This window comes from Budorcas taxicolor, chromosome 1 (assembly GCF_023091745.1).
Source record: "Budorcas taxicolor isolate Tak-1 chromosome 1, Takin1.1, whole genome shotgun sequence".
Lineage (NCBI taxonomy): Eukaryota > Metazoa > Chordata > Mammalia > Artiodactyla > Bovidae > Budorcas > Budorcas taxicolor.
In genome coordinates this window covers 34,451,555-34,595,733 of record NC_068910.1, presented here as the reverse complement: position 1 = coordinate 34,595,733, position 144,179 = coordinate 34,451,555, and the positions used below count along the sequence as shown (strand labels likewise).

General features: G+C 38.9%; 1 protein-coding gene across 1 annotated transcript; it reads right to left on the bottom strand.

The window, feature by feature from the left end:
* Positions 1-41,899: 41,899 nt before the first annotated feature.
* On the bottom strand, positions 41,900-133,495 carry CHL1 (cell adhesion molecule L1 like). The gene is made up of 26 exons (XM_052645979.1): positions 133,405-133,495; positions 128,473-128,578; positions 125,000-125,187; positions 113,326-113,448; positions 112,130-112,300; positions 111,122-111,169; positions 108,912-109,032; positions 103,726-103,910; positions 94,986-95,117; positions 84,326-84,466; positions 83,564-83,675; positions 81,605-81,771; positions 77,097-77,262; positions 70,982-71,106; positions 66,926-67,027; positions 66,555-66,752; positions 65,149-65,219; positions 60,270-60,492; positions 58,382-58,497; positions 57,940-58,144; positions 57,613-57,735; positions 52,375-52,554; positions 49,028-49,189; positions 48,279-48,410; positions 46,371-46,443; positions 41,900-42,116 (listed from the first exon to the last, which is right to left on the bottom strand). Exons 1-26 carry the CDS (start codon positions 133,493-133,495, stop codon positions 41,900-41,902), a joined length of 3,678 nt encoding a protein of 1,225 aa, XP_052501939.1.
* Positions 133,496-144,179: the final 10,684 nt, after the last annotated feature.

The window sequence follows — 144,179 nt, the reverse complement described above, 5'->3', positions numbered from 1 at the left end:
ATCTTTGCAAAAATATTGTTTTCTGTTGACTCCATGGTGGAATTCCCCCCTCATAGGGTCCCAACTCTTTGTAGATTTTTGAGGCACCTCTATATCATAGAGGTAGTACCAATTTACGTTTTCACCAGATTAGGAGGGTTCTCTTTCTTTCAGGCCCTAGCCAGCATTTATTTCTCAGTAGGCTTTGGATTATGACCACTTTACCTCTTGTGAGGAAATCCTCATTCATGTTTTCATTTACATTCCATTAAAAAGCAGCGATTTGAGACATGAAATCATTCGGTTTTTATTTTTAAACCGTGGTCTGACAGTATCCAGATGAAGTGCCTGCTTGACAGTGGGCCGGTTTAGAACTCTGTTTCAAATGCCTAGCCCAGGACATTTCTTTGGGCAGGTATTGTTTCAGCCCACAGTGTAAAAATGTTAGTCATTGAGTCGTGTCCGACTTTGTATGACCCCACAGACTGTAGCCACCAGGCTTCTGTCCATGGGATTTTCCAGGCAAGAATACAGGAGTGGGTTGCCATTCCCTTCTCCAGGGGATCTTCCCGACCCAAGGATCAAACCTGGGTCTCACGCATTGCAGGCGGATTCTTTACCACCAGGGAAAGCAAGCTGTTTTTGGAAGTTGCAGTTGAGGGCAGCGTCCACAAGGTGGCAGCACATCCTCCCGCCCAACTCTGGCTACAGCATCAACCAGAGCTTTAGGGAAAGTCGTGTCCTGGGTGGAAGTTGGAGTGGAATGTGCCAGTACAAAGACCGGAGTGCTTGAGTCTCATTATTTCATCCTTCTCACCCTTAATAGCTCAGACTGACACCATTCCCTGTCAAAACTCCACGCTCAGGGTGCTGTAGTATGTGGCTTGTGTGACTGTGTAAAAGGAGGCTGGGGACTGGGAACTCCAAGCCCAGGAGATGTGGAGACCAGGGGGCATGTGAAAGCTCTTCCAGCCCAGAGTGTGCACCATCCTTTGAATGCTCTAGGCTTGGTTGTGTTTTAGGCAGGGCCCCTGGCTCCATAGTTCCTAATGCTCTCCAGAGAGTGACTGGGCACTCAAGGTCCTTCAGTTGCAGCCCCCTCCTCTCTATTTTCTTGCCTTAAAACCATCCACCTGTGCAGGAGCCTGCATGAGGTCCAGGATTCACACAGGCAGAGATTCCCAATGCCTCAGTGGGATATGGTCGCCTTTTCTCTTCTTTTAACTAAACTTTTGAGTATAATGGGTATAGAAGGTGGTGCATGTTGAGGTTCAGCCAAGTGATTCATTTCTAGATGTACATATGACTATTTCTGTTTGAATTTTTTCACATATAAACTAGTGCATAGTGTTATCTTCCTGTGAACTGCACTAGGCCCTTACTGACAAGGTATTTCCAGTATGTTTCTGTATGTCTATGTATAAGCAAAACTCCCAAATTAACCTTGACCCCATTCATTTTTGGAGGCCATTGGTTTTTATTTTTTCTAAGTTGTGAGTGTGTTTTGTTTTGGATATTCATTCATTCTTAGGAAATTCTAGATTCTACCTGCCTTGGGTCCATCCGTGTTGCTAAAATGGCATTATTTCATACTATCTCATGGCCAAGGATATTCTGTGGTATATACGTACCACATGTTTTTTCATCATTCATCTGTCAGTGGACATTTTGATTCCTTCTGAGTCTTTGATGTTATAAATAGTCCTTCAGTGAATATTGAGGTGTACTTACCTTACAAAATATTGTTTGTATGCATATCGGCCCTGTGGTAAATTTGGCCCTTCATAGGGTACCTGGCTTCATCATTTTCTAAAGAACCTTGATACTGCTCTCCATAGAGGGAGTACCAGTTTACATTGCTCCAACAGTGTAGGAGGCTTCTCTTTCTTCCATGACCTATCCAGCATTATTTCACCGCAGTGCTTTTGTTGATGACCTCTTTGACTGTTGTGGGAAAATCCTCATTGTTGTTTTGATTTGTATTGTATTAAAAAGCAGAGATTTGAGGCATGACATTTCTTTTTAATCCATGAGCTAACAATACACCAGTTGAAAGGTGCTGCTTTACAGTGGGCCTGGTTTAGAACTATCTTTCAAATGCATAGCCCAGGACCTTTCTTTGGGCAGGTACTGTTTTCACTCTGGGGGCCCTTGTGAATCTCAAGTGCTGACAAGCTGCCCTTTGGTGCAGTTTCAGGACGTGTCCACTAGGGGGCAGCACTTACCACTCCCTCTACTCTGGTTACTGCTTCAACCAGAGCCTTGTCCTGTCCTGGGTGGAAGTTAGAGTGGAGTGTGCCAGCATAGAAACCCGCAGGCTTGAGTCTCATTCCTTCACCCCTTTTCCCTTCAAGAGCCCAGGCTAACAGCAGGCTCTTCCGAAACTCGATCCTCAGGGTGCTGCAGTAAGTGGACTATGAAAATACAGGCTGGAGCTGGAAAGTTCACCCCCAGGCAATGTGGAGAACATGGGACTTTTTATAGCTCTTTCAGCCCAGAGTGGGCGTCCTCTGGGTGCACTCCGCTTAGAGTGGCTGTTTAGGAGGGCCCAGCTGTATCCACATATCCTGGCGCCATGCAGAATGTGACCAGGCAATCAGGGTTTGAGGGGGCTTCATTTGCTGGTTCTTCTTCCCCCATCTGTTTAGCCTTAGAACTGTCCAGCTTTGGGACTGCTGTGTGCATGGGTTTCAGGCTTGGGAGAAAAGTAGTGGTCTCCTTTATTTGAATTTTTATTTTATTTACAAGTATAATTGATTTAGAAGGCTGTGTATTTTGAGGTGTGCAACCACATGAATCATCTGTAGATGTGCGTAAGCTATATTGTTTGAATCTTTGCATATGTGAATGAATGCACATTGTGAATTGGAGTTTCTTGTGCCCAATAATAAGTTCTTGCTGATTATATACTTCCAATTTACTTGTGTATATATGTTAATGCCAACCTTCTATATTATCTTTGCATCCTATTTCATCTTTGGGAACCATCGGTTTGTTTTCAAGTCTATGAGTCTGTTTCTGTTTTGGAAACTCATTTGTTCCTATGGCATTCTAGATTCAATCTATAAGTGATAGCCTAAGCTTTCTCTGTTCCACACTAGCTAGCGTCTAAGCATGCCTGGGTCCATCCATGTTGCTAAAATGGCATTATTTCATGATATCTCGTGACTGAGCGCTAATCCACTGTATATATGTACCACATGCTTTTTAATCATTCAACTGTCAGTGGACATTTTTATTCCTTTTGAGCTTTGGAGGTAGTAAATAGTGCTGCAGTGAATATTGAGAAGCAGTTATCTTTGCAAAATATTGTTTTCTATGCATATTGGCCCAGATTTGAATAGCCCACTCATAGGGTCCCTCTCTTCATAGATTTGTGAGGAACCTCAATATTGCTCTCCATAGAGCAGCTACCAGTTCACATTGCCCCAACAGTGTAGGAGGGATCTTTCTTCCACGACATATACATAGCATTATTTCTCTATAGTCTTTTGGATAATGACCACTTTGAGGGGTGTGAGGGAATCTTCACTGGCATTTTTATTTGCATTGCATAGAAAAGCTGCAGTCTGAGGCATGAAATCATGTTTTTGTTTTGTTCTAAACCTTGGGCTGACAGTATACCAGTTGAAAATGCCTACTTGACACTGGGCCTGTTTTAGAACTCTCTTTCAAATCCCTGTGCAGGATATTTCTTTGTGCAGGTATTTTCAGCCCCATAGGCCTTGTGAGTCGCAAGTACAGACAAGCTGACATTTGTAAGTTTTAGGAAGCATCCACGAGATGGCAGCACTACCTCCTGCCCCAGTGGGGTTACTGCTTCGATCAGAGCCTCAGGGGAAGTCCAGTCCTCAGTGGAAGTTAGAGTGGAATTCAGTTCAGTGGCTCAGTCGCAGCCAACTCTTTGCGACTCTGTGGACTGCAGCACGTCAGCTTTCCCTGTCCATCACCAACTTTCGCAGCTTGCTCAAACGCATGTCTATTGAGTCAGTAATGCCAACCAACCATCTCATCCTCAGTCATCCCCTTCTCCTCCTGCCCTCAATCTTGCCGAGCATTAGGATCTTTTCCAATGAGTCAGTTCTTTGCATCAGGTGGCCAAAGTATAGCAGTTTCAGCTTCAGCATCACTCCTTCCAATTCAGGACTGATCTCCTTTATGATGGACAGGTTGGATCTCCTTGCAGTCCAAGGGACTCTCAAGAGTCTTCTCCAACACCACAGTTAAAAAGCACCAATTCTTCGGCGCTCAGCTTTCTTCACAGTCCAACTCTCACATCCATACATGACCACTGGCAAAACCATAGCTTTCACTAGACTGACATTTATAGGCAAAGTAATGTCTCTTCTTTTTAATATGCTGCCTAGGTTGGTCATAAGTTTTCTTCCAAGGAATAAGCGTCTTTTAATTTCATGGCTGCAGTCACCATCTGCAGGGATATTAGAGCCCGGAAAAATAAAGTCTCTCACTGTTTCCATTATTTCCCCATCTATTTGCCATTAAGTGATGGGGTGGATTTTTGAATGTTGAGCTTTAAGCCAACTTTTTCACTCTCCTCTTTCACTTTCTTCAAGAGGCTCTTTAGTTTTTCTTCACTTTCTGCTGTAACGGTGGTGTCATCTGCATATCTGAGGTTATTGATGTTTCTCCCAGCAATCTTGATTCCTGCTTGTGCTTCTTCCAGCCCATCGTTTCTCATGATGTACTCTGCCTATAAGTTAAATAAGCAGGGTGACAATATACCACGTTGATGTACTCCTTTTCCTATTTGGAACCAGTCTGTTGTTCCATGTCCAGTTCTGTTTCTTCTTGACCTGCACACAGATTTTGCAGGAGGCAGGTCAGGTGGTCTGGTATTCCCATCTCTTGAAGAATTTTCCACAGTTTATTGTGATCCACAGAGTCAAAGGCTTTGGCATAGTCAATGAAGCAGAAGTAGATGTTTTCTGGAACTCTCTTGCTTTTTCAATGATCCAACAGATGTTGGCAATTTGATCTCTGGATCCTCTGCCTTTTCTAAATCCACCTTGAACATCTGGAATTTCTCAGTTCACATTCTGCTGAAGCCTGGCTAGGAGGATTTTGAGATGACCTTGCTAGCAAGTGAAATGAGTGCAGTTGTGCCATAGTTTGAACATTCTATGGCATTGCTTTTCTTTGGGATTGAAATGAAAATTGACCTTTTCCAGTCCTGTGACCACTGCTGAGTTTTCCAAGTTTGCTAGCATATTGAGCACAGCACTTTAACAGCATCATCTTTTAGAATTTGAAATAGCTCAGCTGGAATTCCATCACCTCTGCTAGCTTTGTTCGAAGTGATGTTTCCTAAGGCCCACTTGACTTCGTAATCCAGGATGTCTGACTCTAGGTGATTGATAGCACGAGTGTGGTTATCCAGGTAATTGAAATCGTTTTTGTATAGCTCCTCTGTGTATTCTTGCCAGCTCTTCTTAATCTTTTCTGCTTCTGTTAGGTCCATAATATTTCTGTTCTTTATAGAGCCCATCTTTGCATGAAATGCTCCCTTGGTATCTCTAATTTTCTTGAAGAGATCTCTAGTCTTTCCCATTCTGTTGTTTACCTCCATTTCTTTGCATTGATCACTGAGGAAGGCTTTCGTATCTCTCCTTGCTATTCTTTGGAACTCTGCATGCAGATGCATTGCATTACAAAGCAGCAATGTGAGGCATAACATCATAGATTTTTTTCTTTAAACATTGTGTGGACAGTATACTAGTTGAAGTGCCTGCTTGAGAGTGGGCCTGACTTAGAAATCTCTTTCAAATGTCTCGCCCAGGACTTTTCTTGGGCAGGTATTGTTTCTGCCCCACGAAGTCAAAGTGTTAGTCACTCAGTTGTGTCTGACTTTTTGCGACCCCTATGGACTGTAGCCTGCCAGGCTACTCTCTTTGGGATTCCCCAGGCAAAAATACTGGAGCTGATTGCCATTCCCTTCTCCAGGGGATTTTCCCAACCCAGGGATTGAACCCTGGTCTCCTGCATTTCAGGTGGATTCTTACTGCCTGAGCCACCAAGGAAGCAAGGAAGTGCTGACAAGTTTCTCTTTTCAAGTTGCAGTTGTGAGAAGTGTCCACACGGCGGCAGCACTTCCTCCTGCCCCACTGTGCTGAGTGCATCAACCAGAGCCTTAGGGAAAGTTGCCTCCGGGCTGGAAGTTGCAGTGGAATAGGCCAGCACGAGGCCTGAGGCCCTGAGTCTCATTACTTTCTCTCTCTTAGCCTTAAGAGCTCAGACCAACACTGCCCAAGCTCAATTGTCAGGGTGAGAAAGTAAATGAGCCGGAAAGCCCACCCCCAGAATATGTGGAGACCAGGGCACGTTGTAAAGCTCTTTCAGCCCAGAAAGTGCACCATTCTTAGGGTGCATGAGGCTTGGTATCCTTGCCTGGGGAATCCCATGGACAAAGAAGCCTGGTGGGCTACAGTCCATGGGGTCGTGAAGAGTCGGACACAACTGTGCAACTAACACACACACACACACACACACACACACACACACAGGCTTGGTATTGGTGTAGGAAGGTCCAGCCCCTGGTGCCATCCAGAGTTACTGGGCAGTCAGGGTCTGAGGGGACTTCGTTTGCTGGCACCTCTTCCCCATCTCCTTTGCCTTAGAACTGCCCAGCTTTGGAACTGGAGCGTGCATGGGGTCCAGGTTTCGGACAAAAGTAGAGGTCCCCAGTGCCTCAGTGGAACAGTCACCTTTTCTCTCTCTTTTTTTAATTTGAATTTTTATTTTACTTATAAGTATAATTGATTTAGAAGATTGTATATTTTGAGGTGTACAACCAGCTGATTCAGTTGTAGATGTGCTTGTAACCCTTCTTATTTGACTCTTTTCACATATGGATCAATGCACATTGTTAATTGGAGTTCCCTCTGTAGGGTGTAGGCTCTTGCTGATTATTGATTTCCAGTATATTTGTGTATATATGTTAGTGCCAACCTCCTGTATTATCCTTGCCCCCATGTTTCCTCTTTGGGAACCACTGGTTGGTTGTTTTTTGTTTTGTTTTGTTTTTCTTTTTTCAAAGTCTTTGTTTCCCATTTTGAAAATGCATTCATCCTATGAAATTCTCAATTCAGCCTTTAAGTTATATCCTAAGCTGGTATCTTTCTCTTTCAACACTTAATGTCTGAACATGGTTAGGCCCATCCCTGTTGCTAAAATGGCAATATTTCATACTATCTCATGGTTGAGAGATAAGCCATTGTGTAGCAGTACCACATGATTTTTAACCGTTCACCTCTCAGTGAACATTTTGATTCATTTGAAATCTTGGGTGTTACAGATAGCAATGAAGTGAATATGAAGGTGCAGTTACCTTCACAACATTTTGTTTTATGTGTGGATTGGCTCCATAGTGAAACTGCCCCTAAGGATACCTGTCTTGATGACGTTGACCACTCTGACAGGTATGAGGAAATCCTCGTTGTCATTTTCATTTGCATTGCATCCAGTTCAGTTCAGTCAGTTAGTCTTGTCCGACTCTTTGCCACCCCATGAACCACAGCACACCTGGCCTCCCTGTCCATCACCAACTCCCAGAGTTTACCCAAACCCATGTCCATTGAGTCGGTGATGCCATCCAGCTATCTCATCCTCTGTCGTCCCCTTCTCCTGCCCTCAATCCTTCCCAGCATCAGGGTCTTTTCCAATGAGTCAGCTCTTCACATCAGGTAGGTGGCCAATGTATTGGAGTTTCAGCTTCAGCATCAGTCCTTCCAATGAACACCCAGGACTGATCTCCTTTAGGATGGACTGGTTGGATCTCCTTGCAGTCCAAGGGACTCTCAAGAGTCTTCTCCAACACCACAGTTCAAAAGCATCAATTCTTTGGTGCTCAGCTTTCTTTATAGTCCAACTCTCACATCCATACATGACCACTGGAAAAACCATAGCCTTGACTAGACGGACCTTTGTTGGCAAAGTAATGTCTCTGCTTTTGAATATGCTGTCTAGGTTGGTCATAACTTTCCTTCCAAGGAGTAAGCATCTTCTGATTTCATGGCTGCAGTCACCATCTGCAGTGATTTTGGAGCCCAGAAAAATAAAGTCAGCCACTGTTTCCCCATCTATTTGCCATGAAGTGATGGGACTGGATGCCATGATCTTAGTTTTCTGAATGTTGAGCTTTAAGCCAACTTTTTCACTCTCCTCTAACACTTTCATCAAGAGGCTCTTTAGTTCTTCTTCACTTTCTGCCATAAGGGTGGTATCATCTGCATATCTGAGGTTATTGATATTTCTCCCAGCAATCTTGATTCCAACTTGTACTTCCTCCAGAAAGCAGCAACTTGTGGCATGAAATCAGTTGTTTTCTCTTTTAAACTGTGTGCTATTTCCAGTGGAAATTGCCTGCTGAGTATGGGCCCGCTCTAGAGATCTCTTGTGATTGCCTCGCTTAGAACATTTATTTGGTCAAGTCAGGGTTTTATGGTTTGTTTGTTTTTAATTAATACAGACCCTCAAGCCTGTGAATAGGAAGTGCTGACAAGCTGCCCTTTGTAAGTTGCAGTTGCAGGCAGTGTCCACAAGGCGGCAGCACTTTCTCCAGTCCCACTCTGGTTACTACCTCAATCAGAAACTTAGGGAAAGTCGTGTCCCGTACAAAGGCCTGAGAGCCTCTCATTACTTCCTCCTTCTTACCCTTAACACCAAACTCTGCCAAAACTCGATCCTCAGGGTGCTAGCATGTGGGGTGAACCACTGTGAAATGGCAGACTGGAGCTGGGAACCACACCCCCAGGACATGAGGCGACCAGGGTACGTTTTAAAGCTCTTTCAGTCCATGGGGTTGCGAAGAGTCGGACACGACTGAGCGACTTCGCTTTCACTTTTCACTTTCATGCATTGGAGAAGGAAATGGCAACCCACTCCAGTGTTCGGAGAATCCCAGGGACGGGGGAGCCTGGTGGGCTGCCGTCTATGGGGTCGCACAGAGTCGGACACGACTGAAGCGACTTAGCAGCAGCAGCAGCAGCAGGTTAGATGTGGGTATAGGAAGGCCCGGCTGTAATCCACAGATCCTGGTGCCATCCAGAGAGTGGGCAATCAGGGCTTGAGGGGGTTTCATTAGATGGCAACTTCTCCTCATCTCCTTAGCCTTAGAAATATCGAGTTTCCAGATGAAGCCTGTATGAGATTCAGGCTTGGATAGTAGAGGTCCCCAGTTTCTCAGTGGAATACAGTGGCTTTTTCTACCCTTTTAAAAACTTGAATCTCTGTTTTATGCATGGTTATAGTTGATTTAGAATGCTGAGTACTTGGAGTTTGCCAGCCACGTGGTGGTTCCCTTGTCGATGTACATAGGACTATCCTTATTTGAACCTGTGTACATCTGGATTGATGCACATGGTTGATTAGAGTTTCTTGTGCCCAGCAAGAGGCCTTTGCTGATTATGTATTTCCAATATACTTGTGCATATATATTAATGCAAAAAAAGTAAATTATCCTTGCTTCCATGTTTCATCTTTGGGAACTATCTCCCCCCCCACCCCCACCACCAAGTCTATGAGTCTGTTTTTGTTTTGGAAATTCATTTGCTCCTATGAAACTGTAAACTCTGCTGGTAAGTGATATCCTCAACTTGAATCACAATTTTTCACACAATAGTTAGTAACTGAGCATGTCTAGTTCCATCCATGTTGCTAAAATGGCCTTAGTTCATCCTGCCTCATGGCTGAGAGATATTCCATTGTATTTATGTACCACATGTTTTAAATCATTCATCTGTCAGTGGACATTTTGATTCCTTTTCAGTCTCAGATGTTGTAAATAGCACTGTAGTGACTACAGAGATGCAGTTATTCTTGCAAAATGTTGGTTTCTGTGGAGATTGGTCCAAAGTTGAATTGGCCCTTCTCTTTATAGGTTTGTGAGGAACCTCTGTACTGATCTGCACAGCAGGAGTACCAACAGTGCTCCAGCAGTGTGGAAGGGAGCTGTTTCTTCCACGAGCTACCCAGCATTACTTCTCTATGGTCCTTCGGATGATGAGCACTTTGACTGATGTGTGGGAAGTCTTACTCGCATTTTCATTTACATTGCATTACAAAGCAGCAATTTGAAGCATGAAATCATGTTGTTGTTTTTTCCCTTTTAAACCATAGGCTTGTAATACACATGTTGAAAGTGCCTGTTTGACAGTGGGCCTGGTTTATAACTCCCTTTCAAATGCCTGGCTCAGGACATTTATTTGGGCATGTATTTTTTTTATTAAGAGGGATCTATACGTCTTGTGTGGAGAAGGAAGTGGCAACCCACTCCAGTGTTCTTGCCTGGAGAATCCCAGGGACGGGGGAGCCTGGTGGGCTGCTGTCTATGAGGTCGCACAGAGTCAGACACGACTGAAGCGACTTCGCAGCAGCAGCATAGGTCTTGTGAACAAACAAGTGCCAGCAAGCTGCCCTTTGTTAGTTGCAGTTTCAGAAAGTGGCCACAAGGCGGCAGCACTTCCTCCCACCCCACTCTGGTTCCTGCTTTAACCAGAGCCTTAGAGAAAGTTGTGTCCTGGGTGGAAGTTAGAGTGGAATGTGCCAGTACAAAGACTAGAGAACTTGAATCTCATTACTTCATCCCTGTTACCAATAGGAGTCCAGATTAGCACCAGCGTCTGTCAAAATTTACTCCAGATGGTGCCCTAGTATGTGAGTTGGTCAACTGTAAACAAGGAGGCTGGATCTGGGAACCCCAACACCAGGGCATGTGGAGACCAGGGGACTTGACAGAGCTCTTCCAGCCCAGAGGGGACTCCATCCTTTGGGGGCTCTAGGCTTAGTATAGTTATTTGAATGACCAGCTGAGTTTGGAGTGTGTGGGGCCATCCCCAGGGGACCAGTCACTCCTGGTCCAAGGGCGGTTCATTGGTTGGCACATCCTCCTAAGCTCTTTAAGCCCCTGGATAATTCAGTTTTGAGACTGAAGCCTGCTCAGATTCCATGGATATGGCACTGTCCCAGATTGCAGGGTGTGTTGGGGAATGTCCTAGGCGATTCCCTCAATTAGCTTACGATGATGATGATGATAATGTTGCAATATAGATTTTTACATTTTGTTTCTTTGAGGTATACAGTAACAGATTCAGCTGTGTACATAAATATTTTTTTATTGTTTCTCAGAATCTTTCCCTATATGTTATGACAGAATGTTGAGTAGAATTTCCTTTAGGATACATTAAGTCCTGGTTGATTATTTATAATTTTCTATATATTATACTGTCGGAGAAGGCAATGGCAATCTACTCTAGTACTCTTGCTCGGCAAATCCCATGGACGGAGGAGCCTGGTAGGCTGCAGTCCATGGGGTCGCCAGGAGTTGGATCCGACTGAGCGTCTCTGGGGTTGCACAGAGTCGGACATGACTGAAGTGACTTAGCAGCAGCAGCAGCAGCATATATTATAATGTACATATTAATGTCTATCTTTTAATTTATCCATCTTCTCCATGTGGATAGTGGTTTTGTCCAGAATGTCAGCTCAGCTTGTCAAGCTTATGCTGATGTAATAGAGAACACTGCTGCTCAGTGGTTTAGAGTAACACTGATTTTTCTCCTGTGCTATAAATTTCAACGAAGTTTGTAGCGACTTTGCTTTTCACTGTTACTCAGTGGGGCCGGGCTAATGAAGCCTGTACATTTGCTTCCAGGAACACCTGGTTTGAGGCACAGAACATGGAAAGTCCTGCCCCAGCTTTCAGAGATTTCATGGGAGGTGACTGACTGGCCAGCCCTGTGTCTGCAACCAACTAACTTTCATGAGACATGCAGTCCTAACCTATATTTGCAAGGGGACAGAAATGCTTGGAAATATATAGAAATGAGTCTTTAAAAGTATTTTTCAGAACTTCTGTCATCAAATTCAAGTTTCAGGAATTCCATAGCATTTATGCCCCAAGTAGTGAGAAAGAAAACTGGATAATACCTGTATCACACAAAGGGGAAGTGTGAAGATAAAAGAGGGTGAATCTTCATGTTCAAATTGAGAAGATATCCTAAGTCTGTATAAGCAGAGATATTTGATGTATGATACCTATTGTAACAGGAGGCAATGTAGAAAGTTGCCACCAAAGTATATTTGATGGGGATATTTAAATAAACAATAGGATGTCACTGTGCTGCCTTTTATAAATGGATGAAATTTGTGTGTGTGTGTATGTATGTGTGTATATATATATATTTATGAAGATAATTAAAACACTGGCTGGAAAAAGAATTGCATAAGACATTTAAAATATGAGATACTCCATAGGAATATGAAGTTGTTTCTGTAAATAGTGATCAACATACATAATTGTACACGCACTTCTCCTAAACAAGAGTTCTGCTAGTGCTGGATGGTATAAGGAACAGAAATCTGATCTTTTCACCTTAAACTGATCACAAACCTTGTTACTTTGGAAAAGTAGAGTGCGAATGGAAGTGGAGATGGAGGAGGAGAACTTTTCCTTAAATGTTACCTTTTTGTTGCTTTCATAACATGTATTATTTGTATAATTATTTACAAATGAATTTACTTTGTTTAAATGCAGATCCCCTTAAAACATCAAAACATTTGTGTGTGTGTGTGTGTGTGTGTGTGTGTGTGTGTGTGTGATAGTTGCCCAGTCATGTCCTACTCTTTGAGACCCCATGGACTGTAGCCCACCAGGCTCCTCTGTCTATGGAATTCCCCAGGCAAGAATACTGGAGTGGGTTGCCATGCCCTTCTGCAGGGGATCTTCCCAACTCAGGGTTTGAACTCTGGTCTCCTGCATTGCAGGCAGATTCTTTATCACTGAGCCATCAGGGAAGCCCCAACATATATATTAATATATATATACTATATAATATAATATATATTACATTTAATATATTAATATATATGATATAAATATATTAAATATATGTGTGTTATTAAAATATTAAAATCCCAGGGAACAAATCGGAGATACACATTTGACTTTCTTCCAGATCCTTACAGGGACCTCCACAAGAGGATAAAGATGAACTTAACATTTCATATCCATGTCCTATACATGGTTTACTCTGTCTGAGGCCCTTGCATAAAGCTAGAAAACTGGACAATGCTATTTTTCTTCATTCCCATCCTTATAAATCAACTTCTCATCTTTTTTTCTTTTTAAAAATATATCCATGATGTGCAGTTTAGCTAGAGGTTGCCAGGTTAAATAAAATTCATTTTCTTTTCTTTCCCTAAAAAGTGTTAGAACCACATGTGCAAATTAGTGAAAGAGTTCCTTTGGATTTTACTAAAGGGCAAGCAGGGCACCTAGTGGATTCCACTCAGATGCCGTGTGTAAGGCGAATTCAGGGGTCGACAGAGACAAGCTTCCAATAAACACATGAATGTTTGTCCCAAGATGCACCACTCCTTTTTTTTTTGCAGTGCCCTCTTATCCCATTACTGAAGCATCTGTTTTCCTTTAAAAATAAAATAGCCATTGACATGTTATTTTGAACCGATGTTTAGAATCCAGTGGTATCTTTACCATTAAATGTGTGTGAACAATGCCACACACAGAATTGCATCTATTACTTGAGAGATCTCTGCATTGACAGACAGATACTGTCATGTAGAAGAGATGACTGCACCATAAGAATATTTCTGGCTAGGAAAAAAAAAATAAAAACTATGACTAAAATTGACCTGAACAAATAGGTTATTTTCCTAAATTCTGAGAAGTTTACAAGCCAGTATTTGCTGGGTTGTTTCAGCAGCTCCGCCATGGCTGGCAAGTTTGTGATTATTTTCACTTGTTATGAAGTCACAGGATGGCTGCAGCGCCTCTCACCATCACACTTTCCATCTCATTCAAAGATATGGGTGGGAGATGGTAGAGGGAAGAGCGTTTCTTCTTGTGTCTTCCTTTACAAATAAGTGAAGGAATTTTTCCCGGAATCCATTCAGTGTATTTCCCTTTGTATATCACTGGACAGGATAGGCAATATCCTCAGTATTAGAAAAGGGATTTGCTTTGCCCAACCCTCTACCCCTAACATCAGTGCCCCATTCCAAAACAGAAAAAAAAAATGCTCAATGACTTTGGGAAAAAATAGTGAGGAGAGACAGCATCAGTGTCCCTAAGAGTGTCTCCTTATAGTAATAAGCCCTCCCCTTGTCCAGGTTTTGTTTACGCCTCTTACAAATGTTAGCTAATTTACTCCTCAAAATAGGTGTGTAAGCTGGGGACTGTTGTTATTCCCAGTGGAAACTGGGGTATTGTGGCTATGGATCCTGGGGAGTGGAGAAGAAAATAACTGCACAGTGAGTGGGTTTATTTGTTTGTTTGTTTTTTACAGCGAGTGTTTTGAACCAGGATTTATACAGTGGTTGAGAGAGTTCCTAATCATTGTGCTAAGCAGTTGCTCCAGGCAGCAACAGAATGATGACTAAAAATTAAGGCCCGTGGAGGCTTTTGACCAGTTGTGTAAAACAGGGAGGCAAGTCTTACCCAGAACTTCCAGACCACCCTCAAAACAGTGTCACTCAATTATAAGTGAAAACAAAATGAGAGGACATGTAGATATGAAAAATTTAAGAAAGTTACCTTTATTCAGGCTTCCCTGGTGGCTCAGAGGTTAAAGCGTCTGCCTGCAATGCGGGAGACCTGGGTTCGATCCCTGGGTCGGGAAGATCCCCTGGAGAAGGAAATGGCAACCCACTCCAGTATTCTTGCCTGGAGAATCCCATGAACGGAGGAGCCTGGTGGGCTATAGTCCACGGGGTCGCAAAGAGTGGGACACGACTGAGCTACTTTACCTTTATTCATAGGGCTTCCCTTGTGGCTCAGATGGTAAAGAATCCACCTGCAATGCAGGAGACCCAGGTTCAATCCCTGGGTCAGGAAGATTCCCTGGAGGAGGGCATGGCAGCCCACTCCAGTGTTCTTGCCTGGAGAATCCCATGGACAGAGGAGCCTGGGGGGCTTCAGTCCACGGGGTCACAAAGAGTCAGACTCAACTGAGCAACTGAGTGCACACTCAAGCACACACCGTTATTTGTAAAAAGCAACAAAAATGAAACCCAAAATGGTAAAAAAGGCAAGAAAAGGGGGAGGAGCTAACTTAAAACCAAGAAATCTGCAGATAGTGACGCACCAGTATAATCTGGGGACACGGTGATTCTGGTCGCAGTCAATTTCTCCCTCCCAGAACCACAGACACAGTGGCGAGCTCGAGGTAGAGACTCGTCACAGTGAAGGATAAGGAGCCAGGAGGAAATGACTCCCATTCTTCCTCCTTTCGTATCTGACAAGGAGGGCTCTGTGATTCTGTCCTCATAGGAGCTGCAAGCAGAAATCAAACATCGTATCCCAATCATAGCTCCCTGCTGAGGGCTGTAACTGAAGTTACCTAACCCCAGGGGCCATTAGACTGTACACGATGTCTTAGCAGATATACCCCTCATTTTGAAAACCACCTCTAACCTTCTGACCCATGTCACAAATAAGAGAAACTGAATTTAAAAAGGCACAACATTAAGCCAGACCTTCCCTAACTTAAGTCAAGAAAATGTTAACACATTCACTGGATCATGTAGACTCAAAATTTGATTGTGTAATATTATTCCCAGGCAAAAAAAATCCTCCACTTTCAAGAACCTGTTAAAATAATTATTTTAATGTAGATCATTTGTTTTAGGTTAGGGGCTAATTGCTATTCCTTTCATTTATGGAAATAGACCCAAAAAAAAGTATTTCTTTCTCATCATCTCAGCAGCCAACTATCTGAGTGCTTGAAAATAGGAACCTTTATGTGCATTAAGGATTACACCTCCAGTGGCCATAGGCAAAAGAAATTGTTTGGGCTTTTCAAAAAATTTGACTTCTTACCTATTTACAATGTGCCCTGCAATTGTTTCTTTTAAATTGCCATCACTGTGTTAATTGTTTTAATATTATGACCATTTTTCTTGCACTGTAGACTAATTTTTATTTCCTCTCAGGGTCATTCTAGTATTTCAGAACTACGAAAAGAGGATGCTGTTTTACTGAGCTTGATTATATTGACCTGAGGTCAGCCAACTTTTTCTGTAAAGGGCCAGACAGCAAATATTTTAGGCTTTGTGGACCATGTCCTGTGTCAACACTATTCAGCTCTGCAGTTGTATGAAAATAGTCCAAGACAACTTGTAAACGAGCATAGCTGTGTTTCAGTACATCTTTGCAGAAAGAGGAGGAACCTGACTTGGCCCAGGAGTAGTAATTTGCCGACCTCTGGTGGGAAACTCCAGCTCTTTAATGCCTGAAAAATTGTAACATACGTCTATGTCTGTGCAATTTTAAAACAGTTTAAATAGAGTAATAAATGTATCCTAATATGTATGAGATGTCAACTGCTGTCGTGTTTGCATACTTTTTGTAATTTTAAATTACCTATTTGCCTTATTTTTAGCAAATAGTGGATGATTGATGGCAAAGATGGAGACATTCATAATTGCATGTTTTAACTAGGAAATAATGCTGTGATGCGTGCTGAAACAATCATGGAATCCCAAAACCTAATGACAGCAGTGAGTCAAAATCATAAATTTTAGGGCTGCCTTGACTTCCTAGTCATTCCTCAAGGTAACCAGCTTCCTTCCCTGACTTCCTCATGCAACATCACAGAACAGACTGCAATTATCAGGAACATTTTGTATGTGAAAATACAATGCTAGTAAAGGTTGAATAACTGGTCCACCATTCTGAAACCTACATAGTAGCAAAGCTGGGACTGGAACCCTGATGTCCTGATGTTGTACAGCTATTTCTGCCCAAAGCTCTTCTTGGTAGAAACAAATTCCTGTAGGTCCTAGAGGCTGAGTGATCCTGTAGGTTTTTAGCAGAATTTCCAAGAAAAGCATCCAGATTTGGGGAACTGAGAGAGGCTAGTCTTTAGATAATATCAGTGTTGAGCAGACATTTTAGACACAATGCTGAGTGGTACAGAGTTCTGAGCTGGTGGCCTGAGTTGTTTTTTGGTTTTATTTTTTCCTTCCTCTCTGTTTAATTTTTAGTTACTTATATATTTGACTGTTCCAAGTCTTAATTGTGGCATGAGGGATCTTGAGCGGAGGCATGCAAACACTTAGTTGCAACATGTGGGATCTAGTTCCCGTATCAAGGATCAAACCTGAGTCCCCTGTATTGGAAGGGTGGAGTCTCAGCCACTGGACCATCTGGGAAGTCCTTCTGGCCTGTGTCTCAGCAGCAGAATTCCATGTCTTTGGTAGTTAATAGCTGGAGGTTAATCTCCAAGTGTGTGTTGGGCTGTTACCCAGAACTTCAGTGGATATCCCAGTCCTTATGCATTAGCGTTATCTGCCTGATTAACGGGATGCTCTGTAGGTGACATGAACCATTGATTAGAATGATGTATGTGCCTGGAATTTCCTGCCCACATCATGACCAACATTACTCACCAATCATGGACACCTTGACACCAGCACTCTCTGAGTCTTGAAAAGAACACCCTCATGGACTCTACAGGCCAATCTAAATTTTTACAGCTGAAATCTTATCGCCTTTGCAGTCCTAGATGACTGTATTGTTTACTGCAGTTCAGGTCTGAGGCAGGCGTTGGTTCCAGTGTCCCACAGTGGTATGTGAGGTTTTTTTGAGAAGCAGCAACTTTGGTCCCAGACTTAGTGAACTAGTAGCGTTTCAGGTTGAGAACTAGACCGTCAGCGCATTTAAGAATGTAACTTCCAGTAGCACTAGATTTCGGGGTCTCAGGAAGTGGCAGAAGTTTAAAAAGGCATTGATGTCTTGAGCATCAAATTGTAGCAGAGGAAGGAGAAGAGAAAGATAAGCAAAAGGGAATGAGTAGATGAGAAGGGGAAAAGGAGGTGCACCCAGCATCCACTGTGGTGAGCGGAAGCTTCTGGAGAATGGTGGACCCAGGAGACTTTCTACTTTTCCTACTGAGGCTTGTTGACCTCTTTTTGGAACAAAGGTCCTTCTTCAGTGTTGCATAGAGGTCATTTGTCTTATTCTCTGAATAATCCCAAGTGTTCAACAAGTTTTGTGTAATTTGGGGCCTTTCAGTGAACCTTGGTCATGTATCTATGTCTTTTGTGGCTTACTGCCAACCTCTTTATCTAATATGCAGTTAGGGTGTTCATGTGTCATGAAAATGTTGTATATCTACGTTTGAAATATGGTGATGTAAACCATAAAAATTCTTAATTTGTGCAACACCCTTCTATGTTCAAAAATTAATTTGATTTCATAGCTAGTTAGCTAGTTGTGTAAATTATAAACAGTGTATGCTTTTTTTCAACCAGTACTACCTTATTTAGCTGATAAATAAGAAAGCCATTTTATCAAGAAGAGTTTTGACTGATACAAGTTTGGAGTCACATTAGGGTATTAGGAACATACTCTGACATGAATTGGAGTGCCCTGAAAGTCAGAATATATGAGCTAGGGTTTCAGAATGTGAGTTACTAAAGATAGGTTAAATATCTCAAGAGATCTGAAAAATTATTAGCTATATAAAAGCTTATGAACTCAAAAGGGACTGGAACAATGATGAACACAGGCTTTACAGCAATGAGCAATCTTGTAGTATCTTCCCTAACTATCTGGGAAAATGAAAATATTACGTAAGGAAGGAAAGTCTGCTTTCTCGCTAATTGAACCAATAACCAACATTTGTGTCTGTAGTTCCAGGACTGTGCTCTCACTGAAACGTACTTGACAGTGGATAGAGGATAATTGTGGGCACTTACTGACAATAAAGACTCAATAATTATGTCAAAAATTAATCTGTATTTTCCATTGCAGAGAAATCTACCAGATAATTTTACTGGTTATTATCCTGATAAATGAACAAAAGAAATTACTATACTCTTGCCAAACTGTCCAGAATGTAAAAAGAGAATGTGGGTGGAGAAAAGATAGATATAATGACTATCAGCCAATCCACTAAAATCAAGAATTTTAAAGCCAACTCCAATTTATGTCATGCTTATTCAGAATAAAGTTTAATTTCATTCTCTCATTTCACTTTTACCTGCCTATTTACCTCACAGTGTTTGTAAATTGCTCAGCTTTGAAATCCCCTTTTCTACCCTTATGATTTGGAATTTATTTGACCAATTATTTCTTTCTCCATTTGTTTCTTTTTTGAGGCAGATATCCCCCCCTTAGCAAAATAATGTACAACAAATGACTATCAAGGCACTTTTTTTTTAATGAGTTTTTTCCTGCAGTTGGAGTCTTGCTATTTAGCTTTGATGTGGAGACCCATACCCAAACAGTGTGTCTTAAATCATATGGAGAAAATGGAAAAAATTAAAGAAAGCCCAAAATATCTATTACATAGGCCACTAGGTATTAGCCCCCAAACACAATATTCATCAAATGTGAGTGAAACTTTCTTTTCTAGAAAGGTATATAAAGTGGAATTATTGGTAAAATCCACAGATACGTGATATTGGAACTGTGTCAGATGTGAAGTCAGACAGCTGGATATGTATAAGCTAACAGGGTGAATGTTAGGAAGTGAAATGTGAAAATGACTCACAGTGGGTTCTGGCTCAGGCTTTTATTCAAAGAAACTCTCTGTATGTAATGTCTGAAATTTAGTACACTGAAGTTACCATCATATAACCTTTCCAATTATTCTAAGGAAAGTTAAACTAATAGTTATTAGCCTTTTTAAAAATTTATTTTTAATTTCTTAAAAACTTTTTGGCCATATGGAACCACATGAGGGGATCTCACTTCCCCAACTAGGGATCAAACCTGCTCTGCCTGGAGTAGAAGGGCAGTCTTAACAACCAGTGGACCACTAGGAAAGTCCCTTTGAAAAAAAATTTTTTAATAGTTTAGAGTTCTTGGTCTTTTAGTCTCCACACTTTATATGCTGTTAGGGACTAAATGTGTATTGATGAAAACTAAATCAGTCGATCTTAGAAAGAAATGGAAAATTTTGTCTGAGCCAAATTTGAGCATCTCAGAAATCTCTGAGAACTGTTTTACCTGTTTGAAGTCAAGACACAGTTATGTAAGGGCTTTGAGACAGAGGGCTGTGCGTGAAATTACATATTACTGACAGTCTACAGAATCCAGATCATCGTGGCCCCATACAAGATCAAGGAGGAATGTTGCCTTTTAAGGACTAATCTTGGTGATGCTGGGAGAACATGCTTTTACGGTTGAGCAGGTATTTCTGCTGATGGAGGCAGTTTGGTTGATGCATAATACACGTAAGTCAGGGGAGAGAGGAGGGAAAGGGGCAGAGACAATTTTTGATGTTTCAGTTTTTCTTATCTTGCCATAAGGTTTGAATTCTATTTCACATATGTATGTCCTCTGAGAATTCCTCATGTTGAAACCCCAACCCCCCATGCAACTGTAATTTAAATGAAGTCCTAAGGCTGGGGCCTTCATCCTATAGAATCACTGTTTTTATTAAAAAAAGAGCTATCTTGCTCTCTCTCTTCTGCCACGTGAGGACACAGGGAAGGCTGCCACCTACAAGCCAGAAAGAGCGTTCTTACCACAAATTGACTAAGCCAGCACCCTGTTTTTGGACTTTCCAGCCTCCTGAACTGTGAGAAATAACTTTCTGTTGTTTAAGTGACTCTGTCTTGTTGTATTTTGTTAGAGCCACCCAAGTCACCCCTGACACGTGGGAAGTATTATTAGCGTTGTGTCTATTAATGTTCAGAGGAAGAAGTCAACCGATTAATGTGGGTAAGGCCTCACGTTAATCGTGTTGAGCTGTGGCATTAAACAAAACTGATAGGTTGATGATATTTGGAAATTAGTTGTAGACCTTTTCTAAAATACATTTGCTTCTGACTCTGTAACATAGATTGGTGCTTCCCTACAAATAGATATTTAAGGTCACAATGTTGAATTTTACTGAGTCCCATGCTTCTAGAAAATAGCCAGGACTGAGAAATCCTCCCAGCCTTTTGCGTTGCAGAAAATGGCACACATGCACCGCACACACACACACACACGCAACCTTTCCCCCAATGACTTAGATTAGAATCAAGGCACCTCCCTCAGCTTACACATGATTAGGCTGGAGATAGATACTCCAAATTCCCATTCTTTGCCTCTTAAATGAAAATCTGAATTGTTATGTTCCCGCCAACCAAGATTTGAACAAGATTTGATCCTTGTTTGAACAAACCTTGGCTAGTCTTCTTTCCTTCTGCCTGGACTCTGAATTTTGACCCATCCTCAGCCAGAGCCAGCATACAGCCCCTCTGTAATGGCCCTTATAGGAATATGTTATTGTTTAGTCACTCAGTAATGTCCAGCTCTTTGAGACCCCATGGACTGCAGCACACCAGGCTTCCCTTCCTTCACCATCTCCCAAAGCTTGCTCAATCTCATGTCCATGGAGTCGGTGATACCAACCAACCATCTGGACCTCTGTTGTCCCCTTCTCCTCCTCCTGTCTTTCCCAGCATCAGGGGCTTTTCCAATGAGTTGGCTTTTTGCATCAAGTGGCCAAAATATTGGAACTTCAGCTTCATCATCAGTCCTTCCAATGAATATTCAGGACTGATTTCCTTTAGGATTGACTGATTTGATTTCCTTGCAGTCCAAGGGACTCTCAAGAGTCTTCTCCAACACCACAGTTCGAAAGCATCAATTCTTTGGTGCTCAGCCTTCTTTATGGTCCAACTCTCACATCTATACAAGACTACTGGGAAAAAAACATAGCTTTGACTCTACGGACCATTGTTGGCAAAGTGACGTCTCTGCTTTTTAATATGCTGTGTAGGTTTGTCATAGCTTTTCTTCCAACGAGCAAGTGCCTTTTTTTCATGGCTGCAGTCACCATCTGCAGTGATTTTGAATTGCAGGAAAATTAAGTTGGTCACTGTTTCCATTGTTTCCCCATCTACTTGCCATGATGTCATGGGACCAGATGCCATGATCTTTGTTTTTTGGAATGTTCAGTTTTAGGCCAGGTTTTTCACTCTTCTCTTTCACATTCATCAAGAGGCTCTTTAGTTCCTCTTTCTGCCATAGGGGCGGTATTATCTACATATCTGAGGTTATTGATATTTCTCCTGGCAATCTTGATTCCAGCTTGTGCTTCACCCAGCTTGGCATTTCATATGATGTACTCTGAATTTGTTAAATAAGCAGGGTGACAATCAGTTCTGTTCAACCACTCAGTCGTGTCTGACTCTTGTGACCCCATGTACTGTAGCACCCCAGGCTTTCCTGTCCGTCACCAATTCCCAGAGCTTATTCAAACTCACGTCCATTGAGTCGGTGATGCCATCCAACCATCTCATCCTCTGTCATCCCCTTCTCCTCCCACCTTCCATCTTTCCCAGCATCAGGTCTTTTCAAATGAGTCAGTTCTTCACATCAGATGGCCAAAGTATTGGATCTTCACCTTCAGCATCAGTCCTTCCAATGAATATTCAGGACTGATTTCCTTTAGGATGGCCTTGTTGAATCTCCTTGCAGTCCAAGGTACTCTCAAGAGTCGTCTTCAACATCAGTTTAAAAGCATCAATTCCTTGGCACTCAGCTTTCTTTATAGTCCAACTCTCACATCCATACATGACTATTGGAAAAACTATAGCTTTGACTAGATGGACAACATATAGCTTTAATGTACTCCTTTCCCAATTTTTAACCAATCCATTGTTACATGTAAGTTCTAACTGTTGCTTCTTGTCCTGCATACAGGTTTCTCAGGAGACAGGTAAGGTGGTCTGGTATTCCCACCTATCTAGGCATTTTCCACACAAAGGCTTTAAGCATAGTCAATGAAGCAGATGTTTTTCTGGAATTCTCTTGCTTTTTCTATGATCCAACAGATGTTGGCAGTTTGATCTCTGGTTCCTCTGCCTTTTCTAAATCCAACTTGAACATCTGGAAGTTCACAGTTCACATACTGTTGAAGCCTAGCTTGGAAGATTTTGAGCACGACCTTGCTAGCATGTAAATGGGTGCAATTGTGTGGTAGTATAGATTGAACATTCTTTGGCATTGCCCTTCTTTAGGATTGGAATGAAAACTGACCTTTTGCAGTCATGGGACCACTGCAGAGGTTTCCAAATTTGCTGGCATATTGAGTGCAGCACTTTTACAGCATCATCTTTCAGGATTTGAAATAGCTCAGCTTGAATTCCATCACCTCCACTAGCTATGTTCATAGTGATGCTTCCTAAGGCTCATTTGACTTCGTACTCCAGGATGTCTGGCTCTAGGTGAGTGATCATACGTCGTGGTTTCCCGGGAATAGGTAGAAGTCTGCAATTAGGACAAATATTCTCCTTGCTCATCCCACTTTCCCACACCAGGTGCTGCCTGAAAACTGGCTTCACCTCTTGGTGTTGAGCCACAAGGCACAACGAAGCCAAAGATGGGAAAGGATTTATTACTTGCAGAAAATGAGGAGACCACTGGGGAAGCAGTGTCTCACCTACAACAAAATTGGGGAAGTTTTAAGATAAGGGGACATGCATATTCATGAAGCAGCTCAGCGGGTAGGCGAAGTCCAAGCTTTAGTTGATTGAAATCTTGAAGGTCAGAAAATGTCAACATCAGCATCATCATCTCTTGGACTCCAGTTGATCTGGTTTGTTTTCTTAAGATCCTTATTATTGAGACTTGTGCGAGGGCTAGATCAAAATGACTTGAGCCCAAAATGGCTTCTCTCATGTTAAGAAAGCCATGCCTGATTCTCATTCTCTGGGGACCCTCACCCCATGATCTTCCACTAGCACTTCCTAGCCTTGCTCACCCCTCCTCAGGAAAGCTGCCTTGCCTGACCTCGGAGACCCTGGTTGCTCTTCTGATCCCAGCACCTTTCCCCCACCCCCCACAGTAATCCCATTCACCACTTTTTGCTTTATGTCCAGATTTATTTTTCATTTGATGAAGAAAGCCTGAATTAAAGCAAATTTTGTCAGAAGGCTCTGGGAGTCTTAGATGAACTGGCTTCTCACACTATTCTCTATCCTTTCCCAGTGACAGCTGTGGTTTTGATTTCTGCTCCTATAACTGAACATTGATGGGTGAAATAATTCACGATCAAACTGGGGAGTTTTACCTTCCTTTTAGGAAGAGTTCCTCTAGAGTATTTTCTACCTAATTCAATTCTAAGTATTTTAATAAAGTTCTTTGCTGTTCAGCTTCTTCTATAGGCCTGAAAACTGAAATGTTGTAACAAATCTGACTCAGGGGATTTTTATGAGATACATTAGAAAATGTAAACCACCTTCACTCTAAAAATCGATGGATATGGTTTGCATATTAAAATGATTAGGTTCTCTATAGAGTGATATTTTCTACTTAGAAGTAAATTAGGTTTGAGTTTGTGATATTCTGGTTAGAACTCTGGTTTAGAATCATATAGGTTTAGGTCCTGATTTCAGTTTGCTGTTTTGTAGCAGCAAACTAATGGATTTAGGATCTCAACTGTTTCACTTCAAAAGCATTAAGAAAAAAAAACAAAACACACATGTCTCACTTGGTTGTTGGTATCATTGAATGTGGGCAAAGTACTTAGCAAAGTGACTGGAACTGGTTAAAGAAAGAAATACTATTAGAATAATAAGGTACTTAAAAAAAACCTTTTGTCTATTTATGTTTTTATGTTTCTTTAGGATTTTCAGTCTTTTTCTCTCTCAATGTATTTTTGAAATTGTTAGCCACACCCCATGACATGAGGGATTTTAGTTCCCCAACCAGGGATCAAACCCACAACCCTCATTAGAAGCATGGAACCTTCCAAGCGTAGAACTGCTTGACCACCTGGAAAGTCCCGATAAGGTACTTTTTTCCAGTCTTCTTCTGCCGCTTTGCTCAATGGAAGAAGGTCTCTTCTTGTCTCTGGATGGAAAGTCTGGAAGTTCTATGATTCTCCTGGTCCACTTTAATATTTTCAAAGTCCTTTATTAGTTTAGGTTACAAAACACATCCTCTGTTTGGAAACCAGGCTGTCTAGATCCAGGACATCTTGATTATACAGGAGGCCAGCATATGGGATCTGGGTAAAGGATATATGCAATATCTGATTTGTGTTTCTTTTTCTTCATCTCTAAGCCTGGCAGGTGTTTGTTGGAAATTCTTCCTGTCCTGGAAGATTTTGTTGGTTCTTTGGGCACCAGTGGCTTCCCAGGTAGCTCAAACAGGAAAGAATCTGCCTGCACTGTGGGGGACCTGGGTTTAATCCCTGGGTTAGGAAGATCCCCTGGAGAAGGTAATGGCAACTCACTCTAGTATTCTCACGTGGAGAATTCCATTGATAGAGAAGCCTGGTGGGCTACAGTCCATGGAGTCGCAAAAAGTCAGACCCAAGAACCCTGGCCTGCTGTTGGGGAACTTTCTCCTCCAGCTCCGTGAACTGTAACTGGATTTCCATTTCTGCTGGGCATTTCCTTCTGGAGCAGTTCCTTTAGAAACTGGAAGACTGTGGCCAGCTTGTCTCTGACGTTGTTTCTCCTCCAAGAGAGTCTTCTTGGACAAAATTTGACCAGTAACACCTGACCTTCCACTCCGCGTTGGCTCTCACAACCTTATGACCCCCTACAAGAACCACAGAAAGACCTGCCCATCCTTGACCCTTACAGACACTTGTAATGCAAGTCATTCAAAGCAGTTTTCTCTTTTCCAGCCTCCATGCCCTAAATCGTTTGCTCTTCAGATATCAGATAGAAGTCAGACACTAGCCTCCTGTGTCCTTTACGCCTCAGGTGACCCATTTCAAGGTCTGTGTGATTCTGTTGAAGTTATTTCCTCTAGAACCAAGGCAAAGACACTTTTAGGCTTTCCCTCAATGCTGGTGAGCCATTCAAAGACATAAAGCTGGTTCTCGGCCACAAAGCTTGCAACTTCCACGAAGTAAGTTTTTTTTTTACTGCATTCTTAGATATCTGGCATCTGACAACCCACAGATTTGAGCCCATTTTAATGCCCTCCTCCATTATTTATTAAGTCTATTCAGCTCAGTAAAAATAAATACACATGTAATTATTAAAAACATGAGCTCAGCACCTGAAATGAGTCTGGTGATATAAGAAATTTCCAAAAGGCTCAGGGGCGGGGGAAATAAATTAAGTGAAAGGAAAATAAAAGGGTGAGTTTTAACACCCAGTTCAAATTCCAGGCCAGTATCAGCATCATGGGTGTTAGTGAAGCAGGCAGGACCAGCTTTAGTGAAAATTTCAGCTTCCTTCTAAACTCATATTGTCACTGATAGAATACAAACAGTAGCCACTAGTTGAATAGGCGTTCTTAGCAGACATTGTGCCACACACTTTTATATTCTTTATCTCCTTTAATCCGCAACATCATTCATAATGTCAGAGAAATGTAATAATGTGTCCAGGACCACATGACTGACTAACTTAGAGGCAGAAAGTTCATATCAGCTCTGTCTGGATCCATAGCCTGAGCTCTTAAACACTGCACGGGTTGATGTTTTTTGAAACCCTTTCCCAGGTTTTGCAGGAAATTTGTCGAAGGTCTCCTGTATCAATTATGACCTCAGCAGGCTCAGTGTGAGGAGGAAACCATGTTCCAAGAGTTTATTCAGTAGTTTTCCTTATGTTTGTCTGGAGAAGTATCATGCCATGTCATCCATTTAGAGAACAATATGAAGTTTTTCAGCTGGTCCACCAAGGACACAGTCAAAATCAATAATTTGGTAATAGATTCAAAAGGTACATTTTGTAAACATAAACAGCAGAAAATAACTTCTTATATCTTCTTCGGGAAGAATCAGACAGCCTAACATTAGCTAGAGGGGTACTGCTAAGTTGCTTCAGTCGTGTCCGACTCTGTGTGACCCCATAGATGGCAGCCCACCAGGCTCCATCCCTGGGATGGAGAATCCCTGGGATTTCTCCAGGCAAGAACACTGGAGTGGGTTGCCATTTCCTTCTCCAATGCATGAAAGTAAAAAGTGAAAATGAAGTCACTCAGTCATGTCCAACTCTTAGTGACCCCATGGACTGCAGCCTACCAGGCTCCTCCATCCATGGGATTTCCTAGGCAAGAGTACTGGAGTGGGTTGCCATTGCCTTCTCCATAAAGGGGTACAGATTATGTAATAAACATCTAAGTTTACAGAAAGAACAACTGGGAGAGAGGAGGAAGGAAGAGAGGAGGGGGGATGGAAAAAGAGAGAGGGAGAGAGAGAGGGAGAGAGAGAAGGCAACACATTTAGGAGCTGGAGAGAAAATAATTGAGATCATCATTCCTAAATTCTGCTTTTCACAAGGTCCCACATGATGTTCATGCGGGTCTGTGATAGTGTTTTAAGAACAAGCATTTGTGAGACACTAGATGAAACACTGGGAGACGGTGAAGGACAGTGAAGCCTGGCGTGCTGCAGTCCAAGAGGCTGCAAAGAGTCAGACACGACTGAGCGGCTGACCAGCAGCAGCTATGCTGCAGTCACTCAGCCTTTAGCACGTGGCTCAGCTCTCCAAGCAGGGGACACAGTCTAGTTTCACACTCTTTTGATCATAGAAGCCTTCTTTTCCCTCCATTTACCCGCCCCTCAGAAGGAGTAGGTATCACCAAGCGTCAGGGCTCCAGGGATGCTCCTTTGAGAAATGGTGGTCTTTGTGACCACAGGAAGGAAGCCATTGCTCTAATCAAGCTTCGTTCATTGTGACTATTGGAAGGGAGATTGAGTCAGAATTGCAGGGGTCTTTTCTCCTAAGACACAAAGTCAACGTGGTTTTCTGGTGAGAGGGAGTGTGCTCAAGTCAGATGTGTCACTGGTAGGGACGCTGCATAATGAGGCCGCACGTTCAAACCCGCCATCTGATGTGCGTGCCCTGAGACGGATGGCAAGGCTCAGGCTTCTCTTTGAAAGTTTTAAGTGACAAATGCTTATTTTTGGCACCAAAAGCCACGGTCTTTTTTAGATACTGATTTCTCAGCTGAAATAACTCACCATAATGATATGTGCAGACCGTACCCCACAGATCAGCTTCCTTCTGCCATCTGCAAACGGAGCATAAACAGGAGGAGGGCACCGGGGTTACCATATGCAGCTTCTTTCAGGAAGAACCAGCGAAGCGCAGATGTTAGCAAGGGGACTGTCAGGGGGCTTTCTAATTTATCCATTATTTTACGTCGCACAGTGCTAAAGCAGTGATACCAATCTCATTTTGCATTAGAGGATTAGGAGTGAGCTCTTCTGGTAGAAGTTAGTTCTTCATGCTGCTTTGGTGAACAGTGTAATGGAGGTCTTCCACAGAAACTGACTTTACTGGGTTCCAAGCCTTTATTTCTAGACCCTCGTTTCACATGGCTGAGCCCAACAAAATTGTCATCTGTCTCAGATTCATGCTGATAGCTCAGAGAGTGAACAACCTTTTGCTGTGACCCTGATAAGCTACCTCTGAAGTCACTGGGCCATCCCCCATCTTCTTGGATAACCCTACTGTTTGAGCAAACCCTGAAATCATTAGCTTTCAAAGCTCTTGTTAATTCTGTGTGGAAGTAGTTCCTGGGATTTCTTCTGAGCATCAGTGCTTCAGCCCTGAATATTGAGAGATTCCAACCAAAGGAATTAAGTAGTTCTGTTTAAATAAGTACAATATAGTCTCAAGTAAGTGATGTTAACATTGATAATCTCAGATATTGGGTAAGTGGGTGGCATACTATTCCTTGTTTTTCTCTGAATTTTAAATGACATTAAAAGTCCATGATTTTACATATGCATAGTATTTTTAAATTTAGCAATTGCCTTTGATTGCAGTATCACAGTTAAATCTTATGAGAGAGAAGCTGGTGAGGAAGATGGGGTGAGTATTTGAAGCCCAGCCATGTGATTGGCCCCAAAGCACTGGCAAAAATGGCAGAGCTTGAGTCCCCCTTGAAGCTGTGATGTTTCAAAAGTCAGCTCACCCTCTATGGTGCACGGCATCTCCTGCAAAGTTTATGCTTCCAGGCATTTACTTTTGTTACTGCTTGAAAGGCAGGACTTTGGAGAAATAGGAGGATAGATAAGGGATTCCTGTGAATTCTTAGTATGTCTGTGGTCTGGTTACTTCTTCAGTGTGTGATGAACCAGTGAAAAATTCTTTCTTTAAAATATGATTAGTAAAAGCAGTGATAGTACTACCTAGTTTTATTGAATATGTGGCTATATGCCTGGTGCCACCTTGTATGCATTTAAAAATCATAACCATCAAGACAGAGTGAGGTGGGGAGAGAGGGAGGGAGAGAAGGAGAAAATATTAGTTTCCTCAATTACAGTTGATTAAACTGATACAGACTCTGAGAGATTAAACAACTCCCATAAGGCCATTTAGTTACTTAACTGGTGAGCGGTGATGCCAGAAACAAAATCAAAGAATTTGTTCTCACTGATTCTTAAAGCCTAGAGTTCATAACTGCAAACCCAGGAAAGACAAATACCCTGTGTACGGCTGCCAGTCCCTATTCCTGCATCCACTGCAGGCATTGTTAATCTATTCCGGCACTTTTTTGGGGACCACCTTGTTGGTCTTACCTTTCTCACACAGCTATTAGCATATAATTGGAGTTGGTGTGCAGTGTGCGTTGCCATTCTTCCACCAACTGTACTGACTTCAACATTCATACTCTAAGCCGCTGAGATACACTTTGAGGAGAAAAAATAGCTAATGTATTTCATCATCAATTATTATTACTGTGTCACTATTAATATCACATAGGGATGCATATATATGTATTTTAGCTGGTGACAGGTCAGAAAAGAAGTGAAGGATTGTTCACTAAATGCATATTGCCACAGTGATGATCACAGAATTTGTTTTGTATGTTATATGCATTTTTAATTATTTGGGCAAGTGACTCATTGTTACAGTTCCAAAGTATAAACAGCACTTTACATACCATGTGTCCAACCATCTGCAGGGTTCCAGTATAATGTGTGTTCCAGTGAACTTAACTATACAGTTGGGAGTTGTGTAAGCAATTAGTTGCTGTCTCTTTGTCCTTTGATTTCACCAAGACTGGCAGAGAAAGGAAGAATTTTGTGAGGAAAAAGGATAAACACAGATACGTACTTCTCCTGGGTGGGGTCCTGAATGCTATGGTCATTTGCCCATAGACCCAAAGAAAGTGTAAGTGTCCTGACATCTTTAGAAGGAGGTTCAGGTCTTTTGTGTTTTATTAGTTTCCTCAAAATCCTTAAACTATAAAAGATGGAGAACTACCCACTCAAGTGAAGCTCAGCAGTGGACTGCAATTAGAGGCGAGTGTGCAGAATTCTCCGCCACTTGTTTCACTTATAATGAGTCCCAGACGTTTTTGTGAGAAAGGCTGCACACAATTATCATTTTTGACATGATGACTTCAGTGGGAGGATGGAGGAAGTCGTGATGGCCATTAGGGAAGCTTTGTGTCCAGCAGGGTGGAAAGATGTGAGACCTCTGGTGAGATGAAAAGCTCAATAGTTCCACTCAAAAGCTGTTTTCCTATAACTCGTGGTACAGATAGTAGTTAAGACCTTGAGATATTTTCCATAACATAAATCATCAGTTCAGCCACTCAGTCATGTCCGACTCTGTGATCCCATGGACTGCAGCACACCAGGCCTCCCTGTCCATCACCAATTGCCTGTCCATCACCGCTCCAGCGCTGCACAGCCGCCAACATAAATCATAAGGGATTTATATTTATTGTAAGCAGTTAGGGTTATTTCTATGCTGACAGTCCTAGCCATTATCTTACTTGCTTCCACACATGATAATCATTATATCTTACAAATACTTACATTTGGTTTTACATGTCCAGCAACCATTTGTCAAGAACCTACTTTGTTCCTTGTTATTTTAGTTTAAATTTTCTTATTCATTCCTTCCACAAACCTAAAAGTTAGGTATCATTCCAGATGAGAAAACTGAATTTCAAGGGACACATAGACCATACAACTGTAAAGTAAGAGAGCCAGGTTTTGAAATCTGAAAGACCAGATGCCTGCCTGCTTACAGTATTGGAGGCTACCATTTGCCTTCACCACTATAGGTAAGCGATGTGATCTTGGGCAAGTACCTTTCTCTGAATCTATTATATAAAATAATGATTTTTAAACTAGATACTTTTTTTTTTTTTTTTACAAAGAGATTCTAATCCTGAACAGTGACAAATGTAAGGGCACAAACCAACCACATTAATGAGATTACACACATACGTTATATCCACAGTTGCATATATACATATGTTAAGTACATATGTATATAGATATATGGATTAAATATAGATAGGAAACTATGCTGTATCTATATAATTTGACCATATGCTGTAACTAGCATGGTGACTTTGTGGAACTTTTTTTCTTAGATTTCAGTTTCTTCTTGAATTAAATGTGAGGTGACCAGATCAGAAGTTGCTAAGAATGGTGAATAAACTGGGTTTCAGCAAATTCTCCAAACCCCTGTTTAAATGCAACATTGTGTATATGAGCTGCTTTGAGAATTTGATTAAAGCTATTGCAGATTTCCCCAAAAAATAAACCTATGCGAACAGATGCTAGGCTTTTATATAGGTCAGAATCTTAACTCCTGGAATATGAAATCCAAAGGTTTGACATTCTATCACTATAAAGTGCTATCTTCAAAATGGGTTTATTTGAAAATGACCATTTAAAAAATTACAGTTATATTTCTATCTTTTTACTTTACAGTTTAATATAAATTATAGGAAATATAGTATTCTTAATTAATATGTCTAGAGGATACTTTGGGACCTTTTATACATTTTGACACATACTGCCAAATTGCTTTTAAAATGTTTTACCAGTTAGTGTTAGCAGGAGTTATGAACAGTTCACCATCCCCCTTGCCAATTGTAAATATGATGATCATTTTTCATCTTTATCAGTTCTATGGAGATTAATTGTGCTGTTTCACTGCATTTTAATTTTACTATTATTGCACACTGTTCGCCAGTCAAAGATTTGAATTTACCAAAGCTACACCCTCAGTTGTAAATACTTCTAACATCATGGCGAAAGCTGAGAATGAAGAATATTACCCCTCTGAAAAGTTACAGTTTCAGGAAAAAGTAGGAATGTAGATGCTTTCTCTCTGGAAGTAACTCTCTTGTGTAACTCTAACGAAGTTCCATGTTGGTACAATCTGCATGTACATTAGATGTCCCCATTAACTAAAAATCTTCCTAAAGATCTGTGAAACAAGAGGCTTGGAGGATCCTGAGAAGCAGGAGAGTTTAGAAATGGTCCATAGTAATCGGCTGTACACATACTCTTCTGTGGTTGCTGGGAAGATAAAGAAATGGCATATAGCTTGGGTTAGAAATGGATTAAGGATTTTGAAGGATTTACTAAAGGCTCGTGTTGTGTATTCCAGTGCAAAGAGACTTTCTGTTTAGACTTGGAGAGAGCAAAGAACTGTGAGATTGCTCTGCAAAAGAACCAGAATAGATGCTGAAGCAATTTTCCAACCATTTTAGAACTTCTCGGAGGCCATGAAGATTAGCAGTTTCATTTGCTTAATTAAAAAATATATATATATATTTAAAATAGAAAGTAGAGCTATTTTTCCTAGATTGGCATTTCTTGGTATAAAAAAAGAAAACAACTGTCAGATATTATAAAACATTGAAATTTTATATTACTGTGTTGTGGATTTGAGACCATAAATCATCAAGGGGGTATGCTATTCTTATCATTCTGAAAGTCAATTTGGTACTATGAAAAGCATATTCAGAGAAATGACTGATATGATTTTATTATTTCTGAATTATTCCCAATTTTAATTGGTTGTTCTCCAAATTTCGGCAGTGTTGTAGGTCAGTTATTCTTCAGGTGGCATCACCTGACCAGCAGGTGAAGCGGCAGCATCTGGGAACTTTTAAAAATGCAAATTCTTAGGTCCAGCCCCAGATCTGCAGAACACAAAACTCCAACGATGGAACCCAGGACTCATGCGCTGACAAAGCCCTTCAGTAGTGCCCCAGGTTGGCACTAATAATATGAGAGGTGGTGAATTCCATTAAGGCATTTAACTGTTGTGTACTGAAGGTAAAGTTTAACCTGAGTTTGAAATTGTTTTATTTGTATTAGATGTCAACGCAGGTTTCACCTTGTCATCCTTCTTAACAAAATAATTTGTTTCAAACAACACCTTACCTTTTACTGCAGAATTATCAACATGATCATAAGTTCATCTTTTCAGTTAACACTTTTTAAAGTGTTTAATAATGTTATAGTGTGATTTGTACTTTGCATATTGGCTATTTACACACTGGAAGTCATGTTTATCTTCACAACAGACTGATGATAGAGGTATTATTAATTTAGCTATGCAGATGTTCACTATAAAATATTTTATCCTTATACTGGGGGTATTTCTAATTACAGAGGAAAGGGAGAACTATCACTTTGTCTGGTGGTGGTTTAGTTGCTAAGTTGTGTCCTACTCTTGTGACCCCAGGGACTGCAGCCTCCAGGCTCCTCTGTCCTTGGGATTTCCCAGGCAAGAATCCTGGAGTAGGCTGTCATTTCTTTCTCCGGGGGATCTTCCAGACACAGAGATAGAACCCCAGTCTCCTGTACTGCAGGCAGATTCTTTACCAACTGAGCCACCAGGGAAGCCCAGCAAACAAAATATCAATTTGTTTAGAAATTGATAATAATGCAAACAATTCAGAAGTCACTTATCTTTCTACCAGAAGGGAAAAAATGAAAATAAGCTATTTTCCCCATGTCTTAAGTATTTATTGTAATTTTATCATAAATTGAGATTTGAAAAATACCAATCCCTTAGAAAAGACCTATGTAATTGACAAAGCTTGAATTAATGAAGTTCAGTAATGACTATGATTTAGAAGAGTAAAGAAGTAAAAGAAATGAAAGAGTAAAATCTAAGTAATACATATACATGTTTCAATCTCAAAAACTGCCTTCAAGGAAAAAAAGATACCTTGAGTGTATACAGCATGGGCTTTGTACATGAGTTTATATCCTTGTAAAACACTCCCATCTAGTGGTTGACTCTTTTAATTACATCTTTTATTAAACTAGCACAATTATATGCTTCCGCTGTTTAAATCAAAGAAGTATGTGTTGGTATTTTATAAATTAAATTTAAGATAATACATTTCAAAATAGAATGTAAAAATTATAAATATTTTCTGCATGAAATTATAAATATCTTCACCATGAAAATCATTCTAATGTAGATTGTAGTGCAGTTCTTTGTATGTAACTTGCTGAAATTTACCTCCCCCCCGCCCAAATCTGTCTTGTCTCTTATAACTGGAATTACTGAGTTAATGATTACTTAGCCACATACAAAACAACTTCCTTTCCTGAAAGCGGAAGGGAGGATGACCAGGTGGCAGCTTTGGAAAAGATTGGTTTCCCCATGATCAGGCCTGCTGTGTGCAGTTCTGTATTTTTATTGAGGTAACTGTATATTATTTTTTTAAATTGAGATACAATTGACATGACATTATTAATAAGCTGAACATATTCTAAATGTAGGCATGTTTACAAAATGTAAACAGGTTTATTTTGAAGTATAGCTGACATATAATGCCTTTGAACTGTGGTGCTGGAGAAGACTCTTGAGAGTCCCTTGGACTGTGAGATCCAACCAGTCCATCCTAAAGGAGATCAGTCCTGGGTGTTCATTGGAAGGACTGATGCTGAAGCTGAAACTCCAATATTTTGGCCACCTGATGCAAAGGACTGACTCATTTGCAAAGACCCTGATGCTGGGAAAGATTGAGGGCAGGAGAAGGGGACGACAGAGGATGAGATGGTTGGATGGCATCACCAACTCAATGGACGTAAGTCTGAGTAAACTCCGGGAGTTGGTGATGGACAGGGAGGCCTGGCATGCTGCCGTTCGTGGGGTCACAAAGAGTCAGACACGACTGAGTGACTGAACTGAACTGACATATAAGACTAGGTAAGTTACAGGTGTACAACATTGATATCCACAGTTTTTAAATGTTAAATGCCATCTATGGCTATTATAAACTATCAGCAGCCTTCCCTGGATTGTATAATATATCCTCAACGTGTCTTTATTTTGTGCATGCTAATTTGTAACTCTGAGTATCCTATTCCTAGGTTGCTTCTCTCCAAGGTAACCCCTAGTACATTTTTTAATATCTGAATTTTTTTCTTTTCTGGTATATTTACTCATTTGGTTTATAGATTCTACATGTAAGCGATACCATACAATGTTTGCCTTTCTCTGACTTATTTCACTTAGCACAATGCCCTCCAAGTCCATCCATGTTGCTGCAAATGACAAAAAAAAAATGTGTGTTTTTTTTTTTGTTGTTGCAATGTAATTACTCTCTAATCTGTGGGTCACACTCAGGATATGGACTTGACTATATCACCAGTCCACCCTTCCTACCTGTCTCCTTGAGGTGTGTACTTCATCTTCAGTTGTAGAAGAGTTTTTTTTTTCTTGTAGGTTCCAGTCTTTCACTGTTGACATTTCTGCAAATGTTTGTGATTTTGATGTGACCTTACTGAGAAGGTGAGCCCAGGGTCTTTCTACTCCTCCGTCTTGTCCAATCTCTCCCAGATCAGTAAGTTTTAATGAGCAGACTAATTGGTTTTTTGCTTACTTTTATTTGTTATTTCCCATGTGGTGCTTAAGCTCATTCACTTAACAACTATTTTTTGAGAACTGTTTCATGCTGGGGCCAATTCTGGGTGTCAGAGCAGGGAACAAGATCGGCAAAGTTGCTTTTCTCATGGAACTCACATTGTAGTAGGTGCAGAGGAGACAAAAATTAAATAAGGATATAAATCAGTAATGACTGCTTTGAAGAAATAAGGAGTAATATAATAGCCCTGACTACTTCAGAGTTAATAATCAGAAACATCTCCAAATAAGTGACCTTTAAATAGACTATAAGCCAGTTTATAGAAGATTCGGGGGGACATTTCAGACAGAAAAACAGTAGGCGGGTCGGTAAAGTACCTCACATATGGTCATGTGGTTAGGAGTTTTTAGAATCTGGGCTGAATTCACTGAGAAACCATTACTATAATCTGATGTATACTTTGTAAGGCTTCCTGGGATTGTTTAACAAATTTCAGAGGACCACAAAAATGAAGCAAGAAGACCAGCCCTAGGAAATAGATGTCTTGGTTTAGAGTGGTAGCGTTAGTGGTGAACTCTGAGTTAGAGTATTTTAGAGTTACAATTGATAGATGATGTGAAACAGTGAGAAACAGTGGGGCCAGGAATGCCTTTCAGGCTTTTGGTTTGAGTGACATAGTGATAATAGGGTCATTTATTAAGACAGAGAACCCAGAGAAAGAACAGTTTAGAGGTGCTAGTGGAGATTGTTTCATGTATTTGGACTAGCATTTTCTCAAACACATTAGTTATTTGGAATATCTCCTGTGACTATTTAACAAATATTTTAAAAATGTCCCTCGGATGCCAGAGATTATGCTAGACAGTTGATGCTTCATAAAAAAGAAGATGCCCTTATAGAATTTCTGGACTAATCAAAGTAATAGACATGGTAATTACTATAAAACTGCAACAGTGACTGGTGCAAATATTGAGAGCAATAATAGCAATAATCTGATACACTAAAAGAGTGTGATTCGACCGAGTTATCGAAGTTTGGGGAGGTTTCTCTAAAGAAATGACATTAAACTTTGAAACAGATCAGTGATTTTGTGAAGAAGTAAGTTTAAAAGGCTCACAACAGGAAGAAATTGACCAAATACTCAGAGCTGATAAAAGCTGAGTCTTAGCCTGAATTCCTTAAAAGAGCCTGCAGCAGTCAGTATATGGACTACTAATTTATAAGTGAGTGCAGTCCCCATAAACTAGTATTAGGCACAAGGGAAAGGGAGAATGAGGCAGGGAAAAAAAAAACAAAAACAATAGATTCTATTCAATTGGCCCCTGTTGAATGCAAATGATTGATCTAATCCATGGGACGATCCTGTATAAGGGATGTGGGAAGGGACAGGAGACAAGAAAGAAGGTTGGAATTTACCTACCAGTTTCCCTGTATCACTGTAAATCCCTTACTCTGTGGGGTCTTAATTCCTCCATGAGCAGAAATAGGGACCAGGTAGGGTTCCGTGGCATCTCATGCCATAGTGGCAAGGGAAGAGCTTTCTGGAAGAGTTTCATCATGAGCACTCCCCTTCATTTCCACCTGGATTTCGTCTGTCATTCATGGGGAGCCACTCACTCCAACTGCGGTTGGTACAAGACTGACAGCACCTCAAGAATCCGAAGCACTTGATACAACCACTGTAATAGGAAGGAAAGGAGGAAGGGAACGATGGTAAACAATGGGATTCAGGACCTGAGGAGGAATCTGACTGTGCTGGATAATGAGGAGCAATTAAAGACTTTCTGCTCTCTCTTAAGAACAATGGACAGTCATTTGAGGGAGCAGAGTAGGGATGAAGTTGGTTTAGCTGAAGTGCTCCTGGGCCAATCCAGGACATACGCAAGCAATAACATCAACAGAATTTAGTGACAGGTTGAGCATGGGGAACAGGAGAAGACTGAATATGAAGGATGATGGTTAATGGCTTGAGTACTTACTGATGCTTAAAATCACTGAGCTGTCCAGTTGTGGTAGGGGGTGGGAGTTGAACAGCTTTAGCAGGGGAAAATTATGCATCCACTTTCGAAACATTTTTCCTCCTGTCATCAGAGGGCAGACATCAAGTAAGAAGTCATCTATGGAAAACTTCAGGTGTAAGGATTTTGGAATAGAAAATACTTCAAAGTTGGCAGTCCGGATGTGACAATCAAAGTCTTGGAGGTGTGAGATACTTCAGGGAGATGGTAGAGTGAGAAAGAGACTTAGGATTGAGTCTGCCAGGAACTTCAGGATCCAGTAAGCTTGTATACCATATTTTCTTCCTGGAGAATTGCATTGTAGCAGATTTCTCAACTTTTCAATGACTGCTTTTTAGGTTGTATACACTGAACTGTTTTATAGACACAGTTTTGTCTGTTTTCCCCTAGTATGTGTTCTGACCATACTATATTAAAACCAAGAAGTTTCTAACCATGAATAAGTCAGCTTTAAACTCAAGCCCACCTTTCTAAAGCATTTCTAAGAGGAGTGAGGGAATAAAAAAAGTATATACTGTATGTAAACTGCTTAGTACACAGAAATTGCTTTTTAGAAATCACAATTTTCAGTAGATTTTCTGCTGAGCCAGATCAGGTGTTCCAATTACCCACTAGCCTTGGTGGAAAGTACAGCCTATTGGATGTTTTCTTGCAAAGGGACACTTCCACATTGTTCTAAAACCAATCAGATGAATATACGTTCACTTTAATTTTACATTTATCATAACTATAGTTTATTGGCGTATTACAGTTTGTAGATGTGGATGATATTAAATGGTCTATTTGTAAAAATTACCATTCAGCTTTATGCTCTACTGATTTATACTTCATTTACAGATATCCCAGGATCAGAGGCAACTGAAGGTAAGGTTGATATGTAAATTCTGACTCTCCTTATGTGGATAGAAAAAAAAAGGAAACATTTTTAGAGTACGTGAAGTTGAACATTTATTGGGAAAGTTGAATTTCTTGTATACTGAAAATATTTTTAAGCCATACATATTCATAGGCATAATACAAACACCACCTACAGTACAAACACATTTTAATAAGGTTTTCTATGAATATTAATTCTAGCCAAAAGAAAATCAGGTAAACCAGTTCTGCGTATCTTTTATCTGCCTTGATGATGTAATCCAACAATTTAAGATATAAACAAAGTAAGCTTTGGCACAACCCTACTTATTTCACTATGGGTACTAGGATACATACTACCACAGATTACAAACCCAATCCCTTCATAATCAATTTAAAATTGTTACAAGAAGCAAACCTTAATGACATGTAAACATTTTTAGGGTTTCAATTGGCAATTATGTCTTAAATGCTTAGAAAAACACACCACCATTTCTCATTATTGTTCTCTCTTTAGCTCATCTCTTCCATGAATATAAAGTAGGAAAAATATTATTTGAGACTTCCAGCATAATTCCATTGTGCTTTACACTTTTATAAATATGGATACATCTAAAATATCAGATGCCTTTTTACCAACAGAATAAATCCACCAAATTCACATTTTCTTATAAACACATGCAAAATTAGTGAAAAACACTTTTGTATAGCAAAGACCCTGCTTAATTTCCTTCTGATTAATAATTTTGGATGGCATGTGCAAACCATACTGCTCATTGAACAGTAGATTTATTTCCTGTAGATTTGGTTTTCTATAAAAATATATTTATGTGTTCACAGGAAAAAAGTTGGTATGTGTGGAGTGACTTTTTGACGTATCGTTAGATTATAGGTTTATGAAGTTAGAAGGCATCTTAGTTTTTATCATTTTCAAATTTTTCTTCATACAAAAGAACACCCTGTGACAGAGATAAGGTAACTGAGATCATCGTTAGCACTTTGAAGTTGAGACAGTTTGAAGCAAAGGGGTCAAGCCACTTGCCTAAGGTTTACATACAACATCAGTGCTGGAACCAGGAAGAGAACTTGCGTTTTCCTAACCCTTGAACAGCTCCCTAGGAACTGATCCCCACCATCAATCCTGGAGATTATATACAATCTATTACACTGAAATAATATTGGCTGTAGGCTAGAGAAAGTTAGTCATAGACCTATTCCTTCTGTGCAGATTGCCAGTAGAAACCAAATGCTATTGAAACCGGGTAATGAAGGGTCATAGCTAAAGGCAATCTTGAAGCAATATCGTTTTTCAAATCCATATGTTTGGGACATTCAGAAAATATGAGCAGGAACATGCTTATTGCTCACAAGTTAAAGAACTCTGTGATCCAGGAAAATTAAACATTATTTGTGTTAATTTCTAATTGAAAGGTGATTAAATTTATATTAATCCTAATGCATTTTTAAGACTATGTCCAACCTGCAGAAACCTTTTCAGCTGATGACAAAGATGAGGAACCGGGATACTAGAGGAACTAAACTCAGAAGTCCTAACCTTGGCCTCATTGATAGCTGAGTACCAGAAATTCCCCCCAGGTAAGTCAGAACATGATGACTCTTCCTTGAGAAAAGCTCTGCCTTAAAATTAGATGGGGATCAAGCTCAAGTGCTGGAGGGGTGTGTGGCTCCTCATTCCCAGCTTGAGGACCACAGTGCCTTCCCACTTTGGTAATCCTTCCATCAGAAGTGTGGTCAAGTCCTCAGCCCACCAAGTTTTGTTGTAAGTAAGACATTCTTTTCTGCTGCCTATCCATTTCGGAGGACACACAGGTTTAAAATGATAATTTGCTATTCAGTGTGGATTAGTGCTTGACTGTTTACACAATTCCTCATTTTGGTCCATAAGAAAGAGAGTGGGCTATATGAATAAAATTCCAGGCTTGAACAATATATACCCATGGGTAGAGTTCAAAAATGAAAGGAAAAATTGTGAGTTGGTTTCACATAGACATAATTCAGAAATAATATACTTAAGGATTTAATGGTAAGGTTAAGAAATATTTCCATAAAACGAGCTCAACACTGAATTTTACTGACACACATGCACAGCCCTTCATAATATTTCTAAACCGCTCTCATGTACAATTTTAGAAGGACTAGTAGCTCACATGCCAGGAAATAAATTCTCTGAATTTGTACTAGCTTTGATAGAAGGAGAACACAGAAAAATATCCCACCCTGAAGATTCTTAAAATGTGATATAGGCAAACGTATGTATAGGAATTTTAATTTATGCTGTAAATGGTTTTTATTTTTGGCGGGCTGGGGTAGGAGTACACTCAAAAACAAAAATCTACTTTGAAAAATATGAAAACATTCCCCTCAATATTTATATGATATTTTATTTTGAGATTGTTGGAAAAGCATATAAGAACAAAATCCAAATGCTTTGTACAAAGTCTTCAGTTTGGGAACCTCATGTTATTGGTCACAGCTGTGGATTGATGAAAAATGGTATATTACTATATACTCTAGCTGTACAGACATGCCTGTTCTTTCTCACTTCAAAATAAAACAATCTATTTTAAATTGTGTAAATATTAACATAATATGTACAATGCATTCATGAAATATATGGAACATACCATTATACAAACATAGAAAAAAGGTAAAAGCAGTCAATTTAGAAATGGAGATATCAAATAGATACAGTTATCAGACCCCAGCACAGACACCTCTCTTGCCTGTTCTTTCGTAAGATAATCTTCTGACCACTGCTTCTTTTGCAGCTGAATTGAGTCCAAAAAAAAAAAACAAAACATAAACAAAAATGTTTTTAGGTGTATAACTGATAGAAACTAAGTTCATGTTGAAACTGAAAGAATTCTGTTTAAGCAAGACCATCTCTGGGAAAAGAGTTAGGAGCTCAATAAATACTAGTTGATTGTTCACCTAAGACTTCTGCTAGTAACATTTTAAATAATAAATTCAGACTATATATATTCAATGAAGTGTTATTTAATAAGACATTCATATTCCTCTTTACAGCTTAAATAACCAGGTGGCTTACCATCTTTTAACCATTCATGAAGTGAAGTCACTGAGCCAGTTCTCCAAGAGTGAGTACACATGTGCATACGCAGAAAACCCGCAAGGCAGCAACATCTATGCAAACACAGTGAAGAGTGGGACCAGGCAGGTATGCATTTCACCGGATAGAGACTTTGGAGTCAGTTGCGGTGAACCTAAATACACGATTTGTTTTTGTGGTTTGCATTTTGAGCACCTGAAAGAAAAAAAAAAAAAAAAACTCCAGGCCTATAGTGCTAAGTAGTTTCACTTTTTCAAGGCAGTGCTTTTTTTCTTAACAGAGTTGCAGGATGTTTGAATTCTGGGTGAAAGCTTCTGCCAGAATGTTTCTATTCTATATGAAAGTTCTTGTTCCCTTGAACAGTTAAATCTGGAAGGTTGGTGTGAACCACTGGTTTGTTGCTACGTGCTCTGTTTATGCCCGGAGTGGAAACGTTGCTGTGGAACTTCCATTGCTTTCCACAGATCCTTTCTCCTTAGACCCAGCATAGGCACCAATAAAAGAGCCATCCTCGTTGAAGAGACCGTGGTCACCTTCTCCGTACTCCACTAAGCTGTCGGCACTCTCTGTGGCCTGCATATCCCTGTTAAGGGACCGAAGGCTTCCTTTGAGAGGTTTTTCGTCACTGTCACTAGAAAATAAAAAAGAATAGTTTGACAAAATCTGAAATATTCATGGAAAGCAAGACTCATGCCAAAGTGCTAAGAGGTTTTAAAAATTTCCAGATAATCATATTAGCACTGAAGACACTAAATGACCCTTTCATAAAGAAATGTTTAGAAAGTCATTACCAATTTGTGTTATGCTGAGTAACTGAGAAACTTTTCTGCTATTCACAACACTCCTGCTTCCCTTTAAAATTGAGACATGCAGATATTCAATCTGCTTATGTACATAGAGAACAAAAGTTATTTCCTTCACTTTCAGGAACTTTTAGAACTCCTGGTCATCAAAGCTTGATCTTCTGCCTTCACCTTTGATCCTCCGTATTTTTCCAGATCCTTCCAAAAATGTCTCTCTTGAACGGGTTAATCAATCAAATTCTGTTGCTTGTAACCAAAGAACTTCAATATAGTTTATAAACTCAGAGTTGTTAAATTAGAAAAAGAATAGCTGGATTTTTAGAATAGGAATGCTACAAGTATCCTGTATTTATGCTCTGAGTTTTATTCTTTAACAAATCCAACTCTGAGTTAGTAAAATGTCTTTCAAATGACACAGTTTTCTTAATTTCTACCTGAGGATTTTTTTTTAAATACCAACTTCTTTCACACTATAAAGCTGTATACCAAATGAGAAGATTTTATAAAATTCTAAAAAGGAAAAATAGGGGGAAAAGGCAATTAGTGCATGATGAACACTTTATAGAATGGGGTAGTAGCTGGTGGTGTCCATAAAATTGTTTCATTAGCTCAGTTTTTCTAGAAGCAGGGCAGGATGGTACTTCACTGCCCTCTGTGTTAGCGAGTGCCGTATGATTGGCTTTGGCCAAAGAACGGTGAGCAGGAATGACAATGTCGCTTTACAGCTGCTGTTCCACGTGCCATATTCCAGTTCACTGCTGTGGTGACCTGCATACTCACCTACCAGCCAGCTCTCCTAAGCACCAAGATGGCCAGAGCCATCCATGGTGGACACAGGCACGTGGACACAGAACTTGAGAGAGAAAAATATCTGGAGTTGTTTTCACTAGCAGTGTAACTACCGCACAACTGCACTCATCTCACACGCTAGTAAAGTCATGCTCAAAATTCTCCAAGCCAGGCTTCAGCAGTACGTGAACTCCCTGATGTTCAAGCTGGTTTTAGAAAAGGCAGAGGAACCAGAGATCAAATTGCCAACATCCGCTGGATCATCGAAAAAGCAAGAGTTCCAGAAAAACATTACTTCTGCATTATTGACTATGCCAAAGCCCTTGACTCTGTGATCACAATAAACTGTGGAAAATTCTAAAAGAGATGGGAATATCAGACCACCTGACCTGCCTCTTGAGAAACCTATATGTAGGTCAGGAAGCAACAGTTAAAACTGGACATGGAACAACAGACTGGTTCCAAACAGGAAAAGGAGTATGTCAAGGCTGTATATTGTCACCCTGCTTATTTAACTTATATGCAGAGTACATCATGAGAAACACTGGGCTGGAAAAAGCACAAGCTGGAATCAAGATTGCTGGGAGAAATATCAATAACCTCAGATATGCAGATGATACCACCCTTATGGCAGAAAGCGAAGAGGAACTAAAAAGCCTCTTGATGAAAGTGAAAGAGGAGAGTGAAAAAGTTGGCTTAAAGCTCAACATTCAGAAAACGAAGATCATGGCATCTGGTCCCATCTCTTCTTGGGAAATAGATGGGAAAACAGTGTCAGACTTAATTTTTTTGGGCTCCAAAATCACTGCAGGTGGTGATTGCAGCCATGAAATCAGAAGGTGCTTACTCCTTGGAAGAAAAGTTATGACCAACCTAGATAGCATATTGAAAAGCAGAGACATTACTTTGCCAACAAAGGTCCGTCTAGTCAAGGCTATGGTTTTTCCAGTGGTCATGTATGGATGCGAGAGTTGGACTGTGAAGAAAGCTGAGCGCCGAAGAATTGATGCTTTTGAACTGTGGTGTTGGAGAAGACTCTTGAGAGTCCCTTGGACTGCAAGGAGATCAGTCCTGGGTGTTCATTGGAAGGAATGATGCTGAAGCTCAAACTCCAGTACTTTGGCCACCTCATGCGAAAAGTTGACTCATTGGAAAAGACTGATGCTGGGAGGGATTGGGGGCAGGAGGAGAAGGGGACGACAGAGGATGAGAGGGCTGGATGGCATCACCGACTCGATGGACATGAGTTTGAGTGAACTCTGGGAGTTGGTGATGGACAGGGAGGCCTGGCGTGCTGCAATTCATGGGGTTGCAAAGAGTTGGAAACGACTGAGCGACTGAACTGAACTGATAACTCAGACTGTCCTGACTCTTAAAATAATTGTTTCCAGAACCAGGATGCTACAGTTACAAAAACAAATATGAAGAAAACTAAAAGACCAAATGTGGCATTACCTTACAGATCAGGCAAAGGGATAGCAAAGAAACTATTACCAGAAGCTGGAAAGATGAGAATTCACGTTATGTTACTGTCCCCTGGAATAATCTTCCTGAAAACACATAGTTTTGAGGAAAGGTGATGAGAACTATTAACTACTCTAAACAAGATGCCAGCTGAAATAGCGCAGGGGGTGGTTTTACCTGGCTTTTTAGAGCAGCCACAAAACATGAGGCAATGAGTTTTGAGTAAGGGATTTGAGGCACAGTTTTCTAGTTTGTGCTTCCCTGGTGGCTCAGAGGTTAAAGCGTCTGCCTCCAATGCGGGAGACCTGGTTTCGATCCCTGGGTTGGGAAGATCCCCTGGAGAAGGAAATGGCAACCCACTCTAGTATTCTTGCCTGGAGAATCCCATGGACGGAGAAGCCTAGTAGGTTACAGTCCACGGGGTCGCAAAGAGTCGGACACGACTGAGCGACTTCACCTTCTTTCTTTCTCCCTCCTTTCACCCTTTAATGCTCCTTTTCCTAGATAGTATCTGAAGTCATTTACCAGGAAATATCACAGTATAAAGAATATTAACTAAATGGAGGAAAGAAAAATAAGTATAGAGGCAAGGAGAGCTTACTATGAGGTTCAGATGTACATCGGTGTGTGTGTGTGTGTGCGCTCCTGTTTGCTTAGTCTCTCAGTCGTGTCTGATTCTTTTGCAACCCCGTGGACTATAGCTCGCTGGGCTCCTCTGTTCATGGAATTTTCCAGGCAAGAATACTGGAATGGGTAGTCATTTCCTTCTCCAGGGATCCTCCCGACCCAGGGACTGAACCCACATCTCCTGCATCGGCAGGCAGATTCTTTACCATCTGGGCAACCTGGGAAGCCCGCATAAGTTAATGCAGGAGAGCTAATGAGAATATTCCACAACTCTGTGTATAATGATGGATCCAGGGCAGGGGCCAGTCAGAGCCAACTGAGTCTGCTCCGTAATATGGCTCCTGGTCTTGTGTGCTAATGGTCATATATGCTTGGAAACTGCAAGAGCTCCCTTGGCTGCAGTATACAGAGCACCTGGCTGAAAGCAATAGAGTCCTCAGCAGGAACAGGTAAGTAAAGAAGAGGGTGATGGAAAGGTGAAGATGCGCAGTGACAACACGAGGGTGAGACGGGTAACACACCCTCAAGAGGTACTTACCTCCTACCAGGTTTCTTGCAGTTTCTCCCATTTTGGCACACTTGTGTCAGTTTGGTCCAGCGGTTAAGAGTGACACAATCTTTTTCATCCTTTAAAGGCTGTCTTAACCTTCTTTGGATGAACTTTTACCAGAGCTCATCTTAGACAGCAATAGCTGCTCCCTTTTTTGCTCTTATTCTAATTAATTACAATTATTTGCATAGATAATTCCCCCCCGACACACACACACAGACTAGGTTCATCTTGAGGACATGTTTTGTGACTTAATTACCTTTGTAGGTGCACACCGCAGGTACACAAGATACGTGTTTATGGGTATACACTGAATACAACCTGAGTTCACAATGGCTACAGTGAGGAGTGACTACAAGATATTTTACCTATTTTATATAGATAGTCTCTAAATAACAATACTGTCCTGTGAATAACACCTTTCAAAGAAACTGTCCAAGCACACAGAGTCTACCTAGATAGCAGTCACACCTCACACCTCCTCACACAGACATTTGGTTGCTATCAATCACTTGTATTACTATTCTTTATAAGGGTTTTAAAATGTAGTCCTGTAAGCTTTAAGTAGAAATGCTTTTTTTAATATTTCAAAGTTTATTTAACCTGCTGGATATATGCTTTGATGCATTTTTAAATGGAGTGTAATGTTTACCTGTATTCTCCAAAGGTTTCATCTTTCGCTGACTGAACTTCAGGGTCTGGATGAAGATCCTCCTTTTCTTTCACTAGAAAAACACACACACAGGTAGAGGAGTAATACGAGTCATCTTAAAAGACATATTTCTTCAAAGCACTGTTAATACGTCAAGTGTTTTGTGTCTGTACCTATTCACTCATCTTTCACCTCTTTGTTACCAGAGTTACAGCCTCGTGCAGTTATACATGAATTTAGTATTATGTGGGCAACATGTCTTAATGAGAGAGTCAAACCTAGTTACAGTCTCTCAGTGAAGACCAAATTACTGTGTGTACATTTTACAATGCTAAACTTCCTGAAAATGACATTGGCTGATATCAGATCGATGTTGTTAAACCAAAGGACTAAAAAGTCTATCATTTGGCTGTTCTCTTCTTACTCCAAACTGCCTCAATAATCAGAATATTAAAGTCTATAGCACCATAGGTTAAATGAGATTTATTCTAAACAGTGGGATATAGAACACGAAGATGTTGCGTCATTGTGCTCAGAAAACTCGAACTAAAATCCCATCGTGGCAGCTTTTACTATTTACTTGCAGAGAGATGAGAATTTCTCTTGGTTTTCCTACAGTGTGAAATGCTGACTTGTGTTTAAGAGCACAACTTGAAGAAACTCCTTCAGAATCTGGATAAGGTAACACTTCACAAAGGACAACTTGGTGCATATTCTCTTTACAGTTTTCAGTTACTTACCTAGAACATCCATTAGTTACTGGAACTCTGATTCATAAAAATTCCGTATTCACAAGAAAAGGGGTATAATTGCATAAGCATTCTATGGAATGTTACAAAAATTTAGAAATTATTCTCTGGTTTGATTGTTCAATATACCTAATGGGCTCCCCAAAACATATACTGGATGGATCAGAAGCCAGTAAAGAATTTCATACTGATCTGATCAACAACAAACAAATAGCACTGGGATGTAAATCTTTCCCTCACTATAAAAGCATCATGAATACTGAGCAAAAATAATAGTAACAACAACAATATATATATATATATATATATATATCTAAAAAGATAAAATACATTTGAAAATTGATTGAAGTTAAAGCCAGCTATTAACTAGGATGATTTTTATTTATATTTTATGTACCATTAATTCAAGAGGTATTATACCTGACATATATCAGAGGAGTAAGGGATGCATTCCCAGCAGTGGTTAACACAGCTGACTAGTGAACCCAGTACTATTAGAATGTACTAGAGCAAAATATCTCTGGGTCATGAATCTGTAGAGAGGCATACTATTAAAATATGTGTGTGATTTAGTAACAAGTCTCCCTAACATCTGTGATATTTTACAGATAGAAAATAGAAGCATGGAAGTATTATATGCCTCTCTAAAGCCTATTTTATATACTAGAAATGAATATTTCATTTTAAAAAAGATGGAATACTTTTATTCATAAAACAAGTATCTAGAAATATTTTCTTGATCATACATACACTTTTTGGTTAGTTAAGAGGAATTTTCTTTTCCTCTCAGTACAGTATATAATTAATGTACTAATATAAATAGACTTTAATGTGTAATTAAAACAATTGAAGATGTCTCTTACAAAGATCTCCTAGAAATTAAATGTAAAGTGTGAAAGTGTTAATCACTCAGTCATGTCTGATTCTTTGCGACCCCATGGACTGTAACCTGCCAGGCTCCTCAGTGGGTTTCTCCAGGCAAGAACACTGGAGTGGGTTGCCATTTCCTCCTCCAGGGGATCTTCCCGACCCTGGAATCAAATCCAGGTCTCCTGCATTCCAGGCAGATTCTTTACTGTCTGAGATACCTGGGATGTCCTAAACAGGTAAGTAGAATTTACTTAGTAAAATTTAAAGTCATCATAAGAAACAACTTTACCTGAGTACTTTCCACCTTTGTTCCTCTTCACAAAGCAAACAGTTAACAATATTAGTGTGAGTAGAGCAATTGCACACATCAGTCCAATAAACCAGCCTTGAGTGGAGATGTCATCGTACAGACCAGCGTATTCTGTTGTACAAAGAGAAGGCACACTGAGTACTGGAAACAGTCTTTGAAATTAAGCCCCTTTTGGGAACATTAAACATCATTTTTAAACATACAGAATAGCATCACTTTTGTCCTTGGAGTGCCCCTAGAAGGTATGTGATTTGAAGTACAGTTCATCAGGAGAATCCTGATAAATCATTAATTCATTGTTCAGAAAGGGCCCTCTCAAACTGCATTTGACTTTGAGGATGAAAACCAAAGAGAAACAGTAGAGACAGATCAAGATAAACAAAGCAGCAGCAGCAAGCAAGCAAAAGCACAAGCTGCCTCGGTTACATGCAGATTGCCAAGGAGATTCTGGGGTTTTGTTTTTAGTTTTTGTTATTAACACATGTTAATTAACCACAGACGTTTTTAGGCAGCTACTCTGATAAAAACAATTGAGAGGTAAGTCTGGACATTGGTGAGACATTTTTCATTTTGATACTTTTAAAACGCTATGCCAAAACAAATTGACACTATGGATTTTACAACTACCGTACTTCACATTTTCAACATAGGAAGTATGTAAAAGTAAATAATCTACAGAACATAGATGTATCGTCCAAGATGGCTCCAAACAGAATCTCATTTCTCACCTCTCCCTCTTGTCTCAATTACATCTTCAAAAATGCTATTGTTATCAACCCAATTCTTAGTCAAAAGGCGAACTACATGTTCAGCTCCCGGCTCAAATGACTCTACTGGGTGAATCTTTTGAGTAAGATTTACTCCTTCTGATATCTTCCCGACACTTTTACCTAAGAAATGTACACAGTTAATTCATATGAATTGTAATCACTGAAAAGTAGGACATGAAAAGCAAAAAAAGTACTGTTATTTGAGATGAATAAGAGAGCCATTTGTGGCATTTTTTCCTCCGTTCTGAATTATCAGAAGATGAAGAAAATGAACATTTCAAGATTTTCTTTTTTAATGTGCTGAAATGGAGTAATGAACTTAATTCATGTCCTTTAAAAATGATACACTGGTTGATGAAGTGATGCTATAAATTTGCGTGGTCATATGAATGGTTTAAAACCAAACACAGACTTCAGAAAATTATACAATGTCACTTTGTGCAATTTGGACTTTCACAAACCTCGTAGGAACCAGATTTGGTGATTTTGGCTTGTAATTGAAAGTATATGGCATTAAAATCTTTACATTACTTCCTTTGCCTTGGTCATTTTCGTAAGTATTGACAGAACAGCATAATATACTCATATATTAAATGCTTGAAATTTCTAGAAACTTAGGCTACATAAAAGTGCAGGTTTATAGGTACTTTTAAATGAAATGAAATTTTTGAAGTGTTTGAGAACTTTACACTTCAAAATAAATGTATGTCAATATATTAATTGTAGAATATCATAGTAGATAAAAATATGACAAGTATAATTAAAATATACATTTAATTTCTGACCTTATAACAAAATATCTAAAATAATTTTGCTGCTGATCCATAATGTTGCTAAGAATTAATAAAATGGTTTAACAATGTTTAAAGGCTTTAAATGAGAATGTGTCACATGTTAAAATTTAGGTATAACTTTTCAACACAGAGTAAAAATTGATTATATATAGTTACTGATAACACAAAGACATCATTAAAAATGGCATTGTGAGAAAAATAAGATGTTATATTAGTTGAAGAAAACCTTTAAGATTGAACACTATTGAAACAAAACACAATTTTGCCTTTAAAAAACATAAATTTAGTGTTCCATTAAATAGCACAAGCTTTTGAAAAACAGAGCAAAGCAAGTATTTTATTGCAACCAGTAATAACACAAAAAAGAATATTTCTGATTAACTCGATTTTTCCCCCTTTTAGATTATGGAATGCAAGCCACCTGAAAATCAGTGACAACCAGAAAATGATGGAAAAAATGCTTGTGTATCAAATCCCATTCTCTGATTTAATCCCAGATGTCCTTAAAATGCACCATCCAGGCAGAGCAAAGAAAAGAAAGATACACAGAAACAGATTCCAATTTGCACAAAAGTTAACAGTTTTAGAGTATTTAGTAATAGCAAGATGGATATTCTCAATAGAAATATATATTTTTTTCATTTTTCCCCAAAGATCATGCTGAAAACTACGGAAAAGACTAGTTTTTTCTGTAAATATGGCCATATAGGCCTATAGAAGAAAATTCAGTGTCAACAGGGGAAGGGGACAGTAGCTGACATTGCAGAATCCTGAAAAAGAGCACAAACATACTAGTAAGAAACACTTTCAAATCATGACACATGAGAGTGAAGAAATATGCTATAAGACACTCAAGCACATTAGATATATTTTGCATTTGCAGAAGACAGTAGCATCCCTTGTATAGCCACATAAACAGCATTTTCCACCCTCTGAAAACAACTTGTCAATGCAACCAAGCCCAAATTTGCCAATATTTCCATATATATGAGAATGCATGACTATTATAAGACAATTTTGTGATTTTTCTTACATGCTGCTAATTGCCACGAATAGGACTAGCATTTCTGATATATATTATAGCGTTGGTCCTTAAATAAAAGCAACCCTCCCCCACCCTTAAACTCTGTTTTAGAAAATACTACAGTTGCATATTTAGATTACCACTATTCTGACTTATTTTCTTGGTGTCAGACACTTGTTAACCATCCATTTGAACTCTAGAGGAATAAGAACCTTTTAGTTACTGAGTGTTTTCAGTCACCATTAAAAGTAGATAAATAAGTTCTTCAATTCACTTGGTGTCCAGTTCATCCTGGGGAACAATTTGAGTTTTTGAGAGAAACTATTTTGGATATATATGTGTGTGTGTATATACATATGTATATATACACATTCCCCCATAAAAGAAAGTTTTGAATATATAGGAACTCTTAGGAAAACATAAGCTCTTCAGTATTTACATTGAATAGGAACAAAATGAGAGGAAGAAACAAACTGACCGCAGTCACAGTATAACCACTTACACATTCATTTCATAGTGAGTCATGAACTTAAGTACATTGCAATATATATCTTATATAAATGATAGTTCAAGTTTCTTCACTACTATTTTCTCTTTTTTCCATGGATTCTACCTTTCATTTAATCTAAAATTTGGGAAAGCATCCAGAACAGTGGATGCATAGTACATGATACATAAATGACTTGTTTATATTTCCCTTCCTGCTCTCTCCCATTTCCTTTTGCCTGCCTCCAGTAACCCTCTAGGTCCCATCAACTTGAATTCAATGCAAGGCCCTCTTTTTTAAGCTTAAAAGTGTGCTTATCCTTTCCCCCAATCCACTTCCCTTTCTTGTTTTACCTTATTTTATCTCCTAATGCCCTGTTAATAACATAGAAAGCTTAGTAAAAATACTTCTAAAATCATAATTGGAGAAATAATTTTTGAAGGGAAATGGCCCAAGTTGGAAAAAAAAATAGAAAAGTAAAATTGAATTAGGCGAACTATACAAATGAAATGATACAGTTATGAGCCATTTTCAAGCTAACTACTTGGCATCATCCAGTAGACAGTAAAATAAAATTGGTATATGAATCACTGTATAGATGAGTCATGACATGAGGGTGAAATGTGTTAGATCAGTGTTGCAAAATGTCTACCAGTGCAAGAGGCAAACATTTTTCTGGGAGGAAACATTTCCAAAAGAAAAATACCCACTCTACTAACCTTATGACTAACTTTGTGACCTTATAGCCCCCTATTTTAATTAAAATTATAGTCCCTGACCTTATATACACTGAGGCTACAGTTTGATTACTGTTGTGCAGAAATCCATAAATTGAGTCAATGTGAACTTTAGAAACAAGAAAAATAAATTCTGTACATCAGTGGAAAACAGAAGGTCAGACAGATTGAGAGCACAATCATTTCTGATTTATAGTCACTACCATGGTGCCTTCCTTTCAGAGCAGTTTAAAACGGAGCATGGATAAACCTCCGGTACTTACTCCCTTCTCTTAATGTAGCACTCTCCTCAGTGATTGGTTTTCCACAGCCCTTTGAAGTGCAAGCCCTCAAGTAGAATTTGTACTTGGTAGTTGCACTGAGGTTCAAGAGACGCCAGCTGGGCTTTGATGGAGTTGTAATGTTGATATCATGTAGCTCTCCAATTTCATCAGTGTCATTTACTGAAGAAAGAAACGTGGACATCAACACCTCGGATTTTGTAGTCTTAACCATTCAAGTTATGTTATGCCTTATTTCTGCTTCTATTTATGCTTGTGGCCTGCCATCTTAATTATTCATAGTTATCAACTCAATTCTATGAGGTAGATACAATTATTATGACATATTATCCATGGATAATTTAAGATCTGGCAAGAATAAACACACTGCCTAGATTTAGAGCCACTAACTGGCAAACTAGGATTTGAATCTAAACCACAGACTTTTAACTCCAAAGCCCATGCTCTTAATCACTATACTACACTGGACAACCACTCCAGCTTTACCATACCTGTTAACAATGATGAGCTTCCCCCCACTGATATATTTTCATTGTATCCTTGACTTGTGTGTGTGTGCATGTCTATATACTAGTCACTTAGTCATGTCTGACTGTTTGTGACCCCCATGGAGTTTTGGCTGCCAGACTCCTCTGTCCATGGGATGTCCCAGGCAAGAACCCATGGAGTGGGTTGCCATTTCCTTCTTCAGAGGATCTTCCTGACCCAGTGATCAAACCCGGATCTCTTGCATTGCAGGCAGATTCGCTACCATCTGAGCTAAGTACTTTCTAATCTTTTATTGTAAAAATTTGAACAGTGATTTACCGGAGTCTTCTATAGTTTCGGGTTTAGTATGTAGCACTGAACAAGTATTCAGGTATAAAGACTCAAGAAACTGATAACTTAATGTATTTTAAAATGTCTACTGTATACTTAGCACTATGTAAAGTGCTGTATGGAAAAATATGATTTAGATAGTGCCTTTCAAAGAAACTGCAGCCTAGAAAGATCCTGATATTTGTGCAAAAGCACGAAGTGCTATAAGACTACCAAGAGGATAATCTGAGATGAAATGGTATGTTCAAGATTGTGCAACCATTAGTGGTAAGAAAAGGGCTAGAATAAACACTTGGTCCAGGAGACCATAAAAATATATTTACTCTTTAACTTACAAATGCCTTCATTGTAGATATAATGCAGTGAGATAAATGTAAATGAAAATTACTAATCCAAACATAAGAAAGAAGTAAAATAATCACTCTTGGTAGATTACTTGAGAGCACTCCTGTAAATACCACCAAGTCAATTGAAAAACTACCACAATCAATGTAAGAATTCAGCAAAGTACATAGAAAGCTCTCATATACACACTCAACTATTTAGAACATATAGCCACAGAAGTAGATAAGCCATCTAAGAATATTTCAATCACTTAATAGATAGCTAAATAAGTATAGATATAAGACTAGAGATCTCTTCAAGAAAATTAGAGATACCAAGGGAACATTTCATGCCAAGGTGGGCATAATAAAGGACAGAAATGGTATGGATCTAACAGAAGCAGAAGATATTAAGAAGAGGTGGCAAGAAAACACAGAAGAACTATACAAAAAAAGATCTTCACAACCCAGATAATCACAATGGTGTGCTCATTCACCTAGAGCCAGACATCCTGGAATGCCAAGTCAGGTGGGCCTTAGGAAGCATCACAAAGCTAGTGGAGGTGATGGAATTCCAGTTGAGCTATTTCAAATCCTAAAAGGTGATGCTGTGAAAGTGATGAACTCAATTACCAGCAAATTTGGAAAAGTCAGCAGTGGCCACAGGACTGGAAAAGGTCAGTTTTCATTCCAATCCAAATGAATACCAAAGAATGCTCAAACTACCACACAACTGCACTCATCTCATATGCTAGTAACATAATGCTCAAAATTCCAAGCCAGACTTCAACAGTAGCTTCAACAGTGAACTGTGAACTTCCAGATGTTCAAGCTGGGTTTAGAAGAGGCAGACGACCCAGAGATCAAATTCCCAACATCCACTGGATCATTGAAAAAGCAAGAGAGTTCCAGAAAAATATCTACTTCTGCTTTACTGACTATGCCAAAGCCTTTGACTTTATGGACCACAGCAAACTGTGGAAAATTCTGGAAGAGATGGGAATACAAGACCACCTGACCTGCCTCTTGAGAAATCTGTATGCAGGTCAGGAAGCAATAGTTAGAGATGGACATGGAACAACAAACTAATTCCAAATCAGGAAAGGAGGACGTCAAGGCTGTAAATTGTTACCCTGCTTATTTAACTTATTTGCAGAGTACATCATGAGAGACTCTGGGCTGGATGAAGCACAAGCTGGAATCAAGATTGCCAGGAGAAATATCAATCACCTCAGATATGCAGATGACACCACCCTTATAGCAGAGGGTGAAAAACTAAAGAGCCTTTTGATGAAAATAAGAGAGGAGAGGGAAACGTTGGCTTAAAGCTCAACATTCAGAAAACTAAGATCATGGCATTTGGTCCCATCACTTCATGGGAAATAGATGGGGAAACAGTGAAAACAGTGACAGACTTTATTTTCTTGGGCTCCAAAATCACTGCAGATGGTGGCCACAGCCATGAAATTAAAAGATGCCTGCTCCTTGGAAAAAAAGCTATGACCAACCTAGACAGCACATTAAAAAGCAGAGACATTACTTTGCCAACAAAAGTCCGTCTAGTCAAAGCTATGGTTTTGCCAGTAGTCATGTATGGATGTGAGATTTGGACTACAAAGAAAGATGAGTACCAAAGAATTGATGCTTTTGAACTCTTGTGTTGGAGAAGACGCCTAAGATTCCCTTGGACTGCAAGAAGATCCAACCAGTCCGTCCTAAAAGAAATCAGTCCTGAATATTCACTGGAAAGACTGATGCTGAAGCTGAAACTCCAATACTCTGGGCAATCTGATCCAAAGAACTAACTCACTGGAAAAACCCAGATGCTAGGAAAGATTGAAGGCGGGAGGAGAAGGGGGATGACAGAGGATGAGATGGTTGGATGGCATCACCGACTCAATGGACATGGGTTTGAGTAAACTCTGGGAGTTGGTGATGGACAGGGAGGCCTGGCGTGCTGCAGTACATCAGGTCGCAAAGAGTTGGACTGGACTGAGCGACTGAACTGAACTGAAATAAATATAAAGTCGTTATCTTACTGAAAGTCCACATATCAAGTAGTACAGTAACCACAGCGATTTTAATATTTCAGCTTTTTCTCTATATATTCTAAACACTTGTTTTTAAAATAAGTTTAGATATTATATACAGATCAACATGAAGGTAGGAATTTATTTAATATTCAGTTTTTCTATTATTAGAATAAAGATAAGATCTATCTTTACCAAATAAAGTTGACATTGAAAAGTTCTCAAGAATTTCTTCAGTGCTTCCTACATGTTTGAAATCCAGTTTATGGAATTAAGAGACTTAAAGTCTTCCCTGCTGGTAAAGAATCTGCCTGCAATATGGGAGACCGGGGTTTGACCCCTGGGTTGGAAGATCCCATGGTGAAGGAAATAGCTACTCACTCCACTATTCTGACCTGGAGAATTCCATGGACTATTCCAAGGGGTTGCAAAGAACCAGACATCACTGAGCAACTTTCACTTTCAAGAGCTCAGCATCTAGAGTGACTGAGCTGGGTTTCAGTGTTTTCGTAACACTTGTTTTACTGCATGACTCATTGTAAGTGAACTCTGTATACTTCTCATCCATAAAGTAGTGATGGTACATACCTCATAGACTTCCTGTTTTCATGAAAAATGAAGGGAGAGCACTCAATTTTTACTGATCCTGCTAACTAGCCAATACTCAAAAATGCTAAACCGCTGCCTCTATTAGGGTTATGCCTGTACCTGTTTAATCATAGGTACTCAAAGCAGAACAGAAGCTAAAGCTGATACCTGACCTGAACTGCTGCAGGCCTTCAAGGGATTGATGGCAGTCCAGGGTTATGGCCCAGTTGACCTATGCAAGCAGTGTAGACTGGGCTTCCATAGACTTGATGGTTCTGCTGTTTAGGAATTCATGCCTTCTAAGTTTAACATTTTCCTATAAGCTCAGTCCCCTAATCTCCATGTTGAACTGATACTTAGATTTGAAGACTGTAACAGATGGATGGTGCTATGATTAAAATAATCTAATCTAAACAACATGCTTTCATCTAAACATGTTGTTTTTAACTTAATGGCACAACAGCATATGGGGAGAGCCTGTGTGGGGGTCCAAAGACAACTCTAATTCTCTCAGTGTGACATGACTGGAGCAGTGGGCTACAGAAGCAGGATTCTACGAATACAACTATATGCAGAGTTGAGACTGGAAACATGCCTCAGAGACAGAAGAGGCAAGGTAGGCTGCAAGTCAGTGTGCTCTGAATCTTCACTACTTCACTGCTTTTTCTAAGTAAATTAAATTTTAAAATTGTAAACTAAAAATAGAAACAAGCTATTCACGCATTTCTCCTACCCCTCCCCAACTTCCAAGTCTGGGGCTACCACCACCACCACCAATCTATTCTCTATCCACTACATCATTTACTAATTTTTTCCTTTGCATATTTCCTAATTCTCAAGGTATCTTACATATATATATATGAGTGTGTACGTGCTCAATCATGTCTGACACTTTGTGATCCTGTGGACTAAAGCCCGCCATGCTCCTCTGTCCATAGGATTCTCCAGGCAACAGTACTGGAGTAGGTTGCCATTTCCTTCTCCAGGATATCTACCAAACCCAGAGATCAAACTTGTGTCTCCTACATCTCCTGCATTGTCACTGATCCACCTGGGAATACCTATATACATATTAAAATGCATATTTTCTGGTATCTATTAACACTGCTTTTCTCCCCTCAAAACAAGAATTGGCAAACCTTTTTGTTAAAGACTAGACTGTAAATATTTTAGCCTTCATGGGCTATGTGATCCCTGCTGCAACTACTCAGCTCTGCCACTGTAATAAGAAAGCCGCTATAGACAAATATAAGTTAGTGGACATGGTCATGTTGCAATTACCTTGTAAGAACAGGCAGCAGGCTCCATTTGATCTCTAAGCCAGTTTACAAAGCCCTGTGCTATAAGTAAGTATGCCAGCCTACCAACCATGAATTAGATTCTCAGCATGGAAAACCAAATACTCAACCAAAAAAAAAATGAAACATTAATAGGCGAATCTAATTCAAATATGTACTCACTTATCTGGTACTGCAATAGATAGCCAGTTAAGTTTCCATTCAATTTCTTGGGTAGCCCCCAGGACAAAGTGGCAGTGTCTTTATCAACTTTGATGACTTTGAGAAAAGTTGGTTGTTCAGGTACTGGAAAACAAAACCAACAATAGACACTCCAGTAAAGTTCTTTATAAAATTATAGTTTTTTTCTTTTTATTAAATTGAGGAGCCAACTCATATGGCATATGTACAACCTAACTACTAATAAGGGAGGAAATGTTTTGACCATTGGGATATTTGTTATTTTAAATTGTTATTTATAAACTAGATATTAATCCTAAACTGTCTCACCTCCTTCTGGTGTTTGAAATATAAAAGGCTCACTCTCTGGACCAGCTCCTTTGGAATTATAGGCTAAGACTGTTAAGTGAAATTCACTAAAGGCATCCAGAGAAGGAACCATTCCATAGTTTCTTTGTCCTGAAAATCTCAGAATGTTTACTTCTTTGGGATGTGTCCTTCCATCCAACAGGCTTTTTGTCTTCCACCAGTTTACCTGCAATGAGAATAGGAACCCTTAACATATCACCAACTCAATGGATATGAATGTGAAGGACAGAGAAGCCTGGCGTGCTGTAGTCCATGGGGCAGCAAAGAGTTGGAGACGACTTAGGGACAGAACAACAACGTATCACCAGTGATAGAAGATTTCTCTTTGAGCTTCTGAAATCAGTCTTACTTACAGGAAATATATTAATTTAACAATGAGAAGAAGAAAAGCTATGATAAAAACCTGATATCCTTTCAGATGTCCGTGTACTCTTTCCTTTGGAATTGTTGACCAGGTAACTTTAACTAATGTGCTGTTTATAACATCCACCCCTTGGATCACTGGAGCTGTATCAGGATCTGTTGGGCACAAAAGAAAGATTAGCTTTCAAATAATCCAAACACAATTATTAGGATCCCTTTCTAAAGGTGATCCTTCATTTTTTTTTTTTTTTTAAATCTGAGGAAAGCACTTTTCTCAAGTCAGTTTCAAATGGAATGAAGAGGATTTCTCCTTACAGAAGAGTTTCAGGGCCCCAATATTAATATGTTTCTAGAGAAAAGGAGGGCCTGTACCACACTGAGAAAAGCCCCTGTCCAGATGGATATGGTATGAGCAAGGTAACTGAAAACAGTGGACAATGAAATTCTCCATGGGCATCTTGCCTTGGAAATGTGAATTAGACTAATATTATAACTCAAATGACTTGGGAGTTTGATGAATAACATTAATTGAGCATATTAGTGTTCACATTAATTGAGCATATTCTGTGTGTCAGACACTGTTCTGAGAGCCTATCCTGGATTGGCTCACATAATCCTTAGAACAGTCCCATAAAATGATATTATCATTATTATCCCCATTCTACAGGGGAGCTAACTACAGAGAAGTAAACCAAACCCACTGCAGCCAAGACTAATGTGTTAGTGCCCAGTGAGGAGATCTGAGTAGTGAAAACAGAGAGAGCGAGCGAGAGTGAAGTCGCTCAGTTGTGTCCGACTCTTTGCGACCCCATGGGGTATAGGAGCCCACTATGCTCCTCTGTCCACAGGATTTTCCAGGCAAGAGTACTGGAGTGGGTTGCCATTTCCTTCTCCAGAGGATCTTCCTGACCCAGGGATTGAACCTGGGTCTCCCGCATTGTAGGCAGACGCTTTACCGTCTGAGCCACCAGGGAAGTCCTGGTGAGAACACAGGTAGCAGGGAAAGGAGGAGCTAGTCGTTTCACATTCCTGCCCTTCTTTTCTTGGATCAAAATATTACTTTGGATACTGTAAGAACAATGAGAATAATGCCTACTGTCTAGTTATTTTGGAGAAGGCAATGGCACCCCAATCCAGTACTCTTGCCTGGAAAATCCCATGGACGGAGGAGCCTGGTGGGCTGCAGTCCACGGGATCGCTAGGAGTCGGACACGACTGAGCAACTTCACTTTCACTTTCATGCATTGGAGAAGGAAATGGCAACCCACTCCAGTGTTCTTGCCTGGAGAATCCCAGGGACGGGGGAGCCTGGTGGGCTGCCGTCTCTGGGGTCGCACAGAGTCAGACACGACCGAAGCAACTTAGCAGCAGCAGCATCTAGTTATTTGCAATGCAGTGTCTTTCCTTTTTCCAAAAATTTGCAGCAGTTCTTATGGTATAAATATCTAATAATAAAATCATGTCATTAGTACCTCAAAATTCTGCGTGTGAGTGCTGCTATATGGAAATCTGGGTCTGCACCTCACCTTCCTTAGAAAGGCTCCAGCCCTGAGGCCAGGCTATGGCAGCAGGCAGCTGTTAGGAGGTCCTTGATAAATAAGGACACATATGATTGGACACCTTCTAAGAGTCATGCTGCTGAACTGTATGCACTGATGGCTCCAGGTCTTTGATGTTCATTATGGAAGTAGTTTTTTTGGGGAAACTGAATAAAATTAAACCTTTCAATGTTCTTCCTCACCATCCCTCTGACAGCTCTCCCACAGTCAGCTCTAAAGTAGAAACCATGTGTTCAATTTCTTTTTATCTCTCCCTGTAAGTATAGCCTCTCTGCATGCAGTACTTGCTCAAAAATGCTCCTCGACAGGGGTGCAATCTACTTGAGAGAAGCTATTCTAGAAGTGGTGGCTGTCTGGTACATCACTTACAGTCTTCTCCAGAATAGAGAATCACTGACTGTGGCTCAGGGCCAGAGCCCAGGTGATTGATGGCTTGGACCTGGACATCGTATGGTGCATAGACAGCAGGTGTCATCACCCGCAGGGTGTGGTTGGTGACTGTCTCTTCCTCCCACTCCACCGGAGCTCCCTGTGGCTTCCAGGTCACTCTGTACTCCAGTCCGGGTCCATTCTGCTCCATGGCTTTCAAAGGCTAAAACAGAAGGTTGGCATGATCACAGATATGCTGAGTTAGGGGACAGAGAAGCCACCCTAAGTGGTACGAGAAATGTGCCAAAAAAGGGATCATTTTTGGTGAGGTCTTTAATCCCCCTCTTTGGTTTGGAAGTGCTTGTGAAAAGTTTTGCCATTCTGTTCATTTAAGGTTGCGAGTTGCTCCTTCCCTTCCCCAAGTAGAAAGAATCTGACGATTTCGATGTCTGGATTATGCCCTTGTGGTTAATTCTAACTGTTCATATATGAAAGAACTTACTAAGAATTTCCATAGAAAGTTTTAGCTTTTCTTCACACTTTCTTCTGTATTCTAATTTTTTCATTCCTAAAGAACTGCAGAAATGAAAAGGACATGGCTATGAGTTCCCTTAGCGTTAGTTGCTGTTTGCAACCCCAGGGACTGTAGCCTGCCAGGTTCCTCTGTCCATGGAGTTCTCCAGGCAAGAATACTCGAGTGGGCTGCCACTTCCTACTCCAGGATCCCTAAATATAAATGGGATTTTTTTCATGGCTTTTCAGTCAAAACTCTTTCCATCTGACTCCATCCATTGTCCCCCATCTTCCTTCCAAGAGAAGAGAGAGAGCAAGTAAATATTTTTGGATAATATGTATTTGTGTGCACCAGTACCCAGAAGATGTAGCTCCTCTTTTTAATACAATAGTTCCCAGCTCCTTGCCCATTCTGTTTCTTTTACGAGAAAGCACTCCCCATCCTCCAGTTTATTTTGCTGTATAGAAATATTTACTGGAGGAATTTCTTGAATAGAAGATTGGTTATTTCCACTCTAGCTTTTAATTAAATACTTTAATTAAAAAACATTAATGTGATTTAAACCATCTGTTTAATATCATGAAAATGGGAATATGCATTTAAATGAATCAACTATATACAACACATAAAAATTTGATTTTAGCCATAGATTTATAAGAGTCACTTATATAATAATTTTGTCTGTATATGCAAGTGATTCAATAACCACATATAATGTTTTTATAGAATTTGCAATACTTCTTGACTCAGATTAATTTATAAGTACTTAATAGAGGGATTGGATGGAATAAAGTTAAAAGAACAGTAGTATATCAGCACAATAATTTCAAGTCTGGTGCTTATTCTAGGGTTAATAGTTAAATTCTCTAAAGGAAAAAACATGAAATCAAAAGCTTTCTGAGATTTTCACAGTCACTGTTTATATTTTGCTTTCAAACTTTTGCTCCAAGATATTTCCTACTCTCATATAGATAAACTTACCAGAGGCTGTCACATTGCCCAGATAAGTCAGGCCACAAGCTTTTAGTTCCAGTTCTACAATCTGGAATTACAATTACCTTCAGTCCCAACTGACAGTAAATATGTACAAATACTATTATTCAGTTTATGCATGTTTTGCTTCAAGAAAAATAGTTGCATTTGATAAAGCTCTCTGAAAAATTTTAAATTGTGCCACCCTGGTAACACTGTTAAGAAAAAAATCTTACCTAAATTGCCAGCCTCGTTGGTGCCTAGACTCCCAAAGAAACTGCAGGAATACTTCATATTTGGCTTTCAGACAGTGGACAACAAAACCTCAACAAATTCACAAATAGATCCCAAACAAAGATAACAAACCATAGTAACCAAGGATGTGGGGTGGGGAGTGGGGGAAGATCACCAGCATTCCTTCCCCTCATGAAGCTGCTCATAACAAAGGCATCTCTATAAGAGGTTCTTAATTTGATGTCTAGGCATCTCTAGATGGGGTCTGTGGATGCCCTTCAAAGGATCTGAAAACCCATGGAACTGCTAGTAACACTTTCTATGTATAATTTTGTAGAACAAAACTGTACTTCTGTTGTATTTTCAAAGAGATCTATGAACAAAGCAAGTTATACTGACTAGAAACTGGATAGATTTTTTTGTACTGCCTAAATTCATTTTAAGGCTGGTGGTTTTCTGATTACAACTGTAGTAGAAACAATAAGTCCTACATCCTTTAGAGGGCTTAAACCACTTGGCTGTGATCATATAACCAGGTAACTGGAGAAGTTGCTATTTCCCAAACATTAATGAAATGGGTTTTTGTTTGTTTTGATCATTTTCTGGAATCTGTGGGATTAGATATTTGCTATTTTATTGAAGTTCAAATGCAACATAAATACATTTATACTTAAGAATAAAGTATAAACTCATCATTATCTTAGAAGATAATGTTAACTAAAAAGAGTAGTTTTATCATTAAGTTAAAATTTAATGTCACTTTAAAAAAAAGTGAGTCCTTAATATTTACTGTGCCAAATTTATAAAGATAATGTATATACAATAGAACATGAGTTAAATAAGATAACTGAAATCCATTTTGACTGCAAAATAAGGTTCACTTATCAATGAGTAAATGCACATTCACTAATAAGTTACAAGTAAGAGTTTGTATATTATTTTTCTCCATTGACTGTTTCATAATGATATTATTTTATTTCTCCTGTATTTGCCTATTGTCTGTCCCTCCAACTAGATTATACATTCAGGAAAACAAAGACTATTTTTGACTGCCATATATAAACCAAGGACCTCATAATACTTTTATTTATTGTTAATGCTAAAAAGAAAACATAAACCAAAAGAGAATTAGGGACAACCAGTCTGTTCCTATTTAATCCTTTGGTGATAGATCAATGTTTTCTTCCTCTTTTTTTTTCAAGACAAATTGCTCCTCTCTGATCATTATCTTGTAAATAGGAATCATTTTGTAAGTCAGTCTTCGGAGGAGATCTGGTAATCAGTTTATACTGTGTGCTTGTCAACTTGGGGAAATAGCTGGCATTTAACTCCAGTTTATAAGATAATTCATGCAAAAGAATAACTGATGAGTAAATGTTCTTAAACTTCACTGGTTATGCTTATAGTTATTAGGCCTCTGACATTTCAAAATGACATGAAACACAATAGAATATATTATGAAGGTAATTGTCAGCTTAGTTCCAAATCTCTATTTCCTTCCTCTGGTCAGTTAATTACTAAATTACATGTCATTTACTTTTCAAAGACAAACTGTAAACACTTCCATAGTTTAATCCCAGTCTTCCAAGAAGAGAGCACTAGTAATTAGTCTTGTGTGTCTTTGGGGGTGGGGACAGAGTGATTTATGAACAGGATGATCAGTAGGAAGGACTGCAGATCCCAGCTCTCTTTTCATTACTGAGTCAGGGCATGCATCTGGGTAAGATCACAAAGCTGTAGCCCCAGCTTCTCTGAATGTAATGCTGACAGCATGGAGCTACTATAGGCCTCCCAGAGGAGTCGTGACAATTAATGAACTAACGTTAGTGGAAAATGGTGCACTTCTCTGAGGAAGTGACCCGATAATTATACACTATTATTGTCATCTAATCCAGTTATATCATCTGTCTAATAGAAATTTCTATGGAATTTAAAAGACAATAGATGCTCTAAAAGGATAAGATCCTAACATAATTTTAAATGTGGTAGCAGCTATTTGTGGCCATATGTTCAAGAAAATAATACTATTTTTGACTATATTTAACTTCTGTATATTGCCAATTATTTCTCAAATTTTAAGTTTGCAAAGCTTACTCTCACTTAAATGGGAATAAAGGGTTAGTTTTACATAAAAATATTGACTATATATTTTGTAGGTATGGTCAATGTTTTCATATAAGACCAATCAATGATGAAGAAAAAAGGAAATCAAACTTTGTACCTTCTAAAATTCTTCCAAAAATCACATGTGGAATAAGTTGTGGAAATAAGTTAATATATTCCAGCATACATTAAAAAATGCTTGTAAAATTCAGTGACTTCAGTATCAGAAATCTGTTATTAATTAGAATTGCTAAATGGTAACCTACTTTCAAGTAAGTTAAAATACTTGTTCATGAAACATGTCAAAATAGAGGAGTGTAACATCTTCCACTGTTACAGAAGAAATTTAGAAATGGCATTAAAACAAATTAAAGTCATCTGAGCAGATAAAAACTTTTGTGCAAAATTCAAAGAGGAAAGTCTATTTTAATAACTTTCAATATTATATACATATATATATATGAGAAAATGAGTAAGTTCAAAGATATTCATGTGGAAATCCTAGTTTTGTTGATTTCTAATTGTATAGTGATGGGCCAGTCTATCCGTGGACCCGTTTCTGTATCTAGGATACAGTATTAATGATGCTATCTTGACAACATTGGTCTCAGAATTTGATATGAGTACACAGAATGCCTAATAGTGCTTAGTAAGTGGTGACTGTTCCTTAGGGGTCTACTTTTGATATGCTTAATCTTTATTGGCCATGTACCAAAAGACAGCGAAAGATTATCAGTAGGTTTGTTTGTTTGTTTTTTTGAATGGGAGAGGACTAAGAATATTGCTAATAAAAATAATAGGAATCATAAACTTTGGGGGATCGATTATAATGAAATCAGCCTGTAAAAACTTTCTTATCTACCACAGTTAAACTCTATTTTACAACACTCTAAGCACAATGACTTTTTAAAACATATAAATAAAATATATTTATAAAATATATAAATAGTTTTCATCTGTTCTTAAAAGATATTGTTCTATCATTATACTTAGGATGTGGACCTAAAAAAGTAAAAAGAACGCACAGGTAATAAGTAAAACATAAAGAATCCTCACCTCCCATTTGATAATCATTTCCTTGGGTTGAGAAGCTTGAACTCTAATGTTTTGTGGATTCTTGTCTGGAGCTGAAAAATTATAAATATGAAAATTACTTTCCCCATTGTATGATCTATAGATATATCATCCCTCTGCCCATAAAAAACATATTTTTACATAACTTTGATTATATGTATTTATATCTGGCCCAGTTTGTAAAAAGATTCACAGCACTTTTATATAATGATTTTAGAATGTATATATTTCACATATTATATTTATACATATTGTGAAATGATCACCACAATAGTTAACACATCTCACCTCACATAAAGCATATTTTATATATATATATATATAAGGAGTAAAATCATGTTCATGGATTGATATAATTATTAGTCATTGGAGAATAGAAGGTTTACTTTACCCGTCTTCATTTTAAACCTGCTCTTAAAATTCTAAACACACTATTTAAATACACATTTTAGTTTTAAATCTGCTTTACTTTTTCTTTTCGAATTGTTGTTAGAAATGTGATATGAATGTTTGCCTCTACATGAATAAAATTAAAGGTCATATATTAATATCAACAGCTGAGTTTTAGGGGCATCAAATGGGAAACAGCAGGTAATGCCCCCGTGAAATATATTTGGATGAATCTATTTTATAAGAAGGGTTAAGCATGCAGTTTAGTGCCAAGATGAACTTATACTAAAATCATAGAAGTACCTGATTATTATCTCTGCTTATATTTTCTCAATCCCCAAAGGGAATTATATCCTAGCATTTTTATTTCAGACAGAGAGGGAAAAAATACCATGCTATGACCACATTGTTAATCATTTCCAATTCAGTAATACAAATTTTAGCACTATCAATATTTTGCTTTATTGATTTATAACATTATATAAGGCTCACATTTACAATATTATATTTTGAATTCTGTATATTCTACAGCATGTTGGTTCTTGAGATTTTAGGTAGATATTACATATCTATTTCACTATTGAGACATAAAAAATACACTAAATGCATAAAATGGCATTACATGCAGTAAAAATTGAATGCACTATCTATAACATGTCAAGAGTTTTACTTCAGAAAGTTGAAATGAGGAGAAAAATAAGGAGAAAGTTGACTTTAATATACACTGAACTTTAGTTTACCACTTATTTATAGTATCTGATTTTAACATAATACTCAGCTATCAGAAATTGTTCAGAATAATGCTTGTTCATGTTCCTCAAACATTTATATACAACTTACAAGATTGATGTCCTTTGACTGTTTTCTGTGTTGTTAGTTCTCTACTGGAGGAAATTTAAAATCCTACACCATGCCATCAATCCTGTTTTTAAAAAGATATTCAAGGATGCGGCAAACTAAAATATTTTGTTAGAAACTTGAGGTGTGAGCGTCCATACCTGCTGGGGGTGTTTCATGATGGCCTGATGGGTGGCTAGGCTGGCTTCTCCCAACTTCATTCATGGCTATGACCCTGAACTGGTATCTCACGTATGGAGCCAAAGACAGCACGACTGTTGTTTCCTTTCCTTGGACTCGAGTCAGTTCTTCCCACCTTCCAGGCTCCTCTTTGTTTCCTTCAAATTCTACAATGTACTCTGGCAGTGGGAACACAGAAACACACATTAGAAAAGACTGAGAATGTTTAAGTTATACTAAGGTTTATATATAATATTAAATGTTTTAAAGGATGTTTTATGGATAATCCACTCATGCACCAATGGCTTTAATATTAACTCTGGCGAGCACAGCTACCCCAAGTCTTCCCTACCGCTGATATTGCTATTGTGGTCATCTCCAGCCTCCCACGTCAGTCGAACACTTCTGTTCTGTCTTTCTGACAAGTCAAGGTTTTCTGGTGGATCCGGAACATCTGATTAATAATGAAAAATAAAGGTAAGGAAAAGGCAGATCAGTGCCTTGTCAACCCCACTTCCTCGCTCAGGCACACCGCAGTCCTCTGCTTCCCCTCCATGCCTCTGCCTCCACTCCGACCCGCCAGATCTCACCTGACCTGCTGGCTCTCTTTCAAATGCAGGTTCATCCACATCTGTTCCCGACTGTAAGCATTACCTCCCTTTACTATGACTAATACAGCTCATACACTTACTTATATGCTTGGTTCATCTCTTGTATGGGACTAAACACATCTTCCAGAGTAGTACCATACTTTATTCATCTTTACATCCCCAGTGCCTTGCACATAAATGTTTTGTGACTAAGTAAACAGTGTATTATCACTTAAATTATGCATGTAATTATCATATTAGAATCATAAACGTAGGTCCTATAAGTACAGGAAAATAAGAACATGAATGTAGGCTTTCTTTTCAACATGCTTTGGATTTTTCATTTATAACAATGAATTATCAGTATATCATACCTGGAGTTCTAAAGAAGAGTAGGAAAGGGATTTATATTGGAAGAAGATATTGAGCTGATAAATGTTGTGACAGACTAGAAACCTGAGTAGGCAATGACAAATTTTAAGTGTGTTAAAGACACGGAAATTTCTGGTACTTTAAACATAAAAGGAACAGTAAAAGAAAAAAAATGTATCACTAATGATCCTGACTTCTAAAATTTGGTTTCATTTCTCTCGTAAATTCAAGAACACATTTTTTTTCAGAGGAGACAATCAAAGTCATATCTAATGACACCTTCTTAGGCGAGCTTTCTTCTCCAAGTGGGAAAAAAACATCCATTATCCCTGTATTTAACAACTGTTGGGAATTTATACTGATAAACATTGTTTTTTCACTTCAGGAGACAGCATGTTTATTTTTAAAATGTGGTCAGTGACTACATTCACACTGTAGAATCCTAAATGATAATTTACTGTAGAGCCCTAAATAAGAATTTATTTCCTCCACAGGCTTGAGGATATCTGAACTCAGAGAATTTAAGCTTGTCTTCAGCACTTACTAAGTCTACTATTTCTCAAATTTCATGAAACAACCAGTGCAGCCTGTTTTATCTGATATTAAAATCTGCTCTTTCTGAGAATCACATAGAACTACGATAGATGGACTGCAATTGAGACCTAAAAAAATGTTGCTCTTAAAGGATGCTTCTGGCAGGGCTTTTGAAAGTAACTTCTGATTGAAAAGGGTCAACCATATGCTTTAAAAAATGACTTTCCCGCAAAAAAAAGTCTTTTAGACTATACATGGATTTGACATTTGTTACTGTCAGTTATGGGGATATGCTTCTTAAAATCAGAGACTGACCTGAAAAAAGAGGGTATAAAGTCCAAGAAGTGGTAAGAGGATGCCCCCTATCTCATTAAATATTTATGATTTTATTTTCATTCTAAAAACATCTGGTAATTGCTTCATCAATAAATAGTACATATACTCATAGTCACTATTTAAAATTATCAAACTTTAATAGTTCAAGAAGATGGGAGCCTAATTACAAGACTGACATATCAAATTCCACAAGAAAATTTACGTAGCATGTATCAGGTGGTAGGGACGCCAGTCTCTTTGCCATTGCTCAAAATACTTGAGGGCAAAGCCCATGGATCCTGACATTGACGTTTAAAATTGTACCTGGGACAAACTCCAGTCTACCTGAATTTTAACCATTTTATCACTTATTGGAATGATTACTAAGGACTGACCCTTTCTGCTTTTAGTTCCCTGAAGTAGCTGAAATACATCTCCTAAAAGGTCTTTTGAACCAAGTCCATACCACCTATCATCTGATAGGTAAAAACTGAACATTGTGGGGGATTTTTAGGTGGTCATTTGTTTCACTTGAAACATGATGGTCATTTATCTCACTTGAAATAAAGTGGTCATTGGCTTCACTAGTAAAGATCCAGCCTCTTTATTCATTTTCCACCAGCCGACCTCAAGAGGGACTGAATTCTTTCCTCTCGTTCTGTACCCAGGGGAGGCAACCTCCCTGTGAATCCCAGTGACCAGAGTGCTAAGGATACAAATGCCTGTTAATAGTAAGGATTTATCTAGACACATGGTCAAGGCATTTAAGATACTTCCGTGGTGGCTTAAGACACTAAAAAACCTGCCTGCAATGCAGGAGACATGGGTTTGATCCCTGGGTCGGGAAGATCCCCTGGAGAAGGGAATGGCAAGCCACTCCAGTATTCTTGCCTGGAGAATTCCATGGACAGAGGATCCTGGCGGGCTACAGTCTATGGGGTCGCAAAGCATTGGACATGATGAGTGATTAACACTTTCTCACACCAAACCACTTTTAAGGACTGTCAGCAAGCTAAAGCAAAAACTAAGTGCTAGCCACTGAAATACAGTAATAAGAGAAAACTAAAAGATGCTCACTCCTTGGAAGGAAAGTTATGACCGACCTAGATAGCATGTTGAAAAGCAGAGACATTACTTTGCCAACAAAGGTCCGTCTAGTCAAGGCTATGGTTTTTCCAGTCATCATGTATGGATGTGAGAGTTGGACTGTGAAGAAGGCTGAGTGCCGAAGAATTGATGCTTTTGAACTGTGGTGTTGGAGAAGACTCTTGAGAGTCCCTTGGACTGCAAGGAGATCCAACCAGTCCATTCTGAAGGAGATCAGCCCTGGGATTTCTTTGGAAGGAATGATGCTGCAGCTGAAACTCCAGTACTTTGGCCACCTGATGTGAAGAGTTGACTCATTGGAAAAAACTCTGATGCTGGGAGGGACTGGGGGCAGGAGGAGAAGGGGATGACAGTGGATGAGATGGCTGGATGGCATCACTGACTCGATGGATGTGAGTCTGAGTGAACTCCGGGAGTTGGTGATGGACAGGGAGGCCTGGCATGCTGCGATTCATGGGGTCGCAAAGAGTCGTACATGACTGAGTGACTGAACTGAACTGAACTGAAAAATGTCTTTGTCAGGCTCCCAGCAAAAAGTAAACAGTTCACACAACTTAAGCTGATTCAATGAGTTTGTAATAAAGACTCAAAAGATATGAGCAGAATATCTTGGGTGAGGGGTGGTGGGTAGGGCGCGGGCAGTTACTAGAATTCCACCAGGGAGAGCTGTGTGGACAAAGCCTCTCAGAGCACAGATGACTATGGCAGAGGCACACAGCCAGCCTGCAGGGAGGCGGTATCTGGAGGACACACCCTCCACCCACCACCTCTCCTGCCATGGCTCCCCATTGGCCGAAGCAAATGAAAGCTTGAGGGTAAGTGGTTTATCGATGGCCACCGTTTTCCAGATTCAGAGAGCAGGTGAGACCGAATCCAGAAGGGAAACTAGGAGAGCTATCCAGCAGTCTACAAGCTGTAAACATGGATGACTGCAAGCATAATTGCACTGATTATGCCAAAGGGGCATGCACATTGCTTTCTAATTAGAATTATTATTTTTTAAAAAATCAGAAGCCTTTCTCTGCATAGGAACCCTTCAAGTCCCTCCCTCTCCTTCCGAATGGGGCCCTGGGAATTGAGCTCGGTCCAGCCTCTGGTTTAGATCAGGACCACTGTTTAATCACCACTGGACCCCACCCTGAGCTCTCCACACTAGCCCACCTCTATCCCTCAGCCACATTTCTCTGCATACAGCTCAAGGGTCCTGGGAACTCAAGCATACTTCAGTTTTCTTTCTGCTGATAGCATCACCTACCTCCCACTACTTCTGGCAACAGTACCCAAGCAGAAAAAAGAAATTAAGCATTACTTAACTTCTTTAGAATAAGTAGAGGTAAAAGCATTTGAAAGTAGGGTAACTAACTGAAAAATTCAAACTAACAAACATGCACAGGCTTAATAATCATTGGCTTAATTGCCAAGAACAGTGAATTTAATCAGTAATAGAGAACAAAATGAACCAAGATTTCTCTATTAGTTAGTACACTTACCAAGGACAGTTACTTGCGTCATATCAGCAATGCTATCCAGAGCAGTGTGAGCTGAACATGAGTATATACCTTCATCTTCCATGGTGACATTAGATATCGTCAGATTAGCTCCATCAATAATTATCCTACCAGGAAAAAAGTGAGTCTGTGATGAGGATGAAAATAATAGAAACAAAAGAAATGTAATCCTGTCGAAAATAAATATTCCCCATGGAAAATATTTCAAGGAAGAATTTTTTTAAAAAAAGCCTGTCACATAATGCATTTTATTGGAGAATTCAGTAGTTGAAAACTGGGGATAAAACATTATTAAAACGCACAAAAATGTCTACAAGTCATGAAAGGGATCAGGTTTGTTTAATTTATGAACTCCAACCATCTGTGATTCACGGGTCAGTGATGAAACTGTCTTGCCTGGTATGTCTAAAGACTGTGCAATAATTAGGATACATTTGAATAATTCGTAATGCACGTTTGGGAAACCACCTACACAGGATCAACTAGGGTGCTTCTTACAAAGATGGATTCCTGAATCACACCTCAGCTCTACAGAGCCAGGATATCTCAGTTCAAGTGTGGTAATCTATCTTTGACAACTTTCCCTTTTCTCCATCCTTCCAACCTCCCACATAGAATGCACATTAAGACCTGATACAAATTAAACTGTGACTCATTTGAACACTAGATGGCAGAGTAGGACTTCTTTTTTGGAAATTATCTGATGCTTTGCTGCTGCTGCTGCTGCGTCGCTTCAGTCGTGTCTGACTCTGTGCGACCCCATAGATGGCAGCCCACCAGGCTCCCCCGTCCCTGGGATTCTCCAGGCAAGAGTACTGGGGTGGGGTGCCATTTGCCAATTTTTAATCGAGTTTACATGATTTTTTAAAATAAATTATACCTTTTATTCTATGCCTATGTATTATTAGCCTAGTTATTCAAGTCATTTTTAAAAAATAAAGTTCCATTAAATTTGAGATATGTTCACAGCAGTTTGTTATTTGGTTGAAATAATGTCTTCCTTGTGAAGGAGAGAAAATCTTACATAATTTTTTAAAAATATAAAACATATAAACTGTTTAAAATTCTGAGTTAAAAGAAGCCACTTAATAGTGTAGTAAAGTTAAATATGGTTCTTCCCTTTGATGATAGACGTCAGCCCCTTAGCTTTATGCCAATAACTGAACAATTTGCCAATTGATACTACCTGTTATTGCTAGTCAAGAAACTCACTATAATTCTAATGAAGAAGCTTTGATATATATCAGTTTCTCAGTTCATGTTAGCTATGTGTCCATTTGGTACAAATATCAGAATATTACATAAACTTACAACCTTGAAAAGTTTACCTGCTTAGATGAAGAATATGATTTAATAACCTCTTCAGGAGGGCTGTTTGAGCCCTGCACATCCACGAGGGCCCAGAGAAGCTGAAATATAGCCTGAAATATACAATCTTTTGGCCAAGATTTATCCCTTAGTGTGCGGCTGCTTCAGGCCAGAAAGAAAGGGCAACTTTTCTGTAATGCTCTGTGTTTTAAGAACTCAGAAATGTGCCTATTTTTAATCAAGGTAGAATGACCCACTGGTTCTTGAAATGTGGTAGCTATGATGTACCAAGGGAGGTTATTAAAATTCCATGCATTGGCCTCAGTCCAGGTTCTGACTCAGAACTTCTAGGAACAGGGCAAGGGCCTCTGCATTTGAACAAGATAACTAGGGAATTCTCACTCACATCAAAATTTGACTATTTGTGTTAGCAAGGATGCACTTTGCTGTGCAGAAATAAGAAATAGCTCCAATTTCTCAGTGCATAAGAACACAACACTTTAGGTCTCTCTTATATTATGTTTCCATCAGAGGTCAACTGTATTCTGCTTGAAGAAGTGCTTTCATTACATTTGTTAAACATATTATACATTTTAAAAATGGATGCTACTCTACTTATAGAACCTGCTCTCTGGTTTCATCTTCATCTCTGTCCCTCCTAGTCTTTCCTCCTGTTTTTGCCTTTTTAATTATCTTCCTTGAGAACCTTGCCATCACCTGCAATGTCTCACCTCCCTCATCTGAAACATCTAGCTTGCTAGTCCCCAACCCATGTTAACCTCCACTGTTTTCTTGCTCCAGTCTGTCTGTGTAACAGCCAAACTTCACTCCAGACAACATGACAACATGGTTCTCTCTTTGGGGACCTATGTTTGAGGCTCCAACTATGACTGTGTAATCCTGAACAAAACTTGGAGCCTAATTCATGTTATCTAAGAAATGGGTATAACAATATTTTCTTTCTCTTCAGCAGAATTAAATGAGGGAAAAACACACAAAATGATTGGTGTACAGAGCCTGGCTTAGTACATGCTCAGAGAGTGTTACTAATAATATTAATCAAATTGATTTAATTCATTGTTGGCTCATAACTCATCACATTTCTTAATGTCCCCAACTCCCCATTCCTTCTGCCTTTCTGCTTGAACAAACTACCTTAGTTCTTCATTTCTCAGGAAGGGACCCTTCTATCCTTATAATCTCTGCCTAATCTAACGCCTTATAGCTCTGAATTCTTATCTTCCAGCCATAAGTTCTACCCCATTCATTTGCTGCAATTTTCAAGGGTAAAAAGTACCCCTTCCATGATGCCAAGGTACAGCCTTCCCACTTGTGCTCTTGACACCTTTTCCCTCTCATCCTCCTATTCACAGACATATAGACACATCCCAAACCCCACTGCGATCTCCCCTGCAGGGCAGTCCTTCACTCTGTCGTCATGATAGTCTGCATTACATTTGTTAAGCACAGTTGAAATTTTACAAATGGTTTGATGTCACATCCATTTTCCATTTCATTTTCCTATGTTAACAACATTGTATTGTCTAGAGCCTCCTGCAGGATAGAAATCCACAGAAAATCCCTTGAGATCATTCCAGCCTTCCTAAAAGGTTTGCTGTGAGGATAATCAAGAGGAAGTAAGGATGAGAGGCACTAAAATAACATGAGGCACCCGGCAGGTATAAAGGCCCAGGGTGGCAGTTTTCAATACTCATCACACCCCTGTATGTGACAGGAGGCAGGAAGAAAGATAAGCAGGTATTTTCACTTCTTTTTTTCCTCCTCTATGTGTCTTTGGATCAGAAATTTAACTACTTTCTAGGTAAAAAGCTCTGACTCCCAGCCTAGTGATGAAAAGGCACCCCAGCAGAAGGTGGGAGAGAGGAGCCTACTAATGGTTCTACAGAAGTTTAGTGGACACCTGTGATCTCAGCTTCCTGCTAAAATTTCACACCTGCTCCTGTCTCCAGTCAAGACTAGCCAGCAACAGTCACTCCCAGCCCTTCCCACCCCAGATATCCCTTCTATGTTAAGGTTATTGTCCTTCCCCCTACCCATATTTAAAGAAAACTAGAAGAATATCTCCATTACTTAGGTGACCAGATAGCCAGAGCCAGCATCCTGCAGAAGCTGTAAAACTGAGTCACAGAAAGAGGCTGTTTCGAATGTCTGGATTCAGGGCCTAAATATGCGGGTAACATCACCAACAAGCCGTGGGGCTGATTTCCTTCTCAGCTATAACCCAGAGATTATATGGAGGATCCCAGATAACTAGACAGTAGTGAAAACAGAGGGAGAATTTGGGGATATCTGAGCAGCTGATGAATCGACTGACACCTAACCAAAGGCTGAAGATCTCTGCTGCAATGTGTAGCCTATTAGATATCAACGCTATTCTTCTTTTATGCCCCTGACAACTGGTTGCAGTACGTATGCTGTCTTTCCACAAACATCACATTTACAGAAGAGATGTGATAGAATAAATTAAGTACCTAGGCTAAGACCAATCAATGCCTTTGGAGAGAGGTAGCACACACACTCACAAATACCAAAGGAGACCAACCAGGTAACAGAAAGGAGACAAGAGTACTGGAGAAATGAGTAGAATGGATCATCACAACTAAACTGGACTGTGTAGTGAGTATATTCTAGTACTTGGTGTTAATGCACAATAATCCCATGATGAACTTACCCTGAAAAACTTTCCTGAACTAAACTATGTTATAGAATATAAAACTAAGGCACAGAAAAGTTAGGCAACCCAGAGAAAAGCGTAATTCCAAAAGATATTCCATGAACCCGTGTTCATTGCAGCACTGTTTACAACAGCTCGGACATGGAAGCAAGCTTAACGTTCACCGAGAGAGGAATGGATGCAGATGTGCCACGTATGGAATAAACTCAGCCATAAACAGGAATGCAGCGGTGCCATTTGCAGAGATGTGGATGACCCTGGAGACTCTCATACAGAGTGAAGTAAGTCAGAAATACTAACACATGCATTGGAATATAGAAAAAATTGGTATAGATGAACCTATTTGCCAAACAGAAATAGAGACAGATGTAGAGAACAAATGTATGGATACAAAGGTGGCATTGTGGTGGGATGAACTGGGACATTGGGGCCGATGTGTATGCAGTACTGTGTGTAAAACAGATAACTAATGAGAACCTACTGTGCAGCACAGGCAACTCTACTGACTGCTCTGTGGTGACCTAATGGGAAGGAAGGAAAAAATACGAATGGGATATATGTATATGGATGGCTGATTCACTTTGCTGTATAGCCGACAATAACACAACACTGTAAAACTTTTACTTCAATAAAAATTTTAAAAATACAGAAAAAGTTAGGCACCTTGTCTAAGGTCACAAACCCGGTAAGTGACAACGCTGGGATTCCAACCCAGGCCTCTGGGCTCCAGAGCCCATGCTCTTAATAATGACATTGCCACCATCTCGTGCAGAAAAGCAAGTCCTGTCTAAGGATCTTCAGAGTTAGACATTCAGAATGATGGATAACACAATAAGCCTGCAGGTGAGACTTGGATCAAACATGGTCACTGTTTAATACCTAACTCAGCAACAATGCAAAAGAAAGGAGAACTGTCCTCTGCTTTCAAAAGATAGCATATGTATTCAGTCAATAACATTTTCTTAGATGTACTTAATACTGTTTAGAACTAGTCAGCATCTATTCATACATTATTCTATATTCTCTTCTCTATTTTTATATATTATCTACAAAAAAAGTGGACAGCTCAAAAATGTACTTGTCCACACTTAATTAATGGGAAGCGTTCAAGATATGATTTAGGTTCTGCCCATGAGATAGACTCTGGTGAGACTGGGAGGGAGAAGGGACAGGACACCAGCTCCTCCTCTGGGGCCGTGTGAGTCACTCAGTTGTGCCCGACTCTTTGCGAGCCCATGGATTGCAGTCCATCAGACTCCTCTGTCCATGGGATTCTCCAGGCAAGAATACTGGAGTTTCCATTCCCTTCTCCAGGGGAATCTTCCTGACCCAGGGATCGAACCCAGGTCTCCTGCATCGCAGGCAGATTCTTTGCTGTCTGAGTTACCAGGGCCCTGTGAGCAGACAGAGACTCTGGCACAAGTCACAACTGTCAGTGTTGGGGTCACCAGGAGCACCAATGGGCCGAGGGGGCAGTGAAGGCAGCAGCAATATCAGCCATGTGAACTGCAGCTGCAGGACCACACCACTGAGAACCCAAAAGCTCAGGAAGCAGCGCCCTTAGGCCTAACTCCTCCAGTCTTGCCATGGCTTGGTGAGCACCCAAGCCTGTGCACAAGTATAATAACAGGACATTTCCTGTCCTTACAGAATGGTACACATTATATGAAAGTGAAGTCGCTCAGTTGTGTCCGATTCTTTGCGACCCCATGGACTGTAGCCTATCAGGCTCCTCCGTCCATGGGATTTTCTAGGCAAAAACACTGGACTGGGTTGTCATTTCCTTCTCCAGGAGATCTTCCAAACCCAGGGACTGAACATGGGTCTCCCGCATTGTAGACAGATGCTTTACCATCTGAGCCACCAGGGAATCTCTTATATGAAAAACAGCTAGTAAAAATGAAAAGACCAATGTTTGAGGGCAAAGTGAAAGAAGTACATTATATGACCTTTTAAATATTGCCTTAAAGACTGAAATGTAGTAATCAATTTTTATATCTTAATGCAGTGTAAATACTTATACCACTATTTTTCTTTCAAATGCAAGGTTTAATCCCAAGCCAATATCATGAGATATGGTAATGGTGTACTTACCTGCCATCCTCGGTGCCGTTAATCTCAAAGGCTTCTCCATCTTTACTCCAGGACAACTTCAAACTGTATTTCAGATGTGAGTCACATTTGCTCTCACAGTGTAATTCCAGTGTATGTGATTTGGGGACCCGAGGATTCTTGGGAGAAACTCTAAGGTTTGTAGCATCTGTTTTTATAAAACAAAGATACCAGTCAGAAGTACAGAACAGCTTATTTTATTGTCAAAGTGAAAGTAAAAGTCACTCACAGTCGTGTCTGACTCCTTGCGACCCCATGGACTATACAGTCCATGGAATTCTCCAGGCCAGAATACTGGAGTGGGTAGCCTTTCCTTCTCCAGGGGAGCTTCCCAACCCAGGGATCGAACCCAGGTCTCCTGCATTGCAGGCAGACTCTTCACCAGGTGAGCCACAAGGGAAGCCCAAGAAAACTAGAGTGGGTAGCCTATCCCTTCTCCAGGGATCTTCCCGACCCAGGAATTGAACCAGGGTTTCCTGTATTACAGGGGGATTCTTTACCAACTGAACTCTCAGTGAACACTTAAGTTATCAACAAGTTGGTAGCGGTGGGATTATTGTCAAGTGCCTGTCTTTTAATCAGTCAAAATGGTCAACAGTTATTGTCAAATCTTCATGCACTATTTATCACACTGTCATTTCTTAACATCACATATCATTACTAATTTTGTTCCATCCCGGCCAGGGCACCTCAGTGGAAGTATTAATTAATAGCATTATCCCTTTCTACTTCCTAGACAAAGGGAATAAGAAGAAAGCAAGGAAGCAAATGCATCCAGATGTTGAAAATAATATAAATTCTCCTTCTAGTGCTCTGGATATGTGATAAAAATACCATAAAGAAAAGAAGAAAATAAAATAATTTCCTATTATCATGCTTATTATTAGCTCAAACCTGAGGTTAAATGGTGCAGCCTATGCAGAGATGAACTAACTACACGAAGGTGTGGAACGTGAACACAAGCCCCATGAAGGCAGAGGCTGTATCTATTACTACATTCAAGTGTTCACAGAGCCCAGAAGGGAGCCTGTATACAGTAGGTACTCAATACGTATTTGTTGAATGAGTTACAGTGAGTCACATTTTGAAAATAAAGTAGTAATTATCAATACTATAAAGCTCAAACATTGGTACCATGGCTATATTGAAAAATGTTTCATTATAATTGTTCCAAACATATAATCCTTACTCCTAGGGACCATAATAAGGCTGACTTCCAATTTCACAATCATGCCCTAGTATTTGCTATCTATATGTTACTCAAAAAGCTGATTAAAATGGGAAAGTGTTAGTAATATTAATTATTTGATATCCCAAGCACAAAATTTGAAGAGATTATCAAACTGAATTAATTCCAAGTAAATTACTAAACATCCTATTCCTAATTTGAAAGTCAGAAATCTACTGAATGATAACCAATACTGTATGATAAGCACTTGTTTAACAAGACTCTAAAGTTCATATGCATTGTGACATTTTATAATTATAACAATTCTTTGAAAATATCTCTGCCTTACAGAGAAGATAACTTAAAGGCTAAAATGAAATTAAGTAATGATACTAATATTTTCTAATTAGTAAGGGACTGAACTGTAATTTGAACTCAAGACTGGAAGAGACCAAAACTCATGCTTTCATGGCTAATAAACACATGAAAAGATGCTCAACATCATTCATTATTAGAGAAATGCAATTCAAAATCACAATGAGGTATCATCTCATGCCAGTCGGGATGGCCACCATCAAAAACTCTACAGACTATAAATGCTCAGGAGGTGTGGAGAAAAAGGGAACCCTCTTACACTATAGGCAAGAATGCAAACTGGTACAGCCACTATGGAGAACAGTATGGAGATTCCTTAAAAAAAGGGAAATTGAACTGACATATGACCCAGCAATCCACTGCTGGGCATACACACCAAGGAAACCAGAATTGAAAGAGACACATGTATCCCAATGTTCACTGCAGCACCACTTACAATAGCTAGGACATGGAAACAACCTAGATGTCCATCGGCAGATGAATGGATAAGGAAGCTGTACATATACACAATGGAATCTTATAACGAGGTGGATGAAACTGAAGTCTATTATACAGAGTGAAGTAAGTCAGAAAGAGAAACAATACAGTATAGTAACGCATATATATGGAATTTAGAAAGATGGTAATGACCATCCCACATGCAAGGCATTAAAAGAGACATAGATGTGAAGAACAGACTTTTGGACTATGTGGGAGAAGATGAAGGTGGGATGAATTGAGACAATAGGAAAAGAAAAAACCTCATGCTTTTAATCACTCTGCTGTATAGCCTCTTAATCAACTCCATTCTTGACATTCTTTTTTCATTTGTAACAATTACCCCCTTAATGTGGTGTATTGCACTGACTAACTTGCTTATATTGAAGAATCGTGTGTCCCTGGGATAAAGCCCACTTTATCATGATGCTTTTAAATTGTTGTTGGGTTAAAAAAAAATATGCCCTTACCTCTCATGGATATGGTTCCTATATACCCCTTACATATACAATGGACATTAGAGCAGACCAAAAGTTTATGAACTTGGCCTTCTCTCTGGCCACTAGCAGTTTCGAGGTCCACTTTGGGCTAAGCACTGTGTTGGACAGTAGGGAGGTCAAGGTTTATTTGGATTCCAGACTTCACTCTCATTGCCTTTCACCTGGCAGAGCTGCTCAACTTTGATTCAGGTTTTATAATGTATACAGGGCTCCCCAGGTTCAGTGGTAAAGAATCTGCCTGCAATGCAGGAGATGGAGGTTTGATCCGTCAGTTGGGAAGATCTCCTGGAGGAAGAAATGGTTACCCACTCCCGTATCCTTGCTTGGGAAATCCCATGGACAGAGGACCCGGGCAGGCTACAGTTCATGGGATTGCAAAAGAATTGGACACAACTTAGTGACTAAACAACAACAACAACACACAAAGTATAAAAAGAAATCATCTTCATTGACATTATCAGAGTATTTTAAAAATTATATGTATTATTTGAAAATGCAGAGAGACACCCAATATAGGTTGACATCACAGAATATTAATGTTCCTTAAAAATATAGTCCATGGGGTTGGCAGGTTGGGTAACTTTGGGTACAGAAAAAAAAATACAAGAAAAGAATAAAAGAATATAAGATACAGATGGACCTAGAGCGTGTCATACTAAGTGAAACCAGTCAGACAGAGAAGGAGAAGTATCGTGTGACACCCCTTATATGTGGACTCTAAAAACAAGTGAACTTACTTACAAAACAGAAACAGAAACAGACTCAGACTTAGAGAATGAGTCTATGGTTGCCGGCGGGAAGGATGGGAGGGTAGTTATGGAGTTTAGGGTGGACATGTACACACTGCTGTATTTAAAACAGGTAATCAACAAGGACCGACTGTCTAGCACAGGGAACTCTGCTCAGTGTTATATGGCAGTCTGGATGGGAGGGGATTTGGAGCAGAATGGATACAGGTATGGCTTACTCCCTCCACTATTCATCTGAAATTATAACAACATTGTTTGTTAATCGGCTATAATAAATAGAAAACAAAATACAAAGTGAAAAGGTAAGAAAATACAAGACAGCAAAGAAGCAATGACAGAATAAGAGGAGGAAAGGAGTATGTGTGTGTGAGAGAGAGAGAGAAATGCTAAGGTAACACTTAACACAGATGATTACACAAATACGCACCCAGGCACCTAAGAAGAGGTAGTAGCTGGTCATGACAGTGACCTGCCACAAGAAACACAAGTCCTCCCTACATTTACTATACACACGTATGTGTGAGCTCAGTCGTGTCTGACTCTTTGTGACCCCGTGTATTGTAGCCTGCCAGGTTTCTCTGTGCATGGAATTCTCCAGGCAGTCTCCTCCACTGGCAGGCAGATTCTTTACCACTGAGCCATCATTCTCTGTGTTTTCCTGAAAAGGGTTCTCTGAGCAATTTTAAAATCAAAATATTGATGATGCCTTTGGGTCTGGGTTCCAATTAGCCTGAGTCTAGGTGCAGAGATGCTCCTCTTTGGGACACTGATATATTTTGGCACATACTTAACCTTTGTGAGCACTTAGAAATAAAATACGTTGCTTGGACAAGAGAAAAAACACAAAGCTGTTTATGATTTGAAAACAGGACGAAAACCTTTGCCATTCTGTCATGCCCTAGTCTTTACAAAACAGATCCCTTATGAATTTATTTGTGAAATTTTTAGTTCTAAGAGTTGAATACTGATGACATTTCATTGAGTTGGTTACTGAAAAAAACAGTTACAGAAATATACCAAAATAGGGGATTTTAAAGTGTTGCTGGTCATCCATCACCAAGAACACCCAGCTCTCTCTTATAATGGTATAAAGCTATGGACAACATCACTGACATAGCCTCTAATTCTTGTGATGGTCTTTTAGATGAAATCTGATCTAGGGAAAATGGAAAACTGAAGCCGTGTGACCGTTTATGCAAAGTAAAATCAAAATAAAATTACTTCTGATATCCAGATTGGCTGTGACTGCTGTTTTTCCTTTCGCATTTTCTACCCAACAAGAGTAGGAGCCAGCATCTTCTTCGGTGGTCTCGGTGATCTGTAATGTGCCATTCTCATGGACATGATACCTTCTGCCGTCGAGAGGTTTTGCTTCGTCCACTTTCTGCCTATGGACATAGAAAGCATGAATTAATTTGGGCTATGATTGAATCGTTTTTTTTTTTTTTCAAACTGGCCACTGGTGTCATTCAATCTTATCCCTTCTTCACAAACTTAGCAAACCTTACAAGATTTTCCATTATACTTAACAATTCTTTAAAATATTATGCATTTGGTTGTACTGGGTTGCTGGGTCTTAGTTGTGGCACGTGGGATCTAGTTCCCTGACCAGGCATTGAACCTGGGCCCTCTGCATTGGGAGCACAGATCTCAGCCACTGGACCACCAGGGAAATCCTTACAATTTTTTTTTTTTTTGGTAATAGGTGGTAAGTGTATATCTTACCTGCCCGAATAGACTGTAACTGGAGGAAATTTGAGTCTGAGCTCTGCGCCTCTGCTCTATTTATAATAGCTCTCAGTACCACTTTGCATCTGTCCTCAGAGTTTAATAAATTGTTTCTGCCTTATTGATAGTGAACTCTTTAGTTAATTATTGCTGCGGGGTACTAAATGGGAAAGCTAGTAATTGAAAGAGATAATGAACCTTCTGAACCTCCGGCTGTCCAGAGCGAACATTGGTCATTCAGAAATATTATAGGCCAGGAAGACATCCCTGTCCTGTGAACATGGATTACATTTACCCTTATCAGCCCAAAGTCATTTTCTCCAACATTCATCCATTTTCCAAGCTTTTTTCTGCCACAACTTGATTCACCTTCTACATTTCACAATAAGAGGCTGCTGGAGAGAAAACAGCCAAAGGACAAATTCTGGCTGCTGCTCACACGAGATGTTAGAGGGTTGGGACTAGGGTAAGGCAAGGGAGGCACTTGCCTAAGAGAAAAAATTTAAGGGTTGCCCCCACCCCCGCCCCAAATCTCAGTAATCCAGATAAATACTTTTTTCCAAAGTATTTTTTCTTTTGTTTCTGATGTGGACCATTTCTAAAGTCTTAATTGAATTTGTTACAATATCGCTTCTGTTTAATGTTTTGGGTTTTTGGCTGCAGGGCATGTGGGATTTTGTTTCCCCGACCACGGATTGAATCTGCACCCTGTCTTGGGACAGGGATTCCCTGTCTTTGGAAAAACCACTGGACCACCATGGAATTCCCAAGGTATGTAACATTTTAATGTGATATTTGCACAAATCAAAAATAATACAAAAAAAAAAATCCACAATGAACAAAATAGCTACCTTTTAAATAAAGACAGAATCTGGTCCTATAAATTATATGACATTGCCCTGCTCACCTCACTCTAATCTCAGCCCCGCAGAGCACTGGGGAAAATCATTTAAGATCCACTTAAGCAAGCTTTCCTAGAGAAGGAACAAATGTGGTAGATAAACAGAACGATGTGCCTGGAGTTACTATCCCAACCTATAAACTGAAACTAAGATTAAAAATACACATTGAAAACGTTTTAAACACAGGCATTTGTAATGGAATGCAGGCTTAATAATAACGTAGATAATATCCAAAACAAAACAACAATGCATGAGTTAGATACACTCATAATGAAAACCTAAATCTACTTGTAAAATTGTCTTCATCATTGCTTCAAGGCTTCACTTTCTTTTGTAAGCAAAAATGGCTCTCCCTATTTCCCCATGTGGGAGAATCCAGATCTAGTCAATAGTTCCAGGGGAGGCAGGAAAGTAAGTTTGCTACTTTATTTCTGAGAGACACTCGCTACATGTAATAACACTGACATGATGCAGCCTGTCAAATGGTGGCTGGAGGAACATGGGAAATTTACAACAGATGTTCTCTTAAGAAAACTGTGTAACAGCTTACCAGGACACTATTGCCTCCGGTGAAGCAAAGAACTCACAATGTAAGAAAGCACTGTATCCAACCACTGTAGCATAATTTTCTTCATCTGCCGTTTGTATCAATGGACGGACATCTATGTGAAAATAATACAATTTTAAACTTTTGTGTAAGAAATAATTCAAGAAAGTTAATTTTTTTCAATATCCTAGTCATATTAATAAAAATAGAAAACAGCTGGGTACCACACCATTGTTGTTTAGTCACTATTGTGTCTGATTCTTTGCGACCCCATGGACTGTCTATGGTATTTTCCAGGCAAGAAAACTGGAGTGGGTTGCCACTTCCTTCTCCAATCACAGCATACATTCCTGAATTAGGAAGTATCCCAATGCAGTACCTTTCTGGAAGTTTGGTATGGGGCCTAATACTCAAATGTAAGGCGAAAGGTACTTCGATCCCCTCCATCCTCCCCCTGCCCCCACCACCTTTTTTTTCTTTTTTTGGCTATGCTGTATGGTTTGTACGGTCTTGGTTCCTTGACGAAAAATTGAACTGGCGGTCATGGCAGTGAAGGTGCTGAGTCCCAACACCGGACCACCAGGGAACTCCCTCCACGATGTTTCCATGTACTGAGAATTCAATCGATTTATGAGTATGAACTTGATCATTTTCCTGAAGATAAGAATGGATAGATAGCTTGCTCCTATGTATGCTTGCCTACAGTCCATAGGGTCACAAAGGGTAGGACATGACTCAAGTGACTGAGGATACACACATGCTTACCTACAACATCGATGTTGGCATTGGCAAGGATAGTGCCATGGACATTTGAAGCTTCACACTGGTACACAGCGGTGTGATTCGGTTGTACATTGGTAAAACTGATTTCTCCAGGAGAGATGACATCACCAGAAAATGGATTTCCTACAAGAGATGAAAAAAAATGTCAGCTTGATAAAAAATAGAATCTGAAATATTTATATGCCATTCATTAAACGTGTCACACAGTATTTATATTTTAAGACCAATTTAGGGTGAATAGTTCATCAAAGCCAACTCTTTAGAATTTCTTAACTTGAACCATGGAGTTTTCTTTCAATCCCTTCTGCAGTTTCAGTCTTCCTCCAAATAAGTATTTACGGCCAACATATCCGTTGATCTCTAGCCCAAAGTCTCTCCCAAGATTCCAGATTTTCTGTTTAGCACTGAAATCCCACTGGGAACTGAATCTCACTTACTCTTATAAATTGAGGTCCGGCTACTGCCCAGCATAACCAGATGATCAACACAGCTGGATCCCTCAATCCACCAATATTGGCTGCTGTTTTCCCTCTTGACATGTTGTTCCTTTGTTTCACTTTCCTGCCCTTCTGCAGTTTCCCGATCTAAACCATTAGTTTCAATTGCCTTCATTTGCTATTTTACCACTTCAGATAAATAGCTCATGTATTTCACTTTCCCAGGAAGACTAAATTCTTCTTGAAAGCACAGGCCAGCTTTTTTCTCCTTTCTTGGCAATAAATCCCTATCCCATTGGTTATCCAAGTATAATTCTGGAAATATCTTTTGGAAATGAGAAAATCTAACATTTATGCTACTTTAATTAAGGGCCAAGGAACTCTGCTGGGTACGCCACGTGTGCTATCTCATTAACTCTGCTCAGAACCTGCTAGATCAGCACCAACATGGCTGCTGAGCAGGCCAGGGGGACTGTATTTCAGAAAATACCACGTCCCACAGCAACTGGCCATGTGCCAAATCACATGTCTTACTCGGACACTTGAAAGCAGCACTGGGAAGGAAAAATATATATACTAGCTAGGAATGTTGAATGAGGAGCACACACGGTAAAATTTTTCATTTCAACGTCATTTCAAAGTTAGTAATATATCTAATTTTTAAAGCTAGTACCATATACTAATGCATATATGTGGAATCTAGAAAAATGGTACAGATGAACTTATTTCTAAGACGGGAATACAGATGTAGCTGTAGATAAGTAATACATGGGGACACAGGGAGGGATGAGGAGGGTGGGCCAGACCGGCAGATTGGGACTGACATATATACACTGCCATGTGTAAAATAGATAGCTAGCGGGAAGCTGCCATAAAGCAGAGGAAGCTCAGCTCAGTGCTCTATGACGACCTAGAGGGGTGAGATGGCTGGGAGAGGTCCAAGAAGGATGACATATATGTATGCATATGGCTGACTCCCTTCATTGTACAGCAGAAATCAACACAGCATTGTCAAGCAGTTATATTCCAGTACTTTTTTTTTTTCTCATGGTGTCTCCATTATAGAAAATAGTCTCACTATACTAAGTATGGGGTTATAGAAAACACTGAATAATAAAATAGAGGCTTTTTGTTAGGCATCATTTGTCCCTCTGGGAGTGAAAAAGGAATATATTTTTACACTTGACTGTGAGCTCCGTGGGAGCAAGATCTTGTGTGCCCTAGAGTTTCAATCACTATGTCCCTGGTGCCTGGAAAGTAGCCACAGTGGAGGAGACAGTGAACATTTTTTGGGAAGACTGAAAAACAGTTTTGTTGTATGGCATTTTATCCCTGGAAGGTCCCTGGGGTAGGCAGAATAAGAAGCCCCGTGAAAGATGGCCACAGACTCATCTCTACAACTTGTGAAGTTTCCTTTTTGTGGCAAAAGGAACTTTGCACATGTGCCTAAGGTCAAGCACTCAAGATTGGACAGTTATCCTGGATTCTCCAAGGTGGCCCAATGGAATGACAGAGAACCTTGCCAGCTGTGACCAACCAAAGGGAGAAGTGACTATGAAAAAATGATCGGGGATATGTAGCATTGCTGATTTGAAGTTTGGAGGAAGGGAGCTGTGACTGAAGGGAAGTGGCTACCATCTAGGAGCTGGAAAAGACAAGAAAAGAGTTTCCCCGTGCCCGCAGAAAGAACTGCAGCACTGAGCACACATTGGTTTTAGCCGAGGGAGACTTGCATTGGGCTTCCAACAAACAGGATTGTGAAGTAATAAATGTCTACTGCTTTTTGATGTATGACATGGGGAACCCAAATCCAGTGCTCTGTGACAACCTGGAGGATGGGTGGGGAGGGAGGGGGAAGGAGAGTTCAGGAAGGAGGGGACACATATATGCCTGTGGCCAACTCATGTTGCTGGCAGAGGCCATCTCAACATTGTAAATTATCCTCTAGTTAAAATAAATACAGCTTTTTAAAAAGTATACTATTTTAAGCCACTAAATTTGTGGTCATTTGTTATAGCAACAATAGAAACTTGATAGAGTCCTGTAGGACAGTGTATCTGTCAAGAATCATCAGGATGAGTAGCGCTTCTAAGTTTTCAAGGCTACACAGAATCAAGTCTCTGATCTCATTCTGCAGTCTCACACTCTACATCAAGTTTTAAAAGCTTCAGCCTATTCGGTACTCCTTATACCATCTGCCCCATGGTAAATTCTGAGTCTACACTGCGCTACAAAAAGAAGAAATGAAACTCTGGCATCACAGTTGAGTGACAAACACTGCTCAAAGCTGCCTTCTGGGATAGGTATGGAAACTGTGGAGTACTTGTCGCAAACAGGCTACCAGGAGCTCCCAGAATTCTAAAAACTCAAGTTATTTGTCAACCAAAAACCACTCTTTCTGACTCAGGTTGTTTGATCAGTTCAAAGGGCAAAAATGCAATATAGGGGGAGAAGCTTCAGCTCCGGACTTTTTCATTTCAGTTCCATTAATGGCTCTAAATTCACTTGGGGTGTGTCCTCAAGTACGTAATGCAATCTCTCTGGGCCTCATTTGACATATGTACAAACTGGAGAATAAAAAAAAGGTCTTTCAGGGCCAGAAATATTGGATACAAAGCGTTTGAAGAAAGTTAGGCTTGCAGTCAATAATAGTAATCGTTTTGATTTAAAAACATTGCATATAAAGGATAAGTAATTGCTAAAAATAGATGCTTACAGAGATTCCAAACCCTTCAGTAATCCCACAGTCATCAGACATCCCAGTTAAAAATGGTTATGACCAGTTGGCAGGGGAACAAGGAAAGCTGTGTAAGGAACAGGGAGCAAGGGCTCCAAGGATGAGGATGAGGCTTTGGTTCCAGCTCTGCCCTTTCTCAGCCAGGCTCTCTCGTTGTTAGTTTATTTTCAGCGATCATGTGGTCATCCACCAACAAACCTGTTAGCCGAACTGTGGATATAAATCACCAGCAACCTAGCCCAAGGGCCCAGTATCTTTAAGGCAGCTCTTACGTGGAGTCCTACAACTGCTTCTCCATTCAGAGTCCAGAAGTCTTTCTTAATAAATTAGAGCTGGTCACTATTCTGCTGTAAATACTTCAAGAGCTGCGTATCTGATTCACAATAATATTCCGAGTCCCTTTGGGACCTTCCCCTTTCCATGCGACATGACCCCAGCACCTCCCAACTAGACTCTCTCAGCATGGCCTCCTCACTCACTCAGCTTAGCTACACTGCGGTCCCTGCTTTTCCTCAACACTCCAAACACACCTCGGGTCTCTACACGTACTGACTTCTCCACCCTGGAAGCTCTTTCACTGGTACTGGCATGTCAACATCACTTACCTCTTTCAAATCTCTACTCAAAGGTCAATAACCACAATGGTCTTATTGGTATTATCCTAAAATCTGATAGCAACTTTAGGTTCTGAACTTCCCTTACATCCATCCCCTTCCCCAGCTAGTTCTCACTTTGCCACATCTATGTAGTTATCTACTGCATATATGTGATTATCTATTGCATATCTATTGGTGTGGAGACACATCTCCACACCAGAATAGCTGTTTATGAGAAAAGGAATCGTTCATTTTATTCACTGCTATGTCCCAAGCAACAAGGTGAATGCTTGGCTCTTAAGATGAAGGTATTCAATAATATTCAGAGAAGGCAACGGCATCCCACTTCAGTACTCTTGCCTGGAAAATCCCATGGATGTAGGAGCCTAGTGGGCTGCAGTCCATGGGGTCACTAAGAGTCAGACACGACTGAGCGACTTCACTTTCACTTTTCACTTTCATGCATTGGAGAAGGACATGGCAACCCACTCCAGTATTCTTGCCTGGAGAATCCCAGGGATGGGGGAGCCTGGTGGGCTACTGTCTATGGGGTCGTGCAGAGTTGGACATGACTGAAGCGACTTAGCAGCACCATTCAATAATATTACTGAATGAAATGATCTGTTAAATATGAACAATTGTACTTCCTTTAAAAGCTCATTTGGGGACAAAGTAGTATGTGAATATTCTTCATATACAGCCAGGTGCCATTCAAATATAAAATTTTATGATTTTATGTTCCAGAGGTTCTGCATTCTTTTAGTGTCCTTAACATTCTTTATAAAAAAAACTGTTTTCACTTCCCTCAGATATACCAGAAATCCTATTTTTCATTTCCTATTCTGTTCTCTAAAAAGATGAGGAAAAAGTCTCAAATTGAGGGTATTAATAATGAGGCCAAAAGTGTCATCAACACATGAATAAAGAAAATGTGATATATGTGTGTGTGTATATATGCATATACATATATTCCATTATGTATATAATGGAATATTACAAAGTGAAAGTCACTCAGTCATGTATGACTCTTTGCGACTCCATGGACTGTAGCCTACCAGGCTCCTCTGTCCATGGAATTCTTCAGGCCAGAATACTGGAGTGGGTAGCCTTTCTCTTCTTCAGGGGATCTTCCCAACCCAGATTTGAACCAGGTTTCCCACATGGCAGGCAGATTCTTTACCATCTGAGCCAGCAGGTAAGCTGGAATACTGGAGTGGATAGCCTATCCCTTCTCCAAGGGATCTTCCTGATCCAGGAATCAAACCAGGGTCTCCTGCATTGCACGTGGATCCTTTACCAGCTGAGTTACCAGGGAAGCCCCCATGGAATATTATTCAGCTACAAAAATGAGAAAATCATGTCACTCATGACAGCATGGACGGACCCTAAGGGCATTATGCTAAGTGACATAAGTCAGAAAAAGACAAATACTATACGATCACACTTATATGTGAAATATAGAAAACAAAACAAGATCATAGGTACAGAGAACAGTTCATGGTTGCCAGAGACTGGAGGACAGGGGGATGGGCCAAATGGGTGAGGTAGGTAAAAAAAAGGCATAAACTTCCAATTATAAAATGAATAAGTCATGGAGATATAATGCACTGCATAGCAATAACAGTTAAAAATACTGTATTATATATTTGATAAAACGTGGTCGAATATTTTGGCAATGGCAAACCACTTCAGTATTCTTGCTTTGAGAACCCCATGAACAGTATGAAAGGGCAAAAATATAGGACACTGAAAGATGAACTCCCCAGGTCGGTAGGTGCCCAATGTGCTACTGGAGATGAGTGGAGAACTAACTCCAGAAAGAATGAAGAGACGGAGCAAAAGCAAAAACAACACCCAGCTGTGGATGTGACTGGTGATTGAAGTAAAGTCTGATGCTGTAAAGAGCAATACTGCATAGGAACCTGGAATGTTAGGTTCATGAATCAAGGCAAATTGGAAGTGGTCAAACGGGAGATGGTCAGAGTGAACAGTGACATTTTAGGAATCACTGAACTAAAATGGACTGCAATAAGTGAATTTAACTCAGATGACCATATATCTACTACTGTGGGCAAGAATCCCTTAGAAGAAATGGAGTAGCCCTCATTGTCAACAAAAAGACTCCGAAATGCAGTACTTGGATGCAATGTCAAAAAGGACAGACAGATCTCTGTTCATTTCCAAGGCAAACCATTCAATATCACAGTAATCCAAGTAATCTGACCAGTAATGCTGAAGAAGCAGAACAGTTTATGAAGACCAACAAGACATTCTAGAACTAACACTCAAAAAAAGATTTCCTTTTTATTATAGGGGACTGGAATGCAAAAGTCATGAGATACCTGGAGTAACAGGCAAATTTGGCCTTGGAGTACAAAATAAAGGAGGTCAAAGGCTAACAGAGTTTTGCCAAGAGAACGCACTGGTCATGGCAAACAGTGTCTTCCAACAGTACAAGAGAAGACTCTACACATGGACATCACCAGATGGTCAATATCAAAATCAGATTGATTATATTCTTTGCAGCCAAAGATGGAGAAGCTCTATACAGAAAGCAAAAACAAGACCAGGAGCTGACTGTGGCTCAGATCATGAACTTCTCATTGCCAAATTCAGACTTAAATTGAAGATAGTAGGGAAAACCACTAGACCATTCAGGTATGACCTATATCAAATCCCTTACAATTATACAGTGGAAGTGACACATAGATTCAAGATATTAGATCTGATAGAGTGCCTGAAGAACTATGGAAGGAGTTTCATGACACTGTACAGGAGGCAGGGATGAAGACCTTCCCCAAGAAAAAGAAATACAAAAAGGCAAAATGGTTGTCTGAGGAGCCCTTACAAATAGCTGAGAAATTAGAAGAGAAGCTAAAGGCAAAGGAGAAAAGGAAAGATATACCCATTTGAATGCAGAGTTCCAAAGAATAGCAAGAAGAGATGAGAGCCTTCCTCAGTGATCAATGCAAAGAAATAGAGGAACACAACAGAATGGGAAAAACTAGAGATCTCTTCAAGAAAACTAGAGATCAAGGGAACATTTCATGCAAAGACGGGCACAATAAAGGACAGAAATGGCATGGACCCAACAGAAACAGAAGATATTAAGAAGAGGTGGCAAGAATACACAGAAGAACTGTACAAAGAAGATCTTCATGACCGAGATAAGCATGATGGTGTGATCACTAACCTAGAGTCAGACATCCTGTAATGTGAAGTCAAGCAGGCCTTAGGAACCATCACTATGAACAAAGCTAGTGGAGGTGATGGAATTCCAGTTGAGCTATTTCAAATCCTGAAAGATGATGCTGTGAAAGTGCTGCACTCAACATGCCAGCAAATTTGGAAAACTCAGCAGGGGCCACAGGACTGGAAAAGGTTAGTTTTCATTCCAATCTCAAAGAAAGGCAATGTCGAAGAATGTTCAAACTACCATGCAACTGCACTCATCTCACACACTAGCAAAGTAATGCTTGAAATTCTCCAAGCCAGGCTTCAACAGTGTGAACTGTGAACTTCCAGATGTTCAAGCTGGGTTTAGAAAAGGCAGAAGAACCAGAGATCAAATTGCCAACATCTGTTGGATCATCAAAAAAGCAAGAGAGTTCCAGAAAAACATATACTACTGCTTTATTGACTACTCCAAAACCTTTGACTGTGTGAATCACAACAAACTGTGGAAAATTCTGAAAGAGATGGAATACCAGACCACCTGACCTGCCTCCTGAGAAATCCGTATGCAGGTCAGCAAGCAAGAGTTAGAACTGGACATGGAACAACAGACCTGTTCCAAATCGGGAAAGGAGTATGTCAAGGCTGTATATTGTCACCCTTATTTAACTTATATGCAGAGTACATCATGCGAAACGCCAGGCTGGTAAAGCCCAATCCTGAATCAAGATTTCCAGGAGAAATATCAATAACCTCAGATACGCAGATGACACCACTCTTCTGGCAGGAAGCGAACAAGAATTAAAGAGCCTCTTGATGAAAGTGAAAGAGGAGAGTGAAAAAGCTGGCTTACAGCTCAACATTCAGAAAACTAAGATGATGGCATCCCATCGCTTCATGGCAAATAGATGGGGAAACGATGGAAACCATGACAGACTATCTTCTGGGCTCCAAAATCACTGCAGACGGTAAATGCAGCCATGAAATTAAAGATGCTTCCTCCTTGGATTAAAAGTCATGACCAGTCTAGACAGTGTATTCAAAAGCAGAGACATTACTTTGCCAAAAGAGGTCTGTCTAGTCAAAGCTATGGTTTTTTAGTGGTCATGTATGGATGTGAGAGTTGGACTCTAAAGATAGCAGAGCACCAAAGAATTGATGCTTTTGAACTGTGGGCTTGGAGAAGACCCTTGAGAGTCCCTTGGACTGCAAGCAGATCCAAAACGTCAATCCTAAAGGGAATCAGTCCTGATTATTCATTGGAAGGACTGATGCTAAAGCTGAAATTCCAATACTTTGGCCACCTGATGCAAAGAACCAACTCATTGGAAAAAACCCTGATCCTGGAAAGATTGAAGGCGGGAGAAGAAGGGGAGACAGAGGATGAGATGGTTGGATGGCATCACTGGCTTGATGGACATTACTTTGAGTAAACTCTGAGAGTTGGTGATAGACAAGAAAGCCGGACATGCCGAAGTCCATGGAGTCACAAAGAGTCTAACACGAGTGAGCAACTGAACGGAACTGAAGGTGGAATTTCCTAGTGGTCCAGCAGATAGTTGCTAATAGGGAATTTCCTAGAAGTCTGGTGGTTACGTCGCCAATCTCTCACTGCCAAGGGTCCAACCAAGTTCGATCCCTGGTTGGGGAATTAAATCTCACAAGCCACATAGCACGGCCAAAATTTTAAAAAAGGATGCTAAGAGAATAGATCTTAAAAGTTCTCATCACAAGAAGAAAAATTCTGTACGAAAATTCTGTAAGAAAAACTCTGTAAGGTAACAGATGTTAACTAGATTTATTGTGGTGATCATTATGCAATGTATATAAATATCAAACTATGATGCTATACACCTCAATTTAATATAAAGCATACCTTAATATGAAAAGGAAAGAAAAAATAACTTTCAGAACTGTTCAGTGTTTTGTCAAAGTATTTGTATTTTAAATAAGTAGGCACATTGAAAGCTATAACAATTTCAAAATTGAAAGCAATTTTGTTTAGTTACTTTCTGAAAGAGTAGATATGGCCATACTGTTTTTTGCGCAATTCTAGATTAATAGTCAAGCCTATGTAATAGGTATTTTTAAATAATTATTTTAATTTTCAACCTCATCATCAAATGTGTTCAGTCAGTTTATCTGCTTGTCACTGACACTGTACTTACGATCATACAGAGAAAAAGAAAACAGTGCACTTCTCAAAAATAATAGAAATAAGCACTAGAGTTTCCTGAGTATTTGCTATGTGAAAACAATACTAAGCATATTTTGGGAGTCTTCTTCGTGTGGTAGCCCCTGTGAAGGGGTCTCTATGTGTGCCTCCTTTAATCTGCATAACAACCCCAGTGGTCAGTGCTGTTTTCATCTTCATTTTACTGACGACGAAACACGTTTAAAGAGGGTCAGTATGGGGAGGGAGGTGGGAGGGGGGTTCATGTTTGGGAACAAATGTAAGAATTAAAGATTTTAAAATTAAAAAAAAAAAACTTAATACTAAAAAAAAAAAAATAAAGAGGGTCAGTAATAGTGGGATGAATTGAGAGAATACACTGAGATACACACTACCATGTGTGAAATGGATAGCTGGTGGGATGCGGCTATGGAGCACAATAAGACACCAAATCACAGTAAATGCTAGAGCCTGAATGCAAACACAGACCCTCTGGATCCACAGTGTATCAACTGTCACAGTGTTCTACAGACAAGCATCATCCTAGGTGGTAGACTATGTTGATCTCATGCAATTATAATCAACTACCATTAGCACCGTTTTGTAATTAAACACTTAAGTTTCAGGAGATTCCCAGATGTATTGGAGTTGCCTGATCAATCTCCCCAAGCTTGAGTGCACAGCCTGGTTGGGACCCCAGAGATACACGTCACTAGGATGCCCACCCTGACATGAGTGGGTCCAAGGCAAAAGGAACTAACAAAAGCATCACACATTATGCCTCAATATTGTAAATGCTCTAAATTAAGCTAATCAACTGATAAACAAGACTTATTCTATTATCCAGCCTTTGCAAAGACATTCAAAATGACCAGAGCTCTAGGTTCAAATTGAGGATTTGGGGCTTCTTGGAGCCCTAGGCTAGAACATGGTGGAGGGGGCAGATTAGGTCCATCTCTGCTTTTCCACACCAAGGCCACCTGGGAAGGGCTCAGAGCTGACTGCACAGGGGATTCTTCTGGTCTTGGGGACTCAAGCTTGGTTGAGAACCTGAAGTGAGCCAGGTTCCAGCTTTGCATGTCTCTTTGGCCCTGTGGATTTCTCAGATTATGGAGACAGGTGTGCCAGAATGGGTCCTCATAAAGAGCAGAACCCAGTGAGGAGTTACGGTTGCCTGGATCCAAGGCAAGTCCTGAATTTCAGCTGCACCCTCAACCACTGGGTCCCTGTGCCTGTTCCTTCTCAGGCAGAGAAATTTCCTCCTTGGATGCATCCTCTATGTCATTCAATTGTCTTATTTAAAGTAATATAACGGCCAAACAGATAGTATTTATGGCTTTTCCATAAATGTAAGCACAAATAGAATTACTTTGAAAGATGCAATTCTGGATTCTCTGGTTAGATCTGTCTGACAGTAAGGACCACTTACCAACTCCACTTTAGCCATAAGAAGGGTGTCTAATCATTAAGAGTCCCAGCCAAATATTGCCTTCAGCATCGCCTCATAACTGGGGTTTTCACTTACTCTCAATTGGTAAGCCATTGACTCTCCACTTGATCGTGGGTTCAGGCCGTCCTTCAGCCTCACACAACAGGATGCCACTGCTGCCAGTGCTATATACACCACTCTGAGGTTTCTTGGTCCAGCGAGGGGGCTCTGGAAATAAAGGGAAGAGCTCATCAGTGTTTTATCTATTTCAGAAGGTCCAGAAATGCTATATCAATAACCTCAGATATGCAGATGACACCACCCTTATGGCAGAAAGTGAAGAGGAACTAAAAAGCCTCTTGATGAAAGTGAAAGAGGAGAGTGAAAAAGTTGGCTTAAAGCTCAACATTCAGAAAACGAAGATCATGGCATCTGGTCCCATCATTTCATGGGAAATAGATGGGGAAACAGTGGAAACAGTGTCAGACTTTATTTTTGGGGCTCCAAAATCACTGCAGATGGTGATTGGAGCCATGAAATTAAAAGATGCTTACTCCTTGGAAGCAAAGTTATGACCAACCTAGATAGCATATTCAAAAGCAGAGACATTACTTTGCCAACAAAGGTCCATCTAGTCAAGGCTATGGTTTTTCCTGTGGTCATGTATGGATATGAGAGTTGGACTGTGAAGAAAGCTGAGCGCCGAGAGTTGATGCTTTTGAACTGTGGTGTTGGAGAAGACTCTTGAGAGTCCCTTGGACTGCAAGGAGATCCAACCAGTCCATTCGGAAGGAGATCAGCCCTGGGATTTCTTTGGAAGGAATGATGCTAAAGCTGAAACTCCAATACTTAGGCCAGCTCATGAGAAGAGTTGACTCATTGGAAAAGACTGATGCTGGGAGGGATTGGGGGCAGGAGGAGAAGGGGACAACCGAGGATGAGATGGCTGGATGGCATCACCGACTCGATGGACGTGAGTTTGGGTGAACTCTGGGCGTTGGTGGTGGACAGGGAGGCCTGGCCTGCTGTGTTTCATGGGGTCGCGAAGCATTGGACAGGACTGAGCGACTGAACTGAACTGAGAAATGTTAGGCATTGCATTTCCATTATACACCAGCAGATGGCAGACACAACAAAGTTTCACATTAAGTCTTCTCTGAGGTAAGACAGCCATTGTTATTTGCCTGGAATGGGGTTTGTGTGTGGGCATGGGTTTTTATGAGTGTGTGTGTTGTAATTTGGAATCTTAGCATGTATAGTAAAATCGACATACTAAAAACAGTTATCTACATTCAATTTTATCTAGCTACACTATCTATCTCATTACAGAAAAATGCAGGAAGGGTGAAGTTTACTGAGTGCTGACCACAGCTTATTTCAGGCTGAAGCAAGGCATCCAAAATGGCTGATTTTCAAGTAACATATTTTGAAAATTTTTTAACAAAATTAAAACATTCAGCCCCTATTTTAAATATTTCTTAGTTAATGACTTTATAGCATTTTATATCTCCATATCCCAAAGTCCATCTTAGGAATTTGGAAAACATTATTTCCTAGATAAATTCTTTTTGCAAGGGGGTAGAAGAAGGAATCCTAAAAGCAACATTTACCATTCTGCCCTCAGAACAATGGAGGAAAAGATATACTCAAATTACTTGCATCTTTCCATGTCGTAATATGCCAATATTATAATGCTAAGTGGTATTTCAGTATAGAAGGAGACATTTTTCTTTAAGTGCAAACGTCACTGTCATGTTTTCTCACCTTAAGTATATTACTATGTCAGGAGCGAATAAAAGATTAATATTAAAGTATGGATGGTTTGGATAATTTGATTTCAGAGAAAATTGCACAATACCTACAGGTAGTAATTCCCATCAAGTGTTGCTTGGTTATTTCTCCCAAGACAGTTTTGGATTTACATTTTTAGTCAAAAAGGAAACTCTTTAAGATACATACACGTATAAAACAAAAGTGTCATTTGAAGAATGTGTTACAAAACAAAGGAGGAAAAGGGGGATTATGTGGGGATAAATGTCCATAAACTCACCAGGAAAAACAAAGAACTAAAAATATCCCTGGCAAGTTCAAGTTTGAGCAAGAGACATGCCTTTGTAATTATTCGACAGGATACAGACTTGTTAAATTCCAAGTTAAATGTGTGTGTTCATAATCTACATGGTGTAAATATTTATTCATATAGTTTAAAGTGTAGCCGTCCAAATTATAAACTGCATATGAGCTTTTAAAGTGAAGAGTTTTACTTCTGTGTGTATGTCTACATTTTTACGTCATGGTTACTTTCTTCTGATCTTTTCATACAACCACTGTAAAATAAAACACTTCAGCTACAGAAAAACCATGAAAGATTTCATATTTACAGTAGAAAACTAAGACTACTGCTTTTAGAACATGTAAAAGAAATCATGGCCATGCATTATACAACATGATGGCTATAATTTGTGAATAATACTGTATTACCTATTTGCAAGTTGCTAAGAATATATCTGAAAAGTTCTCATCAGAAAAAAATTGTAACTATGTACTGATGGATGTAAACTATACTACTTGCGGTGACTGCTTTACAATACATACCAATATTGAATCATTATATTGGATAACTGAAACTAATGATGTAATATGTCAATTATATCTCAATAAAAATAATAAAGGATGTCATGCAATGATGACCCTTCTCTAAATCTTTCTGAGTAATAAAATCAAGATTTCTATTTCTATTCTCATCCTACAAATTTCATTAATCCTTTGGTACCAGCATTAAGATATACTACTGTTAGATATTGGTTCCCAGCTGATGCGGTGGTAAAGAAACCGCCTGCCAATACAGGAGAAGCAGGTTCAGTCCCTGGGTCAGAAGATCCCCTGGGGAAGGAAACGGCAACCCACTCCAGTAATCTTGCCTGGGAAATCCCATGGACAGAAGAGCCTAGCAGGCTACAGTCTATGGGGTCGCAAGAATCAGACAGTACCCAGTGACAGCCTGCACTCACACACACACTGTCAGATCTTAGGTAAAGGGTACTTAAATGACCATCTTAATCAACCCTTTAACCTTACAGATGGAGAACTGAGCTCTGGAGAAGTCATTCAACTTGCCCAGGGTCACCAGTCAAAGAAGCCTCACTTTCTGTTCTTGCCATTCCATGGACCAGCAGACCTACTGAGTGAGAAGCACTGAGACCCCTAAGTGAATGTGGTGTTATTTCTAACTTATTACTATTTCATTAATTTGGATCACAGGAACAAAGGCCAAACAGTTGTACCAACTTTCATTTTGTCCTTCCAGATCCAAGCTCTCCAACATTTATCATCTGTGCACACTCACATCATCAATCAACTTGGTTGTTGTTTAGTTGCTCAGTCGTGTCTGACTCTTTTGCGACCCCCTGGACTGTAGCCCACCAGACTTTTCTGTCCATGGAATTCTCCAGGCAAGAATCCTGGAGTCAGTGGCCAGTTTCCTTCTCCAGGAATCTTCCCAACTCAGGGATCGAAGCCACATCTCCTGCACAGGCAGGCAGATTCTTTTTGGCTGATCTACCTGGGAAGCCCCCACTAAACTTCGCCTGAACCCTTTCTGATAAGCTTTCTTTATAAATGCTTAGACATTTGTTTTTATGCTTCTCGTCCCTGTTTCTTCTGAAGAAGTAAGCTGCTGCTGCTGCTAAGTCGCTTCAGTCGTGTCCGACTCTGTGCGACCCCACAGATGGTAGCCCACCAGACTCCCCGTCCCTGGGATTCTCCAGGCAAGACCACTGGAGTGGGTTGCCATTTCCTTCTCCAATGCATGAAAGTGAAAAGTGAAAGTGAAGTCGCTCAGTCGTATCTGACTCTTTGCGACCCCATGGACTGCAGCCTACCAGGCTCCTCTGCCCATGGGATTTTCCAGGCAAGAGTACTGGAGTGGGGTGCCATTGCCTTCTCCAGAGAAGTAAGCTAGTCCTGAGCAAAGGTATGTTTGGTCATGCGATTTGAAAGGGACTTCAGGCTTGTTCTTCAGTTCAGTCGCTCAGTTGTGTCTGACTCTTTGCGACCCCATGAATCACAGCATGCCAGGCCTCCCTGTCCATCACCAACTCCCGGAGTTCACGCAGACTCATGTCCATCGAGTCGGTGATGCCATCCAGCCATCTCCTCCTCTGTCGTCCCCTTCTCCTCCTGCCCCCAATCCCTCCCAGCAGCACAGTCTTTTCCAATAAGTCAACTCTTCTCATGAAGTGGCCAAAATATTGGAGTTTCAGCTTTAGCATCAGTCCTTCCCATGAACACCCAGCACTGATCTCCTTTAGGATGGACTGGTTTGATCTCCTTGCAGTCCAAGGAACTCGCAAGAGTCTTTTCCAACACCACAGTTCAAAAGCATCAATACTTCAGTGGTCAGCTTTCTTCACAGTCCAACTCTCACATACATACATGACCACTGTTCTTCTCAGAAGCATATTCTTCCTGGGTCTGTTGCGACACTGCTCTCAATACCTGCCCAGGCTGAGATTTTCACACCTGGCATCTGCAGTGAGAGCACCTAGACTATATCTCTTAGGTTAGTGATCTGTGAAAAGCCAGGACAGAAATCCTCTCTTTCTGATGTCTCCTTTGCTTAGTATAGGGGAGCAAAAATTTGCCACCCCAAAACATCTCTTTGCCATGCAGATTGTTTTGAGCTGAAAATAATCAAGGCCCAAAAGATTCAGGAAGAAACTCTGATCGAGCCATTAACTGCATAAAATAGTTTAGTTAGAAGGCCTGTTTCTGGAATACAGCTCTTGCAGAAATATGTGCCAAGAACAGCTAGCATAGTGGATCAGATGGTAAAGAATCTGCCTGCAATGTGGGAGACCCAGGTTTGATCCCTGGGTCGGGAAGATCCCCTGGTGAAGGGAATGACAACTGGCTCTAGTATTCTTGCCTGGACAATTCCATGGGCTAGGTTTGGTGGGGGAAACTGCAGGGCCTAGACATTCGAGTCCACTCTATGTCCCCCTGTCTGCCCAGCCCTGCAAACACAGACAAATCCAACATTGGCTTTTCCATCTCCAGTCTTTCTTGGAGATGCTGTCCTCTCCTCTGAAGCCCTAAATATCCTCTTTAGTCTTTAGCTGAAGATGGTGTTTAAGCTCTGGCCCTTTTGGTCAGTTACTCAGTTCTCCTGGCTTGCTCCCATGTATACATGTTACTACCCTTTTGTTTTTCTCCTGTTAATTTGTTTCATGCCAATTTAATTTTTAGATGAGCCCGGAGAAAAAGGAAAATTTCTTCCTCCCTGATACTGGCACAAAGGAGAACAGATGTGTGTGGTGTAATTTTAAGTTGAACTAAAATGACTTAGCGGGTACCACAGTGAGCCTGAGGACATTGGCTAGGGGACAGGAAATATCTGGTGGTTGCAATGAGGCTATGGGCATGCAGGAACACCAGAACAGATTTTTTCAAAGGTTGGAACATGCAACTGTATTCCTGACAAGTAAGACCTATTTGAAAGGATGGGGGGGGAAAAGGCTTAAGAGAGAAGAAAGAATGATTAAAATGGAAATTTCCGAGAGAAAGCATCATCACTGAATCCCAGTCTTTCATCTATTATCCATAAATCTCTGGTAACTGATGAAAATGACTTATGTTGAAATTTTACTCATTTAGTTATAATTGTAAACAAAAAAATAAGATGATAAGTTTCTCTCACGATGATCAAAACTGAGATGCAAATGTCTGAATGTTTACAATGTAATAAGCAAGCTAATTAGAGATGTTTATCACTAGAAGGAAAACAAAACAGAAAACTTGGTACCTATGAAATATACAACACAGAGGTTATTTTCTTAGTAACAGATTTCTATTATATATCTATATTCTAACAGATCAAAAATTATTAGGTTCAGCAAACTTGGATTTCACTGCAACTTTTTAGAAGTAGATTTGTTACTTGAAAATGAGACTTTCTCAAATAGGTCAATTACTGAATTGTGTTTGAATTCATGACATCTTTTTAAAATGCACCACAATTATGGTTATAAAATTATGTATAAATACTTGCCTATTACATTTACTAAATTTCAAAAGCCCTACCTGATGCAAAAGTTTACAACACACTGTTAGTTGGATGCAGTTGAAACATATCTGTGATCATACTTTGATTTTTCTATTTAGAAAATTTTAGAGGCCATTTTGGTTTCCTAGGTGGCACAGTAAAGAATTTGCCTGCCAATGCAGGAGAGGAAAGGGATGCCAGTTGGACTCCTGGGTCAGTAACCCACTGGGACCCACCCCAGTATTCTTGCCTGGAAAATTCCATGGACAGAGGAGTGTGGTGGGCTTGTGAAATTTTAGTTCCCCAGCTAGTGATGACAGATTTTAGTTGTTTATTATATTAATAAAGAATAAATATCACAGATACAGAGAATAGAGTAAAATACATGCTTTTGCTTAAGCACATTGGATGTTTTCAGAATGGGCTACATTGTCAAAGTTTATACTAACATTGCTCTTTTCTCATATGACTAATCCTGTTATTTAATTAGTTTCCAAGCAAGAGACAAAGTAAGGGAAAGAAGAAAGTGCAGGAAGGCGGAATAAAATTGAGTGAAAGTGAACTTATCCATCCATATGATTAATGAAGGATGTATTCACTCCCTTCACACTTTAAAGAAAAGAAAGACTTCTTCAGCTGGGCTTGCTTTTCACTTGCATGTGTGAAGAGAAACTCCTAAAACATACAACTGAGGGCACGTTTAGTAGTTTCTCATTAAGGATAAAGGATTAAATGTCCCCCATAAAAACATTATTTACATCTCAATACTGCTAATAGCTGTTTTAGGAATAGCAAGGACAATTTGTTCAGGAAACCTATATTCCTTTGGAGCCCTACAGTCAACATTTTAAATTGCATAATTAATTTTACATCCTTGATTTATTTTTTTCTTTTTGCAACCTTTGCAGTTCTTCTGAAAGCTTCAGTCTCACAGTCAAGAAAACCCGTGGCCAGATTGTTAAAATATTCAGCTACCATAGCGATGTTCCAGCCATCTGGAAGGATTTCTAATAGTCAGCAACTTGGAGTAAGAGCAGCTAACAATTAGACCTGTCGGATTCGTGGGTATGTGTTGGTGCTGCGATGGGGGTCGGGGGGGGGGGGGCGGAGGAGGGTTACAGAAAAACATCCCTGTTGAATGGTCTAGCTCTATTATGCAGAGGCACCAAACACTGACGAAAATTATGGGAAAAATCTCTCAAACTCTTCCTCTCTGAATTCCTTGGTGAATACTGTCAGAGGAATATGTCACTATTGGCAACTGTTGATATTTATGCATAACAACAGGCTTCCTCCTATAACAGGTTTTGCTTTTGTTGAACTAAGGGAAATGATACTCTCATCTTTGGTTTTCCATTCTTCCTATTGTGAGATGTGCTAAGTTGCTTCAGTCCTGCCCAACTCTTTGCGACCCCATGGACTATAGCCTGCCAGGGTCCTCTGTCCATGGGATTCTCCAGGCAAGAATATTGGAGTGGGTTGCATTTCCTTCTCCAGGGGATCTTCCCAACCCAGGGATTGAACTGGCGTTTCTTGCATCTCCTGCATTGGCAGGCAAATTCTTTATCACTAGTGCCACTTGGGAAGCCCACACTGAGAGACGGGTTTTGGAAATATGCCGCTATTCCAAATAGCAACATGATTAAAAGTTATCTTAACATTTACTTGTTAACATAACTTCCATCTGAGCCTTTCTTTTTTCCATTAATTAAAACAGTGGGCCTTTACTTAGGTATTCCTTGTGCAGAATGAAGCTTGAAGAGGGGAACTTCATTGGAATATAAATGAAAGACTTACAGCACCAGTTCACTAAATAGAAACCTGAAAGAGATCATTTCTTTCAATAGTTAAGCCTGCGCAGCATTAAAAAAGCACAAATGCAGTAATCATCCCATTAATTTGATCCATACAGTCAACCAAATCATACATAAAAACTGCAGTGTTCTCAGGACCACGGAAATAGGTCTGCATCAGTCAAATTCACAGGACGACTAGGTAACCTTTACATGTGCCCAGAAGCCAGAGCCCTGATAACAAATACTGTGGCTTATCTTCTCTTTTCAATGGTGACATCACTGCCTACTTATTTCTGTGAACACAACAAACAATATACCAGGCTCTGTTGATCAAATAGCTTGAGTTTACAGAAAGAGGACATGAATATAACGTGGTTTTTGCACCTTTTGGCAGAGAAATAATGCTTACATCATACTATTTTTCTTTCCCATCAGCAACATACTAAATATCATCTGAATCCAAGAGATGTATTCCCCCCAAATAGGAAACAGTTAAGACAGTAATCTGTCTGACTCCCTCATTTCATGAGGAAGAAATGGAGATACAGAAAGGTGAAGTAAATTGGGCAAGGACCCAGGAAGTTAATGCCAGGACTGGGAAACTCCAAGCTTCTCTCAGGCCTATCGTAATACTTTCTATGATGGTAATGCTTTCTTCTTTTAAGATTTCATATTATGCAGTGTTACACACATGTTACACGAAATGTTTTCTTATAATAAGATGATATGAGAGATCAGGTTTAGTGACCAAACAGTCTAAAGCATCTGTGTTCAATCCCTAACCCGAGATCTTTTCTTGTCATCTGTCCCTTCTATGTGGTTTCATGCGGTAAATGACAAACCTGATTAATTGAAGTCTAATATATTCCATTGCTCACTCTACAATTAAATGCTGAAACAGCTTACTCATTTATATATATATATGCATTTGAGGTGGACTATACATATGAATTCACTTTTTTTTTAATAGAAAAATAAATCAACACGGGAAATGTACCTTCTACTGTAACGCGAAATTCATGAGTGGCTGATCCCAAGAAATTGTTGGCTGTGCAGCGATAGTTTCCTTTGTCCTCATAGGAGACATTCTCTATCTTCAAAGTGTCGACAGAATTATTTTTTGATTCTCCTCCCTTTGGTAAATCACCTCCCATTTTGTTCCAAGCAACTTTTGGAGTTGGTCTGTGAAACAATACATAAATGGTAAACATTTTTTAAGTGAAAAATAAAATATAAAGAAATCCACAGGGTACTTCCCTCACTGTGCTAATTTCAGGCCTGCACTCAAGGGTTCCACTGAAAACATCAGCCTTCCCAGTGCACAGACTTGCACACCACCATCCACCATCCGTAGTGAAGATCAGGGTTGGATCACGTCTCCCTCATTGCAAACTCCTTTAATAGGCTACCTCTTCAGAAATCTTCTGTTTCCTCTACTAAGAGGGCTAGCTCCATGGAAGTGCTGAATACGGATGGTTAGATGAAGGATGGATGACTGGACCCATAGAAATGTACAAGATTTTTTTTCAAGTGTGCTATCTCCCTGTGGGTGGTTTTGAAGGGGCCAGAAATAACAGCCGTCTTCCCCATATGAGTTTGAAAAACACCATAAACTAAGACCCAAGGTTTATGATAGCAGCGGGTAGCTGTGACACCCCTCTTAATCCTTATGAGGCTGCTATTGCAGAATAAGACTCAAATGTGGGTGCCCAGTGTACTGGCTAGACCGGGGAATAGCTCATTTTAGGCCAAGGTGGGCTCTGAGGCATAGACTGGGTCACCCAGGCAGACTGTCAGCCTAGTAGGGAATACAGGAACCAAGGAATGAACCAAATCTCTCTTGATGAGAAAAATCAGATTGCCCAATATAAACAACAAATGGTAAAAGCAAGAACAAAACAAATCCCAAGTTGATAACTTGTCATACATCAACCCAATGACATTTTCCACCTTATCCGGGTGGAAAACAGGAATGAGGAATCAAGCCAGCTAGGTTTAAAACAGAAAAATCCCATCTGTTGGGATTTTTGAAATGAAAATTTTTGAATGCAAACCAGACAAGTGGAGAACTGGGACACTCTATGACTTTTGTGATTTAAAAATGATATGAAGAACAGCGATGCCTGATTTTAACTAATGGATGATTTTTTTTTTTCTCCTCTTCACTTGAGCTGTATGACTGAGTGGAAGAAGTATTTTTGCTGTTTTTACTGATGACTATTTTCTTCTCACTACATTTCTTTTTATCATTAATACCTAAAAGTTATTGAGTATGTTCTAAATGGGAGCATCATTATCATCATTTTACCAGTGAGGATTCTAAAGTTCAAGAAGTTAATTTGTTTAAAGTCACTGGGGTAATAAATGACACATTAGAACTTGAAATTGTCTGACTAAACTTGTTCTTTTGATCAGTCTTCTATTTTATTTGTGCTCTCCCCATTCTTTTTTTTCCCCTTCCTAACCATGAATTCTGAGAATATATGCTTATAGGCAAATTAATTAGTTACTAGTTAATAAGTGAACAATTCATACTGTTTGCATCAATTTTCTTAAATTGTATTGTTAGGCAATGATTAAAATAATTCAGTTATTATGCAAAAAAAATAGAGGTAAAAATGATGATTTTTACACACATCTAGTCTCTTCCCTCATTGCATAAGTACTTGTCTGGAACCACCACTACCGTTCATTTCACCAGGCTTAAAATACAGGATATACTACTGACTTCTGTAGGGAACAGTAAGGATGCTCAGATAGGTGGCTATGACAGTGTATTAGCTGTTGGCTTCCTGAGCACACCACCCAACAGGATGCATAACCCATATCTCCTAACTGCTTGCTTTGCACTCCATCTGTCAAAACGGCAATTTGCCAAAGTGCAGGCTGCTCTGGACCTTAGTTCCTCCAAATCAGGGGATTTTTGTAAGCTCATACTTTAATGGTACAAGCATCTCACCTGCTGTAAAATCTTTTTTTTTTTTCTTTTTGCCAGTCCTTGGAAACCAGCCTAATCTTCTAATACCTATTCTTTGAAAGAATAGGATAAAATGATTATCTAATAAGTATCATATGACTATAAGACAAATTCATCCGGGGACACATCTGTACCACTGCAAGAACATCCAGCTATTGTCTTGCTAATGTTTTTCTTTCCTTTTTCAAAAGTTTAGTAAACATTTACTAACAGCACTTGAACAATAAATTTTCAAAGGAAAATATACTGCTTAATCCATTTTTATACATAAATCCACACCATACCATCATCGCAACGTTTTCTTTAGATCCTTGCCCAGCCAACTTTAATTCTTAAACTTCCTTTGTTTGCAAGAGAATTGTATCTAGCGTCAACCCATGAATTCACAAAACAGAGAAAAGACAGAAAAATTGGGCCCAACAGTCAGCAGAGGGAATTTGCTTTTAAGCCTAACGAAGCTTTCACAGGATGTGAGTGAGTGTGAACTGGTCCATGAATGTGCTCTTTCCACCAAGGGACTCACCGTCTGCACTCCTTTTGGGGAGTGAACACTTTTCTGAATAAAATTCACAATGTTGTTTTTTAGCTATTCTTAGTTTCTACCTTACTGAATCTGAACCCCCTCAACCTTTCCCTCTGAAAGCTTTCCCGTTTTACTTAATAGTATCCACATTTTCATTATTACTAGCCATTTTCTGAAACATCTACTATACCCCACTCCTTTAGACTCAGGCACAGTGCCATCCTCTGTCCACCCTGCCTTTAACTGAACAGAACAGTTCATTTGGTTGAAATATGCTGAAGAAGTCAAATTTAGAGGTAGTATAGGGTTCTGGAGACAGACAGGATGGAATCCCAGCCTCCACTACGTACTAAGTCTAGAGAGGTGAAGTCCACTGTCCGGCCTGCACTTGCCTAACCAACAATAGGAATGAGTCATGAGATGCGTGTGGCAAGGATAAAATGAGCTAATGTATGTGAAGGGCAAGACACAGTGCCGGACACATAATAAAGAGGACAATATCTTCATTATACTTATTACAGTAGAAGGTTCGTGCTTAAACCTTCTTAGAGGGCCTCCTTGGCAGTTCAGTGGTAAAGAATTTGCCTGCCAAAGCAGAAGACATGGGTTCAATCCCTGGTCTGGGAAGATCCCACATACCATAGAGCAACTAAGCCTGAGCACCACAACTATTGAACTGGTGTTCTAGAGCCCAGGAAGTACTACTGAAGCCTGTGCTCCACAGCAAGAGAGGTCACTGCAATGAGAAGCCTGCACACCGCAACTAGAGAGAAAGTCCATGTAGCAATGAAGACCCAGCACTGTCAAAAGGAAATAATTAAATAAATTAAATTTTAAAATAAAACTTCTTAGAATACATTTTTTTTTCAAGTACTCTAAAAATTTTACAATGTATCACATTCACCTGGAAGAGAATTAGACCAGATAGGATTCTCAGTCCAAATCCATGATGACTACAAAGAAAACCCTTCAGATGAACTTCTCTGACAAGGCCTTAGGAATCCTCAAGTCCCGAAGACAACACATGCCAGTGCTCACTTTTTCTCTACTGGCTCATGACGCTGCATTTTCTGAAAAGCCCACAGAGTCTATTTTATTGAAGACCATCCATGGAGTTGGCAGCCCACTCAAGAGGTAAGTTATGGCATTTGTGGGCAACAGGAGAAAAGAGTTACTGACACGTTCTCCCTGCCCAGAGTCAACCAAGAACAGTGATAAACCATGGAAGAATGTAATTTCTACCACTATAAACACGTATGAATAAGAGTAAAAATGCAGGCAGTTACCAACATGATTCAAACGAACCTGACGCTTTCATCTCTTCACATAATACAGAGATAAGTTATCTGAACAGAGTCCATGTCACTGCACATCTAATTACTCTATGGCAACATACTTGGGCAGTTTAAGACAGATAAGCAACCTGAATATTTTGCAGCATGGAAAGAGAAATTTACATAGCTTAGGGGTTATAAAACCATTAAAATCTGCTCCTTTTGTTCACAGTCCAATTTAAAACCACTCATTCAGAATATACACTGAACAATGAATGAGTATGAATTTCAAATTCTAGTCCATGAACCAGATGACCAGCTATAAAAAGCCCTTAGTTTACAAACTGAGTATATAAACTCAGGTGCTAGGAAGGTGGGATATATTTTCCCATGGTATTCCCAATGGCAGGGATGGGTATGTGGTGGTAAAGAAGGGTGATAATAGCAAAGAGACAATCTTGTATGAGCAGGTATTAAATAAGATGATCCTTATTTACATAGACTTATGATAGCTACTTAATAAGCATCACAATTTCAAGAGGTGACCAAGTGAAGTCTTTTCTTGGAGGATTTGCAAAACTGTACTTTAGGTGTGAAAACAACTTTGGTTCATTGGTTCTGATGTGAAACTCTCTTAAATTGCAGGATCTGGGACTTCTTTGGTGATCCAGTGGTTGAGAACCCACCTGCCAATGCAGGAGACATGGGTTTGATCCCTGGCCCAGGAATATTTCACAATGCCACAGGACAATTACACCTCATGTGTCACAACTATTGAGCCTGTGCTCGAGAGCCAGGGAACCACAACTACTGAGCCCACGTGTGTCACTACTGAAGCCTGCGTGCCTAGAGCCCATGTTCTGCTGCAGGAGAAGCCACTGCCTACACACGGTAACTAGAGAAAGCTTATGCACAGCAACAAAGACCCAATGCAGACAAAAAAAAAAAAATTAATTTAAATTGCATGATCTAGATCTGTTTGTGTGCAAAGGACATGTGGGTAAAATAAGAGAGATCCACAGAACCTGGGGAAACATAACAAGCAGAAGCAGGACAAATAATAACAGCAGAAAGACATAAACCTGGCACCAATAGTGACAGGCTGACTCTTCACAAGCTCATGCTCTCAGGATGCATCCCCCGTTGACCGAGGTAAGGAGGGCACTGTCCCTGCCACCTCCATTCACACTTTCACCAACTGACAGAGCTATCTAATTATAAATCAATCTCGGTCACAGCCTGAAATCTGCAGAGAGAAGTGCAAATTACTTTCCCCAGAAATGTAGTAACAGGATTTTCTCTTCTAAAGAAATCATTTCTTAAAGATGCACGCAGGCACACTCTTCACTGCTACCTGATTCTTTACAGAACAGAATGGAAAGAGTCATGAACAGGGTCAAGTTACTCACAGGCCTTCAGCAAAACACTCGAGCAGCAGGGTGTCCCCTTTGAGGACGGTGATAGAAGACTCACTGCCACTTTCAGGAGGAGGCAACAATAGTCTGGGTTTTCTCTGCTTGATTGAATTTGCTACAGAACAGAATAGAAAAGACTCAGATTTTGTTCAAACTAAGAAATTCCTTTGGCACTCAATCCTTCCTAAAACATATTTAACCATATGGACCTGTGTGTATGTATGTATATTTACATACAGATTTTTATTTATTTTCACACATTTATTTCACATATATTTCACACATTTTAATATATTCCTATTTCAATAGATTTCACTCTTACCAGGAAGCATGGGTTGCCCTTCAGATACATTAACTAAGTGCTGCATCAAGTTTTATAAAGGTTATGATTCAAACCACACCTTCAAATTCAGAAGTTCAAACAGTGTTCAAGATAATTAATTTCTTGATGAAAGCCTTTAGTTCATTGACAGTCAATAGCTTTATATTCCACATTTTAATCATACTTGGTCATGTTTGATGGCCGTGTGTATTTTTCTTGAATTGAATGTGCCTAAGTATCTGACAGGATTCCTCTTATAATACAGTTTCCTGGTCCCTACACCCAGAAACTCTGATTCAAGAAGCCTGTGGTACACACCAGGCATCTGTGAATTTATCAATGAGGTGATTCTACTTTCAGTCTTATATCCTCAAAGACACTGTTGTACAAAAAGATTCACAAGCCATCTCAGTAACTGGTGAGGGAATGTTCCATTTCTTATTTTCGTTAAAGTGAAAGTCACTCAGTCCTGTCTGACTCTGCGACCCCATGGACTGACTATACAGTCCATGGAATTCTCCAGGCCAGAATACTGGCGTGGATAGCTGTTCCCTTCTCCAGGGGATCTTCCCAATCCAAGGATCAAACCCAGGTCTCCTGCATTGCAGGCAGATTCTTTACTGTCTGAGCCACCAGAGAAGCCCCCTTTTCCTAAGAAGCCTTTCAAATACAATGGAAAATGAGGAAGCTTCCATTTTCAATGCAGATTCTGATTTCCGTTCCAAGTGTTCACACAAATTTTGTTTCACATCCAATGTCAATGTGATTTGATGTGATATGCGAAGTGCAGAGGTGAGGGCTGCTATCAGAGTAGAGGAATGAAGGTGCTGACAGCAGTGTGTACCTTGCCGTAGCTTCCTTACAAGTGTTTGTTTGTTTTTTGCAAAATATGAACATGTATTATATGGTGTGATTTTTTTTTTTACACTTTTATATTGGAGCACAGCCTATTAACAATTGTGTGATAGGTTCAGATAGACAGCAAAGGGACTCAGCCATACATAAACATGTGTCCATTCTCCTCCAAACTCCCCTCCCATCCATGTGTAATGATTTTATTGAGTGCTGAAAAGATACAACAATATATGTTTGTGTTATTGACAAAGGAAAAGATGTTGCCTATATACACCTAATCAGTCCATTTTCAAACTGAGGATACAGCAAGGAGAGCCCTCATCCAGCCCTGGTGATGTTATCAGTATATTAGATTACCAAAGTTATCATGGAGGGTTCATTGCTGGTGCCAATTATAAAATAAATATTTGTTGCATTCATACAAATGATTCTTTTCTCTGTAGAAAAACTACTTACTATATAATTTGGTTAAATGTTCTATGGGAAAAATTTTTTTTAATAATAAAAACCATTCATAGACAAGTGAGCTTGGAGAATGCTGCAACTTATATTCTTTCTCACTGAATCACAATGGACAGTTGTGTAGTAAGTACTTCAAGAGGTCTAGAAAGGAAAATAACCATTTGACTTTCTTACACTCAATGCCTTCGCGACTTCTGTTACACTCAACCATTGCTTTTTCCTTTCTTCATGTAGCAGCTCTCTGCCAAACTGCTGATTAACCATAAGGGGCATTTCGGGAGATCCGTAATAATTACTCCATGAAAAACATAATGTTATATATGTATATGTATTTACTTATGGTAATTATATCATCAGTAAGTATGTAGGTGTATTTATATAGTTATGCATTCATAAATATTACCCCCTTTTACATAGAAAATAGAACCCTCTATGTTAACCCTTTCCTTACTAAGAGTATCAATATATTAATAAACTCAGCAGGTATTAAAGTTCAAATTCTGAGATGACAATGAGAGACCACAGGTGAAAATAAATGTCAACATTCTACATGTCATCAACTTACCCTTGGAAATATTTTCTGTGGATGAACTCGAGTCATTAACATGCTTTACTGAAATAAAAAAATGGAAGAAAAAACTCACAAACATAATGGTAGATGCTGACCTCAAAACAATGAAAAGCCATAGTTTTCTCCTACAAAATACAAAATGAGGTATAAGCATACTTCACTAGAACAGCACCTTTGGGAACATAGTTGAAAAATATTTATAAAGAGCTTAATCTTGAGCTACCATAGATGAAATCCAGGTGGAAGGACACAAATTAGAGCTCCATTAAAGAGAACTGACGTTACTGAAGGATGCTATAGTGAAGCGCTGGCATAGAGAATCAACACACAACAAATTGATGAACCAAATTATGAAAAAATTATGAACCACGGTAGACAATGGAATGGTCATGCCAACTTTTGACTCTACCAGAGCCAGTTATTCAGTCAATGAATTTCTGGAGATTATCTCTGCCCTTTGAATCTTGGTTATTTCTTCGACTAATAATGACAGTTTTCAAATTTAAGAACCCAGAATGCCATCTGCATAATCAAGTAGGAAAGAGAAGCAATTCAAATAACTTTGCCAATTTGGGAAATACAGAAAAAGTCAATGTGATAAAAATGACCATATTACTTTTTGTTGCTTTTGACTCTTCTTTTCTCCCACATGTTCAGCCTTGCCAGTTTATCCAAAATCACAGAGATTCTGAGCCTGAGACCTGCTGAGAAAACCCTGGAATTTTGTTCTGTATTTCACACAAGGAAAGTGACTCGACTCTCTAGTCCTCAAGTGCAATACACTTGTCCTGTGAATTGAGATTTGATTTTCTGGCTGCAGGAGACAGAGCTACTGTCGATGCGCAGCTGCAGATGTTTCTTTCATCTGGAAGGAGTCTCCAGAGTTCAACTAAACAATACTGGAAAATATCAACCGAGCTTTAACTGGCTTCAACCAGAATAAAATTACAGACACATTTGTCTTCCACATTCATGCTGGCACAGTAAATTATTTCAACTTACAACTGTTAACTGTTAGCTTCATTGGCATTTTCTGCACAATAGTCCTCAATCTCGGGAATGCAGCAAAGCAACAGTAATCGTTCCGACTGTCCTGTTCCTCCACATTTGCGAAGTACAGATCTCCCTTTTGGCTCATGTATACTCTCTCATCTTGCTTAATGTGTTCTAGTTCTGGAAGAGAAATATCTTTTCATTAAAAGGGGCAATTGTCCTTTATTATGCCTCGTCACCTTTTTTTCATTATCCTTTCTTTCATATTATTTTGTTTTTCATGTAGGCTCTTCTTATTCCTCCCAAGTCTGGTCTTACTATAGAAGTGATTAGTGAGTAAGAAGTAAAACACAAAAAAACAACAAGAAAATCATTGAGACAGCACTTATCAGCATTAACTGAAGTACCCTGATGGACAATTAGTCTGGGCATTTGACCTCTCCTGACCATTTCGGATTCTATTTCTGCTCTATGGGTCTGCACTGACTTATTTGAAAACTAGTCAAAACAGATAATGGCCTAATTATTACTTTTATTATATTAGGATCATATTTGTTAAAAACAGATTTTCACAAAATTGTGTTTGAGATATTAATCCCTCTGCCATGATACAGCCTAGTTAGGTTCTAGGATGGATGGAATCTAGAACTCTGGCTACAACCAAGAGTAGCTTCTTTTGCTTTCTTCCAAATACTGTACGATTATTACTTTTCTCTGTGGGTCATAATGAGAAAAGATTTAGATAGACCTGCTAAGGCACATGCCAGAGGTAGGGTTTACAAGAAGCTGGAATCCCAATGCAAGAGCTGATAATAGGTTTTGGAAAATTAAACACAGAAATTAATACTAATTTCTAATACTAATAATAATTTGTGCGTCACTGTATTAAGTAGGTGCAACATATTAAAAGAAATATAAAGCTAGCAACACAGATACAAGCCATTCTCAATTTGACATACTGTATCGTATTAACAGACTCTACTCTTTCCAGATATGACAAAATCAACACATATTCAGTGGTTTTCTAGTGCTTTCATGTATATTCACAACTTAGAGCAGACTATAGGTGGAAATAGTTTTTAAACTATACTTGATTTCACATTCATAGGTTCATATTAATTTTGTATCCTTCATTTCAGTATGTCATTTGACACAATGCATGAAATTAAAATGTCCCCTTATTGATAGAACAGAACATTACTTACCAATATTCATCCAATAAATGTGTAAAGGTGGCAGGCCTTTGGGAGGATTGCATGGAAGGACAATTGGATCACCTTCCTCCACTTCAAGAGGGTCAATTTTTTCTTTGGGAAATTTTGGAGTATCTGATATAAAAAATCATTTAAAGACACTGTTTAAAAATTTTAATCTTACAAGTAATGCTTAATGTTACAAGTATTATCTTAAAGCATTTTTCTTGTAGAAATTGGAACATTTTTAGTAAATTCAACACCCTAAATCTTCTTGTCTATGACCTGCAGAGGAAAATACTGTTAACAATCTGTGCTGCATCATTATACAACTTTAAAAATATTTCTGCATTCTGCAGAATATTTTTACAATATTCTGCATTGTAACTGGAGATAACAAATAATTTTGCTTTGACAGCAATAAGGCAACAATATGCTTGTGCACATTTCTCAGTGAAGAGGTATAAGCTCTGAGTCATAGGAGTTGCTTGTTTTAAGTTTTCAGAGATTTGGTGTCATTTTTCTCCAAACGTTGTGATTTATTTTTAGGCAAATATTTATTTTCTGTCTTTTGCTTTATTCTGAAGCCCTTGAATGTGACTGGCAAATATTTCATTCAGATCATAGTCAAACAAAATACACAATTCAAAGCCCACATGGGGAAAAAATGGTATGAATACAATGAAAAGCCAAACATGACCACTAGAAGTTGCAAAGAGAGCCATCCACATTGGAATCACTCCCAGTAAACAAAATTTTAAGTGAAATGAAATGGATGTAGGACAGGAGACTTTGCAGTATTTGAAAATATTGTTTCTTTCTCATGCTGGAATCAATTTCCTAAAAAGGTCAATGCAATTACTGAGAATGTAAGTCACAACAGTGCAGAATTTGAAATAGAACACTGAAGTTTGATATTTTACGAAGTTATTTATAAAAGTTTTAAGAATATTCAAAATATATTCCACCTCAACATTCCTTGTACATCTGCACTATAGAATTACTTAGGGTTTGATAGATGAGAAAAGTCTTATATGAGGTATTTATAGCCTTCCTGACCTGGTGGAATTTATTAGCAGTTTTCCATCTCTATATTTCATTCTTAAAATATGGCTCACAAAAGATTACTATTATTCCTGAGAGTCTAAAAATAGATTCATTTACTGTCAATTTTCCTCTTGAGAAGCTTTGTGCCCTTCCCTTGCTCCTCACCCCCACCCCCTACTGTAACTCCTCAGTGATTGAGGGAACTGGCTGACATTTCTTATCGATGCACTAGCTACAGTGAATGGCTTTTTGTCTAAATTCAAGGACCTTTCACAGCTTAACATCGCAGGGGGCAGTGTCTTTATTACACTGCCTTTGCCAGTTCAAAAGACAGGTGCTGGCACGTGACAGTCCTCAGTGGATTCCCTCGCAGTCTACTCATTCTAAAATTTCTCCTGGCAAGTCTGGAAATAAAATTTGAGATAGGAACCATCTTGGACACGAATTTGGTATATTTTCTGCAAAATGATTTGTATAACATTTGGTGTCAGTCAAAGCTAGGGCTTGACAGATATGAGTTTGAGCAAGCTCCGGGAGTTGGTGTTGGACAGGGAAGCCTGGCGCACTGCAGTCCATGGCGTTGCAAAGAGTCGGACACGACTGAGTGACTGAACTGAACTGAACCATCTTAGAATCATGCTTTTGCTCTAGGTAGAATGAAACTTCCAACAAAAGACAGAAGAACATCTGAATATATCCCCTACATGTACCTTGTTGATAAATTATCAATACCACCTATTTGGTAAAGCCTTAGCTTTGACTGACAGCAAATGTTAAACAAGTCATTTTGCAGAAATATACCTTATGCAAGTAAAGTGCAGTAACTTACAGAACTAGTATGTACCCTAAGCTCCAAATTCAAATCACTTGTTTAGTGAAACTCGCTCTAACTAAAGCTCAGTATTTATTGTTATTGAAGTTAGCAGTGTTGTTTGGTAGTTATTGAATCTATTTATAGATCTCCTTATACTCAGATAATAGAAGCAAAAGAGGAAGGGAAACAGATTAGGAAATGAAAGACGCATGTAATCCTGTTTTGTAACTAGCAAACTTTACAGTGCCAAATATGAATACACAATTCCCTGGGTGGTATCTAATGTAAAGTCGCTAATTAAGTTGTATAAAGCCCTAATTGGAGAGCTGTCTCTTTATAAAAAATTTAATAATTCAAACAGATAGTATCGCCAGTGAAGCACTATCATCCTTGCATTAATTAAATCTAGATTATAAAATTCTAATTACATAAGTGTAACTATGTTACTCAACTGGCTTCCAAGGCATTCATAATAAAAAAGATAAAATAAGATTTAGAAGTCTACCAAAGCCTTTATCACATACCATAAATCTGGTACAGCTGTAACCAAAGAGTGAAATTAATACCTGGAAACCGGGAAGAATATTTATATATTTAATAATTTAATGCCCGAGAATAAACACTGTAAAGGATATAAATTTGTCAGGGTTTTTTTAGATCTTACTCTTTGACTTTCAAACTATATTGTAAATTTGATGCAAAGCAAAAAAGTGAATATTTTAACATCCACAAATAAATGTGAAATTTAATTATAACAACTGCAAGCATGACATCTACCTCAATTCAATTTAAAAAATGACTATTTAACTCCAACCAATGACTTTTGCTAACTGTATTTCTCTGGTGATAAACATTAGCATTGTTGAGTTTGGACAGATGCAGTACTTTAAAAACATGAATTGTAAACAGTCATTTTTCTTTTGTATGAGGCAACTATACCGCTGGAGCTCACCAACACACTTCAAATGAGTGCTCTATTAATACCAAAAGCAAAATCACTTGATTGTGTATCACTTAATTGTGACTGGACTTGATCATGGAATGGTGTCTTTCCAAAGGGATCAGCATCCATGTCTACATTAGCCATCTGCCTAACTAGGATTTGAAGAATGTTTGGAATCCCATAATATCAAATCTAAATGAAGCCATAAACATTTAGTCCCTATCAGTCTACCTCATCAGAAAATCAAGCAAAGCATAGCACCCATCCCTTTACTACTTTTCAATAGGCTTCCACATTCATTATTCAGTGTAGCAGACAAACTTCTAGTAACAACTCGAAGGGCCCAATTCCTTAAAAACCCACCTAGCATGGAAAGCCTTTCGGAGAGACAAATTAGCTACATGCTAGCAATGGCACCCCACTCCAGTACTCTTGCCTGGAAAATCCCATGGATGGAGGAGCCTGGTAGGCTGCTGTCCATGGGATCGCGAAGAGTCAGACACGACTGAGCGACTTCACTTTCACTTTTCATTTGGAGAAGGAAATGGCAACCCACTCCAGTGTTCTTGCCTGGAGAATCCCAGGGACGAGGGAGCCTGGTGGGCTGCTGTCTATGGGGTTGCACAGAGTCAGACATGACTGAAGCGACTTATCAGCAGCAGTCTTCTTATTGAAGCTATCAACACACAGCAAACCTGCAAATACAAAATCTCTAGGGGCTCTATACTTGAGGTACTGACAATTAATTTTGAAACTCATCATCTTAACTCATTCAACTAATATACTAAAAAAAATAACATCTTTATATTTGAAATATAGCAGACTTCTGAAAAACAATTTTTTTATCTACAGACTAGCCTATAAATGGCTCTGGCCTGGACACTAAAACTAACTGGCTATTTTGCTTCAGACCACTATCCTTACTTTCTATGCCCCCTTTTTACTTTTCTCTGGTATCTTAGAATCCTTTCAATTCATCTCTCTGCCACTGCTGCTAAGTCGCTTCAGTCGTGTCCGACTCTGTGCAACCCCATAGACAGCAGCCCACCAGGCTCCCCCATCCCTGGGATTCTCCAGGCAAGAACACTGGAGTGGGTTGCCATTTCTTTCTCCAATGCATGAAAGCGAAAAGTGAAAGTTAAGTCGCTTAGTCGTGCCCGACTCTTCACAACCCCATGGACTTCATTTCTCTGGTCTCCTCAAAAGCCTCCCTCAGAGGCTTTTCTTAAGGACAAGTTGCACAGTCCCACATGGAAACCAACAGTAAAGAACTGGTAATGAAATGTCCTCAGAGAAATTTAATGAAATACAAGTAATGCTGACTAATCACGTCAATGAAAAGGTACTGGTGACTTAACCATTACCAAGTTACATTACCTACATATTATCTTTATGTTACCTACAGAGTATCTTTTCTCTGATACCCAAAGAATAAAATCAAGTCTCCCTATATTCTCTCTCTCTCTCTGAGTCTGATAACCTATTGCCAAGGTTATTTTCAACAAAGAAGGATAATGCTTTTTAGCTCATCCAGAGGATGTGTTAACAGAATAATCAAAGCATAGGCAACACTGTGTAGCACTGGATATAAACGTGTGTTCTGGAGCCAGCTGCTTAGGGCTGAATCCTGGCTTCATCCCTTACTATGTGACCTGAACCTATTACTTAATGTGTTTCAGTTTCTTCATTCATAAAATGAAATTCGACATGATACCTAATTCATTGATTTGTGGCAAAGTTTAAATAAACTATTTCATATGAATCAATTAACATAGTGTCGGGCACTTAAAAATCACTCAATATGGTGGCTCTTATTCAAATATTTTCACTTTACATGGTAAACCCAGCCACATTGTATAGAGATGGGCAAAGGGACAAAGGGCTTTCCTTTGCTATTGTTTTTGATCTTTATGTAGCCTATATCACAACAACTTCTACATTTCATTCAACTATTTGGAATTAACTTTATCAAAGAAAGTAGGGAGGGTGCCTGAGGGATGAAAGACTGTATCTTATAGAGAATCTATGGTTTGTTTAATGAATTATTCTGTCCCCTTTCCTATGCCAAAGAGCTTTATCTATTTTGACTTCTCACTTTGTTTACAGGACTGGCCTGGGGAGCTTTTGAGTGCCTTCCATTTCCCTTGAATGTGCTCAGCAAATTGCTGACAGTCTGGCATCATTATCAAGAATGCAAGCCACTGAGCTCACATGCTGTATCACCCTGAACTCCAGTTTCTGTCTGCAAAGAGATTTAATTGATTCCCATTTCCTGTAGAGTACCCTATTAACCCACTTAAAAGTACAGAGAAATAGCACTGCCTTTCAGTCTATGAACTGGTAATGAATTCACACTAAGGAAGGACGACCAATGCATTCCATTTCATTCTAGTCATGCACATACTGGGACACGTGAGAGCAAAATCCTCAGCTTTAATTAAACCTTTAAAACTCTGAGTTGCACTCTCTCCTGAACAAATTGATCCTCCTACGGTCAGTCTGCATATATTAGTAGAAGAAATTAGCGTATACCACTGGACCCCTACTTTTGCTATTCTACCCTTCCCAAATTAGAGCAGTAAATAGCCAAGATATGTTTTAAGGAAACTGACCTGAGGAATTCATACAAATGTAGAAACCCAGCACACTAGAAATTCTAGTTAGTTTCTATGAAACCAACATACAGATGATTTCACCCCTAAACCTGCTATTCCTTGCATTACTTTACAAGTAATGTATACTGCATTTTTACCTTTATTCATTCTTTTAATCTTTAGCCAGTAAATCAATCACTGATAAGAATTCACACAGCATTTATAAGACAATATAGAGAATGAAGAATAGGACAGGATGATATCATTCTCGCCTTTAATATCCTGATTAATATATTTGACAGTCAAAGTCTCTTCCAAACAACAAAAAATGCTTTTAAAATTCCACAGAAATTACACATGGATATTCCTAACATTACTGATTATTACTAATTTTTTTTATAATAGTCAAAGTTAGAAACAATCCAAATGGACATCAACTGGTGAATGGATAAACAAAATGTGGTATATCTGTATCATTATTATATGAATATTATTCAGCAATAAAAATGAACAAACTACTGATTTATCCTAGAACATGACTGAATCACAAAAATCAGGCTAAGTGGAAAGAAGCTAGATGGAAAAGATCACATATTGTATGATTTCATTTGCATGAAATATTCAGAAAAAAACATTTCTAGAGGCAAGCGTCAGACTGGCGACCACCTGGGCGTGGGGACAGAGAGCGCCTAATCTTTCAGGGATGAGGGAAATGCTCTAATACTGGCTTCTAATGATAGTTGAACTGAAAATTTTTATGATAAAAGAAACCACTGTGTACATAAGCTGGTAAAATTTATGATGTATAAATAATACACAGAATCTATAAGAAAAATTAGTATAGGCTAAAGTTATGACCAACCTAGATAGAATATTAAAAAGCAGAGACATTACTTTGCCAACAAAAGTCCATCCAGTCAAAGCTATGCTTTTTCCAGTGTTCATATATGGATGTGAGAGTTGGACTGTGAAGAAAGCTGAGCGCTGAAGAATTGATGGTTTTGAACTGTGGTGTTGGAGAAGACTCTTGAGAGTCCCTTGGACTGCAAGGAGATCCAACCAGTCTATCCTAAAGGAAATCTGTCCTGAATATTCATTGGAAGGACTGATGCTGAAGCTGAAACGCCAATACTTTGGCCACCTCATGCAAAGAGTTGACTCATTGGAAAAGACCCTGATGCTGGGAGGGATTGGGGGCAGGAGGAGAAGGGGACGACCGAGGATGAGATGGCTGGATGGCATCACCGACTCAATGGACGTTGAGTTTGAGTGAACTCCGGAAGTTGGATGGACAAGGAGGCCTGGGATGCTGCGATTCATGGGGTCGCAGAGAGTCGGACACGACTGAGCGACTGAACTGAACTGAAGATAGACTAAGAATGTTAAGTGGAGAAGGCTGATCTGCGCTCTCAGGATAAATAAAACTGAACAGCCAAAACAGAATTATTTACAGCCTCATTCTAATTTCACTGATAACTGTCATAATGAAGGCAAGAAAATAGCTTACCTTCTCTCCAGACTCAGTGACCACACCCACAGGATTTAGGTTTCTTGGGTACAGTCTTTCTTTTGTTCATTGTTGTATCTCAAATTACTAGAAAAGTGTCTGACACATGAAGGGAGTTTAATGAAGATCTGTTGAATAATTCACGGCCTATCTTACCATGCCATATCTTGGAAAATCCATTCAGCTGAATGATTTTCTCCATATTTGAAAACAGTACATTGTATTTGGTTGTTTTATTTTTTCTTTTACTCTCTTTTCCTGGCAAAGTCAACTGCAATTTTGTTAAGTGAGCTTGCTCAGTCGTGTCCTACTCTTTGCAACCCCATGGACTGTAGCCCACCAGGCTCTTTCATCCATGGGATTCTCCAGGCAAGAATACTAGAGTGGGTTGCCATTTCCTTCTCCAGGGGAACTTCCCGACCCATGGATCGAATCCAGGTCTCCTGCATTGCGGGCAGGCACTTTACCCACTGAACCACCGGGGTAGATAACTAAACAGAGTGTATAAATTTTTCTGTCTGTAAGGGGTAATGACCAGATTTTCAGCTACTGTACCTATGTCCAAACTTAGAATCTAGCCTTTAGGTTTGTTTTAAAGAAAAGTTTAAGAAATGAGAGGTAAAACTCTAAAGTTTTACAAACTTTAAAACTCATATCACTCTCATATCATATCAGAGTGTAATATAAATGAAGAATCAATTCTCTACACCTTAAGAGAAGAACCAATTGATAAAACCTGTAGGAAGCCTTTAATGGTCTCTGATTTATAAACCCCTAAGAATTGGGCTGATGGTCCTATTCAACATATAAATAATTGCAGAAAGGTGTTAGATGATGAAGTAATTTTAGGAGGAGCTGGAAATGATGCATGAGAAACCTAATTTACTTTCCTCTTTTCTACAGCAGCAGAAAAAAATGGCACAATTATCCACAACACAGCTCAGATTCAACTCTCATCTCTTAATTACAATACTAGCCAATTCTGGCCAGAATTACCCTTACATTTTTCATGCCTTCACTTGGTCTGCTTTGATAATGACAGAGAACATTTTCTTTTCAAAATCCTTTAATTGCAGAACCTTATACTAAAATGTGCCATTTCTCTGCTATAGGTCTAGCAACTGCCTGTTCCTTTGTGTCTCCATAGCAACCACTAGAATTCAGGTTAGGGATCACCCTAATGCCTTGTCTTGTACAACAGATTTTTTTATATCTTCCTTTCCTCTCCCTCTGTCTCCTACTTCCTCATCTTATTTGTTAATTATATTATGTACTTATTATACTTATTATATACATATTTATATTATACACTACATTATAGTTTATAATAATATAATCTATAATATAGAATGATAACTATAGCTGTATAGTTAGTTATCTCTATATGATTTTATGATTCTCGATTACAATTTTCTGACCCAGAATTCAAGAACATTCCCTCCCGTCATTTTAAACCCAAACTCCAGAGGCAAATTTTCAAGTCTGTACGTCACTACTGTGCCCACTACTATGCTCTAACATCACACTTAATAATTCAGTATGTCTAAGACAAATCAGTATGCCACATACTAATTAACTTTGTATATATAAAGACCGCATAAAATAAATGTAAAGAATAAAAAGAAAGAAATGCCACACTCTTGACCCATCACCCATCGTAAGAGAAACATAAAAGCACCGTCACCTTTCTATTTGGTGTAGATCCTACCTGTTCCACATCCCGTTAGAGGTAACTACCATCCTAAAGTTTGTTTTCATCCTTCTCTTTAATGTTCTGCAGTATGATTTTACCATATGAAATTATAATCCTAAACAATATTGTATTCATTTTAACATATACTGACCTTACGTAAATGAAGTCACATTTATGTTTCTTTTAGAGATTTGCTTTCATTGTTCAACACATCTCTAAGGTTCATCAGTCTTCACTGCTAAGTAATTTTTGTATGAATATGCCACAATTATTTCATTATATCGCAAATGAACTTGTGTTTTTGTTCAGTATATTTCTAAAACACAAACAATGCTGCCACAGCTATTCCTGGTGCTCATAGGTAAGGGGCACGTGCACATGAGCAAAGAGGAATTTCTGGGTCACTGGAGAGAGTATCTTTAACTAAGTAGGCAGCAACCAATATCCTCCACAGTCCAAGCAGTAAACTGGACTCTCCACAGTGGATACCTGTTATGCCGGCCGCAAAGTCCCACCTAAAACTGCTACTTTCAGACTCTGTTGTATTTCCCAATTTTGCAGGAATCAAATGCTTGTATTATTTACGTTACCATAGATCTATTTCTGATTACTAATTATATTAAGCACATTTTTATATTTGTATTGGCCATTGCAGTCTGAGGTGTAAGTTTAAATCTTTTGCCACTTCCTTTTTTGCTCTTTACTTGGTGGTGGTGGTTTAGTCGCTAAGTTGTGTCTGACTCTTTGCGACCCCATGGATGATAGCCTGCCAGGCTTCTCTGTCCATGTGATTCTCCAGACAAGACTACTGGACTGGGTTGCCATTTCCTTCTCCAATTTCAGTTCAGTCGCTCAGTCGTGTCTGAGTCTTTGCAATCCCATCAACTGTAGCACGCCAGGCCTCCCTGTCCATCACCAACTCCCAGAGTCCACCCAAACCCATGTCCATTGAGTTGGTGACGCCATCCAACTCATCCTCTGTCATCCCCTTCTCCTCCTGCCCTCAATCTTTCCCAGCATCAGGGTCTTTTCTCCAACTTAGAGATCTGTAAAATTATTTATAAATACATTAATATCATCTTCAGTTATATTCATTGGTAATGCTTTTTCTGGATTTTTTAAAAATACCCATTTCTCAACTGTATTTTGGACATATTTACTTTATAGCTTACGTATCATCAAATACTGAAAAACACTCTGCAGTTTCAGGTATAATGTTCTAAACATGCTGATTAGCTAGAGTTTGTGATTGGGTTCTTTAAATCCTTCATGTGCTTTTCTAATGTTTCCTCTGCTTGAGCTCCCAAATAATGAAACACACATGTGAACATCTTTCATCACTATGGTAGATTTGTCTATTTCTCCTTGTACTTCTATTTCTTCTCCATACACCTTCATATTACATATGCCTGGTACATTCATCTCCAGGGAGCCTTTATAAAATAGTCTATTCTGATTGATATTAATAGAGCCATATGTACTTTTCTTTTGAACAGCATTTATTTAAGATATCTATTTATCTATTAAAAAGATGGAACATCTTTTCCCCCTTTTAGTTTCAACAATTCTATCTGCTCATGCTTTAGATGTGTAATGTGGTAAATAGCTTATAACTTTTTAAATTTTGGAGCTTTTAGTTTACTTTCATCTTTAATTAATGATATGTTTAGATTTATTTCTATAGTTTTTTTCCTCTCCTTTCTTGCCTTTTTCTTTTTCTTCTTGATACCAGAGTTTCATAATCACTCATATTTTGTTCTATATGTATCCTGTAACTGTTCTATACATTGTAAGACATATACTTGTTAAGATTTTAAATTTGAGTTATAGTCTCTCCTCTAGAACAATACAGAAAACTTAAAAAAATTTAAACCCAGTTTCCTGTTCCAGCTTCAAGGATGACACACATGTTTTTCATTATTTGTTCTCCTCAGGTTTGTGTACATTCTACTCCCCCAGAAAGGTCTAGAACTCCGCAGGAAGTAACTGCAAAATAGAACCTCTCGGCAGTTTTATATCCAAGAATTTTTCCTTCAAAGCCTTTGGTTAGAATCAAGTAATGTTGGATACCTTAACATTCAGGAAAATAAATGACCAAATGTGAAAGTCAGTCATCAGAGATCCCATGCCACAGAGATCAGATCTGGTAATAAAGAAGTTGCTTACTCTTGGGGATAATTATTGATAAATAACAGCTTTAATGGTAAGGGAACTTGTAATTTCCCATGGTTATGATCTATGGAAGATATTACTAACATATACTAATATTACTGGGCACTCATACTGAGGTTAGGTGGGGCTATGCCATTTGTTTTGCCCCACCTAACAAGGTGAGTAGAAGCTGCCTGTGTAACTTCTTGTGGGAAGCAGTGTTCTATACCCCCACTTTCTGACCCAGATGGTACAAGTTTCACATGGTGCAGAGATAGGATGATGGTATATCCATCAGTTAGGATCTCTGAAAATCTACATGGAGAACAGTTGCTCTGAAGAGCTGCCAGAACTACAGCAAACTGCCTCATCAAGGAACAATCCTGTATTAACACAAGGGCTTGGGGATTACTTGTGACTGCAGCATAACACAGCCAAATCTAACTATTTAACTTCATTGGATGAAGCAAAACAAATACTATTTTTTCTCATGTTACATGTATTATTAGTGAAACACAGCGAAAGTATGTTGCTGTCAAGGTCATCAACTTCTAAATATCAAAACCTGGAAGATAATTTCCCTTATAAATAAAATATAAAGCAATTATAAGCTGATTAAATTAATAATCTTATTTCATTGCAGCCTAGTAGAACTCCTACTAAACTTCACTAAAATATTAAATGAAATCTCCTCTGTAATACTTACTGTTGCTGCTGCTGTTTAGATGCTAAGTTGTGTATGACTCTTTTGCAACCCCATGGACTGTAGCCCAGCCAGATTCCTCTCTCCATGGAATTCTCCAGGCAAGAATACTGGAGTGGGTTGCCATTTCCTTCTCTAGGGGATCTTCCCCAACCAGGGATTGAACCCATGTCTCCTGCAGTGGCAAGCAGATTCTTTACCACTGAACCACCTGGGAAGCACTGAAATACTTACTAGGAACTATAAACTCGATTTCTTCTGACATGGCAATCCCCAGCTTATTAGAAGCAAAGCAGCGGTATTTTCCTTGAAAGTGAGATATGTGCCCATCATTTGGTATCCTGAAAGTCCCCCCATTGTTAGATACAATTATCCGAGGGTCAGAGAGATTAAAAGGCTTGTCATCCTTATTCCACAAGAATCTGTAAGACAAAACTAAAGTTAGCAACCCTGAAAAAAATCATAACTTATTTACAAATAAATATACAGAAATAAAACCGAGACATTTTAAAATAAAAAGTATATATATATATATACATCTATTTAACTGAATATAACAATACAAAAATGTATCTAAAATAATCTGAGAAATCTTATAAACTGCTATAGACTTAATTGTTTATGTCTCCCTAAAATACCTATGTTGAAGTCTATTTCCCAATATATTGTAATAGTATTTGAGGGTAGGGCCTTGGAGAGGTGATTATGTCATGCCCATGCTTGCTCCCTTCTGCCATGTGAGGTTACAAGAAGATGACTGGCTGTGAACAGCAAGCAGGTCATCACCAGACACCAAAGCTGCCGGTGATACTAAATCTGTCAGTGACTTGGTCTTGGTCTTCTCACCACCAGAGCTGTGACAAATATGTGTCTGTTGTTTAAGCCATTCAGTCCATGACATTTTTATTGTAGCAGCCAGAACTGACTGAGACATAAGCCATGAAAAAGCTGTCACAATTGGAAGGGGAAAAAAAGGTAGGTTTCATTTTGTTCTTTTAAAATTAAAGATATATTTTAAAACTTATCCAATTGAAAAGATAATGTAGGATCTTTACTAATATTTCAGACATTACAGTATTTGGAGACTAAAAAATATAAATATACAATATGTCCATGTATGTGTGTGTGTGTGTATATTTGAGAAGAGCTCACTCAAAATTCAAAAACACACAAAGCAATTATTATCAAATTGGGTTATATAGTCTATCACTATTTTTAGACATATTTGTAACATAATTGAGACCACAGTGAATATATAATTTTTCCATTTAAGTTTTTCCAATTATTGCAATTCTCTAAAGATAATTTTATGACTACATTATCTTCTGTCTTATGGCTCCTAATTAATTTATCTAACCATTTTCACTTTTTCTCTTTTATGAACAATATTGTTACAAAAACTCTACATATTTATTTTGGGTGGTAATTTTACAAATATTTTATTATGGTAATTCCTTAAAAGTCAGATTGATAAACCCATAATATAAAAAATATTTCATCATTTTTGATAAGCACTGAAGAATTATATTCCAGAAAAAACACAGACAATTCCCACTCCCATATGTAACAGTATCCATTCTATGACATGGTTATAAAAAGTTTTTTTTTGTTGTTTTTAATCTTTAAAAATCTAATAGATATATAGTGACTTTCCAATTAGATTTTATTTTATATGTTAATAATGCACACCAATTTGAATACGCTCCAGGAACACAGTCTGACGCTTGTTCAAAAAGAATAGCAAAATCTTATGAGACACAATTTTCTTAGGAGCATGCCTGTCTCCTGACAACTTCTCTTACTTCTTTTCTCTCTGCATCTTTCATATCTTTTTGGTTTTAGGTGCAAATAACATATAGAATCTTTTCTTTAAAATTCTAATACCTTGACTAGGATAACTCTGTATATTCAAAATGAAACACTTCCAATTTGTGCCATGCTGCATCTTTTCATTCATTCAAGGTTTCTCTAAACCTGCTACCCAGTATACATGCTACATAATTGATGCTACGTAGTTTTTGCTATCACTTTCAGTGATATTGCTGTTACTAACAAATGGAATTTCTGGATTTGTTCCTTTTACTATCATGATGGGATTTTTTTCCTTTCTTGTTTTCTAATTATTTTCTGTTTTATATAATAAGGTATTTAACTATACCTTTAAAAAAAGAAAAATTGACTACTTATTTCATATGTATAAAATTTTATTTTTGTCCATTGAATTTTATTGAGTTTTCAGATAGAATATCAATTATCTAATAAAGATAATAATAATGTAGTATTAAATATTCTTTCCATATCTAGAGTCAATAAAAAATTCTTTTTTTTTTCTTTAATTTTAAAATCTTTAATTCTTGCATGTGTTCCCAAACATGAACCCCCCTCCCACCTCCCTCCCCATAACATCTCTGTGGGTCATCCGCATGCACCAGCCCCAAGCATGCGGTATCCTGCGTCAGACATAGACTGGCGATTCAATTCTTACATGATAGTATACATGATAGAATGCCATTTAGGATTCGGCGCTCTCTCATTAAAAAATTCTTACATAACTATATTAGATATTACTTGAGAAGAATAAATATTGCTAATAGCAGGTACTCTATTCATGATTCTGAATTAGTAGTTCATAATTAAACTTGATACTGGATATTGCCATGATAAATATAACTCATCATTAATCATCTCCCATGATTATATGGTGTATCTCTTGATATAATCAAGTTAACCAATATTTATATATAATAATATTGATTGATCCATATTTGCAGTGATTAATACATTCTCCTTTATTCCATTATAATTTATCCATATTCACATATTTGAATTATATTATAGTTGGTAAAAGACAGAAAAATGACAATTAAGAATGCGAATGATTCACTAATAATTTTTAAAATATCAAATTATCAGGCAATAAAAATGTTATTCACAAAACAATTTAAAATAATTAATTTCCATTCTTTCATCTTTAATGGATGTAAAATGATCAGGTAAGTCAGTGAAAGTCTGTAGGTTTGCTTATCATTCTAGAATCATTTAGAACTTTAAAATCTTGAATTCTCTTCATATCTTTTCCTCTTTAATTTCAGTACTCACACAGTTCTTTCTCGCCAAACTAGTAGGTACTTAGAAAAAACTTTTAGAGATTATAATTACCTATAGTAACAATTTTTCATTAATAATAAAATACTAGATAAAATATACCATGTCATTTTTATTTTGCCATCTGAGTTAACACCTTTATAACAAAGTTAAAAATATTAAGTAGCAACCTATTCACTGAATATATGTGTCACAATTAAGACATGCAATAATATGCATAGAATAACATTTATGAATATATTAACTTTCATTTAATAAATGCCACCTTTCAATAAATAGAATAAAGTATTTTCTGTTATCTATCTAGCTGGTTCACTCATAAATAATCGGTGCATGTTTCCACAATGCCAAAGCCTATGCTAAATATTTAACATAAGATGATTTATGATAAAAAATAATTTTAGCTGGCAAAAGAACATGCATAAAATAACCAAGCTTTGTTTTTATAGACATAGCTATCATTCACTTGGAAAATTTTACTTTCAATAATGTGTAGATTTAAGTGACTTAGCAGTTTAGCAAGCTTATAAAGATTAGAATAAAATTCAGTATTAAGGATTGTATAATTTTAAACAACTACTTAGTTTGAAAAAAATACTCACTTTGGTTCTGGATTTCCTTTAGCTACACATTCAATTTGAAAATACTCATCAAAAGGAAAGGCAACTTGCACCGTTGACTGCTTCACGATTGTTGGAACCTGTTGAACTAAATATTAAAATAAGTATTTAAATAATGTGCTCTCCAAAAACTGGTTGAAGTTAGTTTAGCTACAACAAAAATAATTTCAACACACTTTCTATATTAGTAAGTATAACCAGAGAACAAATCTGACTTCCTCTTTGCAAAATGTAGTTAGCTCTAGGGAATATACTTCACTGCATCATTTATGTTGTCATATTTTTTATAAACCCACAATCATGTAACAATGTAATTTTAAAACATCCAACTTATATTGGCATTTCATCTATGTTGATGTGTTTATGCATTTTTACTTGGTTTGGTCATTGACAATTGACAATGTTTGGTCACTGACCATATTTGATAACTTACCTAGTAATTTTATTTTTGGAAATTAGACTATTTCTTCATTCCTTAAGTATCTAGATTTTTCCTTTATTGAAATAGTTACCTGTGATAAATTTCTAGGCATGGATACTAATGGTAATGACCCTGGATAAATATAAACATGTCTAAGAGGATATATACCACAAACAACCTATGAGTATAGCGGTTTCCCACAGTCATGCCATGAATGAATAACAGCGTTTTAAAATGATGAAACATTTTGCTAATTATTACCAAAAAATAACCCCCTCCACTTTAATTTCCACTTATTGATTTTGTTATATTTCCCCTGAGCTTGATTTTCATTTGTCACTTCCAATTTATAAATTTTAAAATATATTTTGCCATCTTGGGAACTTGAGGGTATTTTCCTCCTTATAGAATTTAACACTAATGATCGTTAGGACGAAAATGATAGCTAATATATAATAGTTTATTTATAGAGGATTCCTCAAATTCAGATATTCCTTTATCATGTGATGATTTTTTTTTTCATTTTGACATGTTAAATACCTTCCAGACAAATTTAAAAATTAGAGGATAGCTTTGTATCTCACCAATTCAGGCAGAGGGATGGCATTTCTGAGAATTATGACCATAAAATAAACATCCTAATGCTGAAGTTTCAAGCTTGGATTAAGTTTTAAAACAGGACACCAATCATGATATACGTTAAAAATCTGTCATAGAGCATTCAATAGCTTTCAAAGGAAGAAACTACAATTTTAGTACATTTGTAACAAGCTCTGTAAGAAAACAGGATTGAATTCCTAAGAAAGTATAAATGGTTCAGTAGCTGAAATTTGACTTTGGCAAATAGGCTCTGAGAAAGCATTTTCTGTGTGACACACACGGTGGTATTCCACAGTGGCTACAAAGAGGCCCAAAACCCTGTGACCCTAAGCCAGGCCCAGAGCCACACTCTACTTTTCCCATTTGTAAAATTAGAGACTCAAGCCAAGTAAACAGACTTTTTGGTCATTGGATCCCTTTGCATTCTTAAATATTATATCTTCAAGTGGTTTTGTAATGGTAGGTTGTATTTAACAATATTTACCATATTAGAATTAAAAGTGAAAAATATTCTAAATATTTATTCACTTAAAACCATCCTATTATTCATTAAACAACATTTTATCAAAAATACCGAATGTAGTTAGAAAAGTGGCACTGTTTTACATTATTACAAATCTCTAATATCTTAAGGGACAACGGCTGGATTCTATCTACCTCTGTATTCCATATGTTGTTTTGTTGCAATAAATGAAGAAGAGCCAACCTTACATAGATGTGTACCTAAAAAAAGGCTGAGATATTTTATAGTTCTTTCTGATTTTTGTGGGCCTCCCTTGTGGCTCGGCTGGTAAAGAATCCGCCTGCAATGCAGGAAACTGGGGTTCAATCCCTGAGTTGGGAAGATCCCATAGAGAAGGGAAAGGTTACCCACTCCAGTATTCTGGCCTGGAGAATTCCACAGACTACATTCCATAGGACCTCAGAGTCAGACATGACTGAGCGACTTTCAGTTTCTGATTTCTGTGGGCACTGTTTTTGGATAGTACCCCCAAACTCACCAAGCATAATTTCTTAAAGGTTTCTTGCAATATGAAATCAGAAACCCTGTGGATATATTTTCATATTCTGTCATATTAAAATGTTTTATCCGTGGGTGCTTTTTAAATCATGCATGTTTTTGTGACATGTAATATTCATCTGGAAAAACTATCAGTTAACTGAGTTATATAAATCTTCCAAATACTGACACATGTCATTACACAATATTAAAATTTCACATTTGTTAATATCGCTGATCTTAGAAATGCCTTAAATGTGGAGATGCTGTCAGTCTCACAGTAGAGGATACAAGCTTTCCACAATTCTAATATGTGCCTAAACACTCATATTTTATCATTGACAATATATATTTTATCAGTTATTTCTGTTGAAGTGACAAGCTCCCATGGTTCATTTTGGGGAAAACATCCATCAAAGTAATCCATTTTTTCTATCAGTAAAAATGATATCTGGCTTGGCACTCACATAATGACACAATCAAGGAAGACAGACTGTCATAGTACTTCGTTACATAGCAGAATTATTTTATATTTATTTCCAAATTCATCCTACAGAATATTATGAAGAATGTACTCAAGGATGAAGATTTAATAAAATCAATAACACTTAACTGTTTCAACGAGGACAGTCTTAAGCAAAACTTTACTTTTTGGTGGTTTTTAAGATTTTTCGTTGTTGTTATTTTAGTGTAAGTATATGGTCCTGGGAATTCCATAAGTTTGGTGCCAATGCCTTGATCTATGCTGGGCAAGTGCCTGTTTAGCACCATTGCTTTTGCAACATCAGTGCATAGTGGAACATCAACATGGTGGAAAAGTAAAAAGTGACATCTTGGTATTATGAAACATTTGATCAATGGACTGCCTGAATAAATCTCTGTGACTCTGAGTGGTCCATGAATCACATTTTGAACACCAATGGCCAGCCTAGTTTAACAACTCAGCCATTTCCAATTCTAAAATTCTTTACTTTTGCCTAATGAATCTGATAATTGAATTTTACCAGTTTAGTGGCATTAGCCCAAGTTCAGGATTATCCAACTGGACATTTATAAACACTTTAATAACACGTGGAAAACATTCAAATCTTCACTGACATTTACTTGGTTCTGACTACCACCTCTTTCTGTGTAGAGCAGGTCTTGAGCATATTGCAAATTCCTATTATTTAAATGTTATTACAGTTATAACTGATGAGGAGTGATGCACAATAGCAACGGTCCCTAAGATATCAGCTAGTAACTTGTGAACAACTTGTTTATTAGAACATTATTCTTTGTTAAATTTGCTAAGGTTGTAAAGTCTCAGCCATAACTAATTATTCAGGGAATGAAGCTAATAACCTTTGGGTGTTTATAAGAATATATATTCTACATTATAAATCTTTTCCTCCATAATTAGGCCAATTACAGAGACACCAGACTCGTTGACATTCAAACTGAATACCTGCCTTACTTCATTTGCCAATGAGAGCTCTAGAGTACTGAAATAAATGGGTAATTTTCAGATGTGAAAACATGTCATTAATATTTTATAACAATTGTTGTCTAAGGACATTACAGCATGAAAATGCATAAGTAACTGAGACAACCAGAAATTTTAAAAAATGTGTCTTATGTACTAATACAAAATTTCCTATCACCACTAATGAACTAAATGAGAAAAGATGGAAAGAAAATGTATAGTCTCTGCTCAGAAATCTGAATCAGGAATCCCAGTACATCTTTGGCACTACTGGGAAGAAAATGTAATTATTAACCTCTTTTCCATAATGATTGCTAAGAACCTTGCTCTTAATTTGGCACTGCATATTCAAACCCAAAGAATCAACTAAAGATGTATCATTTCAGGTTTTTAACCAGTGTTTGTACATATAGGCCAATATATATGATGTGTACGCTAACAGATTTTCACTTTGAATAAAACAGAGCTTTAAATTTGTACATCTGTACAACAGGTCTGAGGTCAAGACTAATCCTTTGAAGTTTACATGATATGCAAAGAATATTTCCCATGCTAAGATTATAATGATCAACATATCTTATTTTATAACTCTCCAAATTAGATATAAAAGAAGACAGTAGGGAATCAATACTTGAACTGTATGGATAAAAATATGTAAATAATCCCAAGTGCTTATAAACAAGAGAAATTCTCCTAAACTGTACTTTAAATACTTGATACATTATTACATAAATTGTGTTTTCAGGTACACTATTTCTCAGCTTCTAGTTACTATAACTTGTTCAAGTTGATTTATAATGGTTAAAGATTTACATCCATTTTTACTGATACCAACATATGCTAAGACATATACCCCCAAAATGACTAACATTTTGATATGAATTCACTCCATAGAATGCTTTAAATTTGCAGAGGTATTATCATATTACACTTTTAGTTGTGTACTATGAAAATGCATTTTCAATATTTTTCTAATTATTTTCATTCCTGAATAGATAATTATTGTCAGAAACAATACAAAGTTCATTCAGTTCCTCTTTTGTCCTGATTGGTTGAATTCCATTAACTTCTGAGTCACAACTCTCTCTAAAATAAACTAATCAAACACATAAAAGAAATAACTGTTGCTAATATTGCAGATTACCTTACATGGTAAACTACCACCTGATCTATAGGTTATATTTCTTGCTATGTGCCAAGTTTGCCTACAAGTATAAAAGCCTGAGCTGCAAAATAATTAATTATAGCAAGCAGCCAAGTATAAGCCTTCTGAAAAATTTAAAAGGAGAACATGAATTCCATGTAAATTGCTATAAGACTGGTAGAAATATGGCAGAAAAATCACATGTTCAATATATAATTATTCAACTTGAAAATCAAAATGCAAATATGGACTTCCAAAGTAGATATTGAATATTGTCACTTTACCTGAAAGTGGTATATCAACAGCTGTTGAGAATTTTAACAGGAAGAAAATTAGAGATGTGATTAATCCTCTTCCACTTAACAATACCTCCATTGCTCTTCAGGAAGGAGGCAGCCCAGAAAGAATGAAAATTGTAATGTCTTTTCTTACTTTTGATCGGAAGCTGGTTACAAACAAACAAACCTGGAAACAAACAAACAAAACAGTAACACATACTCTAAGCTCATGTACTGTAAATGGTCAACAGAAGTTGAATATATTTTTCTGTTGGCAATAATTTCCTCTTTATCAACCTGTTCTCAAGTAACTGCATACAAATGTAAGTTTTTCCTCTTTGTATTTAAAATAAAGGACAGTTGATATGGTAAACCATAAACTACTCGCATAATTTTTTTTTTTGATCAGAGGAAATTTTACTTGGAATGTACTCTAGTACACTCTAATGAATGTCAGTGGCTTTGAGAGTAACTTCAGTTAGGTAATTTCTTTCAAAAGGTGACTCTTTTTCAATCTTTATTTTAAGCTTTTAACCTCATTTGAGTTGTTCACTGTCAGAAATTTAATATTTTATTTCCCTGGCAAAATAACTTTTCATGTTCAGAATTATCACACTAATAGAAAGTAAATAGCCGGATACAGGGAAAGGAATAAGGAAGAATGAATGGATAAGGACCAGCCACTACAACTAAAATTCATGAATCTAGACTTGCCTCAAGAAAACATAAGTGCATCAGTTAATTTCCACTTCAGCAGAAAGTTTATTCATTCCATGTTGACAGAAATATATTAAGGGTTAAAATATAAATTTCTCCTTACTTTCTTGATTTTGTTTTTATTCTGAAACATGATAATACATATTCAAACATTATTTATCATGTACTGTTTTATTATACTTTACTGTTCTATATTAATTTTATTGTATAATGTTTATATTATATATTATTATTTAATAGTTTATAATAATGTACTGTTTTATGATACCACTAGACCATTCAGGGATGACCTAAATAAAATCCCTTATGATTATACAGTGGAAGTGACAAATAGATTCAAGGGATAAGATTTGGTAGACAGACTACCTGAAGAACTATGGATGGAGGTTCTTGACACTGTACAGGAGGCAGTGACAAAGCCACCCCCAAGAAAGAGGAATGCAAAAAGGCAAAATGGTTGTCTGAGGAGGCCTTACAATAGCAGAGAAAAGAGGAGAAGTGAAAGGCAGAAGAGGAAAGGAAAGATATAAGCATTTGAATGCAGAGTTCCAAAGAATAGCAAGGAGAGATAAGAAAGCCTTCCTCAGGGATCAATGCAAAGAAATAGAGGAAAAAAATAAAATGTGAAAGACTAGAGATCTCTTTAAGAAAACTAGAGAGGTCAAGGGAACACTTCATGCAAAGATGGATACAACAAAGGACAGAAACAGTATGAACCTAACAGAAGCAGAAGACATTAAGAAAAGGTGGCAAAAAAAAGGTGGCAAGAATACACAGAAGAACTGTGCAAAAAAGATCTTCGTGACCCAGATAACCACAATGGTGTGATCACTCACCTAGAGCCAGACATCCTGGAATGTGAAGACAAGTGGGTCCTAGGAAGCATCACTATGAACAAAGCTAGTGATGGAATTCCAGTTGAGCTATTTCAAATCCTAAAAGATAATGCTGTGAAAGTGCTGCACTTGATATGTCAGCAAATGTGAACACTCAGCAGTGGCCACAGGACTGGAAAAGGTCAGTTTTCATTCCAATCCCTAAGAAAGGCAATGCCAAATAATGTTCAACCTACCGCACAACTGCACTCATCTCACACACTAGCAAAGTAATGCTCAAAATTCTCCAAGCCAGGCTTCAACAGTACGTGAACCCTGAACTTCCAGATGTTCACTCTGGAGTTAGAAAACGCAGAGGAACCAGAGATCAAATCGCCAACATCTGTTGCATCACTGAAAAAGCAAGAGAGTTCCAGAAAAACATCTACTTCTGCTTTATTGATTATACCAAAGCCTTTGACTGTGTGGATCACAACAACCTGTGCAAAATTCTGAAAGAGATGGGAATACCAGACCACCTGACCTGTCTCCTGAGAAATCTGTATGCAGGTCAAGAAGCAACAGCTAGAATCAGACATGGAACAATGGACTGGTTCCAAATTCGGAAAGGAGTATGTCAAGGCTGTATACTGTCAACCTGTTTATTTAACTTATATGCAGAACACATCATGCAAACTGCTGGGCCAGATGAAACACAAGCTGGAATCAAGATTGCCAGAAGAAATATCAATAACCTCAGATATGCAGATGATACCACCCTAATGGCAGAAAGCTAAGAGGAACTGAAGAGCTTCTTGATAAAAGTGAAAGAGCAGGCTTAAAATACAACATTCAAAAAACTAAGATCATGGCATCTGGTCCCATCATTTCATGGCAAACAGATGGGGAAACAATGGAAACCACAACAGACTTTATTTTCCTGGGCTACAAAATCACTACAGATGGTGACTGCAGCCATGAAATTAAAAGATGCTTGCTCCTTGGAAGAAAAGTTATGACCAACCTAGACAGCATTTTAAAACGCTGAGATATTAAAGGTCCAATAAAGGTCCATTAAAGGTCTAGTTAAGGCTATGGTTTTTCCAGTAGTTATGTATGGATATGAGAGTTGGACTATAAAGAAAGCTGAGCATCGAAGAACTGATGCTTTTGAACTGTGGTGTTGGAGAAGACCCTTGTGAGTCCCTTGGACTGCAGGGAGATCCAACCAGTCCATCCTAAAGGGGATCAGTCATGGGCGTTAATTGGAAGGACTGATGCTGAAGCTGAAACTCCAATACTTTGGCCACCCGATGCAAAGAACTGACTCACTGGAAAAGACTCTGATGCTGTGAAAGATTGAAGGTGGAAGGAGAAGGGGACAACAGAGGATGAGACGGTTGGATGGCATCACTGACTGAATGAACATGAGTTTGAATATGCTCCAGGAGTTGGTGATGGACAGGGAAGCCTGAAGTGCTGTAGTCCATGGGCTTACAAATAGTTGGATGTGACTGAGCAACTGAACTGACCTGAACTGTTTTATTGAATGAATGATTCTTTAACTTCTACAGTGATTCCCAATTTTTAAAAGTTTTTCACACATAATTTCATGTAATCCCTTAATAACCCTTTTATCCTCCTACCCCTAGATTGCCATTTCCCCCACTTTCCTCTATCCACTGATAACCATAAGTTTGTTCTCTATATCTGTGTTTGCTTCTTGCTTTTGTTTTATTCACAAGTTGTAGTTTTTTTAGATTCCACATACCAGTGATATCATACAGTATTTGTCACTTTAATGTCTTCCAAGTCCATCAATGTTACTGCAAATGGCAAAATGTCATTCTTTTTATGACTGAGTAGTCCATTGTTTGTATGTATGGATGTATGTATGTGTATGTACGACATCTTTATCCATTCATTTGTTGATGGATACTTAGGTTGCTTCCATACCCTGGCAATTGTATACAGTGCTGCAATGAAAGCTGGGAGTGCATGTGTCTTTTCAAATTAGTCTTTTGGGGTTTTCAAAGATATATACCAAGGAGCAGAAAGCTGGGTCATATGCTAGTTCTATTTTTATCTCTTTGAGAAATCTTCATACTGTTTTCCACAGTGCTTGCACCAATTTATATCCCTACCAACAGTATATGAGGGTTCCCCTTTTTCCACATCCTCATCAATATAAGTTATTTGTGTTCTTTTTTGGTGATAGACATTCTGACATAATAAAGGCCATATATGACCATCACATGGTCTTCCGTGGTGGCCCAGATGGTAAAGAATCTGTCTGCAATGCAGGAGATCCTGGTTCAATCCCTAAGCTGGGAAGATCACCTGGGGAAGGGATGACTTCCCACTCTAGTATTCTTGCCTGGAGAATTCCATGGACAGAGGAGCCTTGCAGGCTACAGTCCATGGGGAAGCAGTTGGACATGACTGAGAGACTGAACAACAACAGGAGGTGAAAGACCTTACTCAGAAAACTAAGACATTGATGAAAGAAATTAAAAATGAAACAAACCAATGGAAAGATATATTATGTTCTTCAATCAGGAGAATTAATATTGTTAAAATAACCACAGTACCCAAGGCAATATACAGATTCGATGCAATCTCTATCAAAATACCAAGTGCATTTTTGCAGAACTAGAACATATAATTTTAAAATTTGTATGGAAACACAAACACCCCAAGTAGCCAAAGCAATCTTGAGAAAGAAGATTCCAGTACGGTACTGGAACAAACACACTGATCACTGAAACAAAATAGAAAGCCCAGAATAAACCCAGTCACTTAAGGTCAATTAATCTACAATGAAGAAGGAAAAAATAAATGATAAGCAGGCAAGAATACTCAATAAGTGGTCCTGGGAAAACTGGACAGCTATATGTAAAACAATGAACTTATAATATTTTTTTCATATATAAAAATAAACTCAAATGGATTAAAGATTTAAATGTAAGACCAGATACTATGCAATTCCTAAAAGGAAACATCGGCAGAACATTCTCTGACATAAATTGTTAAAATAATTTTTTGGATCTGTCTCTTAAAAGAAAGGAAACAAAAGCAAAATTAAACAAATGGGACCTAATTAAATTTAAAAGCTTTTACACAGCAAAGGAAACCACTGCTACAATGAAAAGGCAATCTATTAAATGGGAGAGGAAACCTGCAAATGATATAATGTATCCCTAAAAATGAATTTGCTTTAAAACGTGATAATTAGTTTTCCCAGGTACTTCATTTTTTTCTGTAAAAATAATTTACTTATTTATTCATTACAACTAGTAGAAAAATTAATGTAAGTAGAGTCAGATAAGCAATTTAATTTATATTTAACTTCAAATATCTTGACTTTTAAAAATTCCCATCAAGTTGTACCTCAAGATATTATGCACTAGAGCTCTCCATACATTTATGCCAGTAGGTAAAATCCAAAGTAGTAACTAATGCTACTGTGTTACTGTTATAAAACAGAAAGTCTAAAACGACAACAATACATTTATATTTTGACTAAAGTTATATTGATCATGAAGGAAAATACTCCCAATCTCCCCACAAAATGTCATGAATCTTTGTTCTTAGAGTAATGCCAGTTTTACTTTGTCTGATCTCATTTGACCCATTTGTATAATAGAAATTGGGGGGAAAAAAAAAAAAAAAAACAACTACCCTTGCGTGGTTCAGAATATTTCCTAAAATGAAAAATAACTTGCGTTGGTAATTAAAAGTTATTTTCAAAAAGGTTATTATGTTCAATGACACCATTTTCCTGGTGAAATGAATTATCCCAGTCAACAAAATAAAATGTGAAAAAAATTGATTTCATTATATAAAAAGCAGAACATTGCCTGAGGACAAAAACTCAGTTCTACATTATTTGTAGAGAGAGAATGAATCATTTAGCTATTTCTAAGGTAAAAAAGTAAGATGAAAATGTTAATTCCTTGACCTTCGAATTTTCCTTTTCCTTCTCTTGAAGTACTGTGAAAATGGTAATCTAAATTCATTGTTTATAGTTATATATAAACATTTACCTGCAATTTATTATTTAATATTCTGTTCCATCAATAGTCAATGCTGATTTAAAGGTATTTTATGTATTTGAGCGGTCCTCTATCTATAGAAGGTGAGGCTTTCAAATGCTATCGTGAGACCAAATTTCCAGATTAATCTATCATCCTACCCTAAATTAGAGAATAAAAATACTAGACAGCCAAATAAGTGAGAACAGGCTTAATTTCAATTAACTACTGATTTAGGTTAGTGAGCTCAGCTGTCTCTAATTGCCATAGTAAAATATCTCATAGATATGAATTGTTCTACAGTGATTGTATGACTTTTGTAATTTTAATGATTTTAACCACATGGTCTTGATACAAGAAATTCTCTCCCATAAAAGCATGCCACACTGAAGCCCTAGCTTAAAATAAGCATATAAATTCAGCCCCATAACAAACAATGATGACATCCTTAGTTTCCAGAATAGGGGTAATGGTTAGTTTTATATCTGACCTTATCACCTGCAGGGACTAGCTTCAATTTACCTGAGACTTATATGTTAAGAGGGTGTTACATAAAGGTCACTGGAAGTTAAAATATGAACCCCTGCAAGCAACACTCCATTATGTGATGATGATGACAGCACCAAACAGCTTTCATACTGAAAAGGGAAAGTCAGTCATAATCTCACAGTCAGAAGGCATAAAAGGGCATATTATTTAGTAATTAGGTTTTACAACAGTACAGTAACAATAAAAGCACATTCTCATTTACCTTTATTCAAAGAATACAAATTTAGAGAATCTGTGATGGCTCAATGGTAAAGAATCCGCCTGTCAATGAAGACGACACAGGTTTGATTAGAGAAGGCAATGGCAGCCCACTCCAGTACTCTTGCCTGGAAAATCCCATGGACGGAGGAGCCTGGTGGGTTGCAGTCCATGGGGTCGTGAAGAGTAGGACATGACTGAGCAACTTCACTTTCACTTTTCACTTTCATGCATTGGAGAAGGAAATTGCAACCCACTCCAGTGTCCTTGCCTGGAGAATCCTAGGGACGGCAGAGCCTGGTGGGCTGCTGTCTATGGGGTCACACAGAGTCCGACCCGACTGAGCGACTTCACTTTCACTTTTCACTTTCATGCATTAGAGAAGGAAATGGCAACCCACTCCAGTGTTCTTGCCTGGAGAATCCCAGGGACGGGGGAGCCTGGTGGGCTGCCATCTATGTCTACGGGGTCGCACAGAGTCGGACACGACTGAAGCAACTTAGCAGCAGCAGCAGGTTTGATCTGTGATCTGGGAAGATCCCACAAGCCCCAGAGCAACTAAGCCATGGTACCACAATTATTGTGGTTGTGCTCGAGAGCCCAGGAGCCACAACTGCTGAGCCCACCTGCTGCAGCTTCTGAAGTCTGCATGCCCTAGAGCCTGTGTGCCACCACAATGAGAGGCCTGCACAGGAGAAGCCACTGCAATGAGAAGCCTGCACACTGCAGCTGGAGAGCAGCCCTGGCTCTGTGCATCTAGAGAAATGCCTATGCAGCAACCACAACCCAGCACAGCCATAAATTTAAAGAAAAATTATTTTTGAAAGAATATGAATTTAACGCTTTACATCAGAACTCAAAAGTCATTATTGCAACTCAGGATGGTGATGACACTAAGACAATAAAAAAATATACTAAACTATTCTTGAGGCATAGGTACATAAAGCTGATTAAATGACATTAACTCAGATCCAAAAAAGAACCAATGAATTTTTAGGACTCTGGACCAACTGGGTTATATCTTCCTGCCATACTAGATCCTGCTCAGAAAGAAAGAAAATATTCATGACATCTCACTCAAAAGGAAATGGATGTCTCACTGTTATTAAATTGACCCTTCCTGACTTCCTTAACTTTTCTAGAATGACTAGCATGACAACTAAGAACACATTGGTTTCAACAGAATCAGAAACATGGATAGGCACGCATACATGAGACGCTTCTAATATAGCAATAAGAAAATGAAGGTCTTTGCTTCTCCAAAACAGCAGCCTCTAACATACACGCATCAACAACATTAGAAAGTGAACCCATAGATCTGTCTCATGTTCTTAACACAGCTTCACTGTGGTAAATCTGTGAACAACTTACTCCCTTAACTTAAATTCATTTTCTGCTTTAGGAACTGGAGGAGAGGTGGCTTAGCCTTTTCATTCCACCTGGCCTCCGTAAGTAAATGTCAAGATACTGCGGCCTGCTAACCAGCCACAAAAGAGAACAATACGTGGTAAATAAGAATATGGAGAATGGAGTCAGTTTATCGTGACTTCAAAGCAATCACTCACTAATTATGTAGCCATGGGCACTTCACTTAACCTTTACCATTCACCTCTATAAACGAATATAAGAGTTGCCACCCTGTAAGCATCCTTAGCAAGTGTTAAGTGAGGTAATATACGTTTAGCATACATGAGTGAGTGAGTGCATGTGTGAAAGCTGCTCAGTCATGTCCGACTCTTTGTGACCCCATGGACTATAAAGCCCATGGAATTCTCAAGGCCAGAATACTGGAGTGGGTAGCTTTTCCCTTCTCCAAGGGATCTTCCCAACCCAGGGATCGAACCCAGGTCTGCCGCATTGCAGGCAGTCTCTTTACCAGCTGAGCCATCAGTGAAGCCCAAGAACACTGGAGTGGGTAGCCTATCCATTCTCCAGAGGATCCAGGAATCGAACCGGGGCCTCCCGCATTGCCGGCAGATTCTTTACCAAATGAGCTATAAGGGAAGCCCTAGCGTACATGACAGGATAATAAATGCAATTTACTACTAGTGACACTGATGGTAACTTTGTTGTTAGTGGTAACTAGGATATAGCCTCTGGTAATAATATTTTGATTCAGAGTATAGATAACTTGTTTGGCTTCTATTAGAGTAATAAAATCATAATGACTTAAAACACTTTTCACTATTTAATTCAGTTCAGTCGCTCAGTCATGTCTGACTCTGAGTGACCCCATGTTCTGCAGCACCCCAGGCTTCCCTTGTCCATCACCAACTCCCAGAGATTACTCAGACTCATGTCCATTGAATCAGTGATGCCATCCAACAATCTCATCCTCTGTCATTCCCTTCTCCTCCCACCTTCAATCTTTCCTAGCATTAGGGTCTTTTCAAATGAATCAGGTGGTCAAAGTATTGGAGTTTCAGTTTCAGCATCAGTCCTTCAAATGAATACTCAGGATTGATCTCCTTGAGGATGGACTGATTGGATCTCCTTGCAGTCCAAGGGACTCTCAAGAGTCTTCTCCAACACCACAGATCAATTCTTCGGCACTCAACTTTCTTTATAGTCCAACTTTTATATCCATACATGACTACTGGAAAAATCATAGCTTTGACTAGACCAACATTTGTAGCCCAAGTAATATCTCTGCTTTTTAGTATGCTGATCATGGCTTTCCATCCAAGGAGCAAGTGTCTTTTAATTTCATTGCTGTAGTCACCATCTGCAGTGATTTGGGAGCCCAAAAAAATAGTCTCTCACTGTTTCCATTGTTTCCCCATCCATTTGCCATGAAGTGATGGGACAAGATGCCATGATCTTAGTTTTCTGAATGCTGAGTTTTAAGCCAACTTTTTCATTTTCCTCTTTCACTTTCATCAAGAGGCTCTTTAGCTCTTCTTCATTTTCTGCCATAAGAGGGGTGCCATCTGCATATCTGAGGTTATTGATAGGTCTCCCGGCAACCTTGATCCCAGCTTGGGCTTCATCCAGCCTGGCATTTCGCATGATGTACTCTGCATAGAAGTTAAATAAGCAGGGTGACAATATACAGCCTTGACATACTCCTTTCCAGTCTGTTGTTCCATGTCCAGTTCTAACTGTTGCTTCTTGACCTGCATACAGATTTCTCAGGAGGCAGGTCAGGTGGTCTGGTATTCCTCTCTAAGAATTTTCCACAGTTTGCTATGATCCACACAGTCAAAGGCTTTGGCATAGTCAATAATGCAGATGTTTTTCTGGAACTCTTTTGCATTTTCAGTGATCCAGTGGATATTGGCAACTTGATCTCTGGTTTCTCTGCCTATTCTAAAATCAGCTTGAACACCTGGAAGTTCAGGATTCACGTACTGTTGAAGCCTGGCTTGGAGAATTTCAAGCATTACTTTGCTAACATGTGAGATGAGTGCAATTGTGTAGTAGTTTGAGCATTCTTTGGCATGGCCTTTCTTTGGGGTTGGAATGAAAACTGACCTTTTCCAGTCCTGTGGCCACTGCTGAGTGTTCACATTTGCTGGCATATTGAGTGCAGCACTTTCACATCATCATCTTTTAGGATTTGAAACAGCTCAACTGGAACCTATCACCTCCACTTGCTTTGTTCACAGTGATGCTTCCTAAGGCCCACCTGACTTCACATTCCAGGATGTCTGGCTCTAGGTGAGTGATCACACCATTGTGGTTATCTGGGTCATGAAGATCTTTTTTGTACAGTTCTGTGTATTTTTGCCACCTTCTCTTAATATCTTCTGCTTCTGTTAGGTCCGTACCATTTCTGTCCTTTATTGTGCCCATCTTTGCATGAAATGTTCCCTTGGTATCTCTGATTTTCTTGAAAAGATCTCTAATTTTTCCCATTCTATTGTTTTCCTCTATTTCTTTGCACTGATCCCTGAGAAAGGCTTTCTTGTCTCTCCTTGCTATTCTTTGGAACTCTGCATTCAAATGGGTATATCTTTCCTTTTCTCCTTTGCCTTTCTCTTCTCGTCTTTTCTCTGCTATTTGTAAGGCCTCCTCAGAGAGCCATTTTGCTTTTTTGCATTTCTTTTCTTGGCGATGGTCTTGATCCCTTCCTCGTGTACAGTGTCACGAACCTCTGCACATAGTTCTTCAGGCACTCTGTCCATCAGATCTAATCCCTTGAATCCATTTTTTACTTCCACTGTATAATTGTAAGGGGTTTGATTTAGGTCATACCTGAATGGTCTCGTGGTTTTCCCTACTTTCTTCAATTCAAGCCTGAATTTGTCAATAAGGAGTTTATGGTCTGAGCCACAGTCAGCTCCCGGTCTTGTTTGTGCTGACTGTATTTACTGGTGAAACAATATTAATAGATTTTAAACACTCTACTAAATAGGAGAGTTTTTTTGTTTTTTTTTTTGTTTTCAGGTGTGGGTGGACCATGGTAGATTGATAACAAAACGTCTTCCATTCTCATGCATCCACATGCTTTGGCAGATGACTTTAC

Bases quoted from the DNA above. Each gene is read 5' to 3' on its own strand.
- CHL1 (XM_052645979.1), bottom strand. From the start codon at position 133,495: ATGGAGGTATTGTTAAGTGGAAGAGGATTAATCACATCTCTAATTTTC. The intron at 84,467-94,985 runs GTAAGTGAAAAC...CATCTCTTGTAG, and splicing joins CAATGGCTTACCAATTGAGA to GAAATCCATTTTCTGGTGAT. The intron at 60,493-65,148 runs GTGAGGATTCTT...CTTCTGTTTTAG, and splicing joins AAATGATTATCAAATGGGAG to CCTTTGAAAGCCATGGAGCA.